This window comes from Xiphias gladius, chromosome 5, assembly GCF_016859285.1.
Source record: "Xiphias gladius isolate SHS-SW01 ecotype Sanya breed wild chromosome 5, ASM1685928v1, whole genome shotgun sequence".
NCBI classification, from domain to species: Eukaryota; Metazoa; Chordata; class Actinopteri; order Istiophoriformes; family Xiphiidae; genus Xiphias; species Xiphias gladius.
In genome coordinates this window covers 11,815,501-11,937,396 of record NC_053404.1, presented here as the reverse complement: position 1 = coordinate 11,937,396, position 121,896 = coordinate 11,815,501, and the positions used below count along the sequence as shown (strand labels likewise).

The window sequence follows — 121,896 nt, the reverse complement described above, 5'->3', positions numbered from 1 at the left end:
AACTGGAGATCTTTTATAAAGTTGAGTGTAACACTTGTTGCCTGTTGGTGGCATTCGGCAGACATGGTTTCATCTCATCAAGTATATGTGGTAAAGGTGGTTGTGTTTTTTGTGGCATCTCAAAAATGGTGTGAATCTTTCAAATCTGGAAATTACAGCAACAATACTGAAATAAAAAAGGATTCCAGTGACTCATTTTGAGGCAACAATGCGGTGAAGGACCATCAGACTTAATTACTTTCTTTTTTCTTTTCTGTTTTTTTTGATGATTTCGTTATCCGTCGGGTTTATACCTAGAAATACAGTAGATTCCTGGAGAACTGGACACAAATTTACATGCACACTTACTGTATTTTGTATTAAAGTTGAATTTTGCGGTCACTTTATTTTGTATATTGTATTTAAGAGAACATATCAATTTCATACCAATTTGAGCCTAAAACAAAGTGCCCATCTTAAAAAAGTTGTCAGTCTGCATCACACAGCCTGTTATGAGTATAAAGAAAGACAGTTGACATATCTGGCCACATTTCTGCTTTAGTTGTCTTGAGGCTTACAGTAGCTCAAGTGTGGTTAATAAATGTATGTATAATAGTCCCACTACATCTGTAGTGTTAGAGCTGTGCTGACTGAAATGAATGGAGAAACTCAGTTGAGTTAGTGTTTATCATTTCCAATTTTTGTTGTTTATTGTAGCCATTATCTTGTTTGTAGGTATGATGAGTCATATTTTCTGTTATCGTTACTATATGATTTTGTTGTGTCCACTGCATTTTGTGTTCTGTTACTGTCAGATTATATGTTAAAAGCACTTTGAATACATTGAGTGTAGGACTACAGTTTTCACTAAATGTACATATGTAATGTTTTTGACGATAAAAAGGTAATAAATTGAATGTTCTATCATGTATCGGCATTTTTCTTTGAGTCTACGGGTATGTTAAAAGCAAGGTAAGTAAAATTAAGTTAAAGGAATTTGACTTATATTATTAGTGATATCACGCTCATGTTCGTACAGTAAATAAGAAGCTACTGCCAGCAGTCTGTTAGTTTAGTTAGCAAAGAAAGTCTGGCACAAAACCCTACGTAAAACCACAAATTGTCATTTTTACACTTAGGTTTTTGTATGGATTAAAAAAACAAGATATAATGTGTTAGAGAGCTTCAGAGGTGCTGCTAGACAGTTACATTCCATATCCCAGAATAAAAAAATATTAATTTTAGGAAGTGATTTTAATTGGATACTCAGACACAGTTATTTTCCATTTTACAATAAATGGTTTGGTTTCCTAGACAGTTTTCAATAAACAATGTAGAGTTCAGTTTAGTTTCCATTTGTCACATTCCCACATCAAAGGAAAGAGGTGAGGTAGTGGTTATGAAACTTTTTTTTTTTTTTTATATTATAGGGAGTCATTTACAGTCACACACAACAGTTTCAGTTATCACAGTCAAATGTACACTTGCAGCTTCTACTGTTTTGTCAGGAACAGCAAGATGAGAGAATGAAGGCAAAAACGTGATTCCAAAACTATATTGTCCCTTTATGTCCCACATTTCTACCTTTTCCACCTTTGTCTTGTTTCCTAGTGGAATAGCCCACATATCCATTAATGCCTCGGCCACTGCCTCCATTTCTATGGAGATAAATGAATCAGATTACACATAAACAACACACAGTTTAATAGTACTACCATAAACCTTGAATACAGATTTACAATAGCATACAGGCAAGATTAAAAATCATAAAAATAATAAATACAACTTGGAAAACTTGTGACAGCTTATCATAAAAAATAGTTTGTTTTTTATCACATTTCATAAAGCAGAAAAAAAACAGGACCCAGACAAAGTATAACGAGCTATGAACTGAAGCACTGAGTGAGCTAATTAGAGTTTATCTTTCATAATAAGAGCGTGTTGTAACTAGAATGCAGCCATGCTAGACAGAAAGCCCTATGGGGAAAGCCACAGTCTCAAATGATGGTACAGTGCTGAGTGACTGCTTTTCTTTTCTGTTAGATGATTAGACACTATTGTCAACCTCTGAATGGAAACCAGGAGGGACGAAAGTAAAAGGAGAGCAATTACAGGCTTTTGTCAGTTGTTGTACTCAGTGGTTAGGGAAGTGAAAAGAATGATTATACAGGCTTTTGTCTGCTCTTTCTGCACGATGGTTACTGTCAAATATTGTTTTGCCTAAAATACATATTTTCTCAATAGTAATCATGTAGTACATACTACATCTAATTAAGGGCTGGACCCAACCCTGTCTGAGAATTACATGAGCAGCAGCTTGTTAATGCATTCCAAACTATAATATGAATGGTAATCAGTGTCACTGTGATCCCTGCATCTTATTAAAATCCTCAAATAAATTGTACTCAGCACTTGTCAATATACCATTATTTTTGTTCATATATATGATTTGTTGTAAAAACCTGAGAGCACACTGACATCTGTGACAGATAAAAACTATGCATTCACATTATGCACTACATCATATTTATGTATGCTCATTTATCGTGAGGCTGACATCTGGTTTTGTGTGATCGCACAGTCTGTAGGTTGGCATACACAGGGCAAGCTCTTATCTGCCTGGACTTCTTTGCGGTCCTTGGACACACAGGGATATTCTCGTAGAAGTTTGGCTGTGAAAATGTGGTAAATGTTATTAGTATTTGAGGCGCTAGACTAGGACATGTGACTGATGATAAAAAAAAAAATGTCATGTTAAATGGACTCAAAACCCTTTAAATCTCAAATATGCTCTGATAGAGATACAATTATATATTAAATAATTGAATATATTTTATATTTTTATTTAACAAGGAAATTGGCTATAAGGAAATAAGAACATAACTGAATTATTTGAATATTTACATAATCAGAATCAGTAATATTATTGCTAGAAGTATTCATATTACATTATCAAGTCAAAATGTTACTTATGACGAAATAATCAGCACTTACTGTTAAACTTTTTAATCACATTACTCTTGCTACACTATTGCTAAATTTTGACCTGCTGTATTAAATTTTCCAAAATCTACTGTATTAGAACGTTAGTTATTTTAAAGCAGCATTAGTTTGCAGTCTTCAATCATAACTTGCAATGTATCAGGTTACACAATGATGGGACGTGCTGTATCAAATAAGATTAATAGTAAGGTGTAATGGTATTCTAATTAAGTGCATGTCTGATGAGAAGGTTGGGGAGAGTCTTAAAAGTGTCAAGTGTAAAGACAAGAGTAGATATAATGAATAATGCAACACTTACCTGTCTCTGAGATGGGTGCAGTTTGACTCTATACTCCTCTCTCCTGTTCTTCATCCTGTGGTGATTAGACAAAAGTAAGCAACTAGCACTTGTAGTGATTTTTGGCTGTGCTGGTGGCTATGGCAATGTCAGTTGGTCTACCACTTTGGTCCAGACTAAAATATCTCAACAACTATTGGATGGATTGCCATGAAATTTTCAACTAACATTTGTTGTCCCCAGAGTATAAATCCTACTGACATTGGTAATCCTCTCACTTTTTCTCTATTGCCACCATGATATTCTCATTTGTGGTTAACGGTCAAATTTCTTAACAGCTATTGGATGAAATAAAATAAGGTAAAGACACTGGGCCTCATGCAAGAGGCTCAGTGTTGTGTTGTCCTAAAATTCTCTAATTTTTTCTTTAAGGCTTGTTCGTAACAGGGTTCTAAGTCAGATTCACTAGACTCTCTTAACTGCACATACTTGTAGTAAATTGCTCCTTTCAGACCAATGAATACAACCTGTTCATGAGGAGTTGCACATTTGTGAGATTTGATCAATGGCATAATCAGTGCCCCTAAAATCGCCATATAAGGCTGCCAGTTCCACTTAATTTGCGGGAAAGGTTCATTCCAAAAAATGTCATTCAGGAGTAAAAAGAATTTCACTCTGTGAAGCTTCAGGTCCTGCTGTCAGCAAACAAAAATCTAACACATTTAGTATAGGCAGTAGGCGTATGAGCAGACCCAAAACAATTGGAAAATGTTAATAGCACATCTCAGTGATGTGTCATCAGAGACGCTGAGGAAGCTGTCGGAGTGACGGGGTTGATGATGTCATGATGATGGTGATTATATGGTTAACAATTCATTTTGCCTTAATTTTGCAAGTTTCTTATACACATTTTTATTTTTTTTTTTTACTTTTAATAAAATCATTTTTGGTATCATATAGAACTCCAAATTCATAAAGTTTAATCCACTCTAATTTTTAAGTCAAAACATTTCCCCCAGTGGAGAAGGGCAGTCTATCTGTTCATGTCTCCTACAACAGGTCTGGACCACTCGTGAATTTTGTTCATATCTAAGAGAAAATTATAAGTACGAATAAATTGGTGAAAGCCACAAATTTCCTTAAATTGCCTGCAAGTGCCACTTAAGAACGAATCTGTTCATATGACTGGTTCTTGCATGAGGCCTGTTCACGTTCTCCACGCAAAAAATTGTAAAAATGACTGTGATCCCCGATCTTTCTTTGATTATAATTATCCAATACCTTTGTTTACGACAAATACTTGCAAAACTAACAACATTCCCATCAGCCTCAGCTGCACTTTGTGACTAGCATGCTAACATGCTGAACTAATATGGTGAGCATGGTGAAACTTACACCTGCCTAAATTCAGAGGCTTAAAATTTTTTCCATTTTGAGCATGTTAGCATGCTGATGTTAGCATTTAGACCAAAGCAGAGCTGCTACAGCGGCTGTAGACTCTTCTACTCACTCAGTTATATCCTATTTGATATGTCACTCAGCCCGGCGTTTAAAACTGAAAGGTCCAAGCACTTGAGATCACTGAATAGGCAGACCAGTATTATACAATCAAGATTAGTTTTGGAGTTTTGTTTGCAAAGGACACATGAAAACGCAGTGTGAGATCTTACCTGTGCCTTAATGCCAGTATGAAGATGACTATGAATAGAAAAAGCCCAGCAGTTCCAGCCCCGATGTAAATACATATCATGTACACGGATAGGAGGAATCCACCTGTTCATAAAATGAGAGAAAATTATGAAAAAAGGACCAAAACAGCCTGAAAGCAGGGGTTTTCTTCTCTAAGATCTTTTTTTAAAAATATTTTTGCCTCTATTTGACAGCAGTAGTAGAGATACAGACACAACATCACACTAAAGCATATATGTTACATGCATATGCAAACACTTAGACAGACACACATTGAGACACACAGCTCCCAGCTAACAGTTTTCAGAGACGGGCCACAGGATGTTGTGGTTTCAGCAGGTGTGAGTGTTTGCAAAGCCAACTGAGTATGTAAGATTAGAATCACAGAGATTGTTTTATTGTTTTCATTATGTTTCATCACTAACAATACTCTATGAGGCACATTTACATACATAAATAATTTTAAGGGTGAGAAACAATTTATCCAGTCATATAGCTGTATGTATGTGTATGTTAACTACAGCAGAGTGTCTGTCTTTGTACCTGAAGTGAACACTGTGAGCAGCACAGTGGTGGTCTGCACCCCTGCATCTGTGCTGAAGGTACAGCGATAGAAACCACCATCATCCAGCACCACACCTGTCAGGTGCAGACTGACATCCAGGCTGTGGGCACAACTGACCCTTCCCCTGTCGCTGTAGTCCTCATGCACCAGGCCCCCCTCCACCTTCTTACACACACCAATGATGTCTGCGGATTGGCCGTGCAGCATCTTCTCCAAAATGACTTGGTAAACGGTAGTATTGCGCTCATGGTTACAGCTGAGGGTCAGGTTGTTGTTCTGCTCTGCCACCAATTCTATGTCTGCCACAGTCAGCTCTGTGTTGGGGGGCTCTGTGATATCTTCTTCCTCAGGGGGCTCATCTGTAAACACAGGAAGTTGGTGGATACTCAAGAAAGAAAGAAATCTAAATGTGAGATGGAAATGAAAAACTGGTAATCTACTAAGTTTCATTTCCAACAGCGGATGTTTGGTGATCTGACAGAGCTCAAAATTTCCACTTGTTTTCTGAAAATAAAAGCTATATGAGCTTAATAGCCATTTGATAGAGCCAATCCTTTTTCTTATCAATAAATGACCACAGCAATAGTGTCTGTCAGCTGCTTTACCTAAATCCTCCACCTGAATGTTCCTGGTCCAGGGGCCTTGTGGGAAGGTCTGAACAGAGCAGTGGTAAAGCCCGATATCCTGATGAGTGACGTTCCTCATGGAAATACTTCCATCCATAGGCGTTGTCCTCAGAAACTCTATCCTCTCCCTGTAATGGTGAGCGAAGGCCACTCCATACTCTGGATGGAAAACAGCTACTGGATTCTTGTCTGGCACTTTGGTCCAGGACACCATGCTGAGGTTGCCATTCCAGGGGCACAAACAGTCGAGAACCATTCCTTCCTCCAGTCGAACTGTAACAGCCACTTTCTGCTGGACAGCAACTGGACAAAGTGCATTATGATAACGTGTTTGAATCTTGACCAAATCTATTAATCATTAATTCAATAAGGTTACAAATTGATACTCATTCATAGTCAGATCAAATTAAAAAAAACAACAACAAAAAACAGTAAATTATCAACTGTTTGTAGGTGTAAACCAGATTATATTTTAACATTTTCATGTATCAGTTCAGAAACCCTCAACCTGTAAGTAATTGTGGTTATACCTATTTAATGGCCATGTTTTCCCCCTAAATTGCTCTACTTAAAGACCGCCACAGCCATTCACAGCTTTGAGGCCATCCTTCGGTTATGGTAACTGTGCTATTTGAGCCAGTACACATACACGTGACTAACAATAGCTGGTGATCAAGGTTCCAAGTTTTAAAAACTTTTTTTCTGAGCTGAATGACAGATGATTTGGTGAAAGATGAAAGTCCAGTGACACCCTTGGGGGAGGTTTGGAATAATAATGTCTCAGAGTATAGCAAAACTTACAATAACAAGCATTGATACCATCTTCCCATCCAATTTAACAACATAGGAATTGTGGCATAAAGGATACTTTAATTACTGATTGTGAATTAAACATTAAAAAAAATATGAAAAATCATAAAAGTACTTAATTATGTAAAGTAGAATCTGTTTCCAGACTAGCTTGAAAGACAACAGTGAACATCACTTTCAACAATGTCATTAAAGGTTTTATCATGTGCCTTTTATGAGAATAATTTACTAAAAATCCATTATTATAAAAATACAGATATCAACTCCATACCTTTAAGAAAAGGGAGAAAGATGAGTACCACAAAGTACCAGTGGTCCTTTTGTACAGCTTCCATCTTGCCCCACTGAGTGAGAATGAAAGCTGCATTGATGAGACAAGTGGAGAGGCACCCAAGCTGCATTTCCTGCTAGTTCTCTGGCTACAGAGAAACACTCGAGCTACCAGGGCACACTTCATGGTAGCCCACTGTTAGCTCATTCCACAGAGGAGCACTTTATTACTGGGGCTGGGAATGGGAGGCAAGCTTATGGCATAATGCTGCATGGTGGGATCCATACTGAAATTTTCTAAATTGTACTAACATTGTCATCAACTGCCTGAAATTCCACAACTATAAATGGTTTTCATCTTTTATACAACTATTTCTATACCCCTGTTAGGACTTTTGAGTACTTTTTTGGCATTTTGAAATATAAATTCATGATTAAAAGATGTAAATCTTGAACTGAGATAAAATTTAGTTTGTGAGAAGCTTTTCAGCCTGCTAGCAGCATAGCAATGCTGGTCTGTTTTTGCTGGTCCAGTGCTTTGGTCCAGGCTGAAATATCTCAACAACTATTTGATGGATAGTAATTCAATTTTGTACAGACATTTATGGTCCCCCTAAAAATGAATCCTACTGATAGTTGAGGTTCAGAGAGAAATAACTTGACAGCAATTGGATAGATTAAAGGAATTTGCTACAGATATTCATGGTCCCTTATGGATAATATCTAGACTTTGGTGATCCTGACTTTTCCTCTCACGCCAGTGTGCGGTTAATATGAATGGTTTTCTTCTGAAATCTCCTAACTATGGATTGCCATGAAATTTGGTACAGACTTTCATGGTCCCCACATGATGATTTGCCAAAAGTTTGATCTGACCTTTCATCTACCGCCATCATCAGATTAAAACTTCTGTACATCAATGATGACCTGAAAAACTAATGACATTCACATCAGCCTCAGCTGCAATTTGTGTTTAGTGCTAATTAACAACTATTATTAGCAAAACTTGCTAAAGTAAAATGGTGAATATGGTAAACATTATACCTGCCTAACATCACCATTCTGGCATATTCATTGAGCATGTTAGCAATTACCTTTAAAGCACCACTGTGCTTAAGCACAGCCTGGCACAATCACTCTATCATGGAAAAGCAACTTTTGCATATGCCTCCTCCTTATTGTTTGCGGTGCATTGTGAGAGCTCTGTGCTGATATCAGCAGTGCACTTACCGGAGCGGGGCTGAGCTGAAAGTTCAAATTTATGGAATTTTGACCCACAGTAGCTTTCTTTAAACCACAACTGCCTTTCTTCAGGTCATGTCACAAAGTGACAAGTCTCTCAAAAAACTAAGCAACATGTTTACACTTATTAGACTGAAACCAGACCATACGAGACTGTACCTAAAATCTGCCACTTTAATATCAAAATGTATTAAGATTGAATAAGTATAAAACAATATACAAAACAAACAAAAATATAAATACAATCAGTTATTTAATAGCTGGGAAAGGTTTTCAAGGCACTTCAACAGATAGGTACTCATTGGCTCCTGCTTCTTCTCTGCATCTGCAGTTTAGAAAAAACAAAAACAAAAAAACAACTGTAAACAATGGGATATGAAAATATGATGTTCAGATTCAGTGCCAGGACAGATGCTGATATTCCTTCATCAAAGTGAATAAATCCATACCTTTCTTAGAGAGGGTATGTGCCTCTTCAATTCTCAGTCGTACAGAGGGACACTTCAAAGATGTCTTGGCCTATGAGGGGAAATCAGAAAGACAAATTAGTATGAGTTGTGTTGATGACTCTTAAACCAGGAAAACACTTTTTTTTTCAGTTTTGCAATCAGGAGGTAACTAAGGCTGGCCATATGTATGTAAGACCACAAGGAAGATTTCAGGCAGATTTATTTATGTTCCGACAGGCAAAGAAACAGACAGCATGAAGACACCCTAGGATTTAATTTGACCTATATCACCAATAAACTCCAATACTAGCCAACAAATGCAGTCACTAAATAAACTTGATCTGCTTGGGTGCATGTGTGTGTTTGTGTGTGTGTGTACCCTCTGATTGTTATGGAGCAATGCCCAAAGTGCAGAAGCTCCCATACAGCAAGTTTCCCTCTCTTTACTTTCCAGACAGCATAGCAATACCTTCATGGCTTTGTCTGGAGGAAAGATATGGAGATAATCAGAGGCATTCATTAATTGTGAGATAGCCATCAATTTGCAGAAAAAAAAAAAAAAGAGTAATATATTCTTTAATTTAGAACAATGCGAGGATTCCCCTTTAAAAGGATTGTAGTTATTAAAATGCAGGTTATATATTAGCATATACTGTAGAAAACTGTTGACCCGGATAACACAACATACTGAACACAGAAAAAAAAAACATTTACAGAGTTTTTGCACACTGTCATTATCTAGCTCACTAAAAACTAGTTTCACATTTTTACTTATTCACGTTGAAATTTAAAAATGGCAATATGGCCTTCTCAAACATTTCTTATATGATGACTAATTCAACATACACAGGAAATATGATCTTTCCACAGGAAACAAACATAACACCACAGTAGAATCCACCCACCCGGGCCCACCACCTGCAGCTCACATTGCATGGGGGTACACAATATGTCTTTTAGTCTTCTCTGCAACTTCCTCTCCTTTCTTCGTGTACATGTCATAGAATCATTTATCTTCATACACTGTACACCTACTGCATTCTCATTCTCCCTTTAGATATGACTTGCTTTAAAACATCAATGATACTAAACTTACTATGCTGTACTCAGTATTTCTATTATGAATATAATTAATGGCTAATTACTGATGATTGGTTCCTGTTCTGAATCCATTCATAGACAGGTCCTCCACTTTCTGCATTTTCAAAGCTGTGTTAAGTGTTTTGTTTTTTTTTATGTTTTTTTACTCTGGAAAGAACAAAGACTCTAAAACAAACAACAACACAGTTTCTATATGCATACTGTGTATACTGTTAGTTCTTTTGGGTAGTCTGTAAATTTAAAAGTGCCTAAAATCAGTTTAGGGATTAAACTGTTAATTTAAATACGCTTGTTTGCTTTCATGTAGAGTTACAGTATATGAGAAGATCGATAGCTCTCACATCTGTGCTTTAAGCAAGGAGCTGGAGCCATGACGTGGTTAGCTTAGCATAAATACTGAAATTAGGGGAAAACAGGTAGCCTACTTACAGCACACACGAGGGCGGTATCGACCTTTTCATTTAACTCACCGGAAGAAAGCAAATGTGTTTCCCACTTATTTAATATCAAATGCTGTGATGCTCTTTTTCTGCCTTCAATCTGATTGATTGCAGAGCACCTCATATATGAAATGGTGTTTTATCAAATGATGAAAAAACACTGATACAAATGTATACCTAAAACAGATCTGCTTTTCTGTACTTTCCCTTTGTACTTCTCTGCTTAAACACTTTCATATTTCTGCATCAGATCAATAAATTTAACCCCTGCTTTCCTTTCATACCACTGGCAATGATGTGTGGCTTGTTGGCAGGGCAGAAGCAGAGGTTGTGAAGGGTGAGCAGCGCATAGTGCTGATGAGGTGCCAGATCTGCCAGCAGTTCCAGGGCTCCAGTCACCCTAAGGATACTCTGCTGGATGTCTTCTGCGTACGAGAGACTGACCAGAAGCCTCAGCCACAGGCCCAGTAGGCTCCCACCAACACCTACAGACGTGGCCTTAACCCCTGCCTTGGGAATTGGCACTGACATGAAGGCTTGCAGGAAATTATTCTGGGAATGACAGAAAAGGAAGCAGACATGAGAAATTTGAATTGAATTTCGGGGTCATGAACATATCATTAAGAACTGCTCCCCAAAGTAGAAAATATTCCCCTAGCCAGCATAGTGTAATTGTTGTGATGGCGAGTTTGGAGAGGCTAAGTGTGAGAGAGGCTTATGTTACTCATAAAATGTCATTCATGCTATTATCTCACTTGTTACATTTTTTTACACTTGTAAATTTGTTTTTAACAGCCAGTTATAAATAAACTTAAGAATTCTGTTGAATTGGCTCATCTGAACAGGTTTACATTTAGGGATAAAAACTGATGCTCAGTTTTTGCTTTGATTTAGCAATTAGACGCTTGTCTTGTCCACATAATTTTGTACACTGTGTTCTAGGCTTGAACCTTTTGCAGGAGGCCTCTGCAGTCGCGTGATGTGGCAAGGTTAGCCAAGAGAGAGAATGCTAATTTCTGGATAGGGCTGTTGTCTGGGGCAACCCCTGAGGCCAGCTTCATGACAGCATGCATCAAAGAGCTACTGGAGGTGCTTTTCGATCCTTGGGGAACACCAGGGCCACTGCCACACAGAGAACTGCATGCTGGGAGAGAGGAGAAACAAAGCAAACATAATACATTTTAAATATATATATATATATAAATATATATATATATATAAATATATATATATATAAAAAAAAAAAGAAATATTGTTGACATGTAGGTTATTTAACCATCTAGGTCTATCACACACACCAATCGACAGACATGCCAGTACGCAAGCACTTTCCCTGTCCTAAAGGCAGCCAATCAGGAGTAATGCTGATTGACATTATTGTGCTGATATCAAAAACAGCAACCATTCTATCCTCTTCCACTAAGGGAAATGGTCAAACCCATTGCTGTGGATTGTGGGTGTAGCTAATATGAGAAGCCAATATGTAATTTGATATTCAACCTGAAAATGTAATATTCTTATGTATGCAATGGACAAGTGTCTATTCTTGACAAATGTGAAAAAAACAATATTGCAGCTATATAGATTACAGTTACAATTACCAAACAGTGGCTTCAGTCAAGTGAATTGGGAAGTGTTAATCAAAACAGTAAACATCCTTGTAATCCTTCTGGTATGTACTTTATTGTACTCTTACCTACTCTTAGTCACAATGCTAGCCACTTTTAGCAAGAAAAGTCAAGTATAAACATAATGAAACACTTTTCTTCTTGTTGTTGGAGTTGGTTGCTTCTTTCTGTTTATCTTAAAGCTAGGTGGGCAGTCAGCACCAGTGGCTGCAAAAATAAAGACTGACCCACATGGTTGTCTGCCCACTATATCAGAACATCTCTGCATGGCTGCATGCACAGCTGTATACACAGCTTGTTTTGATGTGAAAGCTGTCTAGCCAAATGACAAAAAATGATGAAGAGGAATGGAACTCCCTTTGTTGTCATCTCAAAAGGGTGTGACTTTAGAGGCATTAGGTTGCACAGGTTGAATCAGATAGCTTTACAACACCTCTGAAAGTTTTTCATCGTTAAACTGGCTTTTAATCTTCATTCGCCATGAAAGCACTCTGACTGATAATGACAACCTTCTGACTCTGGGAGCGAGGGAAATTATTTAGTCCTACATGGTAGCTACAATTTATTTATTTACAATGCAGCCTGAGTACAACCTGCTGTTCAGTTAACCTTTAGGGAAATACTATGCCCAACTTCACTGATTACTGGTGCGTCACAGCTTTGAGCTTATAGGGGGTCTAAAGTGATCAGAGCACACGCACCCACTGAGATTCTGCTGCCAATCAAACAGAGGTATACACACACGCACAAAGACTCTCAAATGTTCATAAGTGTTGCACATAAAACTTCCTTCCCTTCACTGATGAAACTGATTTCTATTGCACAACTACACCAGTCCCGCACACATGCATGCACACATAAAGAGATCAAAGGGACCATGAGTCGTTTATCAAAGTAAAATCTCCCTACTGTTTCCTCCCCATGAATCTTTCCTTTCCCAATCAAAAACCGTTTTTCTTCAAGTCTTTTGCTGTTCTGATTTTCACAGGCACAGCTCTTACATTTGAATGATGGAATACCAATATCTCAGGCAACACAGAGATGCTCTATCACTCCCCACATTATCTCCCACTGGTCTGAAACCCATTGCCATACATACAGTGAGACAGCCATGCAGCTTGATCCCCAGATCCTGACACTGTGCCCATTGTGACTGGTGGGCAAGCAGGCGCTGGTCTTATACAGTGAGACACAATGTTGTTCAGCTGTCACTGGAGAGGACAATGGGGCTCTTAGTGCAAAGTGTGTGTGACTCAGTCAGATTGCTGACCGCAGACAGAAGCAATGGGCAGGCACAGGCCAGGCACTATGCCTGCACAAACACAGACATACAGACAGACGAAACAGACACGCGCATACAGACCTGTGGTGCAGTTTGCCGTATAGACGCATAGAAGCTCCAGTACTGCCTCCATGGTGGGGTCGTCCAATAGGAACCAAGGCCAAAGAGCATAGAGGGCCACTGTTAGGTGAGCATCTGTAGCCACCACCTACACACACAAATACAAATGGATATACGCATTATACCCACTCACACACCAATACATTGCATAGAAAAAGGCCCACATACAGACATGTACATGATTAAAGATGCACAAATGGTTAAAGTAATAACATATAACAGAGAAACCCTGATTTACACAACAGCACAAACACCGATGGCAGTAATCAACATAAAATGCTTCAATATTTTTGTAAGTGTGCAGGAAAAACATGCAGGAAGTAGAATTATGGCAGGGTGAGAACTGCAGTCAAGCCTGCCTGGCTGTTTAGTCTAAGGTAACCAAAAGTGACTGAAAGGCCACTTAGATAATTAAAACCAGCTAATATGCTTTGTAAGTAATGCCATTACAGGGTTTAAGAAGCTAAACTTTCTGAGATGTTAGCAGGGCCATGCAAATTTAAGCAAATGGCACTTAGAGGCATGCATTGGTACTCTGAGGTTCCATTAAAAAACAATTAGCAGTGGGGAATTAAAAGGCATACACAGAGGCTCACTTTGCATTCATCGTTGCAGTAAAGAGCACTCCGCAGGATCTCCACAGTCAGCTTGACTGCCTTTAAATAGCCCTCTTCCTGATAATATAGAAAGACAAAACACAAGATCAATATTTTTAATTGTCGCAAGTTAAAAACACCCTTTACTGCAACTTTACTGCTCAAGAACAGTGAGGCGGTGTTAATAATATTTATCCAAAAACTCATTCATGTTGAATTCAGATTGTTTTTCTACAAAAAACAATGGTAGTAAGGGAACGCTGAGACTGGAAATTTCCAGCAAGCACTTGCTCACCTTTTTGCGGTGGGAAGCCTTGCTGGGACGGGCTGACTCCAGGTGGAGCTGGGAATGAGTCTGCTTCATTTGCTCCACACAGCTGTCAATTAAACCAGCTACAACACAACAACACATGAAAAGCCAGAAGTTCCAGATAGGATGAAATGATACAGATTTTATTTAGTTAATTTTAATCATTTCAAGAGTAAAAATAGGATATCCACCATAATTGTCAAAAAATAGCTCTCATTGATAGTGGTTAACTAAGCATTTGGTTGAGAGATGCAATTAAGATGATAGTATTTTTCTAAAATAAATATTTAGTGTTTTGGAAGCTTTTCCAGTCAAAAACAGGGTTTAAAATTTTTGGTTGACATGAAGAAACCACTATGTGTCGTATGGGGAACCACAAGACAACAGGCTGGTGGCCCATTTTTAAATTTAAAAGAGTAAAAGAAAAAGAAAGTAGTAAAACAGAAAAACAGGAGACAGACTAATGCTTGCCTGAGGTTTGCGGAATTACCTTTGGCTGCATGGCTTTGAGCTGTGGGACTGCATGCTAGCAGTGTCGTCAGAGCTCTAGCTGTCAGCTTCTTTAAAGGGTCCTGAAGGGTCCTTTTATCAAAACTCTGGCATCAACAGTCACAGAGGGACACAGTGACCATTGCACGTAACCATAAAGTCCGTAAATACCATCAAAGCTGTGAAGTTATTTTAACTTTGCAATGAGCACATACATTATTGTATATAAAAAAAGTAATCAAGTTTAGTCAATTCTAATTCTAATTGTGTACCAAGAGCTGGACAGATCACCACGTGCTGACACAAACACCACGTACCTGCAGTAACAGTTCACATAGATGGCTGGCTGATGGACCATTCACAATGTCAGACAAAGCAGTTGCATACTTAGAGTTACAGTTTGTGGCCTCTACACCCCGACTCTTTGTCTCCTCTGTGAAAATTGCACAAAGAAACTGCAGGGTCACTTTGTGGAGAAGAGGGCTTGCGAACTTTTCAGTCACACACACTGATAATGTTCCTGTAGACACACAGGGAAAATAAAAAAAGTGAGTTGGTAGGAGAATAGCTTCCTTTTAATGAATGAAACTGCAATACATACTGAATCACAAAAATGACACGACAAAATGGTAATTCCACTGTTTAAATCCCTTGACAGCTACATATTTGTCCATGACTGACGTAGTATAAACTGGTGGAGAACACACTAATCGTGTGAATGTGCATGCAGAAACTCAGACACCATAAACATGTTCACACAGCCAAACTAAACACAAAGACTCAGCATTTATCTTTTACTGGACTCATCAGATTTCCCTTCTGCGCCATTAATCACAGAGGAAGATGAGTTGGAGGAGCAGAGGTAGTATAAGGACAGGATGCAATTATCTTATCCTAGCATCTGTTCAGGGAAGTTATTACACAGTAATAATTCAACAAATGTTTTAATATAAACAGATAGAATTTATTTTTTTGAACCAGGATTAAGGCTGCACTAAATTTTAAATGCTAATCCTGATTATTTAGTGAGTTGTTGCATAATTATCCAAATCATGATTATCAGTCTTTATGATTTGAGGGAAATTATAATTTTACAGCCCAAGTTCATCATGTGTCAGGATCTTGACTCTTGAAGTGTAGTGGGTAATTTAAATGAAACACCTAAATGTTACCAAAGGAGGCAATATATCTATTTTTGCAAACTGTGAGAAGTAATCTATAATATAGGATCTTACAACAAATTCTGCAGCCTAAATCAAAATAATTAATTTTGTCACATTTACTCACTCACTTTCACACATGCACCCACACACACACGCACAAATAGAGGAGAGAATCTGTGTACCTGCAAATGTCCGCCAGCGTCTCCCCAGCGCAGCAGAGACAGATGGGTATGCTGCTAAACTGTCCCTTCTCACCAGAGTAGCCAGGAGCATAAACACGTCTGCCCAGCAAACACAAACCGTGTCCCGGGTACCTGCATCTGAAGAGGGGAAAGAGTGAGTCACAAATTTTATGACATGAGACAGCCACAAAGTAACACATGAGAGCACACTGCAGAGAGAATTGGGATAAATGTCTGCATAAGACCTGCATTTGAAGCAGTGATGAGGGTTGTTGTGACATACAGGATAGTATACTATACTGTATATGGGATATGGAAAACATTTGAAATGTTTTTGCAACATTATTACCAACAATATTTCTTCAAAATAATCACTTTCAGTTATAATTTAACATAAGATTCTGACCTAATCCTTTGGTGTCCAGCATGAGCACTGCAACCAGAGTAGTCAACAGCTGTTTCAGGAAGTCCAGTTCAGGAATCAGCTCCTGGCTCACTGTGACGTATGACTGCAGCAGCTTACAGAAGCTGGACAGGAACTGAAGTAGGGTGACAAACTAGAAACACATCCGTAGAGGCAGAAATCAATAGAGATACACCAAACATGCATAAAAGTACACATGCACAACTTTATTGAGCAGGTATGGTTACAGAAAAGGTGAAAATGAATGTACAGTAATAATAAGTACAGTTAGGTCCATAAGTATTTGGATAGTGACACAATTTATGTAATTTGCCTCTTTACACCATAAAAAAGGATTTGAAATAAAGCCATCAAGATGTGACTGAAGTGTAAACTTTAAGCTTTAATTCAAGGAGTTCTGCATTAAATGTTTAGGTTTTTACCATTTTTATACAAAGTCCCTCATTTCCATAGTCTCTAAAGTAACTGGACAAACCAACATAATTATAAATATAAGGATTACTTTTTTAATATGTGGATGAAAATCCTTTGCAGTCAATGACTGGCTGAGGTCTGGAACCCATGGACATCACCAAATGCTGAGTCTCCTCCCTTGAGATGCTTGAGATGCAGTTGCTGCTTGTTTGTGGGTCTTTCTGTCTTCAGATTTGTCTTCAGTAAGTGAAAAGCATGCTCAGTTGGGATGAGGTCAGGTGACTGACTTGACCATTGAAGAATGTTAGATTTCTTTGCATTGAGAAGCTCTTGCGTTGTTTTGCAGTATGTTTTGGGTCATCTGTACTGTGGAGCACCATCCTATCAGTTTTGCAGCATTTGGCTGAATCTGAGCAGATAGTAGATCATTCTGGCACAAGTTAATCTTGGTTTCATCTGTCCAAAGAATCTTTTTCCAGAACTGGGCAGGCTTTCGTAGATGTTTTCTGGCAAAGTCTAATCTGGCGTTTCTGTCCTTTAGTATCACCCTTGGTTTGCACCTTGTGGTAAACCCTCTGTATTTACATTCATGAATGCATCTCTTGATTTTAGACTTTGACTATGATACACCTACCTTTTCAAGAGTGATCTTGACCTGGCTAGACGTTTTGAAGGGTTTTTCTTCACCAAGGAAAGAATTCTGCAATCATCCACTTTAGTTGTCTTCCAGGCCTTTTGCTGTTGCTGAGCTCACCAGTGCATTCCTTCTTTTTAAGAATGTACCAAATTGTTGATTTAGCAACCCCTAAAGTCTCTGCTATCTGTCCGATGGGTTTGTATGGTTTTTTGGCCTAATGATGAACTCCTTCATTTGCAACATGTCTTTGAACCACATATTGAGAGTCCCCATGAAAAGCTACTAAATGCAAATTCAACACTTGGAATCAACTCGACACATTTTACTTGCTTAACCTGTCATGAAATAATGAGGAAACAGGCCACACCTGGCCATGAAACTGATCAAGCGTCAATTGTCCAATTAATTTTGAGCCTCTGAAAATGCGGGACTATGTATAAAAATGGCTGTAAATCCTAAACGGTTAATGTGATATTTTTGTTAAACCCTTTGAAGTAAAGCTGAAAGTCTACACTTCAATCACATCTTGATTGCTTCGTTTCAAATCAATTGTAATGGTGCAAAGAGGCAAAATTGCGAAAATTTCGTCACTGTCCAAATACTTATGGACCTAACTCAAATTATTTTTTTTAAAATAATTTTGCTAGCTGCAAAAACAAGGGTATGCTTTGAGTGTGAGCTTGCTGAGTATTCCACCTACACTAAAATCTGGAGGTACCCTCAGACAACCTAGCACTGCTGCACTGAAACTGGCACTGAAATGTACCAGCCCAAGATTTTAGTGGTAAGTCATAATAACAAAACAAAAACAAAAAAAGTTGTAAAACTCTTCAGAACTGTCTATCACAGCATTCCTTACCTGGCTCTTGATGTCTTCTCTCTCGCCCGGTAGGACGTTGGGTGTCTTCAGCTCAGTCAGACATTTCTCGATGGGCTCAATATCCACCAGACTGAGGAAGAAAAGAAACATGATGGAAAAATCGTGTGTTTGACTAGCTAGAGGGGATTAAGGCTAAAAGTACCATGGATTCTCTGCTGAATAAAATATACACATATTTATTTATATTATCTTTCATTGTTATAAAAAATTACAAAAAAATGTTACCAGGGCTCAGCGTGTTCATTTTATGATTTCTTATTTATACTGAAAAAAACCCCCTGCGACCAGGAAATGTTTGATATTTTTACTGAAAACTAAAACCATGAATCAGTTATAAGTAGTAACATAATAAACTCTTGACTGAATATAATAAGTAAGTGTTGAAACTGTTATACGGTATATATATTTAATATTTTCGCTTTTATTCATGATTAGAGGGGAGGGCATTTTTATGTGCACTGAGCATGTTGCCTCTTACATGGCCAGGGCTTGGAGGAGCTGGTTGTGTCGGATGGCAGTGAGGGTGAAATCTGACAGGATGGCCAGCAGATTAGTCAGCAGGCCACAGTGCGCCATCAGGAGGTCGGGAGTTACCATGACAACTGGTTCCACGGCCAAGGGCTCACCCTCTCGGGAGTCTTGGGAGGTAACTGAGTCACTATTGTCTGTGTCACTCTGGCCTATGAGACACATCAGTAGACAGCTAATAGAGAAGCCTCCCCAATGGTACATACACTGTGAATCACGTTTCTGTCTGTGACTGGACATACTCTGACCACATAATCAAAAACATCAAACTGAGGTAAAATTTCAGAGAACAGTGTTCTCCTTTTTACACTGTATATGTAAGATGGTAAAATAAACACATGACTGTGGGGAATGGCTTTAGTTTATTATAATCACTGACCACAATGAGGATCACTGCTTCTAAAGGAAAATAATTTGAGGGTTTATATGTTAGAAGAACTAAACCATGTAGTGTTACAATGACTGTGAATGCACGTGTGCACACAAAAACACACACACTCTCTACACACTCTGTAGTACCTTGAGCCATCAGCCTGCTGACAGGGGTATCTTCTGAGATGCTCAATGAGGAGGGAGCCTTAGGGGTGTGTGGCCCTGAACCTCTTGTCTGTATTGGACAACATTAAGATGTGAGGATCCATTTGACTTAATTCAGCTGTTTATTTGATGGTGTTTATATCAGAAGGTACAAGAGCATTGCTGACCACAGTGCTTGATGTAGAGAGGGAGCTGGAAGGCCTGCTAGAGTTGATAGTGGGCGCGGGTGGGTCACATCTCCAGAGCCACAGAGAATTCTCAGAATCTAGACAAGCATAGACACAAAACAACACATAAAGACTAAAAGAGCACTTTATTTAACAATAACATGATTTACGGGCAGAAAACAAAAACAAAATTGGAGTTAAATTACAACAATACAACTACTGGTTACAAATTATCAAAGCCATAACTGATTTATCTTTCTAGTTCTCCTTTTCTTCAATTATGAGGATCTTAATTTAACAGACAAGACACACAGCTTACCCAGTGAATCACTCTCCTCAGGACTGGTGCCACTGCTAGCTCCAGCATGAGGTTGTAGGTGGAAGGTGTACCTGCCTCTGTAACAAATGGAGGCAGAGAGAGCCAGATGCTGGAAGTACTGACAGTGGTAGAGCAGAGCCTGGAGCGCTGGAAGACCAACCAAAGAGACACCAGACACCTCATCATGGACACATGGGTGCTGGAAGAGGACAGTGTGAATGTGGGGGAAAGATGCAGAGAGATGAGTGCTAAAAAAATTGTTCTATCACTTCCACACACTTTTCACTAATAAGAACAGAGCAAAAGGAACAGAAGGTGAGAAAAAGGACTAAACACAAAGAGGGCTTGAAGTTGCAAAATCTGCAAAATCCAGTTGGTCTTATCTTTGTCTGAACCTGTCACTAGAACTAGATTTTCAACATTAAATATTGACTGAAATTTACTTTTTTAAAGTTTAGTTTTTGCAGTGATATAAGACTGGCATTTCACATCTACTGGATGTTTTTTGTTGTTGTATTTTTCCTAAGAGCCCTTGCATGGCAATCACCGATTTGTGCTTTGTACATTTGTCGTGATAAACATTTTCCTGGCAATTACAACTCGTTCAGATTTTTTAAAAGCCTTGCTTTTAAAAGATAAGATTTTTTTCATCTCTGACTTACGATGCTATTGGTGTTTAAACTTATTTATTTTGGATGTGCGTGCTGGAGGGCTGCGCCCCGGTAGAGCTTCAGTTGTAGAAATACCCCTGGTTTGAACCCTGAAGGGCTCAACGACAGAGGAGAGGACAGACAGGAATGGGAGGGTGGGGATAGAAACAGTTCATGGTCTATAAAAGCTTTTTAACTGGCTGGAAGGGGCTGCTGACCTGCCAGCGGGAGTCCTTTGCCTCCTCTGCATTGGCAGGCATGGGCATCACCATCAAATTCTGCAGGATAAATACAGCCTGGACACACAAACCAAAAAAAACAAATGCATACACACAGTGGGTCAAGTTAGACTGCATCAGCGACAGTGCCATCTGTCTGTATTTGACTGCCAATACATAAAAAGCCAACAACATTTTCTGACAATTGATTCAGTGAAAGTGAAATATGCCATGCTTTCACTGTGTTTGATATTTGTGTGAACCAGTGTTAAAACTGAAAAATGTAATTTTGGGACAAAGCAACAACAGTGTGTGCTGAGGTTTGACAATGTGCAATAGATGGGGTTAGCTTTTGTCATTCATCTCTGCAAATCTGAAAATAAATGGTCTAGTGTTGGCCCAGGACTCCTTGGAGAAAGTTATTTATTTCCTGTGTAGCAGTGAGAATAACTAATAAAAATAGTTTCTTCAGATAATTACAGAGCACAGTAGCAGTTCTAACATCGTACCTCTCTGCGGACCATGCTGCTCTCCTGCTGATCCAAGAGGATTTTGAGCAATGTACCCCACAGACCTCCACTGATGTCCTGACAGCTAGCACACAGAGCCTGGCATCCGCTGGGCACTGAGGACAGTGCTCCACCCAAACCCAAACTAGCAAACCTCACCTAACATTAAGAAGGGAGACAGAAATTTGAATGGACGTTTGAGGACAGAGAGAGAAACATTAAAAGAAGGATATTGAGCAATAACCTCCAAGATGTATTCACATCTGCAGATTAAAAGGTGACGGATCTCAAACAAGGTGGAAGCTGCTAGTGTTATCAGATACCTATCTATATTAAATGTGCATTTGGCTACGTTGGTTATTGCTAATACTGGACTAGCATTTAAACTGATGATGGCAAAGACAGAGTCTATCTTGTCAGGGAGCCTCTTAGACTGACTTGTGTGGGAACTTATTTTTGGAGACAGACAGAGAATTCGGTATGACTATCTGTCATGTGCTTCTTTTCCTTTGTGCGTTCTTGTGCAACTCTTATGGGTTTCATTTTGACCCAAAAACCAAGCATCTAGAAACTTAATTGTATGAGAGTTTATGAAGAAAAGCTGTAAATCAATAGAAAAACCCTGAATATCTAGGACTTTATTGTCCCATACTCTATGGATATGTTTAAGTGTAAGTACGAATTAGTTTAAATTCAAGAAAATTAGAAGGTAGAGATTGTCTGTACCTCTTGATCTCGATCCACCCACAGTGGGATGAGCCAGGCCAAACCTAGCTGAGAGGCAGTAGCCTCCTCAGCAGCTGCCTCATTCCCCAAGGACCACTGAGAAATGAAGTTCTGATACATTAAAAAAATTAACAGAAAAAAAAGAGAGAAAAACATAGTTTTGGTTGAATTCCAGAATGTTATGATATCGTGTTGTCTCTATGTCGAAACAGTAGACTCTTACGTTCATAAATGTATCTACAGTATATTTGGTTGGGGTCAGTTTTCTACCAGCGTCTTCACAGCACGATAAGCATTGTTGAAACTTGCCTTGTCCTTGTTTTCTTCCAACATCTCATGGGACAGGTGAAGCAAGCAGATGACAGCATTCTTTGTCACACCTTTCCCCATGAAAGACATTGAGTTGCCCCCCCACTCAACATAAAATGAGGAGATCACCTGCACAAAGACAGATTATATTGGGAATACTAAAATAAAGAACAGTGCAGTGCAATCATGTATTTCACTGTTTCCCATCCACAATTTCTCATTTTGCAAAAACAAAGCTGGAAGAACTGCACATAATTTGGAGTTGGTAAGTGGATGTTATCACATTCTGCTCCCAGTTTCTGTTTGTCATTTGAACACCAAAGGCACAGTCAGTTTACTGAACAAAGAGCACTTGTTTCTGAGTAAATGAGTACTGTATGTTTGTCATGCAACTCACTGCATTCAAACAAAAGCTAAATACAGCAGAGACTAATTATTTTGCTTTGATGTGCCATCAGGATGTGGGACTGCACTGAAAAGAAGATGAAGAGAGAGGAGTCCAAGGCCTGCTGAGCTTTAGGGCCCTACAGTGCCAGGAGTACTGGGCGAGAGGTGGGTCAGAGGGTTGAGAAGGCTGAGGTGAAAGAGTTAGGTATCTGATTGTTATCGGAAAGATGGAAGTAGCTACCGGAGATGCTGACTTCAAAGGAAATCAACCTTCAGTCTTCATCTAATCTTAATTTATGCCCGTGAAAGCTGCCCAGTATGTAAACAGAATAGTCTATTCCAAAGGTGGCTTCATTTCCAAGCAAAAATAAAAGTTTGGAGACCTCTGTGATGAAGACTGCTGCTTAAGCTGGTTTACACTGTGTTACACTATTGTTTTATGGACAGTTGAACATGTGAACAGATGGAATAGGCAAGGTTGATTAATCTCATCAGCGTCTTCACAGTTTGAAACATCTAATCAATAAGATTTTTACCTGTTGCAATTCATGTCCCATAACCATATTTTGCTTAATTTTAATTAATTCCTCAGAAAGTACTGTTCGTTTTGTTTTATTGATTTTTGTAGGCAGTCTTATCTCTGATGAGTGGGTAGGAGGCTTGCATATGCCCATGCAACACATGAACATATGCACAATACTGTGCAGACACAAAACTGAACACACGTGCCACATACAAACACATGCTCTCGGAAAAAAAACACACACCTCTAATAGCCCACTGAGATACTTGGAGCAGAGGGAGCTGGGCTCCAGGTCAGGGCAGTGGGAGCTCCAGCCAGGCTGGGCAGTCAGGCTGACCATGCCCTGCAGAGTCCTCTCCAGGCTGGGAAGGCCATAGAAACGCGGGGCGTCAGACACTCGCAGGCTCCGAAGCAAACAGACTGCCAGCTGGCTCTTGAAGGGAGCTGCTAATGCCAAACATAGCCTGGACAGACAGGAAAGGACAGAGTGACATATAGCAAAATACAAGCAAATCAGACAGACCGGAGGGTAGACAAGAGGCTGAAAAAAAGAGGAAAAAAGCAATGACAATGCTGAAAATTAGCATACCAATTTCTTATCATAAACGTGGGGCTTTTTATGTGTTTTGCATTCATTTTCATGTTCTAAATTACTAAGCTAGTTGCATTTCCATCACAAATGAACTGAAATGAACACTTTCCCAACATTGGAAGAACTCTTAAGTATCTTTCTTCCTCCTGATATCAATTTCTATGCCCACAGGAAGGCTGAATGGGATAAATGAGAGTACAGTGACCTTTCCAATAAACTAACAGAGTAATAATTATAGTTTCTTCATTTATTTTTTATGAAGAATAAATTGAAATATGAAGAAATAATTGAATTATTATTAGAAATTATTCTGGCATATTGCTAGTAGACGGAGGGTGATGGAAGGTCACTTGTGCCTCTGTGGCCCTGAGCAACAGTCAATGCAGAAATCAGTACTTTATATTTGATAAGCAAATACAACCAAATTCATACCCATTATAGCATGACAATGTAAGAAATGAATTTATCATAGAACCTTATGAACTTAAATGTACGGCTTTATAATTAATGTTTAAATTGTAATCAAACACAAAATCAAGGAACTTTTCAATTGCACTTAGTTCGACTTCCTAGGGAAGTGTCACAAGGTATTGCGTGCCTAATCCTACCTGTCAGTGGTGTGTGTTAGACGGAGAAGTAAAGTATTAAAGAAGCTGATGAGTTCTCTCTTCAGTCTCTGGCTGACATGATTCTTCAGTTCCTCTGGTTCCCCTGGGCTTTGAGTTGAGGTCTGGTCCTCCACAAAAAGCAGGAAATTAAGGAGGGACACTGTATCCTGGATGATTGATGGATGAATGGACACCAACATTTTTTTTTATTGGTTTGTTCTTTGATTTAATGCAATTATTTTGGATTCACCCCATTTTAATGTGACAATACTTTGCTTGTCTTTTTTTGTTAACTTAATTTTCCTTTGTTTTTCATGTTTAGTTTTGAAAACATATGAATGTGTTTATCAGTTTTTGTTTTCTTTTTATACCTTCTTGTACTCTGTATAAATGCATACACAAAGGATACACATGTTCAGAGGGGTTATTAACTTTAGTGGATTATGTAGTATTAACGGTACATCAAAAGTTCTGCGATTTGCCTGCCGACCTTTCAATTCAAAGAAACTAACTGTGGAGGGAAGATGTAGAGGAGGCTGACAGGCATATTTTTGCAAGCACATTCTCTCCCTAAAAAACTCAGATGCAGAATTTCTTACTGAGGACTGAGTAGATAGTTAATGCAAGTGTAGGGAGCGATAGAGGTTCCTGGAACAGCTCAGTAATTACAGAAAAATTAGAGCAGAGCAGAGCAGCTCACCCCTAGCAGGCATTCAATCTGAGTCTGATTTAGCTTCCAGGGGAGGGCTTATTGTTTACATAGACATTAATGAAAAAGTCAAGGTGAAACTGATTAAATCTTAAAAGCAGTCTCCTCTCAAACCAGTGTGGTTATTCTTTTCCTCTGGCAAAAAAATCTGAACCCAACTTTGTTTTAAGAGCTCAGGAAATAATCTCTGCCGCAGGTCTGATGTGACACACTGTGATACTGCTTTTCTGTTGTTATGAGAAAGTAATATGTTTGGCTTGTCTGATGGCATGTCAGTTTTTAAAGCTTTGATTACAGGTAATGTATATAACCCTCTGTGTTGGAGAGTCTAACCAGATTACTAGCTAACAGAGATGCACACAGACATATTGTACATGCACATACACACACCAAAGGCAAGCTAGATTTTAATACGATAAAGGCAGTACATATTGATAAGATGGCTGCTGGCTTTTTGGGAAATCTCTGACCACAGGATCTATAGACTAATATAATGCCAAAGCCTCCCTACCACAACAACTGAGTAACTTTTATCACTTCACTTATCACTTATCCCCTTTTTGTAAAAAAACAAAAAAAAAAAACAACTCTCAAATATCCCTTTAAACCAAAACTTTAAAAAGAAGTATTGTACTATTGTAGTGATGTTTTACTTTCAGGTTTTTGTAAATTATCTGTACCTGGTTGAGAAGCAGTTCCAGTATCCAGCGCAGGTCCTTGTACTCTGGGTCAGATGCAGACTCAGTGTATATCTGTCTGAAGTAGGCATTCAAAAATGCAATAATGCCCACCAGCAACCTCTCATCCTCAACACAGGCTGGACGCACCTGGAGAAACCTGCAGGGAGGAAGAGACAAAGACCATGTCAACAAGATGGAGAGAAAGTTGTCAGTAATAACACATTCTAAAGTGCACTGGAAAAGAAGCAAGATTCTATCCACTAATCTTTTCCCTATTTTTCTTTGTTTTGTTCTTGTTCTGTCTTAAAACATCTTTGCACAGTAGAACTAATTAAATTAACATACTAATGGTAAGTATACAATATATGCCACTAGATAGGAAAAACCTACACTTTGACAGGAATAGTGATATACTGATGGAATCAACTGAAATAATAAACATACTTGAATGTACTTTCATGTATGCTTGCTCTTTTTTCTTTATTATAACTGAAGCAATACATTTTAATCATTTACATTTTTAGGTTGAATTTAGGATTAGAGCAGTTTGAAGAGGCAAAGATAATTTAAAAAACAATAAATGTAATAAAGAATAAATATATTATGGATTGTTTGATGGTTAAAAAAAGAAAAAAAACAGGAAAATATCCAGCATAAAAAGAAAGAAAATAAATCAGGACAATGCCATACAGAAAAACTAAAGAAATATACAGATCAATCAAGGGTCACTTTAATAGTCATATCAGAGCACTGTAAACTGAAAAGGCAATTAAAGCCATTAATAAGACATATTTACTGACTTTGTTATTAGCATGTGACACTACAGTGCATCAATGTTTAATTAAATGTGTGTACAATGCACCTGGTCATTGCTGCCTGCCATCTGAGGGAGTGAAGGGTGTCTCTAAAGCTGTAGGTGGGGATGTGAGGGAGGGCCAGCCTGTCAATAAGCAAGTAGAAGCTGAGCCTGGAGAGGGCAGAGGTCACAGAACGGTGTCCTGCTGCCGTGACGATGGACTGGATACAGTCCTGCAGCACCGTGGGAAGGTGCACTGCCTGTAGTGACAGAACCTGTGCTTCTGACAGCTTTAAGTCAGGATGAAATCTATAGGGAACAAAATGTAAATGGTTAAAAAATATAATCAATATCAGATTAGAGGACTATTGATGTGCTGACAAGTATTGTGCATAAGCAGCATCCTTAGAATACTAATGACTATATTAACAAACATATTTGATCACCAGTCTGGAGGGATGAGACATTTATGAGTCATCCTAAGAGAGATGTTTTCCGAGAAATACTTGCAACTGAAACAAGCAGAAGTAGCAATGATCATACCAGCTACAATCAGTACTCAAGAAAACTATCAAAACTATGTAATGAAAATAAGAAAAAAAAAGATCATCAAAAGGTTAAAGATCTGTACACAGAGCTGTACTTCACACAAAATAGTAAGCCCAATGCAGATATATTTTCAATGACTAACTCATCATAAACAAGTAATCTGCTCCCAATGATAGAATTGTACGAAAGTTAGTTTCAGGACAACTGATCCATCTATGGTGTGCTTTAAACGTCTTTGCTGTAGTCGAGCTGGATGAGAGTGTGTGAAAGACATTCTCATCTGTTTGAATTAGGTCACATTAGAAGTAAATGAAGACAGATGAAACACAAGATGCCGAGTCTCTGAAACTAATTCTTCCCTACAATTCTCCACAAGAGAGAATCATGTTTAAGTGTGATTAGTAGCAGTCTTTTTCTTTGGTTCAAAGGTCCTGCCCTGGAATTATTGTTCTGGTCAGTTTATCTGCAATCCAACATTTTTGCCTCAAAACAAACAAAATATTTCACAGTTGTCTAAAACCAATGCAAAAAATCTTGGAAAAATATAAAATCTCAATAGATAAATTAATATACTATAAATGAACAAATAACTACAAAGAGTTACCGTATATAGTTTTATAGTGGAGGACAACTTACTTTCTCTTGATAAAAAGAAATTGGTCCGCTTTGGTCTCCAATCTTTTTTCCATCATAGATTTTACACAATAATACAATATTAGACTCTCTGGTAATAAGAGTAAGAAACACTAAGGTCCTTACTCAGGAACCCTGGTAGAGATGCCACGCAGCTCCTCAAGGAAGTTGTCTATCCCAGAATGCCATGCAGTGTTCCAGGCCACCTGCAGGGCTTGGCGAGCAGGGGCCAGGGTCAGGAGGCCAGAGGATGGAGGCAGGACGCAGCAGTACGGGCTGACAGCGTGATGACTCGCTGCCTGGAATGGGAAGTTGTACCTGGGAGAAAAGTTAAGAGAAGAGCAAAATGAATATTCCTTTTGACGTGCTGTTGATGGGGGGAAGGGAGCCCTGTTGTGAATGAAAAGGCTGCCTTTCACAAGTTCATGGATCATTTTACCTGCGGATTACTGTCAGTGGTACGGAGAACGGTGTGAGAGGCAGATCTGTGCTGGATTTGTCCGACCTAATATGACAGGAAAGAATCTGGTCAAATAAATTACTGCACGGTCATACACATTGTTATTGGAAGCATGGTTAAGCTCACCATAACTCACCATATTTCAATGTTAGCAATCTCATCAAATAGCAGTAAACTCATCAGCACAGCAATCTCATTTCCACAGCTTTTGTTCTCCTTCAATATCAAGGATGCTAAAATGAAGACACAACATAATACATAATGACCACACTCTAAACGTTATCGCTCTACTTCCTGAAAAAATATATAAGATTTTTACATTTGAAATTTCATTAGAGAGACAAACACTTTTGGAAATCTCCAATGAGACTGCCACCCCACTACTAGCTTTGCTTACATTATATTATGATGACTCTGAAATTAAGTCTTAGTGCAACAAGTGACTGCCTTAAAATAAGTTTTGCAAACATTACATTTGTAATGTACAAAAACCTAGAACATTTTTTTTTGCATAAAACCTTTCAATAACGCTCCAAAAACTATACAGGTAGTCACAAGCAAGATTTTATAATTTAAATGTAATTATTTCTGATTTAAAATGAGAGGCTGATAATTTAGCTATGAATTATGCACCAAATATATGAGTTGCTGTATATCTCACAAGCTACAGCATTTCAAATAAATCTCTAAACAATGTACTGGTGCTGAGATGAGTTCCATAGCAAACAGTTGCATCATACTATTATGCAACTTACTACAGTGCGACAACATGGTTAAAAGCTATACATCAATGGGTGACTTGTCATCTTTTTTTGAGGATGTGCCCTCATGCTACACAACACAATGTGTATAGCTGTTACTTAATGAGCTGTCTTGTCAATGTACCCCTGAGCACTGTGAGAAGCAGGAGGTTACGCTGTGCCAGGCGGTGCCTCAGAGATGGATCGGCATACACCAGCTTCCTCAGGATACATATACAAGGCTCCAGCAGGCAATCCATGCTCTGGGGAGAACAGCAACATCCGCGCCTGGTGTTCAATTGCAGGGAAAACACAACCAAGCACACACATCCTCCTTCTGTCTCCTCCTGCTCTGTGTCTCACGCATTAAAATGCACAGGATATCTTTACTGTCACTTCACATAAGCTAAACCCAAATGTAGTGACTGCGAAGGTTGCTGGCAATGGAGGGTTGGGACAAATACAACCAGTAGGCATCCCTCGTCTTACACTTGTAAGCTGAGACAAGTCATTCTCTGTGACCCTGTTCCTCAACCTCTATGTAGCCACACATGCTGAACAATTAGCCCTGTTGGCAGGTTTTGATTCAAGGCCTGGGAATGATCAGCAGACTGTAGTAACTAGAGGCTAAAAACCACTGCTGACCAGGGCCTGTCTGACACTATTAATACAGGCCATTTCATCCTTCTATCATGCACGCTTCAGTGGGCTTCCTCCACATCTTCTAGCTGCACATGTACTCACATGAGCACACATGGTATAAGACAGGAACACAAATCAACACAAATATAAGCAGTTGTGACTGCATTTATGAGATACAGGGTTTGTTTTATTTGGCTTCAACAACAATTTACTCAGTACACATCTATTTATCACTTTGCCAAAGGAAGTTTGTTTTTACCTTGTTGCCGTTGACACTCTCCATAATGAAAGAAATGACTTTGTCTGTTATTCCGAGATTCTTCAGCACTGGGTGCATTGTTGTGTCTGCAGGGAAGCAAGAGAACAATTCAATATACTGACAATAAACATTTGCATAATCTTTCACCATTTGCTTTTCCTGCTTGCCTAAAACATATGTTGGTGAGAAGGCACAAACTGTGCTGCACTCTGCTGGAAACTGTTGTTTTCACAAGGGGATATCTCTCACTTCTGTATCACACAAACTTTTAAAGTTATCAGGCATTTCAAACCTGTTCTTATGTGGTTGAAAATCCAAACACTGTACTTTGAATAATCAATCAATCTCAATATCATTCTCAAATCAACTGTTAGAGGGACGTGACTTGTTAGCAACTGCATTCTGCTTGTATTACTATCCCATTTAAAGATTTCTGTAAGGATTTCTTTGTGGGACGACAAATAAAGTGATTGGAAAGAGCCAAAGTGTAACCAGTGACTGTGTTTCCCATTGAGATATACAGTGGGCTCCAAAGGTCTGAGAGTACTATCCCATTCAAGTGAAAGGGAAAGTGGTCTCAGACATTTGGACCCCACTGTATTCTCTTTGATTCTCTTTTTTTTTTTACAGGTAACTCACCTTGCAGCACTACAGATAGCTGTTCTGCAGCCGATCTTCTCAGAGAGATGTCAACAGTGTCTGAGGACATGATACAAAACAGCTTCTCCACCGACTCCACCTAGCCACCATTAAACACATTAAGTAAGCATGTATTTCTGTCTGTGTACAAGTATATGCAAGCATGTTCTTACTCTGTATGTAGATTTTTACCTTGAGGACAGACTTGTTGCTTGTATCTAGTGAGATGTCGAAAGGGTTTCTGAGACAGTAGAGATTGGGGAGTGTGGATATCACTGATTGATCCAGGTCTGGTCTGGCTGTTTTAGCTTCATCAGTGCTGGTTAGGTGAGGAAGGATTTGTTGCACTGCTGCTATTCTCACACTGTTTGGAGTTGAAAATTTCATTGAAAATTAGACTGATTTAAAAACTACATAGAACAACAGTTTTTACATGATAAACCAACGTTTTATATACATTAGAGCACTAATACATAGTTGAAAATGTTACCAGCCTTTCATGTTTTTTAATGCAGGATCCAAATAGAAATTAGTTGTCAAAAAGTGGCTGGTATGGCAGACAGATCTATTAACTGTTGCCAAAATTTTTAAGAGCTTGTCGCCAGTGTCTGGTGTTAATTTCCATCTCTTATCAATATTCATAAACTGGGACTGACTAACTGTTTTACACAGGCCTCACAGATCATTTAGATGACTTAATGAGCACATCACCTGGCATCAACAGACAGTGGTAATCACGTGTGTTGTTAAGCAAAATATTTAGACTCTCGGGGGTTTGTCTGGGTCGCAAAAAACCCTGCGACCCAGCATCAAACTCACCAACGGCTTCAGATAGAAGAAACATACTATCACAGACATACAATATACACAAATATCCCTGATATACACACACATCAGGGCAGGCACGTAACACCCAAACAAACACAGACACACACAAATACAAACAATGACAAAAGAAAGACCCAAAGCCCTGACTCACATGGGCTGTTTAGTGAAAAGGAGTCGGAGCGCTGCTCTTAGCTTGGCTGTTCTTGGAAATGCGTTGTCTCTTGCCATGTCTGACACGTCACTTATCAGCAGGACACAGTTTCCCAGTGAATCTTCGGTGCTGGCGTAACCCTGCCACAAACACAGACACACACAATTATCAGACTGCCTTGGCAGACAATGGAGCAAACAATGGGGAATTCCAGCTAAGCAGCACAACAGTAAATAAAATCTGCATCGCTTTGATTACGGGTGGTTTCATTTCGTCTCTTGTTGACATGGCAGGCCCATCTCTGAAAGGCCTCCTAGAATTAAATCACACTTGACAACCTAGTCAAAATCTCATGTATATTCATGAAGAATTTCCAGGCTTTCTGTTGCCTGAAACTGAACAATTAATAAAAGCTTGTTTTTTTCACCCAAAAAGGAAACAATATAACACAGAATAAGTAAATGAGAGAATAACTACATTTTTCTTACTGGAAGCTCAATAAGGAGTGGCCCAAGAGTGCTAAAATTGCACTTCTGATCATAGTTGTTTTGATTGTGAAGAACATACACCACTTCTCCCCTCTCCATAAATATAATGTAGTAAGTTCCAAACATGATGCTTCTTTATGAGCTCTGGAGCACAATACAATGCAGCCTCCACAGAGAGCACAACACCTGTAATATGGGCATGACCGGGTAAAGTGCCTCATTGAATCTCTCCCAGGTTGATTCTGTCATCATCAATCGTCCCTTGAGCAGGAATAGCAGGATATCCTTGGCAGCAACAATCACCTACAGATCACAGGTAAAGTGCTGAATTCACAAAGGCACTGCTGACAACACACTTATTAACAGGTACTGTAAATGACAGACTTTTAAACATCTGAATTACATGACACTGGTGACCCCTGATATTTTAGCATGACCTTAAAGTAATGCATAATAACTTAAAATTTAATAACACACCAACACACAATAATCCCAGTACCTTTACTCTCATGAGTATCTCAATTTGACTGCATTTATTTCTTTAAACCCCTGTCATAAACTAACACATTAAAAACGTGGCCTGAGTGACCTCACTCCAAAGATCCAAACAGGTTCTAATATGAGTACAAGTACTAAGTACACCTACCTTTTCTGCAGAGTCCTGGAGTCCAAAAGCGCTTATTTCATAGAGCACCCTGTGGTGGAGAAGGTAGATGACTCCGCAACAGGCTCCTGGTCCCCGTCGTGACACATTCTGGATGCCAAGGCAGTCCTAGGGGTGTATGTAATAACAAAGAAGCACATTATAAAGTATGCTCTCACTTGTGCATGCATACAAGAGCTCCAATTCACTTTAAATGTAGCCATGCACTCTAGACAGTGCTTGGTAAAATGAAAAGGAAGACTGATCTCAAATGTCAACTGTTTTTTTTTTTTTATAGAACACTGTCAAAGATATGTGATTCATCCATCTTCAGCCCAATAATTTTCATATGGGTGCCCCACCGAACAGAGCCAAATTTTTGTTCTGATACATTTTAGCCACGAACATGTACACTTATTTAAACACTGACTGCCTATATAAGATGGCATTCTCTGACCTTGACCAGGTTTAGAGTGCATGTGTATGTTTCCATCTTGACAGTCAGTAAGGGATGAGACAGCAGCTTGAGGAGAAGTTTCTGACTCTCTGTTTGTAGGAGCGGACTGGGCTGATCAAACTTCCACCTATTGATGGACAACCAAAAGAATGTAGCATAAAAATATTTTATATCTGAGCACAGAATAAGAAGTGACTGACTTTACATTGCAAGAAAGTCTTTAGAGCATCTTACAGGTAAGAGCAGATGTGAACACATTCCTTGACAATGGGTAAGTGCTGGTGAATTGGCAGGCCGTCTATGGCTTGGTCTGCCAGCTCCAGTAACTCCAACCAGTTCTTTTCTCCCTTGACGAAGAAATCGCAGAATGAATCAAGAATAAATCAAGAATGCCTATATAATGCATATTATATTACAGGCTTAACAGTTTGTTCTACAACCTGACTTATATTTGTGTCAAGAGTTGTTTTTACTCAAAGACATATAGTTTGTATGTCTATAAAGGGTAGGTCATACCTCAGCCTTTGCTTCCTTGAGAAAGTTGCAAGTGGACTCCATCCAGAGGGCAGCACGGGTTACCCTCCTATAGAGGTCATGGCTTTCAGAGTTCACCTGCTCTAAGTAGGCAACTGCTGTCTCTTGCATGCTGGGGAATAAACTTCCCAATGGTGTGTCCAAGCACAGGTGGAAAATAGCTGTTGCAGTGCTTTCTGGAAGATTGTCACTAGCCTATGAGGAAAAGAACCTTAATTTCTAATGTTTATGAAGTCACATAGAGTAATAACAGAATTGGTCAAAGAGGCGCGCACACACACACCTTCTCGGAAGGGAGGATGGTCTGTAGGAGTTTAATGGTGAATATGGCAGTGCCCGTGTAGGCCATTCTGTGGTTAACCTGAGAGCTGTGGGGAATGTCTGATGGATAGCTCTGATGGTAGCTCAGGATATCCCCCAATAGTTCCATGAAGCCTTGCAGTTTCTCCTTCTAAAAGACACACAGACAGAAATGTAGACAAAAGAACACATGCACTCACATCAGGTGCGTGTTCACATTTTCACACACACACACACACACACACACACACACACACACACACACACACACACACACACACACACACACACACACACACACAGCCACTGGCTGGAAGTCAAGAGAAAATTGTTCGTTCCAGGGGTTATGAATTGAATGTAATCAGATTTCAGGGTTATTTTAGGACAAGATACAGATCCATCCTATCTCAGAATGAATAAATTGGGACAATCTATTCTCAGCCACTTTGTTCTGGGAGCAGAAATTGAACAGTATAAGATAAATACCAGCAGGGGGCAGTAGATGCCCTGTGCATTGCTGTGGCTGGCATGAACAGTTCTGCCCATTCCCATAGGAAAAACCCAAAGGTCTAGCACAGAAAAGCTGCTTTCCACATAAAGATGACAAAACAGCTCTCAGGTTGCAAGGCTCTGGGCATGTATTAAACAGCAGAGGGCCAGAGGGGCATGGGTTTGACAAGTGTATAAGTCCCCCTGCAGAGGAACATGCTCAAAACAGCCAGGGAGGATAACAAATTATTCTGCATGGTAAAAAAAAAAAAAAAAAAAACACATACAAGTTTAACACAATCCACTGTGTGGACTTTATCCACATAATAAATGAAGACATTTACTAACCCAGTAATTCTGTGATTAGATAAACCCCAGGGTACAGAAGAGAGGTGTACATCTGTGTGTGAGAGGCTCTTTGTAACCAGCAGAAAGCCTTTGCAACCTTGTATAATTCATTCAGCTCAATCACATGTCTACAGTTCTCCTTGACAGTTGAGTACCATATGCCTGTGTGTATTTACGAAATTGTCTGGTGGCCAACCCACTTCCCCTTTTCAGTGAAATGTATCCATTCATCTACTTAAGAAGCTGTCATGAGCTGTGTTATGACTTGCCAGCTCCATGCCCACCAAGCTGCGATCGTCCCAGACGAGCTCACAAACACTGTCCCCAAGCAGGAGGACAGCGTCGCACAGCAGCTCCAGAACACGATGGAATACATGCAAACCCTCTGAGAAACGAGAGAGAAAAGAGCAAGAGCATGGGAGATTTTTTTGACAAGATAAAATAATAGCTAATGGCACACCGTCAATGTAGGGAAACAGGTGTGGGGATATTTGCAATATCTCAAACAAAAAAGGAGGAGAAACAGACAGTGATCATTTAATTATACAGTATATTTTAGAAAAATCTTTCCTCCCATCCACATTTATTAAAAAAAAAAAATACAAAGACTCCTACCTGTCTTAAGAAGTGGTATAGCATGCTCCATGATAGCAACAGTAAACTGTGCCAAAGTGAGCTGCTGTAACTGCAGCTCCAGGACATCTTCTAAACCCAAGTCAGGAAGTTCCAAATGGGCCATATCTGCAGGTGATTGGGATGTCTGTCGGGGGTCCTGGACTGCTGCTCCAACTCTGTGCGAGCTGCTACTGGGATGAATCACAGACACGAGAGGGAAACGACCGTAAATTCATGATCTGTGCTTGGACCACTCAAATACAAAGAATGACGTATGAGCTGTACAGGGATGGATCATAAAAAACTGAATATGCCATTACAGGAATCAGAAGTCATTTTTCAACACTGCAGACTAGCCGCTAGAGGGCTTCTGGTATTATTCATATTTATAAAGAGGAATGAAATCCTCCACAGCCTTCCTCAGCCTTTTATCTTTTCGTGCGGGTTGCTGGTGTCACTAGCAATTTTGTCATTTTCAAAGCAACAAAAAATAAAAATAAAAAAAAAATCCTACTGTGCACAAATTTCCAAAAAGTATAAGACTATCTTTTTACTGACTGCAATGCTTAATCATATTAAAAGTTATTTCTTCAAGCAAGGGAGTCATACAGTTCTGACATAATATCACTTATGCCTCAGAAGTGAGATAGAAGCCAAACTGAATCTCTGCCCTCACTCAAAAGGATTACTAAGGACATGCAGAGAAAGTGATGATGTTTTTTTTTTTCATCATTTCATTTATTTTCTTCAGAATTGCCTATATGCACACACCTGTTGGAAGCTGCATCTCCATCTTGGCCATCTCCTCTGGCTCTCTGGCCCGTGCGTCCCACTACAGAGGGCCGGGAAGAGCACTCTCCCCCTGGGGAGGAGGCCTGGGAACGCTGGGTCTCCCGTACCTCCTGGGAGCAGGAAAAGGATGAGTTCTGGGACACTGGATCTAACAGAACAAAACAAAAACAAGAAGCAAATAGTTGCATGATAAAGCAGAGAGAAAATGAAACATGATGGTGTTCAAATATCCCCCTTGTGAGAAATTAGTCAGTAGGATTAGGTAGTTATTTGAATTATAAAAAAAATACTGCTGATGCATATATTAACTGTTTTATTTTTTAAAAATAAGTTTATGCTTGAAAAATGTAAAACAATTTGATTCAAAATGAGTGCCTTAGTGCAACCAGGTAATTTACTGTTACTTTATAAAATAAAAAACCAGCAGCACAGTATGTACCGAACAGGATAAGAATGCAAAAATAATTTATAGCCACTGAAAACCCCTGATATCAGCATTAAAAAATACTTGTTAAAATATCTGTACATCAGCCTAACTCATAAGGCATGCTACCTTGTTTTGTAGAGTAGAAGCTTGGATCTTGATGAAACCGCAGTCTCCTCCTTAGCCCTACACAAAGCTGCTGCAGACAGGACAGAGCCTGCAAGTGGAGGTAGCCCACCTCACCTTTACCTGAACCAACCCTCAGCAGGGACAGAAGGTTCTGAAACCAGGAGGGGATGTCAGAGGTGGTATATTACTGTGAAACAGGGGTATGGTAAGGTTTTTAAAGGCATAATTAATGACGAGTAATATGTAGTTCGGATATTGTTGTAATTGGGCTAGTTTAAAAACAGAAAAAAACAGAGTTCAAGCTGAGACAAACAATGCACAAAAACTATGTATAAATAGGACCTAAACTCAGACAGTGATATAAAAGTTGTAAAAAGTTCACGAAATTAGAAGGGCAGGTGGAATTGAATTATTGAAACAGCAATTTGTTCCAAATTCAGATCCTGCCCTCTGTAGTTAATGAATTCATGTCTCTAAATCCAAATATTTTAATTTAGCTTAATAGCTCTAGTAAATCAAAGGAGGGGCTAGTAAAGCCACAAGAAGATGAGTACTTTCCCATATTGATTTGTTTTTGATGATAAGACTGTTGGGTGACAGTAAGCTAATACTGCCCTGAGACCGATGTAATATAATGCACCACTTTATTTACAAGATAGTAATGTTCACAGTGGCTCATGGGGGCAAAATTATGTCTCCTCCAACATTCTGTCTATGCCAATGAAATGAAGATTCAGATAACAGATGCACGTAGTTGCTGACATTATACCTGTAAATACTGTACATGAAAAAGTACACACCACTTTTTACAGAGATGAGGAGAGAGCATATCTGTTGAATGCCCCCATGTATCACCTGGCCCCAAATGATTTCAGTTACAGTACACGCTAACTTGACACAAGCACACTGACCTTTTCATTTGCAACATAGGACAATTGAGATTGCTCCAAACCCAACAAGACCATTATGGGAACAGTTCAAACACCTCCATTTTTACAGAATCTCTGATATTCAAGAAGGCCTTAAGAGGAAAGAAGCAAAACGTTCCACGAAGGACTTTCACACCATACAAGAGGTATATCAGAACCAAACTCTATCCTCACAGCAATCTAGTGCCTGCTCAAGCACAGTGGGCCTCCAGAGGTCTCACATCCTCCTACAAGTTCAGGGACACAGAATTATAAATTGGTGCTTTGTTCAAGGGCACTATTTGACAGGTTATGTTGACAATGGCTAGAGTGTCCATCCCATAACTCCATTATGAGGTGGTCACACTAGCCCCTCAAAACAATGCAGTTCAGCTAACTGATGTGAATAAAAAAGAACACAAAATATTATGAACAACTGGAGAAAATGTCTTAGGCATTGCATCTGATAGTTAGAAGTTAGAATGACAAAAATAGCCTTTAATAAGCCTACAGCCTTTAAACTAAAATATGAGTATATGAGTAAGAAGGTGTACAGGTGTTCCTAACAAAGTGCTCACTGAATGTATTTGAGATCAGCGTAACCTTAGAGTTGACACCAAAACATTAAAAGAAAACCCACTGTATCTCAAGGTGATTAAAAAAAAAATGGCATCCATTCTGAAAATGACCTGTTATAGCCTAGGATCAAACCTGTGACTGCTAATACAGGGAACTGCATCCATTGTAGCACAATGTCTGTCTGGTAGAGTTTTAAGTTTGTTCTTTCCATTCACATTTTTTAAAAATACCAGTATAGATAAACATAAATGTTTGCATATTTACAATACTATCAGTGTTTTTCACTAAGATCATGGTAGTGTGATGGTACCTTTACAATACTTGGCCTCTGCAGGAAGATCTCAGGAGGAAAGTCCTGCATAATGACATCACACAGAAGATCACATGTGGTCCGCACCAAGTTTGGGTTGTTGCTCCTTAGAGAACTGTTTCAAAAGTATTAAAGATATATTTAATATTCAGTCATTTCACATCACTGTGCAATTCTGAAGTTGATTAAACCAAAAAGCTTAGTGAAAAGGAAAACAACTAAATGAAATCTTTCCTTTATGTAGGACAAGGCATCCAACCCAAATATATTTATAACTCAAAAAATTCTCATGTACGTAAGTTGACACAAAATATTTTGTCAGATTTCCTGAATGATATAATTATTTTATTAATTTTACACAGCATTTTAATTGGGCATATATTATAATATTAGTTATAGACATGTATTGTCTCTCACCTTTCATTGGATGAAAGTATGTGTCTGTCTGTGTTTGTCAAAGTCAGCCACGGAAACACAGAAAACCTTAGACATTTCACAGACTTATGCACTGTAAAACAAAATGAAGATTTTAAGGGAAAGAATGATACTTTTCCTTTGGTGAAAAATTGAGGCAAAATTCAAGACAAAACCCAGGACATTACAAAATTTGAGATTATGTTTTCAAAATACTGGTACCTGCTATCTTATGAGGAGGTACATCTGTATGGGCTGGTACACTCTTGTGAAAATAGCCCATTTTAGGAAAATCATCTTCAGGGGAAACAACTGTGGGGGCTCAAAGATGTATGTAAAGGTAAATTACAATCTACATCATCCTCTCCCACCTCTCTCCAACATAAGATTATGAACATTTAGTAATTTGCAGATGACAGACTCTAAACACAAACAAATTTTTGGTTTAACTTGCAACACCTGTTGGAGTATTATGCAGTCCATGAGTGTAGACTATTGTTTTAGTGGGCAGTAGATCAGGTAGCTGGAACAGCTGGTCGAGGGTTCCACTGATGACAGTTCGCAGTCTGGGCTCCACATTAGGAGACAGTTGGCTGAGGAAGTCCACCGCCCCAATGTCTCTCAGCATCTGGGCTGCACTAGGGTGCTTGAAAGACAAAATGACAAAGTAAGTAGTCATGAAATGGAAAATATAGTGTTCAGTGTGATGTTAGGTGTGGCACTGTAAAAGCACTCAGGATGTGTATTGGCATCAAAATGTCACTGGGCAGACTTCACTGCATTCATGCCCTGCTAATACTGTATTTATTAGAAAGTAAATGGTGTTTGTGGTTTGAGCACAGTTTAAAAAAACGTGTTGGTGCTATATGTTGGAAAAGGCAAAGATTAATCTTTTGTTTTTTGTTTGTTATCAGTCTATTTTACTTTGTTACACATTCATAGGATCAGCTGCCGAATATGCTGTTCCTCTCAGGCTACTGCCCTTTCAGAATTATCTCCTACTAAGACATATAGTTATCTACCTTTGATAAAGTTGTGAGCAACTCAAGGACCTCCGCTTGCATTGGCACCTCGGGGAAATTAAACCACTCCAGAAGATACACAAACAGCATCTTTTCTTGGACAATGTCAGAGACGGAAATCAGGGAATGGTCCAGTTTACATATGATGTTCTTCAATGCTCGAACTCTTATCTCCACCAAAGAGTGGCCTAAGGTTTGTAGAAAACAAATTGTTAAGTTGGGAGGAGAAAGTGTAGCAAAGTTAGCTAAGTTTTGTTTTTAACTAGCTAGTTAGCTAACGTTGAGTGAAAGTAGAATTAACCTGGGGTCCTTAGCTAACGTCAGCGACGTCAATTAGCTACAACTCTACATTATATGGTAACGTTATATATAACAAAAATCAGCTAGATAACAGATCAAATTAAAAACATACATTTAAAGAGAACGGCTATAGTTAGCTAGCATGCAGGCAGTTAATATCTTTTGTTGATAAATTCAGGTAATGTCAGCACCCTGGTCCTAAGCTACATTTCCTTAGCTACTAAGTTAGCCTACCTATTTTCTTTATAAGGGGAGATAACTCCATGTCCGGTGTATATTGCGTGTCCCTGTGTAGAAACCAGGTAAAAAAAAGCTTCATCAGCTATCAAGGCTTGTCAGTTTAGAAGGTGAGTCTCTGCCAGTGTCATGTCAACAACGTCTGCCCGGGTTTGTTTTCGACAACCGCGCCAGCGTCACTCCGCTTCCTGTAGTCGACCAGGGTGCGTTCATGAGGTACCACTGTGTAGCATAACCTGAATTGAGATTCTACAGAGTTACTAATGCGCTTCCAAATGCTGTTTACGTAGTGTAGATGAAGATACAATAATATAAACACATAAAAGAAAATGACTCATTAACTTAATTATATTTATAAACAGTTTTCATTTTCATAGAGATATGCTAACCAGCACTTTAAATTAAACAATGAAGGTCCAAAAAGACCACAAGTCATCTGTGCCCAATTGTCAGCTGCATATTGGTAATAAACAAATAAACAAACAAACACAACTGCCTCACTTTTCCCAAATACAAACTGCACTGACAAAGCTAAAAAGCAGTTACAAAACCACCCAAAAGGGATGTGATAGTTACAGCTGTCTGACAACTGGCATTCATCAATCCGCCTTTATATATATAAAACTTGTGTTATTTTGTTTACCCCACCAACAATGACACAAGCAGTCCCCAAACCTTTTCAGGGCAAGGGCCAAACATCTGTTTGTCAAGGACCCCCAACTACAGTGTGAACCGTAGATCACAGTTGGTAAGATTATGTCCAAAGATCTCTTTTTGGTGTTTCTTACAATTGTGTTTGGAATTTGACTCATACAATGTGCCTCATAGTGGTGCACCACTCTCATCTGATCTTTTGAAATGTTATGTAAACATGCTAAAGTGATTTTTCTCTCCAGTATCATTAGTGCATCAGGGCATGTTTCAAAATCATTGAAGGCATTTGCATTGCTGACATACTGAGCAGAGGTTTGACAACAGTCATATTATCCTGTCATTAAACTAATTTTCTCAAACATTGATCTTCTCAAAAATCAAAGTTGATGTGTATTGCCTTTTAACACAAGTGCAGGCGTAAATTCTTTCATACTCTGCGTGTAAATTAATCTAATTGCACGAAATCTCACACTTGAGCTGTGATGTGGATATGATCAGTCGACAGGGTGATTATTAACTAACTTAGCAAATGATACTTTGATATGATAATAATACGATCACACAGCTTTTGAGAGTTCCGGAGGAATTTCAGCCCATAATTAATTTGGCGGTGTACTGTATGTTCTATCACCTAGGAGTTTGAGGGAGTAGAAGGAAAATCATTGGTGGAAAGTAACTAAGTACATTTACTCAAGTACCATGCGTAAGTACAATTTCATGGTACTTGTACTTTACTTGAGTATTTCCATTTTATGCTACTTTATACTTCCACTCAACTACATTTCAGAGGGAAATATTATACTTTCTGCTCCACTACATTTATTTGACAGCTTTAGTTACTAGTTACTTTTAAGATGAAGATTATACACAATGGATAATATAACATGTTTTCAAAATACAGCACATTGCCTAAGATTAAACCACTGGTTTCCAAACTTTTTGGCTTCTGATGTCTTACAAAAAGCAGTGTGTAGTCAGGGTCACGTATCAGATGTCTGTGAGAAAATGATCCAATATCTCAACAAAATTAAAGATTAGAGAAAAAGTCAAAAAAACATCTGTGTATCAGAACTTTGTTTTTCCTTCTTTCCCATTAATCATCTCACGATCCCTTAGATTTAGTATCTTGTGTCCCTGTATATAAAACTGTATATAAAGTAGTTCAAATTAGTTCCACATCCACCAGCTACAACAGTAACATGCTGCTTACACACATGCTCTTTACACACACTGCTTACACACTGCTCAGATAATAATATATCAGTCAGAGGGACCAAACCAGTACTTTAACTTTAACACTTTAACTAAATTTTTCTGCCAATACTTATTTTAACTAAGGTATTTTACTTGAAATGGAGTATTTTTACATCGCTGTATTGGTACTTTTACTTAAGTAAAGGATCTGAATACTTCTTCTACCTCTGAGGAAAATTATAATTTGTATTTTCATAATATTTGGCTGTTTTACCTCAGCACATGTAGGAACATTTTACCAATATTCCACTCCAGTTTCTCCTTAAGTTAATTCAAATTTAGATACAACATTTTTTTTTACAGTCTTTGACAACATCACTTATATCTTTACTCTTTTTAGTAGTTCATTTATCATATTTAATGCATAGTGAGCCAAATATTGCAATCCAAGATGCTGTTTTTATATGGCTGCACCATTACACTAAATGGAAAATCATTTTAAACACACATCCCTTCAGTTGTGTATGACGTACAGTATTTGTTGTCTTTGAAAACCTTTGCATCTTGACCAGAATTTAAAATAAAGTTTTGTGGGTTGGAACAGAGGTTGTCTGCACAACATGAGTCATATTGAAGGACCTGCCAAAGGTTGCATTGACCTGTGGGGTAAAGAAATTTATTCCAATTCCCCCAGCCTCTCATACAGTATATAGGACTGAGTTTTATGAATGTTTTTGACATTCTACAATTAGAATACAGAGTGAATGCTCTGACATCCAGATTGTTGAGGTGGCCTTATTTACCTGGTGAAAAATACATCGCCCTAAGTCAGACCAGGAGTTCTCCAGCTGTTGAGTGTGCTCCAAATGGTCCAAATGGTACATCTCATCCTCTTTAACTGACAACCACTATGTGTCTTCATCTGTTAGCATCAGCTGCAGAAAAGAGGCTAACCTTTTTTTAAATAAATGAAAACATGGTTTAAGGTGTAGGTCATTAAGCCCTGTACATTTGTCCATCAGGTATACGGTATGTTTTTCATAGAGATGTCTTTTTAGATGTTTTTGTTCATTTTCCCTCATTTCCTAAAAACAAATTTCAATCATATTCCTTGTAAACATTTTTGTGACTCTCAGCTATATAAATAAATATTTAGCTCAAAGGAGGGAGGAAAGAGAACATCGCACAATACAGGTTCCACATAAAGATGGATAAAAATAATGAGACTTATAATAAAACTAATCATTATAATAATAGAGCTAATAATAAGACTATTAATAATAATTGTACTCAGACTAAATATAATAATAATAATGATAATAATAATAATTGTAGCAATGGGTGTTAAGCAGGATCATGGGGGCAGTAGGTGGTCTGTAGTCACTGATCCAGACTCTGCAGCTCCAGACGCAGAAATATCTGCAGAAAGTGACAGGAAGAGAGAGGAGCGAGACAAGAAAGCAGAAAAATACGGGAGAGAGATGAAGCCAAGTTAGTAACAAGCATTGATGGGATATGAATGTGTATGGATGGAGAGGGAGAGGAGGAGAGAGGATCACGATGTATCATGGGAAGTCCCCCGGCAGACTAGGCCTATAGCAGCATAACTAGAGGATGGTTCAAGACAAGCCTGAGCCAGCCCTAACTATAAGTTTTATCAAAATGGAAGGTTTTAAGCCTACTCTTAAATGTGGAGAGGGTGTCTGCCACCTGGACCCAAACTGGAAGAATGTTCCACAGTAGAGGAGCCTGATAACTGAAGGCTCTGCCTCCCATTCTACTTTTGGAGACTCTAGGAACCACAAGTAAGCCTGCATTCTGGGAGAGCAGTGTTCTAGTGGGATAATAGGGTACTATGAGCTCTTTAAGATATGATGTTGCCTGATTATTAAGGGCTTTGTAGGTGAGGAGGAGGATTTTAAATGATATTCTGGATTTTACAGGGAGCCAATATGATCTCTTTTCCTAGTTCCTCTCAGTATTCGTGCCGCAACATTCTGGATCAACTAGAGAGTATTTAGAGATTTGTTGGGACAGCCTGATAATAAGGAATTACAATAATCCAGCATAGAAGTAACAAAAGCATGGACTAGTTTTTCTGCATCTTTTTGAGAAAGGATGTGCCTGATTTTTTCAATGTTACATATGTGAAAAAGGCAGTCCTCGAAGTCTGTTTTATGTGGGAGTTAAAGGACATATCCGGATCAAAGATAACTCAGAGATTCCTAATGGTGGTACTGGAGGCCAGGGCAGTGCCATCTGGAGTAAGTATATCACTAGATAATTTGTTTCTGAGGTGTTGGGGGCCAAGCACAATTACTTCAGTTTTGTCTGAGTTTAAAAGCAGAAAGTTGCAGGTCATCCAGGTCTTTATGTCCTTAATGCATGCTTGACGTTTAGCTAACTGATCATGATTTCATCAGGTTTCATTGACAAGTACAATTGGGTATCATCTGCATAACAATGGAAGTTTATGGAGTGTGCCCTGATAATATTGCCTAAAGGAAGCCTGTATAAGGTGAATAGAACTTGTCCGAAGACAGAACCTTGTGGAACTCTGTGACTCAAATCTAAATTATTATTTAGAAAGTCACACAACTGATTGGCGACAGCTTTGTCAAGGATCTTAGAGAGAAAAGGAAGGTTAGATATGGGTCTATAGCTGGCTAAAACATCTGGATCAAGAGTAGGCTTTTTAAGAAGAGGTTTAATTTCAGCTAATTTAAAGGACTTTGTTACATAGCCTGTTAACAAGGACAGATTGATTATATTTAGCAAAGAAGTGCTAACTAAGGGTAAAACTTCCTTAAACAGCCTAGTTGGGATAGGGTCTAGAGACGGGTTGATGGTTTAGATGAAGACATTGTTGAAGTTATTTGGTGAAGGTCGATGGCAGAAGAACTGTGTGAATCTATATCAGGTTTTACAGCTGTTTCTAAGGTTCCTGTGTTTGAAGATAAATCGGTGCAGATTTAGGGCAGGAGGTGGTGAATTTTTTCTCTAATATTTCGAATTTTATCATTAAAGAAACTCATGACATCATCACTACTGAGAGCTATAGGAATACATGGATCAACGGAGCTATGACTCTCTGTCAGCCTGGCTGCAGTGCTGAAAAGAAACCGAGGGTAGTCTCTGGACTCCCACCACAGTTAAAATTAATTCTGGGTCATCATGTGCTTGACCATATTGGCCAACCTGGACAGAAGTCATGGAGCACTAAACTATTGATGTACACTTCATTTTGGAGATATTTGAATGAGGCTATGTGCAAGAGCTGTTAAAGTAATATAAATGTGTAGTTGTCACAGACAAGCTTAAAACATGGAGCCAAATCACAACAAATTAGAGTCTATACAAAAATTACTTTGGTGGAGAGGGTGGTTGAACCTTATATTTTACTTTTTAAAAAGGGAAGACCCTACCCAGCATTTTTAATATTTTCTTTGGACCCTTCCGTTGACTACTTAAAAATATATTACTGAGTTGGTGCAACTTGTTTCACCATTAAAAACTGAAATTAATTAAGAAATTAAGTTGGCGCATAGTAATTTAAATTTTAATGTATCAATAGCATAATAATTTTCACATGTGCCAATGCACACATTAGAAGATTTTTTTAGACTTACTGTTATGATGCAGACTAAGGTTAAGGGGGGATCAATTACTGGTAGAGATAACATTTAATCACTAATATTATCCATAAAAGATCCTCATGTATTGTTTGTTTCTCTTAGCTGACATATTTGTCCCATTAGCTATTGACTGTGGTAAATTAAGCCCAATCAAAGAATCTTTGTCCTCTGCATAATGCATAGGGGCAAAGCGCACCTTTACGACTACCGCATACCCCAAAACCATCATTTGTGACTATCTGTTTCTTCTTTTTTTAAATAAATCTTTTAAGGAAAAGCTCAAATTTAAATTTGTGGTGAGTAAAAATTAAAAAACCCTCCTGTGTTTTCCCAAAAAATAGTAACAGTACACTTACTACCCTTTAGCCAAAAGGAAAAATACGTAACTCTCCCCATTTTCTAACCCCCTCTCCCCCCCTGATATTTTTTGTACAGTCCCTTAAAGAACTTTTGTGGGACTTGAATGTAAGTAGAAATGTGAGGAAGCTGAATTAATATAAGCCATGTATCACCAAATGTTTCACAAGAGCTACTGGAGACTGCGAAAATATTGGTTGTTACCCTTATGGCTTTTCATGCATAAAACAAGGTCAAATCAGCTCATTAATCATATCATTATTGTAATTGTCCAAAATTCAGATCCCCATATGGTGACAAAATGCAAGGAGCTACTACCAGAATTAATAATGTGAAATCAAGGATGATGTTATAACAGACTCAAATAAAAGGAGCGAGCATAGCCTAGTTATTCATTGTTTTAACCAGGCAGCCATTTGGACTGAATTCAAGTCTCTATAGCTGAGTGATTACATTGTATATATACACAACTGGTGTAACAGTAATTAATGCATCTTTGAAGACCTCTTACCTCAGGAGGGGAAAAATGATATGAAGGACTGATTTAGCCATTGGTCACTCCTTAATTTTTAAACAATGCAAACAAGACATCTGCTGAAATCACAATGAGTCACCGAAAGAATGAGGCAGAGAGGTGCACATCATCCTTAGCATACATGATCAGACTGTATTTTGAGGCTAACCCTTCCTATGTTATTCCACAGTCAATCCTGAAACAAAACCCAAATAATCCCACTGGCCCTGTCACTGTTTGACATGCCTGATGTACCCGTCTTCCGCTCCGCTGCAAGTGTTGAGGATATCAGGGTGGGCACTGAGGGGCCCCAGGACAATCCCCCATTGGCAAAGGAGTCGAGTCAAGGGACTGAGTCAAACTGAGGCAAAGGCAGACATATTGTGCAAATAATTTATGGCTGAGGCAGCATTCATTTGAAATTAAGATGAAACACGGGGAGCTTTTTCTCATGTAGAGGTATCTCATTAAACAGTGTGGCCTGCTCAATGTGTACCATATTCCATCTTGACTTAAGATTCAGTGTTTTGAGTTGTGCTTATACATAAATTAGAATTATTTTGGAATTATTGATCTTGAGACACACAGATATATTCCAGAGGCCCTCATAGGTTGTGCTCTGTGGTGTTTGAAAAAATCATGCAGATACTCAATTCCTTTAAAACTAGTTGAGCAAGATTTCATTTGCACAAAAACTAAACAGCCTGCTGTTATTAACTGTTTGATCTATTTATCCTGTCATAACAAAACAGACTGGGTCATGCCCACAGCTGAATACTTACTTGTTTTTACTGTCTGGCAACAAATATCATCTTGACTAAAGTTTGTTCGACAGGTCTAATTTAGCTTGTAGAAAAACTGCATCCTTGCTTCCCAATGTCCTTGGTGGTATATCTAAGAGCTGCCACCCCTCCTTCCTTGCCCTCCATCCACCCTTCCCTCGTGTTCCAACACATCAAGTGAAGGCAGCCTGATCAACCCTAATAGGGCCTGGTAATTAGAGTCTTTGCATAGAGCCCGTCTGCACACAGCTGCCGTAAGCAGGTTGGGGAAGACCTGCCATACACTTGACAGTGTGGAAAAAACAATGTAATGTTCAATATATGGACCAAATTAGCCTTGCAATGGTAAACACAATCTACTTTAAAACAATACAGACACTAATTAAGCAACCAATGGATCATTTCAGAGTTCAAGTTTTAGTTGCTGTATCAAATACTTGAAAATACATGGAGAGCCAAATTTATTTTTCTGGAATACAAATTAGAAAGACCTTCCTGCATAAAGGCTAAGCACAGCTGGCAATTAAGGGAAAAAGGTGTAATGATTGATATTTCTACAGTTATCAGGGTCATACTCTATAGGCTATTTAAACTATATGATGTAAATAACAAGAAAACAAGTTAAAAATAAACAAATTAAAAAGAAAGCCCTGTTTTTTTTTTTTGCCATAACCAAAGCCTGCAAATAAAAAATTGTTTCAATCAGTTTTAATTTTGACATATATTTATGTATCTTCAAATGCACATGTTTTATATTGCCCATACAAACATTGTCAGTGCAATCAACCACCATGTACAGAAATTGGTTGAACTAAAAAACCTAATATTTGAAATCAATTAGATGAGCACAAGCTTCAGTGTCACATTTCTCTAGAAGAAACAATCAAGACAAGGCAATTCGGATGAGAGACTGGACTACATATTATTGATTTAGGACAATTAAGGAAAAAAAACTCTGTTTTTAGACATTTCAACTGTGTCACACAAAATCTTCCCATGCTATGGTCTTATGAAAAGTCCAAATAACCATACTCAACAGGTACTCTTAACTTTCTGCAACCACTCCCCCATTGCAAGTTTTGCAATTTCTCTTATTCAGTCATTTTTCTTTTCCAGTCTTCTTTCTGTGGTGCTACATATTCCTTTTCCATTTCTAATAACAACACTTCTTCTAATGTTGATGAAAAAATTCTCAAAGTGGTGGCATCATGTTTAATTTAACTTGTTCTAAATTTCCTTTAGAGTGACCTGCTGTAAGTGTGTTCGATTCTAGCTCACAGGTAGTCAGTGATACATCTTTACTATTTCTTTTTTGTATCTAAACAAAAGTATAAAGCATTTATATGGCTGGATTCAGAACCCCCGTTTGTCTGAATGTAGATTTCTGACTAGAATGACACAATTATCAATACAGTAATTGTGTTGGTCATTGCATTAGGCCATGTGTCTTTATGTCAAATTTATTTCTTTAGTTTCAAAACTCACTTTTTTTCAGGAGATGTTCACAGAGTGTGAAAGGTTTTTGCAACACCTTGCTCCATGCCTGGGAGCTGCCCAGCACAACCACATCCTTCTACTTTGGGCAACTGACCAGCCCAATTAGAGCAGTTAAAGTAAAATACTTTGCTCCAAAGCATTCAGTGGTGGTTGGTTAAATCACTGCCCCAGAATTTTGTGCTTTGTGTAATCTGATCACAAAGTCTCTAAAATGAATTTCCACCCACACATGTCCAAATGATAAATGATACAAATTGACATATAAAAACATGTAACAGATTAGGTCTGGGGTTTTTTTTTGTTTGTTTGATTAAGTTAAACTATACAAATGCTTTCCTTTTAAGTGTCAGGGTTGCGTCTGTCTGTCTCTGGGATGTAGAACTTGCTGTAGCTGCTTTGAGTCTGATTCGCTGCATCTGAATCTGCTCCCACAATTCAACAGGCAACAAAGGAAGAAAGGAAGAGGCCGTAAGCTTCAAAGTGTTAGCCAACCCAGGCAGAATGAGGACATCTTATTGTGTCATTCTAGTCGGCAATATAAACCCGCACGTTTAGAGAAGTACCGAATCCAGCCACATAAACGCATTATGCTTTAGTTTGGGCTTAGAAGCTGACTAGGGGGAAGGTAACGATAATGTTTTCGACAGCAAACGCTAACAAAACTAGCTGATTGGCTTAGGTAGTAAGCTAACATTAGCCAACAGTCGTTAAGGAGCGAACCTTTCATGAACATACTGCACAAGAAAGATGCCAACACGCCTGGGTTATTTTTCCTAGTAAGACAAGCAGGTAAGAGACAATATAATGTACACAATTAAAAAAAATCATAGATTACAAATCTATTGTGAAAGTAAAAATGCTAACAAACTAACTGGTTGTTAGCTGTTTCATGTTAGCATACAAGCAAGCCAACGATTGCTAAATTGGATAAAATCAGACAGCTAAATCAGACAACCTCGTTTCGTTTATTATCTTACTTAATAATTTGTACCAATTAAATGGTGGTTGGAGCATTCAGTTTATCCATATTGTAATTAAAGGCGTACGATAACAAGCGTGGCTAAGCTAAAGGCATGCTGTTGTGTCCGTAGGCCTTGCCTGTTCAGGGCAGACCTTGCTAACGCTGGTTTAATTATGACAAGCCGTTTGTTTTAAGTGGTTATATAGGTGCATGTTATGTATTTTTCTCTTACAAAATCACGTCTGAATCAAAAAGTGTAGAACTTTTCAAATAAGCTGTCTTTTTTTTTTTTTTTTTCAATAGCATCAGATGAAAAGAGGTGGAAGTGGAACTTGACCCATCCAACTGAGTCACCATTTTCCTGCACATAATGGTGAGTAATCAGATTGCAACTGTCTTGATTATAAGCAGCTTTATTTAAGTGTTTCAAATGGCACATGACTCTATATACCGTTTTAGTCTTGTTTGCCAGAACTGTCATAGCTTTTTGAAAGATGAAAAGGCAATGATTATCATTTATGTAATAAAATGACTTTAATACAGTGTGGTGAGAGTATTTGGACAGTGACACATTTCTGTTGTTTGGCACTACAGCCTAGAACACCCCATTTAAGTTGTACTGTTCAAAGGTGTTCACATCTCTACTTGGGGAGCAGTGTAGGAAATGTTGCCCTTTTTATAGATGGTCCATAATAAACAATGCAGTAGGGCAGTGATCCTGACCACGGCCAAAACAGTGGCAGCAGAACAGGCCTGGGACAGAACATCTACAGTGAAAATACTAAGCAGCTGTTGATGTCATCAACAGCTGCACAGGTCATAGACACAAGGAGTCAATGATTACAAAATACTTGCCACCAGATATTAAACACAATAATTTTATTTATTTTTGTGTAATTGGTCCAATTAAATCTGGCCCCCTAAAAGTGTCTATTGTGTATTAGAGGGCCATATTTCCTACATGGTTAAGTCAGTATAGATGTAAAGTCCATCTAATTAAACCTGAAAGTCATCACTTTTTATTTAAATCTGCTGTGCTGGGATTGCAGAGTTTAGAGATGAAATGATTAGTTGATCAACAGAAAAAGCTGTTTTAATAAACGATTAATCGTTTTAGTCAGTTTCAAGCAAAAATTTCCAAGGTCCATCTTCTTAGTTGTGAGGGTGGGCTGCTTTTCTTTGTCTTAGGTAAACTGATAACTTGATGATAAACTGTCTGAATGTTCTTGATTGTCAAAAAAATAGACATTTGATAACATTACATTTGTCTTTACGGAAATTATAATAGATTTTTTTCATTTTCTTATATTTTTTAGACATTTTACAGACAAAATGATTATTAACTATTTGAGAAACTATTTTCATTATTAATCCATACTAAAAATAATCACTAGTTGCAACCCTAACTTGAGTCTGTATGCTGTGATTTGTATGTTATTTTTTTGAATTTTGCATTATGTTGTTAATGGGCATAAATCTGTAATATGAGCATAATGCATACAACCCTGTTCTTTCAATGAAGTGAGTATTTTTATGACTAAACTTAAAATATCTATCATCTTCTGTGTGTTGTATGTTTGTCTCTCTGAAGGGTTTAATGGCTCAAGTGTATGCATGACTTGTGTCGTGTGGCCTGATGGGAGGAAACTGTGGATAGTGCTTTCATCAGGATACCAGGAGAGCCATCCCATGACGCCAATTTGGAGGGCCTGTCAGAATGAAGAAGATAAGCCTTAAGACCATCCGCAAGTCCCTCAGCATAAAGGGCAAAGAGGAGGGTGACTTTGTCATGCTCCAGCAGCCCACAGTGACTACAGAGTTTTCTAAGGATGAGTCACTTTTTGGGGGCTGCTACACCAAAGAGCTCTCTGGCTGTGACCTTGGTGGAGAAGAGGACAAAGTGGGCCAGAATAAGGGCCGCTCAAAGAGTGAGAGCTTGATGGGATCACTAAAGAGGAGGCTGTCTGCCAAGCAGAAGGCAAAAGTGAAAGGTAGCACCTCAGCCATAGGCTCAGTGGATGATGAAGACACCTTCTCATCCTCTTCTGTACCCATCAGCTTCAACGAGGTGAAAGCCCAGAGACCCCTTAGATCTGCATCTCTACGAAGTCACCATTATAGCCCCTCACCGTGGCCTCTGCGATCAGTCAACTCTGATGATTCGTGTATTAAGATGGAGGTAAAAGTTAAAGCCATGGTTCACTCACCTAGCCCCAGCCCCAGCTTAAATGGTGTCCGAAAAGAATTTCACGATTTCCAGATGGAAGGGCTCTTTCAGGACCAGGCAGAATCCTTGAAGAATCTCCAACAGCCGCAAAATGGTGAGCTGCATTTAAATATTGATGAAAATGATGTGCCTGTTGTGCTGGGGTTGACGCCCCAGGACTACATCCAGTACACAATGCCTTTAGATGAGGGAATGTACCCGGAAGGGTCCCACTCTTTCTGCCTGGACAGCTCTTCTCCTATGGAGGTAGTGACTGAGGCAGACAGTGGGTCACTGCACACAGACCAGGGGCAAGAGGAACATGAACTGGTTAGTGGGATGCCTCCGGATCTCTTCATGGAAACCTCAGTTAATAGTCTTCTCATCGGTTCTGCAAGTGTGATGCTCCAAACCTCCAGAGTAGAGGTCCCGCCTCCCCTCTCTCCACTCCTGCCACCCATGACAAGTAATGGACATATCCCCAGGACTTTTTCGGGGTTCAGCTCCTCAGACAGCCATGTAGCTGAGAGAGTAAGACATCACCTCAACTTTGACCCAAATTCTGCTCCTGGGGTCAGTCGGGTATACGACTCAGTCCAGAGCAGCGGACCAATGGTCGTGACCAGCCTGACAGAGGAGCTGAAGAAGCTGGCGAGGCAGGGCTGGTACTGGGGCCCAATCACACGCTGGGAGGCAGAGGAAAAGCTGATCAACTTGGCTGATGGCTCATTCCTGGTCCGAGACAGCTCAGACGACAGGTACCTGCTCAGCCTGAGTTTCAGGTCACAGGGCAAAACCCTCCACACCCGCATCGAACACTCCAATGGACGCTTCAGCTTCTACGAGCAGCCCGATGTGGAGGGACACACGTCCATTGTTGACTTAATTGAACACTCTATCAAAGACTCAGAGAATGGAGCTTTTTGCTATTCCAGGTCTCGCTTACCAGGGTCTGCAACCTACCCTGTCAGACTAACCAACCCAGTATCTCGGTTTATGCAAGTGCGGTCCCTGCAGTACCTTTGTCGCTTTGTCATTAGACAGTACACAAGAATAGACCTGATCCAGAAACTGCCCTTACCTAACAAGATGAAAGATTATCTGCAGGAGAAGCACTACTGAGGACACAGACAGGACAGTGGTAGCAATTTGCACTTTTGTGTTCAGTTAAGAGATTTAAACAAGGTTTACAGGCAACCACAGTTTTGAGATGTATGCTTCTGGTGGCTCTTGATTTGTCTCCAGGTGACTCTGTCACTGTTTAGTCCTCCATTCCACTGTTGTGGGTTTTTTTGCTGGTTTTAGAAGGCTCTACTTCCAGAAACATAGGTCAGCACATAATCTATTGCAAAAATATAGCCGAGGTTTACAGCCAAGTTATCTTAGTTGCATACATTAAGTGCAGGCATGCATTGTGATGTTTTGTTAAGTGTAACATCCAGCTGTGCAAGCAGAGCAAATTTTCATAAATTTGCCGTCTGCATTGAACTTGGGCCCATAAGAATAGTAAGATTTCTCTCTCAATTTGAAATATCATTGAATTTTTATCCACTAAATTGTACATTTGGGAGATGATTTCAAGGATGGAATAGTATTGCTACGATGAGATTTTTAAATCAGATTTTGCTTTCTGCAGACTGACCAATTTTGATCATCTTTTGCTTCTTAGCTTGTGCGAAGTTACCCTCGTTTTGTCAGCATGACCAGACTGCAAATTAGAACACCATTCTGCTTTCATAATATGCAATTACTCAAATTTCAAGGCTTGGCATTATCGTATAACAAGTGATAATGGCCAACTTAATTCTTTTTTTTGATAACCTGAAGAAAAACCTCAGTTTTGCTCAAAATTGCATTCATCGCATAACCAGATTTTTGCTACTACTTTTCCAGTGGATACAGTTTCTTAAAAGTATAAGGTATTGTCTCTGTCATTGTATGTTCCACCTTACATATTACAAATGGCCTGTTGGTCAAAGAAAAGTTCAAATGCTAATCACATTACCATATCAATAAAAAATGTAAAAATCCCTTTCAGGTTCACACAGGTTTACCGGATCCACAACATTAACATTTGTTCCAAAATATGTTCAGAGTATGCCAGTCTGTGAGACGTTTTAAACAGTTGGTCAGAGAAGTAGCTTTAAATTGTATGGCTGCATGTTGCCATTATAAAATGTCCAAGCCTAAAGGTACTGATGATGCTGGATTTTCATGTCATGCTGTTTGTAGAAACAGCATCAAGTTGATGTATAGACCTTTTCAAAATATGATAACACTAAAAGTTAAATCTTTCTTCATTAGGAATGTTACAAAAACTGCGCTGCAGCTCAGGCCTAACAACTTTGTCACTGTCTGTAATGCTTGTATCTGCATGTAGTAAAGACTTTAAGACTGCCAATTAAGGGCATTATAGAGTTACTCTAAATGAGTGAAGATGTCAGAGTAAAAGGGTGTAAGATTTTTGGCCTTGTTTAAGTGCAACTCTGAGTAAAAGGCTGTTTAATGCACAATTGCATTTACCTTAGGCAGTTTATATATAAAGAATCACCCTACAACTGAAAACAGATCTCTAGTCAATTGACCTGCATCTGTATGTAGGGATGGCTGTTTCTTAATCTCTTAATGCCAGCAATAAGATGGACCCAGATCAAAGGAATCCCAAAGATGGTGTGATTTTTAGGTAAATGGATTTGGGAAAGCCAGGATTAAGTCCTCCTCACCATCTTGGAGTGACGCCAGGTTTTCAGCAAATGACAAAAATTCCATCACAGCTGCATGGCATCATTAGTGTTACATGGGTTTCATGGACATAAAAAGAAGTATACAGTTTTTGCCATTGCTTTTTCACATCGTCCCCAGTCCATACAGAGCTGAACTACCCACAGATTGTCTCGCTACTGGGCTGTTCGTGCCAGAGTAACGGGAAGAGCACACAGTATGCTACGCAAGTGCTTTATATGGATACTTTGACAGGGAATAGTTTTTTTCACATGAATGAGCATCTTTTTTGACATCAGTGTCCTTAAAACAATTTGGAAAATGGTCTCTTAGACAACTTTGGTATATTGTTAGCGCATAGTTCTAGTTTTAGTTCGCTAGAAATGTTGGTGTCTGAGGAAGTTACCATGAATCTAGCACAGCAGAAATTAGGAACTTTGAATGGTGTTGCATGTTTAAAGACTTAGTATTTTAAAGCTTTGAGTTGTATAGGAATGAAGGATCTAGGATGTGTGTTTGGTTGTCTAAAAGGATGTTTTTTTTCTGTCACAAACATTGGCTGGACATTCTGTGTACAAGAAATTTATTTTTCTTTCTAGAATCCTTTAGAGACTTTTTTTTTTTTGTGACTTTTGCCATCTGGGGGATGGGGCTGTACAAAAGGAATGTACAATCGTTTGAGGTATCCATTTTATCTATCCGCAGACCAGTTTCAGAAAGCATGAGAATCACAAAAACTAAATTGGACACATTTTTGCACTTGAAAATCCCCCATGACATGCTTGGATAATTTTCTGCCTAGAGTTGTCCTTCAGATGGCATTTTTAAAAAAAGAAATTAAGTCACACATTAGTCCTCATGTGGTCATATAAATGTTTATATTAAATCAAGATTTTTTGTTTTGTTTTGTTTTTCATGTCTGTGGGATATAAAGGGTAAGGCACCAGCATCATATCTAAGCCTCTGCTAATGCTCATGGGCTGTCAAGGAATGGGATCATGGCAAGAGTGTGGATGTAAATGAATTTGATGACTTCTTTTGGTTGTGTGTGTGTGTGTGTATGTGTTTCATTTGAAATGTGAAAGTAAAACGTTAGTCTTTTATAATATAATGTTGTTTTAATTGTATTTCCAGTTTAATTTGCAATTTGTCATCTAAGTTTGACAAGCAGGAACCAGTTTCATGTGATGTTGCTGCTGTGATTTTTTTTTTCTTTTTTTTTTTTTTCTTTCTCTCCTTAAATACTTTATGATTAAGCATTATTGCCTTCAATGTTCGACTCCAGAGGTTGATGCTTGTTAATAACAGCTGTTTAGCACTTAACAAGCTCCAACAATTTTTTTGTGCGTGATGGTGATTGTTTACAACGTTATGTTGTGACTTTTTGTTGGGTTTTTTTTTTTTTTTTTTTTTTTTTTTACCCTCTCTCATGAACATCTTGGTACAATTTTTGAAAACTTTTATTTCATTTTAATGTGTTAGACACATTTGTGCTGCTTATGGATATGATTGCCTTTCTTGTATTTAATAATGGGGAAATAGAATGTCACCAGTGGAGATGTATGTACACATAATGACTGGTTATCATCTTGGGAGAGCAAAGCAGATTTGCAATTTGTCAACAACTGTGGTCAGTTAAAAGAGCATTAGTAGCAATTAGAAAACCCTCTGTAGAATTACCAGTTCACTCCAGTTTACATTGGTTGTCAAATGTCAACTTTCCAAAGTAGATGATCTTTTTGTATTTTCTTTTGGGGGAAAAAAAATCAACAGTGATTTATTGCACATTTTGGATACAGTTGAAGAGTTTTTTTGTATCTGCCAATTATAAATTATAAATAAAAACCTATATTCTAAAAAAAAAATTTTTAATCTAAATTGACATTGTGTACACTCTCATATCGCGCACATTTAACTCATTGCTGCATACAGAGTTCGACTCGTACTATACCTCGGAACCAGTGATGCACTTGACAAGATACTGATCTTGCTTGCAGTCATGTTAATAGATCAAATCATGGAGATCTTAAGGAGGTTGTTTCCACAGTGGCAACAAATTGGCAGCTATTCCCAGAGCTCTGGTTGCCTAATTTACAGAGACAGTCTGGGAGGTCTTTAAATACAACTGAGTGAAGCAGAGACTCTGGGGAAAGATTAGCAGCAATGTTATCATCCTTGCTTTAACTCTGAAGGGACACTGAGTTGGTTCTTGTGTTGTAGAGGAGGAGGGGAAAATGGGGGGTGGGGTAATGGTGTCAGGTTTGGGCTTGGATCTGCTGAAACATGGTCCGCATAATGATGAGGAGATAGGCTTTGTTAACTGCTGTGTTTGACAGGCCTCTCCAGGCATCTGAGGTGAAGATACACAACTGTTTACTCTCTCTGCCCAGTTCAGGATGATTTATTCATAGCACACGCTGGTGGTCACATGTCATATCGAGATGCTTCCATCAGAAAAGGACTCATCTCTGCCTTCCACTGTTATTTATTCCTTTTTTTTTAATTTGCAACTTTTCAAACTATTTATATTAGGAATTTAACAGGAGAGGTGTTACTTTGCTGGGAGAGTACAACGTGACGTGACATGGCATTTCAGCGGTTTTGGATTTGTCTGCAAATGTTGTGATATTCAACCTGCTCACTTAGCCAGCTCATACCCAGGATGTTGCCTACTTAGGGTGCTTCACTTGAGTGTGGTTGTTTTTGAAGGGAAGCTGTCGCTTGACAAACTGTCAAATCTGTTGCTGTTTCAGCAAACATTGAAACGATAGATGTAAAACAAATCTTGACATAGCAATGGAAATTTAATGGAAATTTAACAATTTATATTTTGTTTGTTTTAGCCATAGGAAAACCAAAGTGTAAAAACAAGTTGTGGATTTCAGCAAGGTTCTGTGCCTGGCCAAGAAACAGTCCAGAACCTGTAAAACCACAACATTTAAACTTCGTTTTTTGTGTGAATTAAGCTAATGAGCTTTAGAGGTGCTGGTATGTGGATTTTATTACCTTTAGTCAGAGCTATGGCAAACTGTTTCTTTGTGCTAACCTAAGCTGACCAGCTACTGGCCATAGCTTAATTTTTACCGTACAAACATGAAAGTGGCGTCGATCTGATCTTCTCACTGTCTGCTAGAAAGCCAATAAGTGCATTTCCCAAAATGTCAAACTGTTTCTTTAAACCTGCAATAACACATTTTTTTGGCATTTTAACATTGACATATTACCACCTTTTAAGTTGGAAGTGAACTTGTTAGCTAACAGTTGCTTATTTACACATCCAGAACACAGATCAACATTAGCATTTCTTTGAAGTCCTGTTTTTGGCCCCCCGGCTAATGTAAGTCCAACTGCCTTAACCAAAACCAATAACTTTTTATAGCTAGATTGGTGAGAGTGAACCAAAATTGAAAACAAAAGCTAAACAATGAGCTTAAAATCCTTATAAAGCTCCATACAGCCCAGGGGAGCTGCAGATTTCTGTAATGATTCTCTGTAGGTTCGTCACTACACCTGAACCCTTTCACACTGTCACATTGTCATTTGATAGATTGTTAGAAGTATAGATTACAGATTATAGATTACTTTAAATCCTTGTTACTGGAGATGTCTGGCCTGCTTGTCGCCTATTGTTAGTCCTCATATTAAAAACAGTTTGGGAGTAATAGCAGATTCCATTCCTGCCTTTTTTTGATTTTTGTTGGGACTGCATTTGATTTCAAGTTGCCCCATGCACTGTGCCTGTGAATTTCAAGTCCAAAACATGAACAATCAAAGACAGCGAATGCACTATTGTGACAGTACATGACAACACAAAAGTGCTCATTTGTGAGCAAATTTCTTGTTAGTGTGGTTCTTAGTTTGAAACTGTTTTCCCTGGAGAATCAATCCATCACGTTTGCTATCTCAGATTGATGATCCATTCCTGCCATCTGGTGCACTGCGTGGTGCACCCATTTTTCACCTGCAAACAGGGATGATGTTGACAGCTTGAATTAGCCAGCAAACATATATATATATATTTTGCTTTAAATTGTCATGCCAGGAAAACATTGGTGGGCCTAGCTGGTAATGATAAAGCTGAGGTAACCTGCTGGGAACAGATGTCTTTCAGACCAGAGTGAAAGGTTCAGCTCAATTAATACTTGTGATCAAATGCCAGCAGAGCCATGGACCACCGAGACCCTCTCCTTCTCCATCTATCATACATTAGATACCTCTGAACCCTAATTAGCCCTGTTAGAGAAGGGACTGCCTTAATCATTACCAGGTCTCCACTGAAACAGCAGCTCATCATGGTATTCATTGTGATCATTCTTCACAGTTTCCTATGTATTCGTGGAGAGTATGTTTTTTGAAGTTCAGCTCAGTAGCTACCACTTTGTGTGTTTCAGACTGTTGTGTAGCATGCCTCTCGATCAAATCACCTTTCATCACGGTCTTCTTCCAAAAGGAAAGCAAACATAGAATTTAGCAAACAAAGTACATCTAAATGTGAAGAAAGAGTTAGGCTATCAGCTTCAGTTACTCTTTCTGAGAAGAGCAAGTAATCCAAGATTCTTGAGAAGTGAGCATGGTAAATGACCAGAAAAATGGCTGATCCAGATGGCCTCAGCTCCAGGGTGTCAGCAAAGAAAAAGCTGGCCAGTTTGATATTTGATTGGAAATATGTAAAGAAAATTATTCCTCTTGTGAGGGTCATTCATGCTTCACATTTTACATGATTAATATACGATTTTATTTTAAATGTTACATTGTTCGTTGTGATAATATATGATGGCAGGAGGAAATGTAAATTAGCTATGTGAACTACTTATAAACTCTTTCAAACTCTTTCAGAAAGACATCTTTATAATTACAAATGGCATAGGCACACAGGCTGTGAATAATAATAATATGCAGGACATATGTGTGTGCTTGTGCAGTGTGCATAGCTTCCAGTACAGACTGAAAGCCAAGGGGAGTCGTAAGACAGTCATAATTATGTTATTAAAAAGAGTGACATCTGGAACTCGGGGGCCATGGAGTAGCATTGAGTACCCACCTCCTTCCCTCCTTTGCCCCCTGTGACATTTACAATCCACTCTCATCCCCCAACAATCTGCTCATCCCTCAAGCGGGAGCGAGGTGTGTGTGGATGTGGCGTGGTGGTGGGAAGATGGGGAGGGTGAACAGGTGGCGGCCACCATGCAATGGATGGGGAATGTTTTGGATGGGAAACTTGCCTCCATTCCTCATGGAGTACCTTGGTGTCTGCCCTTCACCAGTGGTCCAAGAGGCACAGCGAGGACTGGAGAGATGAAATGAGAACAGGTGGTGGTTTGTCATTTAACGAGGAATGGAGTTCCTCTGTAGATCTGCCAATTGAGCGGTATGGACTACGCCTTCACAACAGGATCCCTACCCTACTGCTCACAGGTCTCAATGGGTCTCACATTGTATCCAAAACAACAGAGCTTTGCAGACAAAGCTCAACACATCACACTTTATAATTCTGGTTTAAATGATTCTGGCAGTTTGCAGTGCAGTAAATGGAAGATTTATCTAAGACAAAAAGTGCACTGCCAGAGGAAAATGAAAAATGAGCAATTAATGACATACCTGACTCCAATCTGTTTTTGGTCGAGGGCCAAGCTGCCATCATTTTGTACTTTGATTGAATTGTAGTCACACTTTGAACTGCCACTGTTCCACAAGTGCTCCCTCAACTGAGATGTTGCATGGCAAGAAACAGCTCCTCCATATCCGATGTGCATTACTCAGCCAATGTGCATTACTCACCCCCCCTTCCTCTGCAGCTACATCATGCTAATAATCTCCCCTCATCTTTTCTCTTACAACCGTAATGTGTTGGCTACAGAAACTAAGGGCTTTTTGAACCTTCTGTGCAATGATGAACTCAATCTCTCAGTCTGCCACACCTCTAGTACATGGCACTTGTATGTTACACAGCAAATGTGGTGATGTGCTTTGTGACTTTCAAACTGAGCCTCATCCCATTGTAGTAGTAAGAAAAGCATCTTAATTCTCATATGGCATATGCTGCCACCCTTTGTTTTATAACATTTACAAGACAATTAAGCAAGAGTTGTAATTTCTCTTCCTACATATATTTTCTCCTTTAAAATGGGTATCCATCCTTTGTACTCTAGATGACAGTGAGGCTCATAGATTTTATCTCCTCAGTCACAGCTTCAGGGTGGCTGCATTAAAGCTACTCACTATGCTAATTGTGCTGCTTTACGTTATTAGCCTAGCAACTTTTAGGGCAGAAATAAAATCATCAGTGTGTTTTTGGTGGCTAAAATGCTTTATTTTGGTTATCTATTGATAGAATATTCTCAGTTAATTTTCTGCTGTTAATTGTCAAAACCATTGACAATCTATTTAAACATTTATGTTTATTGTACATACAGTAAGTAAAAGCATAGCTTTATCCTTTATGGTTTGATGCCATTCTGTCTTGCTTCTCATTTACACATAAGCGATGCAAGACCTCTTTTTACACCTTGCCAACAGTAAAGGTTAGAAATTGTGACAAGTCTGTTTACCTTAAACCTTACATTATCTCTTTTGACATGCAAAGCAAAATTGGAGTGCATTAAAAGCCTCATCTCTAGAAACCGTAACCGACTGAATTTGGTGAAAAACTGATTTGTTGTGGCAGCCTGAGCTCCCTCCGCAGTTCTAAAATCTGTTAAAGTAGAATTTTTTTTTTTAACAGTTTTCAAAATGCCTGTGATAATTGTAAAGGAAATTTTCAATCCAAAATTCTGAGTTTAAGACTCCTTTAGTACATACATGCATGGGCAGCAGTACATCAATACAAGCTTCAAAGAACAAATAAGTGATCAAGAAACTGTGATCATTCTGTTCTCTATATAAATATGAAGCAAGAAACTTTCTTCTAATGCTTTTTAGACACACAAGTCTGTGATTGAATAAATTACCTTAATTACATTGATGCAATTTTTCTTTAAATTATTTAGGTGCACCTACCCTTTAAAATATAGTGTTTATCCTAGCTATCCTATCCTCTGATGGAGAAGATCAGAGGAGCAGGATCTATCTCTTACACTAATGTAAACCTGATCCCGCACACTTGGGTAGCTGGCTTGAAAGTGGGCCTGGAGGGGAGTCTTTTAAATTTAGATCCTAACTGAACGAATTGTAAGGAATATTGGCCAGTGTGTACCACTTGTAGATATACAGCATGAGTGTAGATCTTCACCAGCTGATTTTTTGTTATGTCCATCTCATGTCTGCTTATTAATTAGCATTCAAATGCATCAGTGTATATTTTGCTGGATTGTATCAGAGGGTAGGGATGAAAAACCTACAGTATTTTATTGTTTAGGTTGGAGGACTTGTTGACCATGGCTCAGGTCATTTGAGTTGGGTTAACTCGATGTCCTCACTGGTTATATCAGCTAATCTTACTGACGTTGTCTCCAGCCAGCCATTTATTGAGTCTGTCTGTCTGTCAGCCTGTCCTTTCTTCTATGAACTCCCTGCAGCCATAGGCTCTGCTTGAAATCCTTCAATCCCATTAGGCGTTGTAAGTATATCTTTGCTCAATGTCTGCCCAGAACAAATCAAATAGAGAATTCTTGACCTGAATCTGTCCTTTTGTTTTCTTCCAAAAACAAACAGTAGTCTGAGAGAAAGCCAAGTCCCTTAAATACACCTTCACCATATAAAGGTGCTTAATGGAACATGACATAGTAAATTAAATACTCATTTATAATTCAGGAATAGGTTTTTAGTGGGTGACTCCCAGTCCTGTAATACAGTGCTCCCTCAATGTTTCCAGTTTGTAAATAATGTAATGCAGTTTTGATGAGTAAAAGTCGCCATGGGCCATGCAATAGTAATGAAGACTGGGAAAGGGGCTGAAGCAGAATTGAAATAATTCTGTTTGAGGAGGACAGTTAAATATCCGCTGCTGTCATTAGTAAGATCTACGGGGATGTGCTCAGATAAAAGAATGTGTTCCTTTATTTATTCATCTCACAAACTGTCAAGTGCTCTCAAGACTTGGTAGTTTGTTTAACGTCAGTGTAAATTAAGAGAAAATGCTTTGAGTGAGGTTTGATAGGAAACATCATTTGCTAATGGCAGGCTCATAGAACTCTTTATTTGAGTTTAGGTACATAGTTGTGAAAAAATGGAAAAGTGAATGAGTGTTTTTATTTTATTTTATTTTTGACAGTTAAGACTCAGCACTTAAAAACCTCAGTATATAATCTTAAATTCAGCTAAATTAAAAAAATACATAGTTTATTTCCATGACCCACCAGCAAATAGTTGAACTCTTTTATACAAAATTTAACATTGTTATCTTTAGAAGTCCTTCATCTTTCGTTGCTCAGGTCTCAAAATCAAAGCAGCCTCTTGAATCTTACATAAAACCACTAAATGCTGTACTGATTGATCATGATGAGTAAAATTAGTGTTCCTGAAAAGGGCGCCTCATTGTTTCCTATTTGAGTGAGAGCCTTAAGAGACATGAATTGGTCTATTGGGTCTGTGATGTCATTTCTAGGTAAAAAAGGAAAAAATAAACAGACACACGCTCAAAATAGTCAATTTTTGGATATTTTCTGTGATAAATCCCTGAACAAAGTCAACAATTACATTCATGCTCCGTTTATGCAACTTAACTCCATGAAAGACATCAAAAAACATTTTTTGGTTTAGTGTGTCAGTTTGACAAAGTAGCTTCAGCCCATGCATGTCCGCTCCTCCTTCTGAAGTGTGCATTTCAATTTTAAGTATAAGAAATCCTTCCAAATCTCCTCAAGAAAAACAGCAGCTTAAGAAAGGTTAATGTTCAATATCCTTGCTTCCTCCACTCTGTGTATACTGGGGCATGTGAATCATGTCTATCACACAAGCTGTTAGCCATAAGGACGTGAATGGAAGGGAAAGCATGATTTGAGCTAAAGTATGTGCATGTAATGGAAAATGGTAATTTTTTTTTGTCGAGCTTTTATTCTGACAGGTTCCATTTGTTATACATAAAAAGAACCTGTATTTGCTCTATTAAAGAATCATAGTCAGATCATTAATATGATAAATAAATAATATAAAAGGCTTTGTAAATGTGAAATTTTTTGTTTATTTTTGAGATACAAACTCAAAATAAAATTATACTGGTGAAACTGCATTGCTCTTTTACTGTAATTTATCAACCATAAGAAGGCAACATCTGTCTTGTATTATTCTATATGACCCACAGATGTCCTTGTTCAGCAAGTGATTTTGCTCTAATCCTGCTCTAAAAATAAGTTACCTGTGTTTCAGAGAATAAAATGAAAATATTCATGGATTTTCTTTAGTAAGAGACTATACTGACACTAGCTTGTCTGAAATAAAGGTGGATATCATGTGATTCTCTTTTCATTTCTGTTTATGCCTCCTTTTCCTTCTCCATAACTGAGATTTTTCGTAAATTTAGATTAATATGATTTATGACCCTTAGATTAGGTTCACAGTTAGGTCTAATTTAAAATTTACAGTGTCTCTCCTGTTTTACATGCAGAGTGTTTCTTGCAGTTCTAAATAAGGATGTGTTTGCAGAGGAAGCTTCAGTGCAGACTCATCTGCTCTGTAGCCTCTACAGAGGTTTCTGTGGTTCAGCATCTGAGACACAATTTAATCCAAGAAAGCTAAGGCAAAGTCTCACTCTGATTAACACATTATGAAACAAAAAGTTTAATCATAATCCTTGGTTTCTGTGTTTTAGATGAACCAACTCAGACTGCCCATAACAGAACTTTCAGGTTTGATTAGCGATCATGATTATCATGATTATTAACTATTTTCACTGCAGCTCAGCAGACTGCTGTTAAGGTCTTTTTTAATAAACCGTTTTCAACCGTTCAACCTTTGTGAAATTATTATTGTGCGTGATCACATAATCTTAAATCACCAATTGTTCTTGTATTGTTCTTGGAAATGATCACAATATCCCAACATGTGGCAATAAATTCATATCATCGCTGGTGTTTTTGATTCTTTCAGAAATCGAGAAATCATTTCCCACTCTCTAATATAAACATTATATATACATAAAGCCTCTGTCAGGGCTGAAATATCTAAACTCACACATAGAGGAGTAAATATGCAGTATGTAAGGCTTTTGGATCTATGAATCACAAAGGTAAAAGACTATCAGCTCCGTGCTGCAGTGCCTAGATCTTAACAAGTGAGAAGACAAGAGGAATGTGGAGCAGACGTGGGTGGTATTTAAAACTACATATAAATAAATAAAAGGTGAAAATAAATAAATAAACCCTAGCTACATCACTGAGCTGATTGCTATCTCCTGTGAGATGAATCCAAATAGAGCAAATGGAGGACAAGCTGCTTAATTTTCTTGGTTTGGCCTTCAGTATTTGTATGCTTCTACTCAGCACTGAAAGGTTTCTATTCCACACATGTTTACATGTTTTTAACCTGGTAGAATTATCACGGCATTGATGTTGATTACACCTGTGACTCATACTGGAGCATGTTTATGTACAGTGTGTCTCATTCATGCAAAGAAAAGTGGTTTTAAACGGTATCATGTTCATAGACATTTAAGTTTGCTTTTCTTCATCACTTTAGAGTATTGATACTATGAATTCCAACCAGAGCACTTTCCATCTTCTTATTCAAACTAAGCTTTCAAAAATATGAAAGGACCCCAAAGGTATGGATATTTGCAAAGCTGCTATTGCCTGCCACTACCCCGTGAACAGGAAAGAGCCTTTTTCATTGTTCATTTTTGCAGCAGTTTCTTCCTCAGAAGTGGATAAAATACTCTTGTAGTCACCTGGACCCATCAAGAAAATGGGCAGCCCTGAAAGGCAGGGGATAAGAATCCTGGTGAAAGAATGGCATCTTCCTTGTCCATGATGTAAGAGAACATGTTTTATATGAAAAGTGTCACATTAGTACAATACAGCAGCAATAAGGAGCATTTAATAACTTAATATTCAACCACTTTCTTTGAGCAAGAAAATCCAACTGGTCCAGTGAAGCTGTAGCTGATAGTGACTGTGACTGTATGGGTAAACTGTCAATTTTGAACATATGTAAAGTGAATAAGGTAGGGTTGGTATAAAATGTCAGGTTAATGTCTATAATGAGTAAGATGCAGTTAAAATATATACATATAAAAATAAGACGAAGTGGGAGAAAAAGGTTCAAGGTACAGTATAAGTTCAAGAGATAATGTTTCTCTTTCTATCACCTATTTTTTTCTGCTCCCCACCCTCCTCTTCAGTCTTATATGAAGCCATGATGGGCAGCGAGTGACAGTGAAGGCCAGCTCCACAGACACTGCATCCATCCAAAGTCTTGTCCTGCCCCGTATGTGATGGATGTATAAATAGGCAACTGTCTGCTGGCAACTTTGCCATATCAACTTAAAAGGTGATAATATATACTATGTCCATGTTACGTTTACAGCTTGATTCTGATGTTCTTAAGTGGCCAAACATGCACAAGTAACGCAGAGTAATGCAGCACAAAGAAAATTTGCATAATTAAGGTCCATACTCTAACTATAGTGAAATTTTGCATAGCCTACTGTTAGTACAATGGAGAAACAGAGAGTGAAAGTAAGGACAAAGGTAATCAGCTCGGTCATTTATTAAGATTAATCATTTAATCTTCATTATTAAACCCAATTTAGATTGTTCTCTCTACTGTTTTATGTTTGTATGATGCACAGAGACATGAAACTTTGCCTCTGAGCTCCAGAAGAAAGCCAGTGTGTAAAATATTGACACTACCATTGTTCATTCTGAATGGTCAAACTGACAGTGTTACAAACATCCTTGCTCTCCTCTATATCTAACATAGGGAACTTCTCTTTTTGGTTGTCCACTTCCTCACAACAGGGCAGAATGTAGGTTCAGTAACACAGCAGTGCCCATGTCTTGCTCAGGGACACTTCAGCAGGACTTGGGCAACATCGCAGCATGAACCATGGTTCTCCACCCTAAGGGCAGATTCTCTGCTCTGTTTGGCACCTGCTGTGGTGTACTCACGACAATAAAGGACACATTTATTAGAAAAATAAGGTTGTACAATAACTTAGACAAAAATGATTCAGTTAAATGAAACTATTCTATTTTTTATTAAGATTGTAATTGTAATTATTAGTTAATTCAAGGTTAATATTACTACTTCAGAGATGAAGGCTAGAATTTTAATTTTAATTTTAATGTAGCAATTTAAGATGTATTGTTTCTAGCTACTAGTTGCTTAACATTTAAGTGATCTGATGGTAACTCTCAGGTACTCCTAACAGAGCACCTAATGTTTACTACGTAAAACATACAGTACAATAATGACACTGACAGTGATGACCAGCTTGTCAAGGTAAAAATTAAGAGCAAATTTTTCTGTATTAAAGCAAAGTAAGACTACAATGTCTATTTTATTCAAGAAAATGAGGTGCTTTTTGTCATTTCACAGCAGATAGAATCTATAATTCCAAGCATAAAATGAGTTGTTAGTGTTATTGTTGAATTTTGAAATTCGTATGTAGACTATATTTAGGATGCCTGTTGATCAAAAAGAAAAAAAAAATACATGCCAGCATTTTCAATCTAGGAGATGATAACTCTGAACATAATTATCAAAACCAATTAGATCATCAATTGAACCTTATAACTCCAATGTGAAGATATAGAAACACAATGGAAAGATTTGAAATATGTAGTGGTGGCATAATCTTAATAAACCAGGCTTTTTATTACCTGAGAATTCCAGTTTGGACCAGTCCTGATGACATGGTATGAATTCACAATTCATTGGATTTTTCATAGCACATTCTATTTAAACTGGGGCTTAAGGAGAATCCTGGCCAACTGACTATGTCTATGTGCTAATATAAGTTTCCTGGCAGAAGTTATATGCACAGAGCTGTCCTCTTATTTGTTCAGGTGTGGTGATAGACATCTAGTGAGCGCAGAACAGAAGAGGGAAATAATAAGCAAGATTCATCCAACTGACACTGGGCTCCTAGGGGAGAGGACATAGAAACCTAATTATAGGAAGAGATGTAGCATGTCATGCTGTTGTTATATGTAAGCTTATTGAATCATGATTCACACATGAGAATGTGCATATTTATTTGGCTATAGAAAGGCATAATAGGAGAGACCTCTACCAATTAAAATGAATACTGGATATTCATTGTTACTGTTTGTTTACTTTTAATTTTATTGTTAAATAACTCATTTAAATATACAGTATACTTTCTACTGAATCAGTTATGCTTTCCATCTCAAGAAAAGAAAGCGGTAAAAATAAGTTAATTTATGTAAGCCAGATATTTAGTAAGCTTTTGCAGTTGTTTCCAAAAACCTGTGACGGGCAGTAATAAAGCAGCTAAAAGCACCTCAAACAAAAGCAACCACTTTCTACCTTTCTCTTCCTTCCTGTTACTCATCTTTGTCACTAACAAACCTGCTAATCCTTTGACCTGTGCAGGGCTACGTCAGTCACTGTGCCGCAGGAATCCAAGGTATTCTCCACGGTGCCAACTGGTGCCTATTTGATCCTTTGGCAGACTCCTCATCCTGTTCAAAGTGTATTTTTAGGATATTAGACAAATGTAGAAATGGTGTTGCCCACACTAATGTTGGGTAGATGTGTCATCTTGCTTCTGCTAGTTGTTATGTCACTTCTCATTAATTTCTCACTAAATGTTTGCAGATTCAAACATGTTCTTTTGGGTCAAGGAAAGGATTTGCCTGGGCAAGCTGTGTTGTTTATTTGTGTGTGGAATGTTCCTGGTTACACCTTAGTGGGTGGCTAATATTAAAATGCTACAAGCTTTGGTAGATTTTTCGCCTAAATATGCAAGAGTTTACTTTCACTTGACTTGATACCAAGTTACTATTCCTAGATTCTCACTACAGTGTTTATTCTTTTGTTTTTATAATATTCTTGAAGGAGTAGTTATATATTTTGGGAAATGCACTTATTTGCTTTCATTCTGAGTTAGATTAGTTAGATTAGAAGATTAATTCCTCTCTCATATATATCTGTTAAATATAAGAATGCAGCCTCAAAAACTGGAAACAGAAAAACAATTAGCTTGGCTTTGTAAAAAAAATCCTGCTTTACTTTTTGTACTAATTATATAACAAGATATAACAAGCTTTAGAGGTGCTGGTAGGCAGATTTTGATTCTTTTGGACAGAGCCAGGTGAGCTATTTCCCCTTGTTTTCAGCATTTATGCTAAGATAACGTTTGCGGGCTGTAGCCCCATATTTAACAAACAGATTAGGACAGAGTGAGAGTGATCTTCTCATTCAACTCTAAGCATGAAAGTGAAGAAGTGTATTTCCCAAACTGCCAATCTATTCTTTTAAGATACAGATGAGAGATATTTTTCATATTTAAAACAGATTTGGTTAAAAATAGCTTTTTTTTAACATAGAATTTTTACTGAACCAGTTTGATGACTTAGAGCTTCATGATCCAACTAATAGTCTTTATGTGAGATTTTTATCTGTGATACACTTTCTTTGATATATCCAAGAACATCTGAAAATAAAATAAATCCTCACAGGCAAAACAGTCTTGATAGAGGAACCTGACTGTCTGACAACACAAGCTTCTCTCATTCAAATGAAGGGGTGTGTTAGTTAAAATACTTTGAACCTGTCTGAATGGAAGGATTTTAACTATTTTCATTTGAGGCGACTCTGTCAAGACAAAATGCAGCTGTGGTGTCTCAGATTGAGCTGAAATGACTAATTAATTAATTTTGAATCATTTTGAGTGAGCTACCTTGAAATCTGACCCAATAGTCATTTGTTTGCTCTTGGCCTGAAAATTGTCAATTATTTGTTATGCAGCAATAGCAACTATCACTCAATACAAATGGTCTGATCTTCATTGAAAACATGTCTGTAAAACACTTAGCAATGTTGTGTTTTTCTGTTAATTTTGTACCGTATTAAAGAATACTAGCAGTATTTTTGTATTCTGTTAGGAAGGATTTGGCAATGAAGATTAATAGGGAGGTACGTCACAGTTTTTTTCACTATATCTATTTCTCTTTGTTTTTCTCTTCTCTGTGCCTTGCTCTCTTTATTTCACACACAGACTTGCTGCTTTGGAATTTTTCATGTGTTCCTGCGGTGGTATTGTGGCATCTCATTCACGTTACTGGTGTCACAGTCTTGACTTCCCTTCCCTTTGTTAATCGGCAGTAAACAACATGACTGTTCTGGGGATTCTGCATGGTGTAGGGACATATTTTTAACCCCAGTAAAAAAAAAGAAAAGAAAAAAAAAAACAATAACACATGATTCAAAATGATGCCTCTCACACTCCACACTGTGCCTAAATGATAAAAGGTGCTCAGATATCCCAGTGACAGGTCAAAGCAATGCACACAGCTAATTGATGCTTCCACCGACTCTCACCACAATATCAAAAACATTTGGCAGTTTGGCATTGTTAGCTTGCATTTTTATTCACCTGGGTGTAACATAGAATTAATTTCTTTTATAATATGTTAAATAAAGCAATTACTTCCATTTAGTACCTGCCTTAGAACAATGAAAAAGGGATCAGGTTCATGTGTTAATTTCCAGTAGTATTGTCATGTCTGATTCATACCATTCAGTTCAGCAAATATTTTGTTTTATTCAAAGCAGTATGTGCTGTCTAAATCAGCCTCATTTTTTTCAATTATGTCAACCCTATGTTCAAAACTTAGTTTCTGATTTCATCAGATCTTGACATTTGTTTTCTTGATCCGGAGTCAATTCAAGGGCAACATCATTTATAAACCCACAGGAGTCCAAAACATTGCAGAAACAGATTAAGAACTTGAGGGGAAAAAAAGGTATTGGTAGTTGAGAGTCTAATGGTCTCTCTAATGATTCATGAAAATAGCAGGGTCATTCAATACTAACTGCTGAGTAACACTGCTAATGGAGAATAGATCCTCGATTGCCTTGGCAGTTTAAAAAAGAAGCCCGATACAAAATAAAACAGATATATGAACATTCACAATCCAGCCAAATATATTTCAGTGTGGTGCATGTTGCATAAGAATATGTTTACATGAAATACTGAAAAGCTGCTCAGACAACGATAAAAAAAACTCTAATAGTTAAAAAAATATCTGATAAATTGCACAGTCAGGATTTTCATGCAAGCAAACTCTACAGCACATCCTTCACATGCAGCTGACATACCAGCCTAATGAGTGTTTGTCTGTACTATGTCTTCGTGTTGTGAGAGCCCTTTCATCTAATTAAATATGTGAATATTTAAAAATGACAATTCTCAGCACAGCTGCAGATAGTCAGCAGGGCTGTTCCTGAGGGAACTGCCAAGCTGTTTCTCCTGCATTCAGCACCACGCGCCATGCAGCACAAGGAGGCTCCAGTGTCATTGGAGGGGACTCCATGTCATTTGTAGGATGTGATTTTCCCCCATGAATACAGAACACTTGGCATGTTCCATGTACAAAAAAGACGATCCCAGAGGGCTGTGGAGTGTTTGGCTTTTAGTTAGCCTGTCCCTCACTTCTCTGGCTCTGTTTGATTGTGGCGATTGTGGTTAAGCAGCCTTGGCTAACTCTGCTGTGATCATCTGCGGAGGAAAGCAAAGTCTCACGTGCAAACATCTAATTCTTGCCTGTTTTGTTCGAGTTTGAGATGCAAGTGATAGTGGTTGGTAGAGCAAAGGAGGAGGGTGCACTGTATCAACATGAGAGGTCAGGGACATCCTCTTTCTTCTCATATATTACTCGCAACATTCAGTTTTCAACATAAAGACGAGTCAATGCTTTTGGAGACAATATATGTTTTATGCTTACATGACTTGACTTTTCCATTTATGTGCTCCTCTCATGCCCTTTTTGCCACTTATTTGCTTGAGCCATTGCAGATTTGAGGCATCTTGCCAGGCTTACCTTGGCTGTCTCTCACTAACTACTAGTAGAAAGGATGGGTACCTGGCCCTGAGCACTTTATATGTATCTCCAAAGGAAGGAAACAGACAGATGTCATTTACATTACAGCAAATCTGGTCTATATATTTTCCTGGTTGAGGATGGCATGGAGAAAGGGTAACCATATCAGAACATTAATTTTCCACCCCTTAACACTGATGTTACCCCACGTGGACTGCAAACAAAGGGCTAAGTACACATATCCATTCAAACAAACGAACATGGATGCACAATGAGAACAACAGACCAGTTAAATGATACAATAATTCAGATTATTCACCACTAAGAACATCAAATCCTTAATTAACCACTCTTGCCAAATTTGTTGAAACAGTGACGATTTATCAGTGTGCTTGTTTGCACATAGTGTAACTACATGTATGTCTATACACCTCCTAGGAATAAAGAAAAGTCTAAAGTAGTACACACACATGCAAATATGCATATATACACAAATAGTTGGTTGTCCTTAAATGCAAAACCATTTGTGTTTGAATGTATCAGTGTGTTTCCAATTCCAGTGGATGCTAATGAGCGCCTGACACTGATTGATTATGCATTGTGCCCTGTGTGTATTTGTGTGTGTGTGTGTGTGTGTGTGTGTGTGATTGGTCTACTATTAAATCAATAACTGTAGTCTGATACAATACGAAAAGTATTTGGAGCTCCTTACATCAGTCATGCTGTACAAAATACAATCTTAATAAATCATGTTATTCATTACTAAATGTGGAATTTTAAAATTGTGAAAATGTGCCAATTCACTTTCTTGCCAAGATAAGATAGGAAATATAGGAAGATTGATACCACTCTGGAGTAAGGTCGCAAGATTTCTGAAATGAAAACTGGGGATGTTTCCAGTTCAGCAGTCACCATATCATTAAAATATCCAGTGTTTTTATCTATGCATGGTAATTGTTGTACTATGATAAAGTATAGTGAAGGCCGACTGATAACATTGGATACTAACTAAGTAACTTGTTAAACTGTATGAGAAAATCATATCGTAGCCTACCATGGTGAGTGAAGCTAAAGTAAACTATGCAGAAACAGAAGACTCAATAAAGAAAATGGTCTTAAATAATAAATACTACACTATAAGATAAAATACTTTGGTAAACAGATTCCCATTGCTTGTGTCGTTTTTGTATTTCATTGTTTAGAATACTAAATTGACAAGCTGCGTAATCATTTCTTTACCTGTCTTCCTGTATCGCTTTCACTCTTTTTCCTCTCCACAGGGGTTAAAGCATTAAAAAAAATCTTTTTACTAAATGTTTTTTCATGCCAAGTGATATTCCCCACCTTCAATTTGTAAAACAAGTTACACAGGTGGCCCACATTAGCCCTTGACACCTACTGAACAAATAGCATGTTAAAAATGTTAAATCAAAAATTATGCACTATTTTTGTAGATCACATGCTAGCCTACATCCAAGTACGTTGTATACCCATACCTGGTAGTATGATTCCTAAGTCCCGTAACCACACCTTTGATTCTAACCCTGGGTTACCTCTTGGCTTGAAAAGACATTTTTGGTAATGTTGTGGATTCACTTGGCACTTGATAGTGTCTGGTTGAGTTTTACAAAGCAGTTTTCTATAAGAGCAAGTGTTTAGTAGTAGAAGAAGAGTGATATGAAGCTGCAATAGCGAGCAGCCAGCCCCCTCTGTTGGCCCGTCTGATGGGAAAGAGGGGAAACAGCTAACCTGGCTCTACCTGAAGGTGACAAAAATCCGTCTGTAATACCCACGAATTAAAGCATTATATCTTGTTTGTTTGATGTGTAAACAATCCGAATTGTAATGATGACAAGTTGTGGTTTTATGGAGGGTTATATGCAGTACAGTCACCACGAGAGTGTTGTTTTTACACTTCAGTTTTTGTACACATTAACAAACAAGATATAACCTTCAAATAATTGAGCTTTAGAGATGCTACTGGGCAGATTTTGTTACCAATAGGGACAGAGCCAGACTAGTTGTTCACTTTTTCCTGCCTTTTAGCTAAGCTAAACTAACTAGCTGATTTGAGAGTGATATTGATATTCTCACGTAACTCTCAGCATCAAAGCAAGTAAGCTTACTTCCCAAAATGTTCAACTATTCCTTTAAAATGCTGACAAAGAAATGCACCTACACTTTTGCACGATGGCCGCCTGATACCACATATCACCTGCTCACTATTCAATTCAATTCAATTCAATTCAGTTCAATTTTTATTATACAGTGCCAAATCACAACAGTTTATTAAATTTAAATATAATAATAGTTGATATTCATAATATTTGAAGCAGGGGGTGTTGAGCAGGATCATGGGGTTAGTAGGTGGTTTGCAGTCACAGATCCAGACTCTCTAGCAGCAGGGGCAGAAATACCTGCAGAAAGCGACAGGAGGAGAGAGGAGAGAGACGAGAAAGCACAAAATTACGGGAAAGAAAAGAAGTCAAGTTAGTAACGAGCATTGATGCCATATGAAGGAGTGCAGATGGAGAGGAAGAGGAGGAGAGAGGAGCTTGGTGCATCATGAGAAGTCACACGGCAGTCTAGGCCTATGGCAGCAGAACTAGGGGGTGGATAAGCCAAGCCTGAGCCAGCCCTAACTATAAGCTTTATCAAAATGGAAGGTTTTAAACCTACTCTTAAATGTGGAGAGGGTGTCTGCCTTCCACCAAAACTGGAAGATGGTTCCACAGTAGAGGAGCCTGATAATTGAAGGCTCTGCCTCCCACTCTACTTTTGGAGACTCTAGGAACCACAAGTAAGCCTGCATTCTGGGAGAGCAGTGTTCTAGTGGGATAATAGGGTACTATGAGCTCTTTAAGATATGATGGTGCCTGATTATTAAGGGATTTGTAGGTGAGGAGGAGGATTTTAAATGATTTTCTGGATTTTACAGGGAGCCAATATGATCTCTTTTCCTAGTTCCTCTCAGTATTCTGGATCAACTAGAGAGTATTTAGAGATTTGTTGGGACAGCCTGATAATAAGGAATTACAATAATCCAGCCTAGAAGTAACAAAAGCATGGACTAGTTTTTCTGCATCTTTTTGAGAAAGGATGTGCCTGATTTTTTCAATGTTACATAGGTGAAAAAGGCAGTCCTCGAAGTCTGTTTTATGTGGACATATAAAGGACATATCCTGATCAAAGATAACTCAGAGATTCCTAATGCTGGTACTGGAGGCCAGGGCAGTGCCATCTGGAATACGTATATCACTAGATAATGTGTTTCTGAGGTGTTGGGGGCCAAGCACAATAACTCCAGTTTTGTCTGAGTTTAAAAGCAGAAAGTTGCAGGTCATCCAGGTCTTGTACTTAAGGCATGCTTGAAGTTTAGCTAACTGATTGGTTTCACCAGGCTTCATTGACAAATACAATGGGGTATCATCAGCATAGCAATGGTAGTTTATGAAGTTTTTCCTAATAATATTGATTAAAGGAAGCATATATAAGGTGAATAGAACTGGTCCAAGCACAGAACCTTGTGGAAGTCTGTGAATTACTTTTAAGTATTTGGAGGATTTATCATTAACGTGCACAAACTGAAATCGATCTGATAAATAGGACCTAAACCAGCTTAGAGCGATTCCTCTAATGCCAATTAAATGGTCCAGTCCCTAAAATAGGATATGATGGTCAATGGTATGCAGCACTAAGAGCTAACAAGACAAGTACACAGACAAGTCCTTTGCTGTCCGACACTGTAAGAATGTAATTTGTTACTTTCACCAGTGCTGTCTCCTTTCATGATGCACTCTAAATCCTGACTGAAAACCCTCAAATAAACTATTATGTAAAAAGTCACACAACTGATTGGCGACAGTTTTCTCAAGGATCTTAGAGAGAAAGGGAAAGTTAGAAGGTTAGAAGATCTATAGTTGGCTAAAACGTATGGATCAAGGGTAGGCTTTTTAAGAAGAGGTTTGATTACAGTTGTTTTAAAGGACAGTGGTACATAGCCTGTTAATAAAGACATATTGATTATATCTAGTAAAGAGCTGCTAACTAAGGGTAAAACTTCCTTAAGCAGCCTAATTGAGATAGGGTCTAAGAGACAAGTTGATAGTTTAGATGAAGACGTTGCTGAAGTTAGATAGCGAAGGTCGATGGGAGAGAAACTATCAGGTATACATCAGGTTGCACAGCTGTTTCTAAGGTTCCTGTGTTTGAAGATAAATCGGTGCTGGTTGAGGCCTGGAGGTGGTGAATTTTTTCTCTAATATTTCGAATTTTATCATTAAAGAAGCTCATGAAATCATCACTACTCAGAGTTAAAGGAATACAATGGAGCTATGACCCTCTGTCAGCCTGGCTACAGTGCTGAAAAGAAACCAAGGGTTGTTTTTATTTTACTCTGTTAGAGATGAGTAATAGGCTGCTCTGGCATTACAGAGGGCTTTCCTATATGTTTTAAGACTATCATGCCAGGCTAAGTGGGATTCTTCCAGTTTGGTAGAACACCATATCCTTTCAAATTTTCGTGTAGTTTGCTTTAATATGCAGGTTTGTGAGTTAAACCATGGAGCCTCCTTTATTTTATTATCTTCTTTTTTAGAGGGGCAATAGAATTGAGTGTCATTCTCGCTGAGTCCGCAGCATTATCAACAAGATGATCAATTTGGGAGGGACTAAACTTAGAAGCATAGGAGTCCTCTGTTATATTGTAACATTGCAGTGAATTAAGCGCTGATAGAATCAGTTCCTTAAATTTAGCTACAGCACTATCAGATAGACATCTAGAAAAAAAAAAATGCCTAATAGGGTGTAGTCCAGTAACAGGAATTCAAAAGTTATTAAATAAAGGTCCGATAAAAGAGGATTCTGTGGAAAGACTAGTAAATGTTCGATTTTGATGCAATAAGTCAGAACGAGGTCCAGGGTGTGGTTAAAACAGTTTGTGGATTTTTTACACACTGAGTGAAGCCAATTGAATCTAATAATGAGATGAATGCAGTTTTAAGGCTGTCATTATCAACGTCCACATGAATATAGAAATCACCTACTATAGTTACTTTATCTGTACTAAGGACTAAACTTGATAAAAACTCTGACAATTCAGATAAAAATTCAGAATATGCGCCAGGAACTACACTATAACAAATCGAATAGGCTTTAAAGTTTTCCATGATGGATGTGTAAGACTAAGAACCAGGCTTTCAAAAGAGTTGTAATTGAGTTTAGGTTCAGGGTTGATTATTAGCTAAAAATGGCTGCAACTCCACCTCCTCGGCCGGTGCCTCGAGGAGTGTGACTATTAATAACAATGGGAGGAGTGGATTCATTTATGCTAACATATTCATTACGACACAGCCAGGTTACAGTGAAACTAAATATATCAATACAATGATCTGATATTAGATCATTTACTAATACGGCTTTGGATTGGAGCGATCTAATGTTTAAGGGTCCACATTTAATTCTCCTATTTTGTTGTACTTCTGCAGTGGTGGTCTTAATTTTTATTAGGTTTCTGTGTACAACTACTCTTCTGTTTATTTTTGAGTTAATTAATTTAGGTGGTTGGGGGGCAGACACATTCTCTATGGGGGCTTGGGTGGATGACTGCTGTACTGGAAGACCAGAGAAGCGTGTAAGACTGCAACTCTGCCTCCTGGTCTAGCGTCTGGGTTGTCATGGTTTTGGTCTACTAATAAACCCAGTCCGATTTCTAGATATGAGAGCTGCTCCATCCAAAGTGGGATGTATGCCGTCTCTCCTGATCAGACCAGGTCTTCCCCAAAAAGTCCACCAGTTTTCTAACTAAAGCTCATTTGCACATTGAACACTGATATTTCAGCTAGTCAGGGGGCCCCCTGCATTTGAGATGCACTGGAGTCCTGCTTTAGAATCCTCAGCTCTCCCACCACTCACAGACACTACCCTGCTGAGCCTATCTGCAAGCCGAGCCCCCACCACACCCCACACTCATTGTCTCCTCCACTTGCATCAGGCGTGCCCCTGAATCGCCCCACTCACTCTCTGCTTGAGTGTATCTCAGAGCTCTGCCAACCCCCCGCATTACACTTCAAACACACACATCCTCGCTGCTGTACCCACACACACACACACACACACACACACACACACACACACACACACACACACACACACACACACACACACACACACACACACACACACACACACGAGACAAGAGAGAGGAAAGAGGTCAGTGGGTCTTTGCAAACACAAAGAACCTCTCAAGGAGAACTGAGTAGTTTACACTGCACTCAATTACCTGTATTTGATTATTGGCTTCTCTGGCGATTGGCTTGTAGTGCTGTTGGTGAAGGGAAGTGTTAAGACAATGTATCCTCAGACTCCTTTTTCTCTCAGCTCACCCATTTACCTTCGTCTTCTTTTTTTTCTCGGCCACTATCCATATTATTCCCTATCAGTCTGGGTCTGTCTCATCTTTCCTATTTTTTATCTTTTAGTGTGACAGTATTAACCTACCTGGCAACTACATTCCATTTTTTCCTCTCAATAGCTTCACTTCTTTTCATCTGCTTCTTACTGCTTCTTTCTATTTTTCTGCCGCCCTTGTCACCTCTAATATCTGGCACATAATCTGGCACACACTCAAGGTGCTAGTTCTTTGCAGAAATATCAAAAGAAAATACATCATAAATAAGAAGTAAGCGGTCTCTGAAATATTCCTTGCACTTACCCAGATATATTTCTTTCTCAGTGCATAACAAAGTGACGCACTGTGGTTATTAATATAACACAGTATTGCACAGAATAAGTAAGCTCTTCTTAAACCGCACTTATTCAAGCAGCTGAATACACTGAAGAATCTTTTAGTCTCAAGCTTTTCATCACCGAAAAACATAACATTTCATAATGATCAGGCTGAGCAGTGTTTAATCCACAACTAAATTGCTAGTCTTAAGAGTTTATCCAGGATTTCCATAGTTGACAGATTTGTAGTTGTCAGCCCCTGAATAAATGGTAAAAAGGGGATAAAACACTGGGTTCAAAACCACTATGCAGCTATATCTTTATGAAAGCCCTTTACCAGCTGCCAGTGTCTAAAGTACTCTAAATCCTGGCTTGATTTTTTGTCTTAAATAAACTTGAATGACTGCACAAGTGATTTTTTTAAAGAGTGGGTTGGTACATGGCAGCAAGAAAACCTTCAAATCATTCAGGGTTACAGGAGTAGACACTATCACAAGACATGCTGTTCTGAGTTAAAAGTAAGTTTGAAAAATAAAAAAGAAGTACAACAGTTAGAAGCAAGAATAAGATGAAAAGAAAGAATCTGTCAAAGGAAATTTGGCTATTCTTAAAATCTGAATACAGAAATTTGACCTCCAATGATTTTTATATAGGTCCAAAAAATTCCCTTGAGGATGTCCCATCTTTCGAACTTTTTAATGTACTGATCATAGACCCAGAGGACGCAGTCTCTACAATATCTCCCCAGTCTGGAGCTATAGCTTTTTTACTATGACTCAGATTTATTCTGTTGGCTGTAATCATTCCCACCAGAATAACAGAAAATGCTGATTTTGATACAATGGGTATTCGAAATCCGTCCCTTAACAAACGTAACATGGCAGTCAAAGGGATTGCTGTAGCAAACCAACGACCCCGGACTTCCAGAACTTTGATCCAGAAAGGTCTCACTAATGTACAGTACACTCCCATATACAATGTAGGAAAGTTCAAAATTCCTTTACGTATTAACCACATTTTGCCAGTTTGCGCAACCATTTTCCAAAATCCCTCTGCTGTAACAATTTCACATTTGATGAGTCATTGCCCTTGAAAGTGTTTGTTAATTTTTGAAATTGTTAAACGGTGTGGAGTTCATCCAAAACCCAAATAGTCCACAAATTGTCTGTGACACTATTACACAATTTCTTATTTGTAAATATTTACAAAAATGTTCTATACTTTGTAGACTAATTAGTTGAATTAAATCTTCACAGGACATTAATACACTGTAATTATATTGACAGCTGTTGTTTTTCTATTGATTGTGCCAAGTTAAGAATATCTCTGCACATAGTGCAACAACTTGTACATTTGGTGGGTTTTTAGAAAATATTAACACCAAGGTGACATTGCAAAGACAGAAATTTCTATTGCACATTGAGATTACTCAACTTCAAAGTTACCTTTCACTTTTTCCAGAAAACTACACTTTCTAAATGTCATAATAGAATTTTAATTACTGAAAGACAATATATATTAAACAACCCAATGTTTTCATTCCGCGAAAAATAAATGACTGGCAACCCCCGTCAGACAAAAATATAATTGAAAATGGAACCCAGAGGCTCAGTAACAAGAATCCTGTGAATTTCATTGTTCTTAATATGCTATTCTATGATAAGTAAGGGGAAGGCAAAGTGTGGCTTCTTGCTCATGAATTATAATCTATTTGACAGCTGCACAGTAAAAACAAAACAAACAAAAAAAAAGAAACTTTATTGCTTAAGCATTAGATGGCAGTTAGAGCCAATGCTTAACTAAAATACTACAAAATGGTGGAAAAAAATAATGCATCTTGCAAGGGAAGAAGTAAAACTTTATTTCACACACAGCAAATGCTTCTTTCTTTATCTACTACTCATCAACAGACTGAGGTATGTTTATTTAAATTATTTCTACAGTTTTATTTTTCTGTCTATGCATCCATCCTAAATCAGTCTAATGCTGTATTTCTTTACCTGTGCACATCACTATGTGTTCATATTGTTTTTCCTCACCTCAGTGAAGAGCAAAGTTCACCTAAATAGCTCTAAACACAGCTGAGCTCCCTCTGACCAGGGTGTGGTAGCATCACAGACACAATATCACCCTCACTATATTCTGTGGTGTAAAAAAGAAAAAGAAAAAAAAAAGCCACTATCGCTATCATCATATGCCTGACAGACCAGGCTTCCACCCCTACTCCCATTTTTTCTTGTCTTCTCCACCCTCTGCATGTATGTCTCCATGTCTGTCACTCTGTTGCTCCCTTTCTCCCCTCTGAAACCCTTTCTTACTTCCTTTTCCTCCGACTCTTTTTGTCACCTGCCTTCACCTCCTCCAGAGCAGTTGACTGTATATAGCTGCACCAAGATAACAACGGGCCCGGATAGTCAGACACCTCATTTAACAGCTTATACTCTAGTTATTCAGTGTACAGCCATAGCATTCCTGCAACAGGCTTTCAACAGCATGCTACTTGATTATTTTATACAAATTAGGATATGGAATCTGTAGAATAAAGTAATGACAACTCATTATAAAAAAATGTTTCAGCTTTTAAATAAATGGAAAGATACAAATATCCTCTATTTCCCCTTCAGTCGTGTACAGTGAGTGTGAATGAGCTGCAAGATAAATATTTTGGGACATGCTGTTGTTGAAGTCCTCTATACATGTGCGCACTGTATATAAGTAATCACAATGATTCAAATCAGTAACGAAATCTTAATGCATCATTTCAGTTTTAATATTCTGATTTAAAAGCTAGAGGAATGGTGGAATACAAAGGAAGTTGGAGGATCAAACAATCTAATTTCTGTTCCCTCCCTCCCAATATTCTGTTGATATTCAAATAAAGCCAGTTATTAGGGATATTTTACCATCTAGTCCTCACTAGTAGTGTCTGCACTGTGTTCTATCAATATGCAAATCTTTCAGTTCAGACAATCCAGAGTCATTACTGTAACCTCTTATGTAAAGAGTGTTACCTGTGTGAAGAACAGCCAGTTGTTTCTGATATTCCCCTTTCAATGGGATAAGGAAGTTGGGTGGCTGTGCAATTACTGGCAATAATATGTGTATGGGATGATGTGTGCTGTGCATATCAACCCCTCTAATTTGTAGCTAAATTGGCACAGATACAAATTCTGAGGGACATGTAACTTGAGCCAGATATAGCAGATCTGTATTAGCACATGCTATGTTGACCGATAACTAACAGGAAATGGCAGCACAGAAATGCAAAAGATATTATGTGGTCACATATATGTCCTCATTGCATAGTTTATAGCACTTTTGTAGTATGCCTCTGGGTTTTAAGTTTAGTGACAAAGAAGTTTTAAGATAATTCAATGCAGGGATTAAGAAACAAAGAAAACTACTATATAGAGAGGTATTTACTATATATATATATATATATATATATATATATATACATATATATGTAAATACATATCATGTACACACTGTACATGATACCATGCTGTTCACTGGACTGCCGCTTATTCAAGTAAATGCATTTTCTTTGATTTTTCGCCTAAGGTTGCCTTAAATAAGCCAAGACATATTCAGTCTTTTATGTTTGGTGACAGCTTGGTTAAACAGGAGCAACCTCCACAGACTCTGGTTGGCTGGTTCTGCAGCACCATCCCAACACCCTCAGTCATCTGAGTTAACTTCTCCTGCATCCTCAGTCCCACCCTCTGATACATGCCCTTGTCCATCCATCCATCTGATTGACAGGTTATGAGCCAGTCCCTGCATAAATGACTCTGACACACTAGGAATCCAGACCAATCAATCTCACTAAACTATTCTCCACCGCAACCACGCTCTCTAATACTGAGACAGCAGAGCGGGCAGTTCCACAGTAATGTTATCAAATGTCTTATGAGTGATGAGGTGATCACTCTCCTACAGAATAAAGAGGAAGAGGAGGGGAAAGAGGAATTTCATGTAAGGGAAAAGAGGAAAAGAGAAAGGTAATTTTTGTTTTTGTGTTTGGATTGTGAAACCGCTCATGGACAAGTCATGGAAAAAAGGGAAGGGTTATAGAGTAGGTACAGTTTCAGACACCAGTTAGGTTTGAGGAAAAACTCATAATAGCAGGTATGATTCTGTTAATAGGGGTGATACAACTGAACAGACATAGCAATCTGAGGGCCAAGTAATGTGGCATTTTGAAACCCCAGAGGCTTATGTCATAACAAACACACTTAGGACAAAAACTTGTAAATAATCACTCAGATTGTATTGACATTGCTTCCTCTGGGTTCGCTTTCTTTGCTCCAGGTCTGGTGCCATGGGGAAAGTAAATTTACCCACAATCCCTCAGTGGTGAACAAGTGAACTTTCATTATTGCCGATTCTGTCGACCCACAAATAACTTCACACAAGAGACAGAATGATTGATACTCTTCATCATCTCTGCCTCTCTCCACAACCCCCCTAATTCAATTCCAAATAACTACAAAGCTGTGTCACCCATACCAAAGGAACTCACCAATGGAGCAATGCTATTGATCCACAAACACCTCAGAACCTTATGCATTTTTCCAGACTGAATGAAAGAAAGAGAGAAAAAAAAACAGACCTCCATCGTTGTAATCTTTTCTCAAAGCTCAAAAAAAGAGAGAAAGGGATTGAAGGAGCACGGAAATTCAATAATGAATGAGTAAAGGCACACATGTGACTTGCATTTCATGTTTCATGGAGGAAACATCATCCCAGATATATGTTCTTAATTTTAGCCACTCATTATAATGAATCTGATCGCCCCTTCACAGTATACGCACACACAGGTTCCCAGCCTTCATTTCACTGTCCTTTTCCCGAGGTTACTACCAGTCAGCAGGCTTCTCTGCTCCCGAATAGTCATCATTTTTCTAGCCACAGCGGTATAATCTGCCCCGATCAGGAAGCTCCTGGACCCTGAACGAAGCACTTTTATGCAGAAAAGCCCAACAGCTACAGTCTCATCTTTCTGTTTTCAGGAGTGGGGTGGGAGCTACACCCGTATAGCACAACAGTGTTGATGGTTGCTCACAGACCCTCAAGTCTGTGTACATTTCAGTAGGGCCTCAAATTTATCACATCAAAGACACACCAAATTGCTACATAATTCAGTTTAGAAAAATTCTGCCAAGGCTGCAGAAAAAAAAGGTGGGGGGGGGGCACACTAATTTCGCAAGAAAATGAAGCTTTTATTGCACAAGATTATTCAAGGCATTTTTGTTCTCAAGAACAAATGCTTTTAGTGTTTCGTGCAAATTCTAGTTCAGTTTTGCCTCCCCTTCTGCGTGATGACCACCTGATTTCATCTGCTGCTCAGTGGAGATGACAGTTCCCACGATGCTTTGCTCAAACAGCTTAGCTCAGCAACCAGGAAAAACTGAGCAGAGACTCCAAAGACACACCCAGGAATACAACATCTGGCTTAGTCTCAGTTTCCTTATCTGTCCCATCGTATTCATCCCCACAGACATTCACCCTGCATTTTAGACTTTGTATTTGAATTCTATCTCCCCCGACATTAGGGTACAAACTTAGTTTATGATGGCGCTGTATGTGATTTAATATTACCGGATGACATCATGCATTTAACAATGCACCAGGGTAAATATTATCAGTGAGGAATGGCTCATAAAGTGTCATCAGTCTGTGGCAGGAACGCACAAGTGTGAGATTAGTTGACGTCAGAGATGAGTAACTGACCTGATTAGACCACTTTGATAAACACTGAGAGAATTGTCTCTCATACTCACCTCCTCTCTCTACCTCACATTGTCTCACTCGTTGGATGCCCGAATGGCGCTGTATGAGAACATTTGCTTATATTTGAAATCATCCCCACCCTCAAACAGATTGAGTTAGTTCCAGAAGAAGAAAATTGCTGATAGAAACAACAGATGCACTGCATTTTCATACAGTCCTTCTGGAATCCTCTAATTTCTAACCTCTGTGTTTGTACATCCCACAATTTCTTGATGCCCCTAACATACTGTAGGATGAGGGTGAATGTAAATGAAAAATATATAATTCATACTCCCACAAAGTCATCTAAGAGTGTGGTTGCTGTGCCAGGATTCCTAAACCGCGCACAGAGAGGCAAAGAAAGACGAAGCACACATACGCAATTTATTATCAGTTTTATTGATTTTCTCTCTTTTGAGGTGGAGCTGGGATGTCTTCACATACATTGTACCCAGAATCTATTTTTTCCACTTCCAAAATAAGTTATGCGTAGCAGGTCAAAAGCCTGACTTACTCAGCCATTGTTTTTCCACCTTTTTCTTTTAAAATGATGCCCTTGAATAACGATGAGGAAGAAATGACGACAGTGAGGAATCAAATTTAAAAATGTAGTGTAGAGAAACAAAAGAAAAAAAACATTACCTCCTCCTTCCATCCCAATATGATTTATAACTGAGCTGGAGAATTACATGTAATGATTCAGCGTGTCTATCAAGGGTTTGTACAACAGTGCATGATCCAGAGATATTGCAGTGAAACCGACAATAGACAGCATTGCAGATCCATTACTCCAGAGCTCCACATTGTGCAGTCTGGCATTTTACCTGCGGCTATGACCTATACCCCTACGACATCACAGCAAAATCACCCTGTCATTCTTTACAACATGCAACAAACATATGCGTTCTAGTCAGATACACTTTACTCGATCTCATTGTTTTAAAAAATGAAAAAGAAAATCAATTTTGTGCATTTTCAAAGACATCTCAGGGGACGAGAGGGGAGTTTTCAACCTCTCTGTCATATTTCAGTATTGCTGTGAGATTCATAGGAAAGACCCACCAGGAAGACATGTAAATAATTAAGTAGTGACTTGGTCACAAGGTGCTGTATCTACAAAATGAGCAATTACTTTATTCCTTCTGGGATGGTAGGCCGTTTATGGTGTTGGGTCAAAGGGGAAGATGAGCTCTACAGGGCAAACTAGCATCAAATCCCTCCATTACTGATGTGTTATATACAGCCTGGGCTGATATAAGATGGGGAAACTTTTCTAAGGACAGTTTGATGCTATAGCCAAGGGCATCCATCATAAGACTGCACAAACAAGGCGCACAGGGAGCTAATGTTCTTGTTGATATATCCACATATTGTTTGCTGTTTATGAACCTGAAACATCATTTGACCCCTGATCTCAAGTAATCTTAATTTTTTTTTAATCTTTTGAAGGCAGTTACTCTTTTAAAGGGGGACTGGTCAACAATGTGTACCCAAGATGGTTCTCTTCCCTTACTTTCTTTTACCCTTACAGGTAGGAGCTGGAAAAGGTCACTTGTTTATCTCTGGTGAGTGGAGTTGATGGAGTGGAATGACATTTACATTTGGACAGGTCAAGGGAATGGAGGTGAGGCAGATTTTTAGAACACTAAAATCTCCATCCACTGATTAACAAGTGTTTTAAGGATTACATCATGATCTCTTTACTGAACAGGAAAGAATTATGGTGTTTGTTTTGGGTGCCATATCTAGCAAGTAAAAGGATAGATTTGGAAAATTCATCAGCAGGCCTCCCTTAGTTCCTACTGTAGCCAAAACAAGTAGAGAAAGCAGAAATATCGTCTTTGTCAGTGGGTTAGAAGTGGAAAAGCAAAAACAGCCATGATATTACATAAATGTTTGCACTGAATTCCTAAAATGGCAGAAAAGTAATCCAGACATATGGTACTATTTAATTCATCTTGTTATAGCCAACCTTGTAAAATCTGGCATCTGTTTCTTTAATAGGCTTAAGGAGGAAAGACCTTGCCCCAACCATATCCACCCACCACCCTCCACTAACCTCAGGTGTTTTGTGCATGTCAATGTGTTTGCAGCGACAACGATCGGCTCCCTTAATCAGAAGCGAATCTTGTTTTCAATAATTAGCTGACAGACAAAAAGGAGAGAAACCTCATTTTCCTACGAGACTCAACGCTGCTGCACAATCAATATAATGAATGTCTAATGGCAAGCCTGTTTGGCTCCTCCAGGAAGATGTTAATGTAGAATTAAAAACATGTCAGTCCTATCACATGTTACGGTTCCCCCTCCTTTTAAATCCATAATCGGCTGTTAGGATTCTCACTAATAAATGCACTGTGCAGAAGTGTCAAGAGATGTGTTGTAAACAATTAGAGAAAAAGTAAGCTTTATAAATTAGCTTTCTTGTAAATACTTTGTTACCCCTATATGTCATATCATATAAACACCAAGGACAGAAGAAACTATACCTGGCTAGCCTTTGTGATAATTTTGATTTACAGCACCAAAGAATGTCATTTAAGCAAACATAATGCCACTAACAGTCACTTTTTCACACCATAAAAGCTTTAATTTACTTTATGTGACATTCAGTTTTTCTGGTATTCAATGCTGGTACGCTCACTGTTGTCATCTTTTTTTTAAATTCTATTCAACTCCACAGTATCTACTGAACAGTGCTGAGTGTAGATAACCCGTGGTGACAGAAAACCCCAGAATCCAGTGTGTGAGACACATTGTAAATGCATATGCATCTTTGGGGGATATCAGCTCCTGATTAATGCAGTTGTCACACAGCATGCTGACAGGAGTATATTAGGCCTGGAGTCGACATCCAGAAATAGCAGTAGTGATAAAGAACTAATTAAAGATGGTAAAAGCTGAATATGATTTTGGGGATCTGTCAGTAATTGAGCACATGAATGATACAGGCAGGGTGCAGAAGCCACCGCTGCTCTCCCTTATTAGGCTCTAATGTGAAAGTTAATGTATTTAAAGTCAGTGGTCAGGCGCCTGGAGGAGGTCTGTGCTATGCCCTCCTATGCCCCTCACAGGGTGGATACCCCACAGGGCTGTTTGTAAGTGGTAGGGACATTGAACCCTCTCCCGAGTTTTAATTCAGAGCAACAGCTCTGAGACACAAAGACCAAATACACAGGAAATCCATTGCAGGAAAGTATTCTGCAACAAAGAGCTGGTTGTTGGTTTTACACTTTGTTTTTTGTATGAAACAAACAAACAAACAAGAAACAACATGTTAAATTAGTAATCTTTAGAGTTTTTTGTGACATTTTTAGACAGAGCCAGGCTAGCCCCTGTTTCCAGTCTTTATGCTAACCTAAGCTAACCATCTATTAGCGTTGTATTCAACAAACAAATATGAAAATGGTATCGATCTTCCCATCTAACGCTCAGATACAAAGCAAATAAATATATTATGTTAAGACAGTCAAGACTGACTTTTTAATTATTATTTTTGGCCACTTCATGCCTTTATTAGAAAACACCAGTATAGAAATGATAGGAAACACCAGAGGAGAGATGCAACTAAGATCCCTTGCTGGACTCAAACTGTGGACTTTGTGGCTCATTGCTGGTGTCTTAACCCATGGGGGCACCCAGAGACCGACTAACTTAACTTAAATTTTCCTCACATCACATAATCAGCTGCATCTAACTTCAAGAGGTGGGGATACAGTGACTCCATACACAGTAGAAGCTGCTGTACTGACGTCTTCCATCTCATCGTCCACATCTTCCCATTATGTTCCCGCTGGGAAAGTCAGCATGTGGAGGTGCCATAAGATTTGGTGTAGGGGTTCTGTTATCATTTCATATGCTGTAGCTTTACGGTTTGCCAATTGTATTAAAACAGCTACATTGTAGCGGATTAAAATTCATCAGTGACAGCAGAATATTTGTGCATGATGCTGCAGTAGCATGAAAGTTTTTAAAATAAAAATTCTATTGCCTAATTAACTGTCGTGCTTGAATTAATGAAGTGAGCTGAAAAATATCTTTAAAGAGGCATTGCAGTGTTCAGATTTGAAAGGGGTATAACATATCTAGTAAGTTTTTCAAAAACATACTTTCCTCCTATTTAGCAATTTCTATTGGTCATAAAACCTGTCAGTCAAAGAAACAGATCTTAGTGTCTTTGTTAAAGCTTTAAGAGTAAACTGTTAAGCTCTACTGAGTTTCAATAAACCCAGTATTAGTAGACTAATACAGTGACTATATCAATTATTCTATTATATAAGTATTAAAAAAGCAAAATCTCTTTTTGCCAAACAGGACAACTTTTGCCTTAATTGAAGCTCAGACTATTGGCAGCTTTTATGGGTTCTTGAAATGCCCTGAAGTCTTCTTAGCTTTTCAGTGTTTTTTTTATTTATATTTACCATCATTTGGTTTATTTTTACTCTTCACTTACCTAGGCACAGATACTAAATTTACAAAGTTTCAGGGGATTCATTTATTGTTTAATCGCTCCCTTAGGAAACAGCCTGTCAGCCTGGATCTTATCGGCTCTTGCATAATGACTAATAAGGATGGAGCTGGGTGGATCCCGCAAAGGTCACACTATCACACCCTTTTATAGAAACAAATAGAATTAATGAAAGCAGTTTGTCTGGATCCCCTCAACTTGCTTTCCCCCTCTCTATGTTTCTGTTCTTTAGCCCCTCATTATTATCTCTCCTTCTTGTTGACACACTGCATACACTGTCAACACCTCTCTTTACAAGATCATCTAAATGTGCAACTTTAAGATCACAGTGAGCTGATTGCCATATTTATAAGCAGTTTCAGCAGTGTCCCTGTCCCTCTTTCCCAGCTGAGTTTCATAAAATCATTTCAATAAAGCCAGACATCATCTTGGAAGGATAGAATTAAATGAATGCATTTTGAATACAAGGAAACAAAAGATAACAATAAAACGTACCACGAAAATAGAAAATGATTGGATTATTTCCTGCAAATGTATTCTCAAAGTAGGGTAAGATATTGCAGCCTCTGATATAAGCAAGAATTCAGCAAAGTTTGGACTGCTCAGTGTTTCACTGCAGATGGAAAAGAACAAAGGTAGCAAACAGCTTTGAGGCAGTGGAGAGGACATGACAGCTCAAACATTGTAGTTTCTGCTCAAGTTTTTTATCTAATGTACTGCATTCTTAAAGGTGTAGAAAACAAGGCTCAGGGAAGTGTCTGACATGGACAGTGAGCACATCAGGGTTGGCCTAGCACAGAGACTCACAATTCAGTGCTTATCGAATTTCCCTCTGGTCCAGCATGAAAGGAATGTACACCTAGCGTAGCGTGAGTTTTTCTTAGCACGTGGTAGCCTTCCTAGGGAGATCAAAAGATTGTCTCCAAACTTGGACAGAGGGACAGAGGAAAGCCTTGAGGCCATGCCATCCTCAAGCTGTTTGCTAGATGGGAATCAGATACTGAGGTTTCCTCAATGGGCTCTGCACTGTTATCATCCATGCACAATGAATATGTGTTGTCATAGAGAAGATTATTTCAACCGAGAAAGGGAGGATATCTGAGTGACGGTTTTTCACTGGGTGTTTACAGAAGATTTGGAAAAAAAAGAGAAAGCCTAACAACTCTAAAGAGTTGAATCATCCAGTCGATATTCTGGGATTTCACCTGGGGGGGTCCAATGCTGTTGTGTTTTGCACTACTGAATAGCACTATGTGTATGGAACACTGCTAAATTTAGACTTGGGTATGTTTTCTCCACAAATGAATCTAGTTTTTAATTGGCAGATGCAAGGGGTGAAATATTGACTGTGCCTGTGTGTGTGCGTGTATGTGTCCGCAAATGTAGTTGTGTGTGAGTTTCTGTATGCATGTCTGTGTGTGTGTTTGTTTTTGGCTGCCATCCTGGTTTCGTCTCAGTATGCTACCGAGGAGACATAAGCCACTTCCATCTGCCTCATGTTCCAAGTTTCTTTGTGTTTCTAATGACAGACAGGAAGTTGAGTTTAAATCTAATTTTTATCACTGCACCGGTCTCTAATTAAAGGTAAAGAGAGTAAGAAGAGAACTTGTTCTCAACTTCATTGATTGACTAATTGAAATCATGCCAAAACAGGACATAAACAGACTAACGATACTACAGATTTGTATTAAATAAGACTCAACAATAATTCAATAATAAGATGTTTTCTTTTGTAGTTCTTCCATGCTCTGCAAGATTTTTTTAAAATTTGATTTGATGTGTTTCGTATTTTGTCGCTTTTATGACTTCAGTGTTTGTGCCACACTTACATCTGTCATGCAAAGGCAGTCAAGTGGCAGACAAGTATATGAGTTCCATAGTCTAATGGGGAAAGACCATGTACTCTAGAGGATAACTGAAGACTACATGTTTGAAAATGAAAAAAATGAGGGGTTGTGGAGTTAGAAAGATGTGAACCACAAGCTCAAGGATACATTTGCTGCAAGTAGATTAACACATCTCAATCTCTGACTGAACTGTTGGCGATTGAGTAGCATCGTGGGTAATGGGTTATAACAGGTTTTAACAAGGAAGAAAAATGTGTGGAATAAGAAAAGACGATATTGTTCATTCTACTGCATCAAGTTCGATCCTTTCTTTTTAACTGTCCACCGTGAGTCTGACAATGTTGTAATGGTGCAGTGCTAAAGCAGTGAAGTACTCTTTTAAAGGTTAAAATCTTAAAATAGCGGCAGTAATTTGCTGTAAATTGTTAAAGCCTTTGAAAAAATACTTTTAAATAATAAGTATTTCTTTATAACATTAAATATTAATGACCAGTCCAAGTATAAGTTTGGAAAAAAATCATCATCAGTAAATAATTATTAATAGCTTAACACCAAAACTTAGCTAATTTGCTTCATCAAGACTATGTGCATATGGTTTGATCCGATATAATTGTCAGTGGCCTTGCAACATAAGCAAACAAGTCATCACACTTTGATTCAAATGTTGCTCAGCTGAGCCCCACACATCTCAAACCAGTAAGAAAAACATGGACAAAAAAAACCCTGAAATACAGAAATCTGTCATGTGAAATAACCAAAACTGTTGTGATTTTGGCAGAAAATTATGTGTATATTATGTAACAGTATAATGGTATTTCAGGGTAGAGGAAGTGGGGCAATGATCACTAAAAGAGGCCTATAATAAAAATAAAAAAAAGATTGCTGATAGAAGAAAAAGGGCATTTTAGGGTGTGAATGGACATTTGTAGCATTGACAATTATTTTGAAGGTTAAAGTGATTGACGGCCACAGTTTTGGACCTTTGTCGACAATTTCAAATATGCAGTAGAATTAACTGGCAGACTGTTCTGTTGGCCTGGTATCATGTGGCAAATATCATGCATATTGACTATCAAAAATATAAGTAAAAGAGTGTTAATTGAACCTAAGACCAGCTCAAATGTGGACTTTGAAATTTTTGGAAATGTTACCACAGTGCCTCACTTGGTCCAAATTGCACAAAATTTGGCAGGCATGTTTGAAATGCTTTCCAAGACACTACTGCCATGTTCATTTTCAGAGAGCAGCTCATTTTACATGCCATACTGATAAGGACCAAAATTGACCAAATGTTACTAACAGCATTCAAACTGAGTGTTTTGGCCTCTGAAATCACTCACCACATCCATTTCCACACCCTGATGCCAGTTTATGAAAAGTCTGACATGTGCAAAGCATGTGACTTTTAACAATTTTCTGTGCAGCTACTGAATACTTTACATGGACAAGTGTTTCCAAATCAGCACCTTGCTGGTCATGGGATACTGTTTCCAACAACAACAGAAGAAGCTACCAAGATATTACACATTTGTCCTGGGTAAAAACTGGGTGTGGATTTGTGTGACTGTGTGACTACCTTGATAAGCAAGTTTGCAGCCATGTCAGTGGCTCTGTGAGGCTACACTTTGGCACAGTGGTGCTTTGTGCTAAATGTTTACATGCTGATGTTTAGCAGGTAGCCTATACTGTTTACCATGTTCACCATCTTGGCTAACATTTGCTAATTATTACTAAACACAAAGTATAGCTAAGGCTGTAATAATGTCAATTTTGCAGGTATCTGGTCATAAACCGGCGTATTGGACAAAGTGAAAGGTTGACCTGACTATGGCACTAGATTACAGCTCATCCTCTGCTATAATCACTTGGCAGAGGATCAGCTAACTGATTATACTTTATTCTCACTACAATGTCTGTACCAAATTTTGTGGCAATCTATCTGGTAATTATCAAGACATTTGCTAAAATCAACTTTATTCCAACTATGTTTTGTATGATACATATGATCAATGTAATGGCAACAAAGGTTATCTACTAGTGTCAGTGGTGAGTAAATAACAGAAACAAAATGCAAGAAAATATTAAATATGCCATCAAGTGGCCAATAGTGGGGTCCAAACCCACAGCGCAAATGATTTGACAGTGACAATACAAACTAAACAATGAGAAAGTACTACATGTGAATGCTAAAACAATGCTGTGAAAGACCGCAGATGAAATGATGCCTGACATATTGCCATTTGAAATATTGCCAATTTTCCCTGGTGGTGGTGTTATTCAGCATGACCAAATTTGTACCGAAAGACTTTGAGGTCCTGCAGGGAAATCAGTAAGTAGGGCCTGCAGGGAAATGACCTCTTACAGTGCTGGTAATCACTAGCTACCTAATTTAGTGAAATTTTGGAGAAATTATGTCTTTGAGGTTTGGATGTTTTAACACCCATTAAGCATGTGCAAAAGTCCACAGAGTACATTGGAATCTAGAATTCAAAAAGGAAAAAAAAAGCTCTTCTATGGAGAACTTGTAATTACACCCATCTGAAATTAAATATGTGGCAAAGGAAGCCTGACTGGTTCATATAGAATAATTAAGCAACATGGCAAAGACAAGAGACTTTGCACTGCTTCTACATAGTTAATGCTGTTATGCGGGAGTAGCTTTATCACAGATCCCATAACACCACAGGGAGTGTTTCCATGTTTTAATCAGGTGCTAAGTGGCTACAGATCAGCAGTGCATGGCTGTACCTGGAAGGAACCTTGGCTGCTGTCTAATAAGGAATCACATTCAGCTCTGCCTACAAGTGTGAATATCAAACAGATCTCAAAGAATCTTTCTCTCTCTTCTTCTTCTTCCCATCACCCCTTTCTTGTTAAAGCCCTGAGGTTTTCCTTTCCTGATGATGGTTACTGTGAGAAGACAGACAGGGATGGAACCTGGTGAAGTACTTGTGTGTACTGTTAAGTGTGTTTGTGTGCATAACATCTTCAGGAAAATCTTTGCTCATCATGTAAAGGTTCTGATTAGCTCAAACATGTTTGTGGTTGCTTTGAAAGTTGAGATGAAAATGAGAGTCGTGAGCAAATGTACCCTCAGCAAGTACAGTATATCAAGCTCAATACATTAAGCATATATTAATCATGGATCTCAACACAAACTATTTACAAGTCCGTATTTGTATTTTTGTCCACATTAAAAATTAGAACTGGGGGGCATCTTGGAAAGTATGAACATTAGTGACAAAATCTGTTTGACTTCAGTTTGGTGTGATTATGCAGACAGAATTTAAGTTGGCAGGATGAATGTTAAACCATTGGTAGCTACTGAAGAAGGTAAAAAGATTAAGATAATTTAAAAGTTGTTTCTTTTTTTAATTAATTTACAGAATATGCATATGGGCTTAAAATTAATAATATATACAATCGATTTGTTAAAACTGGAATAAAATTGTAAAAATATATAATTTAGAAATAAATGTGACATTTTCTGTTAAAATGTTACAGAATGCTGGTTTAATATGCCGCTTACGACTTTTGCATAATACTGAACACAGTTAAAAATAATTTATTTTCACTACTGTTCTTCTAAAATATGATCCAAAGTTTCTGATAATCAGTGCTTCTCTGTAGTGATATCTCAATTTCAGGGCCTTGTTTTTTCTACGTGTTGCAACAGATAATTGTGCAGAATCCGAATAACCTTTGCGTGTGTTCAGTAATGATGATGTCGACACAGTAACCTCCGCTGATATGCAGGACAGATGGCCAGCCAAGTTGCCCTTTCAGAACCCTGCTATGCTCAGTGAGGGATGGTGACAGCCTGTGCGTGTGTGTGTGTGTGCATGTGTGTTAGAGTGTATATTTGCATGTGCAACTGTGTATGTGTGTTCACTACTCTAACACTGTAATGGGACATTGTTCTACCTGATGTAACATAATATAATCCTACAGCACATTACAATTTAAAGGACAATGCTGTCAATATTCTATATGTTACTTATTGTTAACAAATCCCATGAAAAGACTAAACCCTGCAATGCAGTAGTCCATCTCTCATCACTTTCCAACTTCCCTGTCTGCGTATCTCAGGCAATTCTTCCTTATAACAATTCTTAAAAATGGGTTGCGTATATATACACTTTAATTTTTAAAAAAGGCTCAGTAATTTGCTAAAACAGCTGTGCACTGTAGTTTTTAGCAAACTTTACTCAAACAGTTGTCAAAAGTGCAAGCCCTGTTCACACAGACAACAGCACTATGAGAAGAAATTCAGCCAATTCATCCATTTAAATGAGACCAATTATGCAGCGGGTGCACCAATGCAAAGGGCTCTTGCAAAAAAACTGCAGTCATCCGACAAAATAATTTAACCTGGCTTGAGCTTTACCACAATGCAATGCAATGTCATCTGGCATGGTACTGAATTGGCTAATCAAGTACATGCAACCGCATGTTCATTATTTTGTAAGATATACATCATATTTCTAGTGTTTACCTGATAATTATCGCCACAAAAGATAAAATGATTGTTACAATGATAACTTTCAAGGATTGTAAAATGTGTTTTTGATATGTCTTTAGATTTATGCAAACTGGACCCCCAATATTATTTTATGTCTCATTGGAACCTAGAACAACACACCCTCACCAATGCAGTCCTTGCATTTGTTTCAAGTTGGACTATTTTTGATCTGAATACCACGCATTTGGTGTCCTAATGAGTGTTTACCACAGCAGGACGGTGTATGCTGGGCTGACTCCAAACAACCTACAGTACCCATGTTCATAGTAATGAAGAAACATATAACCTAGTGCAACAGAGAGCCTCAATGATGTCCTTTTAATAGTTTTGGTCAACAAGGGAGCTCTATGGTACGGAGGAATAAGCTGTATTTGGTTTTGAGTAAAAAGAAAATACTTGTCGGTAGGATCAGTTCATTTTGGTTTTGGTCTTCTCGTGGGATTTGTGGACAATAATAAAAATATAGAATCTGACCAGCCTCATTCTTTTTTTTTTTAACATTGCTACGGTTATGATTTCTCTTTCAATTTGGATTGATTGGATGTAATGGAATGATCCATTCCAGTGGCATTATAAAGACACAGAAAAAAAATCCTCAATTTCTGTGGGATTCACAGAGCATATCCTAGCTGTGTTGAGCAGGTGAGGAGAGCGCAGGAAAGCTCATTGGGCTCTTTACTTGTCAGAGTAAGCCAGGTCCACCCCTAAGGGGGAGCTGGCTACTGGCATTTTCCCTGCAATTTGTTATAAGAGTGAGTTTACATTTAGATTTAATAAGGCCCATAGGCATGGCCCCAAACAAGAATCAATCATCCGGCTGAAGCAAACGAAGGCTCTGGCCAGCGGAGAACAAGTTGTGGGGAGTTAGTGAGTAACTCCCTTACTCTCTTCACCACTCCTTCTCTTTGTCTCCTTGTAAACACACACACACACACACACACACACACACACACACACACACACACACACACACACACACACACACACACACACACACACACACACACACACACACAAAGAGACTTGTTCAACTATCCCCATGGGGACACTCAATGACATAATGCATTACATTACACCCTTACCCTAACCTTAACCATCATAAATAAAGGTGTAACCCCAACCCTTAACATAACCTTAATCTAAACCAAATTCTAACTCTAACCCTAAAACGAAGTCTTAACCCTCAAAAAACAGTCTCAACCCATGGGGACCTCAATTTTTTCCCCCAACGTTATACAAGTTACTGTGTGCATTCAGGCTAAAGTCCCCACTTTCTACCTGCATGATTGTTAGAGGCACATGAAGGAAGCAATTTCACTTGAATAAAATATGGCTTTCTTGCGTATTGAATGAATGCAAATGTATTTGAACCACTGAATCACATGCTGCCTGGAGACATCAGAGCCTGCAGGGCCATACTTCTCTGTGTTCCATTTCTCATTACTGTCTAATACCTGGCTCCCTTGATATGGCCCCAAAGCCTGATGGAACATTCATAATTGATTCTGATTTGAGTCCCTCATTACCAACAAGTGACTCTGTATTGGTGTGTGCACATTCAGCTCCAGAGGGCAAGTCCTTTGGAGTGTGAGTTTTAGCTTCACTTTCACCCTCATCACTCTCTCTCTCTCTCTCTCTCATTTTGTGTGTGTATGTGTGTGTGTGTGTGTGTCTCTATGTGAGTACACACACAAGGAAAGAGAGTCTGTAAAAGTAAGCATGGGTTGACATCCTTTAGAGGTTGAGTTTAAGTTTCTTTTCTATTCTTTCTTATTTCCTATGTTGCATAAGCGCACACATGCACACAGACACACACACATAGACACCTGTATGTTCTTTTTGTGCACACCTTTTTTCTGCATCTTACACAAAACAGAAGTAAATGGATGGTCTGTTTTGCAGATGGAGGCAAAACGGTAATGATATCAGAACTGCCAGGGTGACATTTACAGAGGCAAGGTATTTACACTCTTTCACAAAAAAAGAAAATACAATGAATAAGCAGCAGCTGAAAATAGAACTAGCTGTACAATACACAGTGTATTCCTGTGTAATACCCCCCTTTCAGGGTGTAATGATTAAGACACGACATGTCCTCTGGAGTCATCACTCTTGAAAATAAATTGTTATTGTTCCTTTTAGCAGGTGAAGGGGCCAGGGATTGCTGCGCTCGACACTGAAAACACTACACCCGCGTGATGAGATAATAAGCTTAGTGGCCATGACCTTGTCTAATGGCACTTCTGTCATATTTACGAAATGGTATTTGGAGAAATACCGACTGTTGCGACGAGATGGATAGATTGACAACAAAGCAATCAGACCCACAAGGGTGTGTGCACCTATAGCCGCTTTGTCAGGGCAAGTGCACCATCAACACTTTGTTCTACACACAGATTTCATCACACGTGATCAAGTATGGAGAGTGAATGTTTAAACAACAGGTTGCTCCCTCTTCACCTTTTTTGCTTTATTTATCCTCCTCCCCCCTCCCCTCCCCTTCCTTGATTTTGTTAAATGCATGAATGCCTGAATACGAATCAAGTCTTCGGGCAACATTTTCATCTCCATCTCTGATGTTTCCCCCTCCTACGCTAGAGAGCTGGGACAGAAGTGTGTGTGTGTGTGGGGGGGGCACCGGCAGCAAGTAGAGCCCATCAAAATTCCGCAGGAATCATCCCGGAGAGACCCTCGTGGACTGCTATCCTTGGAGGACAGCCTGGAAATGGCTCCTGGTCTTGTCAGCTATGGTAATACAGTGCAAGACACAGCAGGGATAAATACCTCGGTGACAAATAAATGTGTTGTAAAAGGGTCATTAATCGCCAGCTTTGTGAGACGTGTGCCCTTATGACAAAGGAGGGAGACATTTGTCAGTCTGTCCCACAGATGGCCCCACAGAGCCCTTGATGAATCACTTCCACCTTGCTTTAACTGGCCGAAGAGGCAACGGCACCATAGCCGCTACGTCTGCAGCTGCCTGGCACCCAGTCTACCACAGGGGTGTTAGAAAAAACACAAAAAAATGAAAAAAGTATAGCAAAACACACAAACACACACCCACACACCCACCCAGCCACACACACAGACACACACACACTTCATCCAGTCCATCTTTGCTTCCCCCTTAAAGGAATAGTCTGTTATTTTGGGAAAATATGCTTGTTCGGTGTTCTGCCAAGAGTTAGCCTATTAGAAGACACTGATATCAAGTTAAGTATACTACAACCAAGAGGCTATTAGTTTAGCAAAGGGGAGTTGAAGCATGGGGATACAGCTAGCTTGGTTCAGTTTAAAGAAATCCACCTGCCTCCACCTCTAAAGCTCATCAATTAAGACGTTGCATCTTGTTTGTTTAATTCTTGCAGAAATGTAATAACAGCAAGTCATGGTTTTACTGGGAGTTAAGTCATTTTAGACTATGCTAGCTGTTTCTTCCTGCTTCCATTCTTTACAATAAGATAAGCTAAATACCTCCGGGCTATAAGTATATCACCTGAATATTCAAACCCAAAAAAAACAAATCAACTTCGTGATGTTCGTTTATAAGGCAGAGTTCCGGTAATAATTTGACCATAGCTTTTGTTTTTCTCTTCTAGATAAATTTGGCTAACTTAGTGTTTTGTTGGATTTCTTTTTGGCGACGTCACAGTGTTCCGTGAATTCAGCCATTAATTTGGTTATTACAGTGTTATTAGTACAGATAAGCTCCAAGTTGTGATAAAGTGAAATAAAGCTTTAATGACCTTTAGGAAATATTGTATATTATTCATCGTCCACTTCCTCATGAATTGTTTTGGCCCTAATAACTGATTAAGCCACAAATGGCTGCCCATTGGTTTGCTGTTGTTTGAATATTTTATTTTCAACCAAAGCAAATGTTTTTTATTGTTTAAAAATTTTAGTGTGTGATATACTTTTTTAAATCTAGTGTGTTTGCTCCATTTGAGCAATCCTGACTCTGTCTCCACTCACTCCGCCGGCACCCTCTGAGGTCACAAGCACTATTTTCTACAACAGAATGGGCCGCAGTCTGACCTAACTCCACCTGATGTTTTTTTGGGGTCCGACACATTTCGGTGATGGACCTGGAAAGTGAACGACATTCACACTTACTGTGCAGAGTGGCCCTGGCTGGCTTAATTGGTCATGCCATTCACTGTGGGTGTGATTAATCACTGGCCAATTAGCCACTGGTACCTGTGCCAACACTCGAAGAGGCTGGAAATACATTCAACTCAAGTAAGAGTCAGTACCACTCTGCTCACTACTTCTCTAAAACTGTTTTAATGACTTTCCCACTTCATGTTTTATTTTTATGTCTCCAGTGCTCAGCGTATACTGCAAAGGACTCCCTGTGAGCAAAAACGATCAATTATGCATGCCATTAAATATTTATATCTTTGCCTTTGTTTATTCGATTGGAGTACACAGATATTTCTTTTTCCCCTCCTAATGATTTATAAAGAAAACTAAAGCAGCATCTTCCTTTCTTGTAACTGGTCCTGATGCTATTGAGCTTTGACAATGTTGACCAATATGACCCGCAGATGACTTCATGTGTGACATCAATGCAAATCTCATTTCTGCCTCAGCTTGTCACCCAATCAATATCGTTTGCCTCCTCCTACCAAGCCTACAGGGAGAATTCCTTTGGCACCTCAGAGTATCTAAATCCTTTTACAGTGAAGCCTTCTGGCGATCTCACAGCTGACTGATGATCCTGTATTACATGTTGAGCGGACACAGAGAATAGGCACTTGGTGGAAATGCTCCATCCAGTGACAGTGGGATAGAGAGAGAGAGAGAAAGAGAGAGAGAGAGAGAGAGAGAGAGAGAGAGAGAGAGAGAGTCTAAATGCCGGCTTGGGACGGACGCCTAGTCTACTCATGATTCAAAGACGTGTTGGGGCTGGAGGTTGGAGGGATTAGAGTGCATAATAGATTTCAGAGCAAGGGAGCACTGATGCAGCCCCAGTTCAAACACTGCCTGGGGCCTGCAAGCTTTCCTCACCAAAGATTGCAGGAGAAATAATAGTAAGTTATACTTTGCTGGGGGGGAGGCACTAATAGCCTCTTAAGAAAATCCCAGACTAGTGTCAGACAGACCAGCTTCATTTCAGTGTCAAAGCTGCACTGAAACATTCAAAAGGCTCTCCACGTCTATCATAACTTTGCCAGCATCTCATTTTTCAGATCTTGTAGAGTTCCACCTCAAAGATGACTGTGAGAGAACGTCAAGTGTTTCTCTCAGCATTAAAAAAGACATCCATCTGTTCAGAGCTTGTATCTAGATTAAAAGTAACTTTTTAATGTTGCAAATTAAAGTGATACAATTTTGTTACTGGTCGTTGTTTAAAAGAGCTTTTGTTTATCTCAATGTTGATGATGGTGTGTTAATGTGATCTGAACAGAAAGATTAGGCCCTGACCACTGACCCTAAACACCGCTAAGCCACATGGAGACAGATAGGGCTATTAAAGTACCATAATGGAGGGAGAAAAGTGACACCAATTACATTAAATGTGCTAGATATTCACCAGGCCTTTTCCCTTCTAATATCTCTTGGCAAAGAACCAGAAAGCAACTCAGATTGAATTATAGAAGATAATGATCTCATTACTGTACACAGTTCTTCTAGTCTGGGTAGAACCTGAGAGAAGATAGGGGGCATTGGCCATGACTGACACACAAACACACTCATACGTGCATTGGTCAAACAGTACACTAAGCTGAGGTAACAAAAAAAATCCTCCTCCAGACCCTGCGTGATATCTCAGTGAATATTTAATCCAAGGCCAGACAGAGTATCTAAGGAAAACAGAATATGCTACATCTTGTGCTCCTTGAATTATTAAGCGTTCCACATACCCAAAAGTTCCCACTGCATTAATTAAAGTAATTTAGTTGGAGAAGCTATGTAACATTCCCCTTGATTAAGGTAGACAAGGTACAACCATTACATTGCATTCTGGAGAGTGTTTATGTGTGTGTTTATGAGTGTCCACTTTGTCTCTATACTCGAATATGTGTGAAAAAAAAGACTTTAAGCAGGACAAGGGAAAAGAGTATAACCCTTTACCAAATCGACACAATCTGGCTGGTGTAGCCATTGCTGTGAGAGGAATAAAGCAGTGGTTTTTGCATCTTGAATTTTAGCAGAGCAATTCTGTAGACCCAGACCCCCTGTGGATCTGCACAGGAAATATTTGTCATAAACAACATCTTTGTTAAAAGGGCTCAACTCAGCCTCTGATATCGTTATGATTTTCATTCTTAAAAAATAGATAAACATTTGCAGAAATTTGCGTAATAAGTTTCTTGCTGACGGTTAGATGGTAAGATTGATACCACACTCACATCTGTTGGGCAATATCAAGCTATTTGAAGCTAACGTGGTGGTAATTCTGTGACATCATATGTAATTTCCAAAACTAATACTTTAAAAGAGAAAAAAAGTAATCAAAATAAAACCTGTCTCAACTAGTAGCCTTTTGGTCTGAAATAATGTGTAAACTACTCCAGCCTTTTATGACAGTTCCATCTTGAAAAACAAATGTTTAACTTCCCGGATCAGAGAGTAGTGAGACTGTTGTATTCACAGCCTGCCAAACTTTGAATTGTTCAGACTTTGAAGCAGATGCCACAAGTTAAAAGGCAGAAGTCATGACTCAGATTTGGTCTGATGAGTTACTGGGGCACTGTGGTCCATCTGCTCTCATAAGACACTGGCACTCTGGCTGCCAGGCTCCTACCAGTCCCAGTCCCACTGTACTCTGTTGTAGTGTTGTTTAGAGTGCACTCATCAGGGTTGAGAGGAGCACAAAAGAATAATTCAAGACAATCTCGAGCACTTAAATTCACTTTTTCCATTTTACTCTGTCTCCTAGAAATTACATTTCTATGCAACAGCAAATATGTTTTGTGGGAAATGTAATTGCTGACAAAATATTATTTTAATGAATGAAGAGTTATATTTATGAATGGCAACGGAGTCACCAGGAGGCAGTTGGGGTGTATCCACTTGAAGAATACATTATGGGATGAGTACATCATGCATTTCAACAAGAAACATACAATCTGCAAATGACGTATTGTGTTAAGCATTTAAAAATGAAATAAGACTTTAAAAACCATCAGCAGAGGAGAGGATAAGATAAAATACTGGATTCTCTTAGGAAGCAGTTCCAAATTGTTATATCGTGCAGCAGCAAAGATAAATAGATTTGCATACAGAAAATCCTGAGTTGGCTTTTTGTTTGTCTTTCTTGCTGAATATGAGTTTAATAAAAAATGGTCTATCAAATTCTTAATATTTGGGTAAATAAATTCTGGAGGAATATAACATATATTTACAGTGCTGACAAGTGGTTGGCTGAATTTGAATGAAGCCATGTAATTAAATTGACAGGCAAGCCATTCAGCTTCTTCTACAAAGTATGAAAGATATTTGTGCGCTTTAATTTGGCCATAACTGAAAATTTGCTGAACATTCAGTCTACCAGGATAATTGAGTTCCTATTGAACAGTCTGTATTTTTTGTTTTCAGCTCAACTTTAACTTGAGTTGCTTCTAAACTTTTAGGTAATTTTAAGCCCATCGAAGGGACGTTTTTGCCTTTTTGTCTTAAAAATGAGTGCAAGTTTTAGGTAGCCTTTTTTTTTTCCCATTAAAAGCACTGTTTACAAACTGTTCACTCAGGTAAGCCTGTCAAAAAAAAGTATGTGAGCTGCAAAATAAGTTTCAAAGCTTGCAATTGAATTAAAACAGTGATTACAGGAAGAAACCCAGATGTACGAACCTTAAAAATTTAGGCTTACAAAATGTCAATTTACAAGCACAAATTTTCCATGTTACAGGCATTATTGTTAGAAAAGCAAGGCATTAGTCTTCAAATTTGGGAATAAAAGATTCTTAAGAAACATTTTTGTTTTCACAGTTTCACTGTAAAATTAAGCATTCATTTCATCTTGTTTTTCTTTCAGAAGCTGGCTTTGTGTGTAAAATTGTAGATTTATTCAACTCTACTATTCCTTCCAATGTGAAGTCTTAGATTAGCACAGCCATCCAAATAAAATACGAGGCATGACTTGGCATGACACATCTGCAGAAAAGCAAAGTGCAGGTACAAGTTCTAATATCTTTTATTGGCTCAATTTTTAGGAAATTCTGCTATCAGTTTTTCTTTCCCCCAGATAAAGTGGCCCTATCATTAGGAAGTCACTGCTTCATTCATTGCTTTAGACTTTCTCCCCCTCATTACCTTTTTTTTCTTTCTTCTGCACTCGCTGCTTTTCTCTTTCTCTGCCCTCAGATTGGCAGCGAGAAAGGGGATAAGTGCAAGGCTGCAGTTGGTTTCAGTGCTCCAACATGATGCTAATCATGGAAGGGGAAAAATGATGGTAGGGGGAAAAAATATGATTCAGACCTAATCTTGTGACTTGCTGTGGCAGCGTACTTGGGAGTTATTTTGCTCCAAGGGTGGATTTGGCTTCCAGTTTTTTCCTTACCCTTCATTTTCATCACAGTCTACAGTGTATGTGTGAGTGTAATGTGTGCGTGTGTTTATGAGGCCTTCCCTTGTGTGATCATATTGACACCAATGTCAGTGTGTCAGTCACATCTTTTCACTTATGTGCATTTGCTTGTGTACACTAGCACCTGTTTAATAACAAAGTTACAGCCACAATTCTGTTCACAGCTTTTTGCTCTCACAAATAATTGCTTAACAAGATTTTTAACTATATTTTGGTGACAGTCATGTTTGGACAGAAAGGTCAGCCACAAACTGTTGTCTCTGTCACAAGAAAAGCACTTATCCCCAACACCGGGGAAATCTTACAGGTTTTAACAGTAACTATTTTGAACAGTTGGCTCAATGGTAACATTTTACAGACTGAATAATCCAAATTTTTAAGATATTAAATGATAAACCTCAGGTACTCAGAGCACTTCCTCTTTTGCTGTCCTTGCTACAGAGAATGTAAGTGAATGCAACTGCCACAGATACTAAAAAAGGAACACTGGCTTTCCCAGGCTTTAATCAAGCGAGGAAAAATAACCCTGTGTTTCACTGAACTGTTAAGTTCTCCACATCATGTACAATGGGAAGCAGGGCAGAACGAGTGTCTACATTGTTTGGGTTTGTTTTTCAGTGAGGCCAGATGGCATCCACCTCCTTGTGTCTTGTCTCTGTGTAAACAACTGTTCACAGCTTGGTCCTGCTAACTGAAAATCAATTCTGTCGGGTAACAGCAAAAGTGCAAAGATTCCTGCAATCAGGTCTTTCTCCCTGCAATTGAAACATAATGGACAAAGGGCAATGTGGGAGAAAATGAGGAAAAACGCAGAACAAAGAACGAGATTGTTGTGGGGCATGTGTACAGTTTGATTTGTCTGGGTTCTGTAATGTCATCTTTTTGGTTTTGTCATGTTTTTTCTTGCGTGAGAGTTTGCAATCCCAAGGAAATGGGTCTCACCAATACAGAGAAAGGTCACACAGTAGACGTAGAATCACTGTAGTCAGTCAGAATTATTCTCAGCATCCTATCTTCTCCTTTTATTTTTGTTTTCATTGTCTTTATCTCAAGACGGCAGAGTTCCAAATGGAAAAAGGGGCCTTAGTCTCAGATTTGAAGCCAAATACCAAGAAAATCTAAAATAGAGTGAAAGCATATTACTCTGAAGTGTTCCATGGATACATAAAAAACAGGGGTTTGTGGGTGAGGGGGTCATCCATCTCATTTCCCTCTTGAGTGCATCTATGAATTTTACTGAATGAGGCTGGAAACAGATTCACTCCCTTCAATCCTCCCACTGTGAATTTGCTCTGAAGATGACCATAATAAGAGGGGTGGGATCTGAAAGCCATCAAATCCTCTGGAGCGCATTGATAAGGAGCTGATTGTGTGTGTTTTGACTGTGTGTGTGTACTGAGTCATTGGTTTGGTCATTGGATGGATTCATGCAGTATGTGTGCTGGGGATGGTATGGGTTGAACGGGGTTGGGGATCCCAATAGGTAATGATGAAAATAACTTCACTACCATCCTTCACTTTCCCACTTCAATACTCTCAGCTTCTTATAAATTCTTATTTTTACTTTATTTTTATTTTATCGTTCCACCATCCATGGTCCCCAGAATATTATTCCTACTGACTTTGGTGATCCTTTGACTTTGCATTTAGTGCCACTGGCAGGTCAAAGGTTTCACTTGTCTTGTATCTTTTAGTGAAATGTCTCAACATCTGCTGTATGGATTAGCACAAAATTTTGAAGAGATTCATGGCTCCTGGTATGATGAATCCTGATAACTTTGTTGACCCCTTGACCTTTCCTCTAGCAGCATCATGAGGTTGACATTTGTGGTTTTGAGTGAAATGTCTCAACAATTATTGGATAGATTTTCAACAAATTTGGTACACGCATTCATCCCGGACAGGATGCATAGTATAACTTTTTTGATCCACTAACTTTTCATTTAGCATCATCATCAGGTAAAAATTTTCATTTGGCCAGTTCTTTGGTTTATGAGTAAATACCGGCAAAAGTAATGACATTTATTTGGTATTTATTAGCAAATGTTAGCATGCTAACACACTCAGCTAAGATGGTGAACTTTTTAAACTTTATACCTTCTTAACATCAGTATGTTAGCACTGTCATTGGGAGCACGTTAGCAGGTTGACATAAGCACCAGGGCAAAGCAGTCCTGTGCCTAAGTACAACCTCAAGACTCCTAGTCTTGCTTTGTTTTGGTTTTTCTCACTTCTTTTTTTTTCATTCCCTTACATAGTCTTCACTGTGTTGAAGTTGTGGTGCTGTGCAATTTAAAAATGTGGTTAAAAAAATGCATGCCATTGGCCAATTGCAAGTTAGCAGAAACCCACACAAAAACTTAATTGGCTTTGCCATCTGTTATATAGGAAAAAAAGGCCTTAGTTCAGATTCGTATACTTCACAAATACAATACAAAGAATACAATACAAAGAATCACTGCACACACAAAGAATTTTCAACTCCTTGCAGCCAGAAAAGTTGGAAATGCACTTTGTGATATGCAGCTCTCGCTCATTTTTCAAAATGAATCAGTTTGAGTCCACAGTAATCAGACAAGAACTACACTGTAAATCTAATAAAACCAAAACACAATTAATCACTTCAGACTGCTTGTAACTGAATGAAGTTTTACCTTTCTATTGACAGAACTTAGGTTTATTGCATATTACAAAATTCTCAGGGATCATTATTCATCTCTCATTTCATTTGTTTTGTGTAGTGATGTATGACTACTGTGTACTTGGCTTTTCAGTTCTTTTTTACACATAAATCCACAATGGTATGCCTGAAAGGAAAGTAAACTATATTGACTGAGAGCAGAATTGTAGAACTATGTTTTGATTATCGCTTTACTAAAATTGTACATAAGATGTACAGTATATTGTATGTTCCAACATTTGTGCTTGAGGTTTAAAACTGTCACTCAGTTCATTTTCAACACTTTGCAGGCTTTGAATGCAACTTGAGGCTTCTTTAATTTACTTTCTTTAAGCATTCAGAGTAGCTTCTTGAATACAGTGGAACACCATAACATACAATATCAGCTTTGTAATGTCCTTGTGGATACTGTGAATTTAGCTATAATTCAGACATAAAGCTCGGACTTGTGTTTGCTAGTGTGACATAAGCTAATAAAGCCTATTTTAAAAATAATTTGTTTTCACCATAACAGATTAGCTGACTCCTTATTCCTCTTTTTCAATACTTATTAATAAGGCTGCTATTGTAATATTTCCCTCACAAATCATTTATACCCATTTTATGTGTTAAGTATAATTAATGGTTTTTAATAAAGAAACAGAGATTCCTCATAAGGCAGCAGGGGCAGGAAAAGGTGCAGTGTAACACTGAATTAAAACATATTGCAATGCTGCGAAAGGGGAAAATAGTCATTCATCATGTCATGGTAATGTCCATGCTTCAGTATCCACCAATTCAAAGATATTGCCTGCGTGTGTGTGGTTGTGTCTCTGTGTGTGCATATACATAGACATATTTATGTGATTTGTGCTATACCGAGGCACTGGTGTGTGGTTATCTATGATGTAGCTCCTCATTACCACATAATTGGCCGGGTGATAAAATGATCATGGTTAGGCTAAATCCCTCTGTCCATACACACTGAGATAGATTCAGTTCTGTGAAGCTATTACTGTCATTGACTGCGGGCTCTTCACGCAGAAACACACAAACTGAAGTACTGCATGTGGTGCTTGTTTGAAGAATATGTGAAGAGAGAATGCATTCAGGATGGAGAGCTATCACTTTGATTTTCATACTTTTGGCTGGTCCAGATTCTGGTATTTGTTAAAAATGTGTTGATTCAAAGATCCTATCTTCCGACCCCAACACTTGACACTTCTCTTGATGAGCTACAAAAACATATTCCATTTGGCATCTGTCAAGCACACAACGAACATTAATTAGACAGACGCTGAATGCAGCTATACTGCAATAGAAAAAGTAACTGTAATGTTCGTTGTTTGTCAGTTTCTTTCGGACGCAGAAAATTATGTTTTGTTTCCAACACATTATAGTCATTATTGATTTCTCTGAACTTATAGTTCAAACTTAGAGCTTACATAGGCCACTTCCAAACAGTATGCTCAGAAAAATGTTTTAACCAACCCTATGTAACTCATGCTAAACAGAGGCCACTATAACTACAAGTAACAACTACGGGATAAGAATAAATGCTAAAACGTAGAATAACAGTAGAGATTATTCATAAGCATATGACTATTCTATTCTATTTACTCAATAATGACAGCAATATCCAGCTAATGTCTTCAAACAGTATCTAACTTTAGCCACTATAAGTTACTGGTCGTACTAGATCAAGTGAGGCTGTAGTAGCAAAACCCCTGACTGTACTGAATTGAGCAGGGGTGTGTTTTATTGATTATAAATTTCTTGATTAAAAACTTTTCATTTGTAAAATGAAGACCATTTTTTTTCTTCTTTCAGAAGTTAAATAGTCTTGCCTGAACCACCACTAAAAGCAAAGTGAGTGCCCGGGGTAAGGGGAGTTGGAGGTTGGGGTATACAGTAGTAGAGAATTGAGATTTTTTTTCCCACATTAAACCAGGAGAAGAAAGAGTACTAAAAGTGTCCAAGTTTTTAGAACAGAATAATGTTCAGGAAACTTTTTCTTGAATTTGTTTTCTGGTGCTTATGAGTGCATCCTCAAATGTGGAGCGGTTTTTGCTCTTTAGCACCTCCAGGTCCTCTAAAATGCCCTCATATTCCTTGGCTGTGGTACGACCTTGCGAACCTTTCATCAAACCTAATGACCATCAGAAGGTGAATACCATTATGGATCCCCCTCCATGTCTGAATATCTATAAACTGGTTAAATGTAAACGGGTGAAGATGTCGGAAATACAAAACATATAATATAAATATAAGCATATGTGGTTTTACTCCAGGTTTTGCAATTTAAACAAATTTATGCATCTTTGTATAGAGACTTTGCATACAGGCAGACTGTATGGCAGCCCTACTTGTGCCATAGACCTACAATTTCAGTTGTGATTCTGTGACAGAGATGCTAATTAAATTCTGTAACATTTTTATCTAAGCTTTTAAATGTGTAGATTTTACCCACTATCCTGTTAAATATTTATCCCTGTCACTGGTCTTCAGTTTTTGCTGTAGTTTGTCTGTGTTTTGCATACTGTCATATTTTTTATGACTGCAAACAAAGCAAACTCTATTATAACTATATTTTTTAAAAATGTGTCTGTTAATCTGTTTTTGTGAAAGTGAAATTACTGTAATCATGTTACATTATCATGTGAATGGGACATGCCCCTGCAGGAAATGTGACATTATAGATTAAGAATGCAGTGGGAAAGTAGCACTTTTGCCACCAAAATGGACCCAAAAAAATCTATGAAAGAAGTCATTTTTAAAACTTGTGTTTCCAGAATTTATTTTTCTTATTTGTTTATGTGCTAAATTTAAGATTTTTCAGTTACACCACATAAGGAGTTAATAATGAGGAAAAATAATTTGCTAATCACAGGAGCAGCTGATGAATGCTATGAGTATAAGTACATCAACAATGTAGACCAAAATAACAAATTAAATAAAAATACCAAAGTTTATTACTCTTACCCTGAAGCCCCTTTGCGAGTAAATTATGTCAAGTACCCCACCACGGTGAACTGGGCTTCATGAGATCTTCAAAAACAATGAAATAGACTGTAATTCAGACACAATGGGCGTGTGTTACCAGTCATCTTATCCTTCCCCGTCCCTCAGAAGGCCTACCCTTGGTGCTGAACCCCTTCTGAAAGAACAGACTCTGCAATGGGAACTGGTCTAATGATGCTTTGATGCCATATGTCAAATCTCATCACTTGCTGAGTCAACTGACATTTCTGTTGATGGCTCCTAGCAACAGCCTTACAAGTGGATGATGCTCACCTCGCCTTTGAAGAAAGAACTGATAAGTGCAAACAAAAAAATTGCATTTGTTCAGAACCACTTCCCAGTTGTACCCATGCGACAACACTTCCATTTTCACTTCCATGACAGAGATGAATTTTAGGATATAAATTATTCTCAGTGACACAAGGTCATGTAAGAAGATATGGTGGTTCTCAAGTCTTTAGTTTGTTGACCTGTTTCACTGTCTCTGTCCAGCTGATTACCCATTTGAATGTGTGTGTGCATGTGTGCGATTTGTGTACACCCATGTCTGACGTCTCATGTCGTCAGAAGACAACTTTTGAATGTTGCATCAACAGCATTCATGTAGTTAATGTCCCCTGAAATTGTGCTTTCACGTCATAGCTGTACAGCCTACACTTAGCTGGCTAAATTACTAGTAATCTTTCCACTTCTGTTTGATGTGGTGGGCGCTGTCTAGTCATAGGCAGCCCATCAGAGTCATGTGTATGTGTATTTGCAAGTATTCAAGGCTGTCTTTGTCCTGTGTGGTTACATGGTTGCCAGAAACTATTGAATTCTCTACCAGCAAGCTAGACAAAGCTGCAGGAAATCTGCACCATCAGTGTGTGAATGTTTGTATGAGTGGGTGAATGAGACATACATTTGAGTGGTCGATAGACTATAAAATTGCTATATAAATGCAGTCCACTTACCATTTGCTTGTAGACATGGCCATTTTACGAAGGAGGAAGGGTCTAACAAAAGTTGCTATAGAGTTGTTAGTATTACGGGAAATGTAAGGTCCAGCAATTTTAGAAGCTGACCCATACTATTGACTAAAAGTCAAGATATTTCAGCCGAGCTGCCTCAATTCAATTTTAATGTTGAAACAACTTAATGTTTTTTTGTTTTATGTTTTTTTTTGTTTTGTTTTTTTTACAATGCAGACACTATTTAATCTCTCCTGAGTGTTACAATTGTCTTCTTTGTTTATCTGCTTCTACCTCATAATTGGAACTGTCAAGGTGAGGCGCCTTTTATCAAATGCAAGAGGGCTTTGGGATTTCAAAGGGGCAAGAGAATAACAATATTTTCCTAACTGTTACTGTATAATTGACTGCTAATCCCTCTAACAAATACCGTGATCTACATGGCCTACAGCTGAGATGTATGCTAATAAAGCTCCTCTCCGAGCTTCGGTATTGGTGTTGTTAAAGGTGTATTCTCTCCCCTGATGGCCTCTAATCAGCTCCGCTCAGCCAAGCTTACTCCACCTGGAGGACCGGCTACTGATTTTCTGTCAGTAGGAAAAGCACACCATAATTATGCTGCCATTTGAAATTCCATCACTCTCCTTTTGCAACAGAAATAAGATGCATCTCATTGAAATGTATGTGGAATGCTGGAAGGATATATTCATGGGTAAACCTTGTCTTTTTAATTAAACACACAGTGGCCTTGGTGGATTGCTCATGACACAGGGAATGATCAGGGCTCTTAAAGGGCTGCAGTTCAGGGAAATGTCCCTTTAATGAGGACAGCAGGGGGTGCATGACTTGGCATGTTTATGGAACTTGGGAGTTTAGAAAGCATATTTAAAACATACATAGTACAATAAAAAATGGTAACCTCACCCTAAAGTTAAGTTACAAAACACAACTAGATGAAAAATAAGCAGTGTTAAAAGCCCATGCTGATAAGTGTCTTTGTTTTCATCTTCACCGGGAATATCCTGTCTAAAAATGGACTGCATGAGGTGGTTCACACATATCCATCAAATATTAAACCTGTGGGTAGATGATGAGACCCATTCTTTATGATATATGCAGATTATGAAGAATAATACAGGATCACGTTCTCCATGGTCCCATTACTGGAATCCCACAAGCATTTACAAATCCCAAACAAAGCCTGCTTCCAACAAACTCTGCTGTTTCTTTGTCTGTCTCAAAGCTACTTTTGCAAGAAAAATACAGGCATATTCATCTGGATTATCTAATTAATCTTTGATTGATGATAAAAAAGACAAAAAACAAACAAAAAAAAAGGCATAGTTTCTCACATGCAGAGAGAAAAGATGACACCCAGATCAGTAATTCTAGAACGACAAAGTCGAATGACCTTGACATTTCACTTTGATGAAATGCCAGTAGATTATTCAGTCAGCTGAAGAACTAGAGAGACAGACAGGATGAGAAAGGAAAAACAAAGATAGAATTATTCTGAGGGGAAACAGACATTTAAATTCCCGGTGTTATGCCATGTATATTTTTAGATGGATATACTGACAAGTTTTTGTTGCCATAGTGGGAGAAGCTATGGTATGTAAAGTGATTCACTTTACAATTACTTTTTATTATGATATATCTTGATGAGTGATGGACTACAATTCTGGGTCATCTTTTAAAAATGGACTGTTTTCATATATGCGTGAATACAGTATGTGTATGTGTGTATTTGCTGGAGGGGGGAGGATGCTGTGGGCTCTCTGAGTCAGTCCTTACCCTCTAACTCTCTTTTCGCTTCACTTCCTCTCACCTCTTACCTGCCCTGTGGCCTGCTGCCTGCAGACAGGCATGGCTAACCTTACCCTCCTTCCTCCTTTCCCTCTCGTTTTTCAATTTCTCCTTCACTTTCTCCTCGGTCGCCTTTCACAAACAGGACAACAAGGTCTGCCTACTAACCTCGCTCTCTGACCACATCATTCACCTCAAAAGCCTCAAAAAACCCATGTATTCCACTTGTACAGTGTCAGTTGATGGTATTCGGTAACCTTGAACAACTGCCAGGGTAGCAACAACTTAAAAATGTAGACTTTTGTTCATTTTCATTATCGATGAGGCAGGAAATGAGATGAGTACATACTTTTGTAGCTGGTCACTTGTGATTTCACACTACACAGACAGAGATAAAAGAACACCACACTCTGTATGTTGCGCTTCAGTGTTGTGGATGCTTTGTTGCAATGTTAAGCTGATCTACGTTCATTGTGGTCCATGTCCCTGTCTTGTTTAATAAATGCAGCGTGCAGTCCTACTTCCCTCCTGTCCGCATTGTTTAGCCAGCAGTGCTGTGTTCTTCCAGCTCGTCTCTTGGAAATGTTCATCTGCATCACCTGTCACTCACAGGGAGGCATGCCATGTACTGTTTGATTGACGTCGGGTTCTGCTTGAGGAGAAGGGACTGTCTCTCGCACGGTTCAGTGCGCCAGAATACGTGTGAACAGAAATTAGGACATTTAGGGAGAATAAGAAACTGTGAAGAAAAAAAAAAAAATTAAATGAGCATGTTTTAGACAAATCCCGTTCCCCTATGGGTGTTGTGTGTTTATTTGACAGCATGTGAGTGGTTGCTTGTATGTGTCTTTGTTTGTATTCCTGAGTGTATTGCTATATCCATAACTGTGTGTGAAGGCTAGACTTTGAGATCTTTCTCTTTTGTGGCTAATCTAATGTTTACAAGCCAGTAAGCCAAGCGTCTGGCAGAAAATGACAGGTATAGAGGTGTGGTTTGACAGGGCTCATCTGCAGGCCGTACATACTGTAGGGGACCAGAGGGTACATTTACACCCTGAGGTAAGACTGAGGAGCACTGGGACATACACACACCTTATCTCTACAGAAAGCTAGTATGTGTTTGGTTTTGATGTTCTTCAATCCTTCAAAGTTAACTATGGTCACATTTAACTTTTTGCAGGGCAGTGGCTTTTAAACCAGGCCATGAATCAAAGCACTGTGCGGTCTGATGTCAGGGAAGGTTGGCACAGCAATCTCTTTTTAAGATCAAATTTTGGGCCAGTGGACGGTGTGGGAGATCTGCTGTTGCATCAAGAAATGAATGAGAAAATTTCTTGTGAGATAATCCATAAAGGAGCAGTTCCAGACAATGTCAGAATAGTTCAGCCCTTTTTGTTGTTGTTGTGGAAGCTAAAGTTTACTCACAGAATGACTATATTGACATGTAAATTCTAAAGCTTCACTTTCACATTTCTAAGATCATTTAACAGTCATATTCTGCAGCGTAAGCCATAGGAAGCTTTGCAGAGAGCCAGCCGACAAGTTTACAGCAGCTCAGCCTCTTATGTGTTTTATTTTCTTCAACAATCAGCGTGTTAGCATTCTTCGACACAGTGAGGCTGTATGTTTTGATAGAACAATTCACAAACTGGCTGAATTCACCAAAAATGAAAGGAATGATGTGCAGTTTGAAAATGTGTCTCTGACAGTTGCAGAACACCCCCCACAAGAATTCTGAAAGAGTGGAAACTTGACAGTTTTATGACTGTCTCCATGGAAACGGTTAGAAGGTCTCATTAGGGTAGTACCAGAAAAATCTGTTTTGGAGGAACAGAAACCTCTGACAAAATAGCTGAGACCGACATCATTTTAAATGAAGTTAAACGAAAAAAAACAACAAAGGAATGATACATTTTGCTTGGAAAACTAAAAAATGTCAAACTTCAAAAACAGAGGACAGCACAGGACTGTGGTTATTAAAAATATTTGCAGAGCTGTGGATTCAAAATGACTCTTGACACAGACTATCAGTTTGCTGTTGTGTCATACAAAGCTAGTTTTCAAGGTCAGTCTCTCTTCCATATATGATCGGGTTTACCAACTATTTCACTGGCATCACCATCATCTCCAGTATTATGTTTGCGTCTCTCCTTCAGCTGAGAAATGTATTTTCTCACACTTATGTATTTAATGCGCACACATACAGATGTGACTGGTATAGACATTTTTACAGGACACTTTTATTTCTCTGTATACAGAGCATATAATAAACATCTCTGCAATGCACTTTACCTAGAAGAAATTGTTTGGAAATTGATGTTCTTCTCAGTTGAAATCTAACACATTTTGCTTAAAAATTTAAAAGACATTCAGCAACACCAACATGATGTTAGCTATGGTTTCCACAGAAATATCTAATGTTCAACATGCAGAATAAATTCATCACTAGTTATTCACTCTGTGATACAACCTTGTCATTTATTTTCAGATAATAAAAAGACAAAATCAGGAGGAATGAATGGCTGTAGTTTCAGTGGCTTATGGCTTGTGGTAATTAATTTCTGAATATGCTTGTATCTGAAATGCAATCTTATGCAAATCATGTCATGTTTTTTATATTTATATTATTATCAGAGTACAATAATATGTATTTTAATTCAGGAGTCAGTGTTACTAAATAATGAACTAATATTCAACTTGCATTGCATATTTCTTTTTTATCTCTCTGAAATGCCCCAAGGACGTAGCATAATGTAAAATAATGACAAAGCTGTGCCAGAGGAGGATGTGTGGGGCCACACAGAACAACTTAGACTCGTCATTAGTTATGAAATACTGTATTCCAATTATTTCATTTATGGAAGTCAGGAGCAACTTTTCACCCAGTCTGAGTTGACACAGAACTAATATATCAGAAGTTATTTTCCATCATCACTATGTGCTGTAGTGGTGGTGAATACAATCCCATTCAAAATGAAAAGATTATATAAGATCATACCATGTTTGTTAAAGTGGTACCAGCTCAAAATGAAAACATATAAAAAATACTGAAGGTCCAGCTGACTACTGGGACTGCTGTGTTTGTTTTCCTGGGAGCAAATAAATAATCAGGATGTTGAGAACTGTGTCTCCTTGGAGGTCTTTAGCCTTGTATGCGAATGACCACTGTGTTTGCATTTTGAGCTGGTACCACTTTTATTTGATAATGGAGATATAAACAGTGGTAGCATTTATAACCATTACTACGTTTAATACATATAAAATTGATATTATCAGTAATATGAAAGAAACTGCGCTGTCGTTGCCTTTTATTCCCAAAATATTTCTAATGAACACACAATGGCCATTTATGAGTCATCATTACAGACTACTTTTCAACACATCTTTCATCTTCATGCCCCTATGTAGAGCAACATCATTAATGTTAAATTGAAAGTAAGTGAAAGGGTGAAACGTTTGCATTTTTGCATCCGGCTCAGGAAGCTTACAACAGCTAAGCGCAGAGCTGGCGAAAGGGCCACAGCATGCCTTGTGGAAAGCTGGGAATTAAGATGTATTATGCCAGGAAGAGAGGACTTTATTTATGGGAGCATCCGGAATAAGCAGAAGGAAATATGGTAGCAATACCTGGGGAGATTGCTAAATAGTGTGAGATTCCCAGGACAGGGATACTGCATAAAAACCAGGGGAAGAGATGGATGTGGCTAATGAGAGTGGCACTGGATCCACACAGAGACTTTATGCCGAGGCAGCAAAACAACACTAAATAAATGAAAAACTGATATCTGCAGTCATGTAATGGTACACCTTTAAGCTGTGAGTTTTCATATCGGCTAGCAACATGTGTGCACTGCTAGACCTCTTACCTCACAAATGATATTAATTACAGTTAAAACCAAAGCAGTCAACATGCATCTCATTATCAACACACTGCACACACAATGGCTGACTGCAGAAGATCTGGGAACAGAGAGGAAGGTGCATATGTGTGACTGAGAGTGTGTGCGCATCTGTTTTTGTGTAAATGTTAATGCGTGTCAGCCATCTTAGAGTGTGTACATTTATAACGTGACTATTTCTGGAAAGGGGATGATGCGGTGTAAATGTTTGGCAGGTATCAACTCCTTCAACAGAGAAAAGAGAGTCAATGTGGGGGGGGGCAGGTAGGTGACAGGAGGAGTGCCGAACAGTGATAGAAAAAAGCAGAAAAAGGCAACTGTGAGACAGATCCAGGAAAGAAAGAACCCTTCCCCAATTTGGCAACCTTCTCCTGTCTTTTTTTTCCTTTTTTTTGCCCTTTGACATGGCCTTCACCCCTATGTGCTGGCCCTGATGGCCTGCAATGTGTAGGGAGGAGGCAAGCTTGTGCTCCCCCACGCAGTGTCAGCCTTTGCTTCTCCTGAGAGCACATGACAAAGAGCATCAAACAAAGAATCTAACTTTCTCCTGCCTGCCAAGGCCCACCAAAACAGCTCCCTACTACCCTTTACACTGTCTGCTCCATACAATTAACAACCAGCAAAGAGACAGACAAAATATTTACCAATCTTCACAGCGGAACTGTAGAGTGGGGGGATGGGGGGTATAGTGTGAGGTTTGATAGCAAATTAGCGCCCTGCCATGACACATGCGGTGGTGTGGCTCGACAGGTCCCCTCTTTTTCCATTTTTATTATCATCCATGCTTGAATTATTCAGTGGCAGCCATTAGCATAACAGCATCCATTTTATATTTAGCTCCCCCATGTTGTGTGCGTCAACATTTCACTCCAAATATTCTGTTAACTTCCCTGACAAGACGAAGGAGTCAACGGCTCATCTGTATGTGCAATTAATGACCAAGAAGAAGAAAAAAAGCTTCTATTTTTTTGCTTTGTTTTTTGATTCTGAAATCACAAGACTAATATCTTTTCAGTTCCTCACAGGAAAAAAAGAAACAGTCCATAATTTTGATGTGCATGGCAAACTGGCAGATTCTAGTGGCATTTGCCAAAAAGAAACTGCCACACATTTATAGATGTGCTGTAGCTATCACCCAGTCTCATTTATCATTATTAGCTGTAATATGAAAGATTCCTCATCTCATCTTGGAGGTCTAATTTGTTGGCTTGCAATGGGAGCTGGAAAGAGCAGACTGGAGCTACAATGATGAAAGCTCTCAATGCTCTTCTTCCTTACTGAGTGTCAAATTAAAACCTTTGCATAGCAGTTAAGGTTGATCTGTCTGAGCCACTCTGCACTGACATTTTAAAGTAGATTTTATTGAATAGCATTCAATTTCTGCGTATGATATATGTAGGAAGAGGGTCATATAGACAATAAAAAGATACACAATTATAACTGTCCGTGTGTTTCTGTACGTCCACAGTATGCTTGTGACTGGCATGTGATTCCATCTCTCTGCTGCGTTTTGTGCTCTCCTCATCCCCACCAGCTGTACACTTTGACCTCCCACACATCTTTGATCCACTGTCAAAGAGCTCACTCTGCCGACGCTCCGCCTCACTCTGCAAACCTTCACTTCTTGCTCCAGATTTGGGCCTGAAGTCACTCGGTGTGAGCTTCTGACAGTCTGTCTGAGGCAGCTCCCTGGTTAAGCCTTGGAAGAGAGAGGATCCATTTGTAATTCACTCAAACTAGAAAACTGGCTCATACAGCCAAGGCATCACAATATATGTAGTTTGCTAACTTAATTAAACTAAAAAATGTTCTAGAAACAGGAGAAATAAAGCTGTAATTTCCATCACACAGAAGGTGATGATTTATCTTTATTGTCATATGCTGTTTCTCAAAGTAAGCATATGATGAAATATATTTAGAAATTACAGTTTATTATTAGTGATTTTTGATTCAGAGCTTCTCCTCTTCATCTATTAATTACAGAAAGCATTTCTGTGTGTAAGGTAAAATAATAAATAAATAAAAATCTGATATGTATGTTATTCATGTGCAGCTCATTATTAATGACTCATGTTGACCCTGTTGATTTTACATTAATCATAGTGAGATAAAGTGAGCAGTTGGCTCAACAGGCTGGCCTCAACAACAACAAAAAAAAAAAAACAGGAGACAATAAATGAAACAGAATTGTATTCTTTGTTGGTAACAGATACAATAGATTATAGACATATTTACAGAGATCTGATAAAAAAATGGCCAGCATAGGATAAAGTGAAAGTAAAATACACGTGCCGCAGACGCTTTTAATGTTTTTTACCATTCAAATGAATGCTAGAATGTTAATTTACAATATTTAGCAAACACAATAAGCTTGTTCAGCGTTTCATTTTTTTACAGGATCGAAAACTTTTCAGTTTTAATTTCCAATTTAATCAACACCATGTAACTCTTTCATAAATAATTATTTTTTTCAAAAAAAGGCTTGTAATAATCAAGGGCAGTGAACACTCAGTGATCATTTGCATGATTTAAGATGATGGGTGGAGGAGCTGCTCAGGTCCATTACTGTTACTCTCTGATGTGTCAAAATGTTTTCTTGAACATAATCCGAGAAAAATATTTTTTTTAAAAGCCCACCATGAAGCACATTAGCCCTGCTCTGTGGTATTACAGATTTATAAAATATGGATAAACTAAGAGCTTTATGTGTTGCAATTTAATCTCCGTCAGCACATCTGCCATTTGAAGGCTAACAGCATAAAAATTGCCTGTCTCTAACACAGCTGTAAACGAACAATAAAATCAAGTCCCGACTGTTGTTTCAAGGCCTCTGTGCATATTTGGACAACGGCAATACCCATTGATCTCACACTGATCCCCCGGTATATGAACTAATATTTTCCCTTCTCCCTGGGACAGGCCTATGTTTTTCTTTCTTTCTTTGAACTTTGTGAATTTGATTTACAGTGCATTCAATACTAGTACAGGACCCGCTTTACACTCCCTTCCATTGTCTCTTAATTAGCATAGAAAAGTACTGCATATGGAATCCCATTCCCTACACTCACATGCAATGCACACTAAAAAGTTTCAAAAAAAGGAAAATGTCTTAAACTTTTTAACACCTGTGTCTCACTGTTAAAGTATGGTTGTTTTCTAAGTGTCTGACATAATAGAAAGTGCTGCAGACTGTATGCAGCGCACACATTTGTGTGTTGTAAAATAAACAGAACATGCAGCTAAACTTTGACAGTCACACCCTGTACGTAGTCTGCTGGAGATTGAAGGTATGTGTGCCACTGTTCCTCAGGCTGTGACACATGTCTTGTTGGGCCAGCGAAGCTCCTCTCTGTCTCCCCCTCTCACTTTATTTTACAGTGCGGGTGAGGAACATGCTGTCATTCTATGCGCTCCACAGCCTCCTTGTTCTCTCCTCTCACTGAAATACTGCAGTGTTTCAGCATACCAATAAGAGGGACTGTTGGGGATCTTCTCTTCCTCACTGTGCTGCCAGCCACCCAGGTGTGACTACATGTCAGGGAACAAATTAACTACGGCCACAATTACAGTCTCCTCCTGACTTTGCTATGCCAGCCCTTCTTATTAATCCATGACCGACTGAAATGCTTTTGTACATACGTATACATTTACTGTCATGTGTTAATCATGGATGTACATGCACTTTCAGGTACAGTCGCCGATGTACAGTATGCATGTACACAAATGGGAATGCCATTTTTTGCTTTAAAGATAACATAAGTACAGGCTGTGGTCGTGTAATTGCAGGTGTAGTGATACGCAGAGTGATTAGGTGTGGGTGTGAAGGTTAGCAGATTACCTGCTAACACAGACATCCAAAATAAGATGATGTGATAATAAACTTTGTTAGGCAAAATGTTTTTTTGAGGGATTATTTCCTGGTGGAGAATGCCGTTCCTCCCTGTGGGCGTTAGGTGATTGACAGTAAGCAGAGTGCAATGTAATGTGTGCATTGACATGAAAACAGAATAACAACAAAACAGAGGTGAGATGAAATTATGACTTCATAGAGACTGTGATGGATTATCTCGCATGGGAAATTTCAAAGTCTGTGGCTGTTTGTTTTTTTTTTACAATGTACAAAAATGAAAACAGTAAATGGCAGTGTCTAAATTTAGGCAAGTCAGGCATCTAAAGCTATGCAGAGGGTGGGTAACCTAGATGACTGGTTGGTACAAATTTAATACACATACGTAAATAAAAATAAAAAACAAATAAAAGAAACTTAATTAGACATTAAATGCTGTAAGAAAACAGTTGCAAACAGCCGTTTTCATGTACTGTACACAATATTGTTTACAAAATAAACAGCCTGCTTAAAAGAGTCATTAGCACGTAAATTTAACCTCACTTTTAGCTGCACAATACGCATTGTGAAAAATGATTTTAATATAATATTATAATATAATGGGTTTTTAATGGTTTATTTAACTCAAGAAGTATGAGGATTTTCTTAACCCAGCAAAATGAGCACTTAATTTTACAGTTTATCTATAAAAAGATATAAATCACTAAATTTTGACATACACGGTTTTCACTGGACAGTGAAAATGTATTATAAATTAACCATACTGTTTTTGCTTTTAATAGAAGCAACTGGCATACTTACTTTGACATACTTACCATTTTATTCTAATAGGAAGATATACCAAATTTGTGTTGTTGGGTATCAGTCAAACTGCAAGTTTAGCATTTTTAGTATTCATACTGACTCCTTTTACAATACATAACTTTTAGAATTTAGAGTGTAGTATGGATTTGTGGCACAGTTATAGTCTCTCAGTAGTGAACTGTACTTGACCTACCTGTACAACTCTCTCCTGCTTTACCCACAGTGCTTTTCTCTCAGGCTGGAGCTGACAAAAAAGTTGAGAAAACTAAACACTTAAAAAAAAAAGGCAACACACTTCAGTAAAGTTTTGAGTTAGGTTGATTTCTTATGTTAAGGTTTTGAGTTTACGAACTTAGAATTTTTACTTGTTAACTTTTTACAAGTTAGAGTAACATATTATGTTACAAGACCACGACTCATTAACAATGTTTCTGAATGCCCTCAATCGATGAGTTAATTATACAATTCATCGGACATTTTGTCAACTCAACTCATGATTTTTAGTTCTGAGAGTAATAATAAAACAATTCAAACTTGAATCTGACAAACACAAGTGGGCAGAACTTTTCCTATTTATAATGAATCCCAGGTTAAAATTTTAAGCAGGACTGCCATGCCTTGTTCAAATAAGAGACTGGTTTCATTTGTTAGTAAGATTTCAATTTTAACTTTGAATGCTCATAATTTACTTTTCTAAGGCCTAACTATTGTTATTTCTGCCAAAGAATATAAGTTGCACTTTTTACAGTGCAATGTGAACTCTATGTGGCCTAGAGTTGGCCTAAAGGTGGCCTCTTTGACTCACCCATAATTTTTGAGTAAAATGTAGAGGAAGGTGGGAGAATAAC

The 121,896-nt window shown here is 38.5% G+C and overlaps 3 protein-coding genes across 7 annotated transcripts; 1 reads left to right on the top strand and 2 right to left on the bottom strand.

The window, feature by feature from the left end:
• Positions 1-1,243: 1,243 nt before the first annotated feature.
• On the bottom strand, positions 1,244-7,504 carry cd226 (CD226 molecule). The gene is made up of 6 exons (XM_040126546.1): positions 7,221-7,504; positions 6,119-6,442; positions 5,492-5,872; positions 4,930-5,032; positions 3,281-3,335; positions 1,244-2,651 (listed from the first exon to the last, which is right to left on the bottom strand). The coding sequence occupies exons 1-6, from the start codon at positions 7,348-7,350 to the stop codon at positions 2,517-2,519; spliced, it is 1,128 nt and encodes a 375-aa protein (XP_039982480.1). The 5' UTR covers positions 7,351-7,504; the 3' UTR covers positions 1,244-2,516.
• A 1,117-nt stretch (positions 7,505-8,621) lies between these two features.
• Positions 8,622-40,934, bottom strand: rttn (rotatin). 5 transcript variants are annotated; one of them, XM_040126541.1, is made up of 49 exons: positions 40,722-40,934; positions 40,188-40,375; positions 39,625-39,811; positions 39,388-39,486; positions 39,169-39,259; positions 38,752-38,866; positions 36,955-37,105; positions 36,381-36,549; positions 35,610-35,800; positions 35,264-35,379; positions 34,141-34,308; positions 33,840-34,052; positions 33,558-33,670; positions 33,324-33,450; positions 32,870-32,995; positions 32,410-32,526; positions 31,736-31,875; positions 30,949-31,120; positions 30,757-30,856; positions 30,118-30,203; positions 29,362-29,479; positions 28,613-28,709; positions 28,456-28,521; positions 28,143-28,334; positions 26,901-27,143; positions 26,039-26,195; positions 24,650-24,816; positions 23,694-23,913; positions 22,540-22,668; positions 22,231-22,341; positions 21,505-21,663; positions 20,996-21,073; positions 20,128-20,326; positions 19,809-19,906; positions 19,624-19,711; positions 19,055-19,256; positions 18,556-18,646; positions 16,628-16,778; positions 16,222-16,359; positions 15,194-15,396; positions 14,878-14,983; positions 14,373-14,470; positions 14,078-14,155; positions 13,443-13,569; positions 11,402-11,595; positions 10,736-11,003; positions 9,290-9,393; positions 8,911-8,980; positions 8,622-8,786 (listed from the first exon to the last, which is right to left on the bottom strand). In XM_040126541.1, exons 1-49 carry the CDS (start codon positions 40,804-40,806, stop codon positions 8,707-8,709), a joined length of 6,786 nt encoding a protein of 2,261 aa, XP_039982475.1. In that variant the 5' UTR covers positions 40,807-40,934; the 3' UTR covers positions 8,622-8,706. The 5 variants fall into 5 exon arrangements, with proteins under 5 accessions (XP_039982475.1, XP_039982478.1, XP_039982477.1 ...); XM_040126544.1 differs by having other exon boundaries at positions 15,194-15,309; XM_040126543.1 differs by having other exon boundaries at positions 35,279-35,379.
• An 8,806-nt stretch (positions 40,935-49,740) lies between these two features.
• On the top strand, positions 49,741-56,649 carry LOC120790021 (suppressor of cytokine signaling 6). Its single transcript, XM_040127260.1, has 3 exons — positions 49,741-50,146; positions 50,622-50,691; positions 51,910-56,649. Exon 3 carries the CDS (start codon positions 52,036-52,038, stop codon positions 53,644-53,646), a length of 1,611 nt encoding a protein of 536 aa, XP_039983194.1. The 5' UTR covers positions 49,741-50,146; positions 50,622-50,691; positions 51,910-52,035; the 3' UTR covers positions 53,647-56,649.
• The last annotated feature ends 65,247 nt before the right edge of the window (positions 56,650-121,896 follow it).

What these genes read in the sequence shown, in the direction of transcription:
- LOC120790021 (XM_040127260.1), top strand. Translation starts at nt 52,036, where the DNA reads ATGAAGAAGATAAGCCTTAAGACCATCCGCAAGTCCCTCAGCATAAAG.
- rttn (XM_040126541.1), bottom strand. Translation starts at nt 40,806, where the DNA reads ATGAAGCTTTTTTTTACCTGGTTTCTACACAGGGACACGCAATATACA. An exon ending in GGAGATGCAGCTTCCAACAG is followed by an intron (nt 35,801 to 36,380) that starts GTGTGTGCATAT and finishes GATTCATCCCAG; the next exon opens with TAGCAGCTCGCACAGAGTTG. An exon ending in ATCTCAGTGGGCTATTAGAG is followed by an intron (nt 22,669 to 23,693) that starts GTGTGTGTTTTT and finishes GTCTTTGTGCAG; the next exon opens with GTGATCTCCTCATTTTATGT.
- cd226 (XM_040126546.1), bottom strand. Translation starts at nt 7,350, where the DNA reads ATGCAGCTTGGGTGCCTCTCCACTTGTCTCATCAATGCAGCTTTCATT. An exon ending in CTTTCTCCCTTTTCTTAAAG is followed by an intron (nt 6,443 to 7,220) that starts GTATGGAGTTGA and finishes CACTTTGTCCAG; the next exon opens with TTGCTGTCCAGCAGAAAGTG. An exon ending in GCTCACAGTGTTCACTTCAG is followed by an intron (nt 5,033 to 5,491) that starts GTACAAAGACAG and finishes TTTTATGAACAG; the next exon opens with GTGGATTCCTCCTATCCGTG.